Source organism: Larimichthys crocea, chromosome XV, assembly GCF_000972845.2.
Source record: "Larimichthys crocea isolate SSNF chromosome XV, L_crocea_2.0, whole genome shotgun sequence".
NCBI lineage: Eukaryota > Metazoa > Chordata > Actinopteri > Sciaenidae > Larimichthys > Larimichthys crocea.
In genome coordinates this window covers 17,111,921-17,247,289 of record NC_040025.1, presented here as the reverse complement: position 1 = coordinate 17,247,289, position 135,369 = coordinate 17,111,921, and the positions used below count along the sequence as shown (strand labels likewise).

General features: G+C 40.6%; 15 protein-coding genes, 1 long non-coding RNA gene and 1 other non-coding gene across 31 annotated transcripts; 7 read left to right on the top strand and 10 right to left on the bottom strand.

Moving 5' to 3' along the window:
* Positions 1–8,173: 8,173 nt before the first annotated feature.
* On the bottom strand, positions 8,174–10,630 carry LOC109143106 (suppressor protein SRP40). Its single transcript, XM_027288316.1, has 2 exons — positions 10,407–10,630; positions 8,174–8,924 (listed from the first exon to the last, which is right to left on the bottom strand). Exons 1-2 carry the CDS (start codon positions 10,501–10,503, stop codon positions 8,269–8,271), a joined length of 753 nt encoding a protein of 250 aa, XP_027144117.1. The 5' UTR covers positions 10,504–10,630; the 3' UTR covers positions 8,174–8,268.
* A 2,700-nt stretch (positions 10,631–13,330) lies between these two features.
* elapor1 (endosome-lysosome associated apoptosis and autophagy regulator 1) lies at positions 13,331–23,885 on the bottom strand. The gene is made up of 22 exons (XM_010748517.3): positions 23,740–23,885; positions 22,234–22,354; positions 21,881–22,061; positions 21,643–21,790; positions 21,466–21,546; positions 21,271–21,376; positions 21,007–21,156; positions 20,679–20,767; positions 20,308–20,485; positions 19,687–19,815; positions 19,406–19,496; positions 19,207–19,312; positions 18,956–19,093; positions 18,145–18,405; positions 17,078–17,254; positions 16,836–16,986; positions 15,845–15,938; positions 15,546–15,647; positions 15,240–15,366; positions 14,404–14,582; positions 14,112–14,277; positions 13,331–14,022 (listed from the first exon to the last, which is right to left on the bottom strand). The coding sequence occupies exons 1-22, from the start codon at positions 23,824–23,826 to the stop codon at positions 13,936–13,938; spliced, it is 2,949 nt and encodes a 982-aa protein (XP_010746819.3). The 5' UTR covers positions 23,827–23,885; the 3' UTR covers positions 13,331–13,935.
* A 648-nt stretch (positions 23,886–24,533) lies between these two features.
* On the top strand, positions 24,534–26,521 carry cfap276 (cilia and flagella associated protein 276). 2 transcript variants are annotated; one of them, XM_019259247.2, is made up of 5 exons: positions 24,534–24,719; positions 25,594–25,710; positions 25,806–25,921; positions 26,021–26,130; positions 26,343–26,521. In XM_019259247.2, the coding sequence occupies exons 1-4, from the start codon at positions 24,645–24,647 to the stop codon at positions 26,121–26,123; spliced, it is 411 nt and encodes a 136-aa protein (XP_019114792.1). In that variant the 5' UTR covers positions 24,534–24,644; the 3' UTR covers positions 26,124–26,130; positions 26,343–26,521. The 2 variants fall into 2 exon arrangements, with proteins under 2 accessions (XP_019114792.1, XP_027144609.1); XM_027288808.1 differs by lacking the exon at positions 26,343–26,521 and adding an exon at positions 26,229–26,324.
* Positions 26,522–26,903: 382 nt separating this feature from the next.
* On the bottom strand, positions 26,904–37,143 carry smc5 (structural maintenance of chromosomes 5). The gene is made up of 24 exons (XM_019259227.2): positions 36,888–37,143; positions 35,764–35,905; positions 35,408–35,460; positions 35,034–35,196; positions 34,631–34,765; positions 34,308–34,448; positions 34,040–34,201; positions 33,450–33,521; positions 32,244–32,499; positions 31,948–32,102; positions 31,563–31,676; positions 31,340–31,434; positions 31,038–31,170; positions 30,615–30,788; positions 30,295–30,464; positions 30,025–30,148; positions 29,616–29,738; positions 29,379–29,504; positions 29,148–29,243; positions 28,843–28,947; positions 28,631–28,750; positions 28,222–28,401; positions 28,020–28,115; positions 26,904–27,529 (listed from the first exon to the last, which is right to left on the bottom strand). Exons 1-24 carry the CDS (start codon positions 37,037–37,039, stop codon positions 27,395–27,397), a joined length of 3,222 nt encoding a protein of 1,073 aa, XP_019114772.2. The 5' UTR covers positions 37,040–37,143; the 3' UTR covers positions 26,904–27,394.
* A 1,903-nt stretch (positions 37,144–39,046) lies between these two features.
* LOC113747805 (small Cajal body-specific RNA 2) lies at positions 39,047–39,408 on the bottom strand. The gene has a single exon (XR_003463905.1).
* A 1,151-nt stretch (positions 39,409–40,559) lies between these two features.
* On the top strand, positions 40,560–43,877 carry zgc:195245 (protein FAM107B). 2 transcript variants are annotated; one of them, XM_019259244.2, is made up of 5 exons: positions 40,560–40,903; positions 42,207–42,228; positions 42,583–42,691; positions 42,808–42,952; positions 43,288–43,877. In XM_019259244.2, the coding sequence occupies exons 1-5, from the start codon at positions 40,880–40,882 to the stop codon at positions 43,384–43,386; spliced, it is 399 nt and encodes a 132-aa protein (XP_019114789.1). In that variant the 5' UTR covers positions 40,560–40,879; the 3' UTR covers positions 43,387–43,877. The 2 variants fall into 2 exon arrangements, with proteins under 2 accessions (XP_019114789.1, XP_027144537.1); XM_027288736.1 differs by lacking the exon at positions 40,560–40,903 and adding an exon at positions 41,029–41,597.
* A 1,989-nt stretch (positions 43,878–45,866) lies between these two features.
* Positions 45,867–54,381, top strand: inavaa (innate immunity activator a). 2 transcript variants are annotated; one of them, XM_010748875.3, is made up of 10 exons: positions 45,867–45,970; positions 49,796–49,892; positions 50,405–50,538; positions 50,666–50,788; positions 50,879–51,113; positions 51,219–51,272; positions 51,913–52,126; positions 52,365–52,514; positions 52,605–53,301; positions 53,672–54,381. In XM_010748875.3, exons 2-10 carry the CDS (start codon positions 49,829–49,831, stop codon positions 53,762–53,764), a joined length of 1,764 nt encoding a protein of 587 aa, XP_010747177.2. In that variant the 5' UTR covers positions 45,867–45,970; positions 49,796–49,828; the 3' UTR covers positions 53,765–54,381. The 2 variants fall into 2 exon arrangements, with proteins under 2 accessions (XP_010747177.2, XP_027144124.1); XM_027288323.1 differs by lacking the exon at positions 45,867–45,970 and adding an exon at positions 49,427–49,709.
* Positions 54,382–55,693: 1,312 nt separating this feature from the next.
* On the bottom strand, positions 55,694–57,537 carry LOC113747724 (lymphoid-restricted membrane protein). Its single transcript, XM_027288555.1, has 8 exons — positions 57,534–57,537; positions 57,405–57,432; positions 56,591–56,731; positions 56,371–56,502; positions 56,029–56,179; positions 55,905–55,945; positions 55,761–55,811; positions 55,694–55,705 (listed from the first exon to the last, which is right to left on the bottom strand). The coding sequence occupies exons 2-8, from the start codon at positions 57,423–57,425 to the stop codon at positions 55,694–55,696; spliced, it is 549 nt and encodes a 182-aa protein (XP_027144356.1). The 5' UTR covers positions 57,426–57,432; positions 57,534–57,537.
* Positions 57,538–57,545: 8 nt separating this feature from the next.
* On the bottom strand, positions 57,546–57,965 carry LOC113747761 (uncharacterized). Its single transcript, XR_003463872.1, has 3 exons — positions 57,848–57,965; positions 57,680–57,743; positions 57,546–57,606 (listed from the first exon to the last, which is right to left on the bottom strand). It is a non-coding gene; the product is annotated as an uncharacterized LOC113747761 (long non-coding RNA).
* Positions 57,966–59,169: 1,204 nt separating this feature from the next.
* rpl10a (ribosomal protein L10a) lies at positions 59,170–62,066 on the bottom strand. Its single transcript, XM_010748482.3, has 6 exons — positions 61,970–62,066; positions 60,752–60,823; positions 60,584–60,664; positions 59,786–59,934; positions 59,503–59,675; positions 59,170–59,382 (listed from the first exon to the last, which is right to left on the bottom strand). The coding sequence occupies exons 1-6, from the start codon at positions 61,972–61,974 to the stop codon at positions 59,212–59,214; spliced, it is 651 nt and encodes a 216-aa protein (XP_010746784.1). The 5' UTR covers positions 61,975–62,066; the 3' UTR covers positions 59,170–59,211.
* A 1,156-nt stretch (positions 62,067–63,222) lies between these two features.
* On the bottom strand, positions 63,223–66,600 carry fance (FA complementation group E). Its single transcript, XM_010748866.3, has 10 exons — positions 66,290–66,600; positions 65,406–65,985; positions 65,242–65,286; positions 64,869–64,925; positions 64,323–64,466; positions 64,123–64,246; positions 63,865–63,940; positions 63,689–63,755; positions 63,469–63,594; positions 63,223–63,381 (listed from the first exon to the last, which is right to left on the bottom strand). The coding sequence occupies exons 1-10, from the start codon at positions 66,571–66,573 to the stop codon at positions 63,277–63,279; spliced, it is 1,608 nt and encodes a 535-aa protein (XP_010747168.3). The 5' UTR covers positions 66,574–66,600; the 3' UTR covers positions 63,223–63,276.
* Positions 66,601–69,560: 2,960 nt separating this feature from the next.
* Positions 69,561–78,835, bottom strand: ppardb (peroxisome proliferator-activated receptor delta b). Of its 3 annotated transcripts, none has more exons than XM_010748458.3 (10): positions 78,279–78,835; positions 76,132–76,539; positions 75,886–76,037; positions 75,636–75,774; positions 75,090–75,292; positions 74,484–74,690; positions 74,140–74,383; positions 71,358–73,732; positions 69,768–69,890; positions 69,561–69,664 (listed from the first exon to the last, which is right to left on the bottom strand). In XM_010748458.3, the coding sequence occupies exons 2-8, from the start codon at positions 76,478–76,480 to the stop codon at positions 73,485–73,487; spliced, it is 1,542 nt and encodes a 513-aa protein (XP_010746760.3). In that variant the 5' UTR covers positions 76,481–76,539; positions 78,279–78,835; the 3' UTR covers positions 69,561–69,664; positions 69,768–69,890; positions 71,358–73,484.
* A 1,743-nt stretch (positions 78,836–80,578) lies between these two features.
* Positions 80,579–89,496, bottom strand: def6a (DEF6 guanine nucleotide exchange factor a). 2 transcript variants are annotated; one of them, XM_010748444.3, is made up of 12 exons: positions 89,209–89,496; positions 87,576–87,716; positions 87,283–87,468; positions 86,044–86,271; positions 85,807–85,953; positions 84,392–84,454; positions 84,146–84,254; positions 83,768–84,066; positions 83,509–83,675; positions 82,853–83,051; positions 82,149–82,239; positions 80,579–81,405 (listed from the first exon to the last, which is right to left on the bottom strand). In XM_010748444.3, exons 1-12 carry the CDS (start codon positions 89,302–89,304, stop codon positions 81,215–81,217), a joined length of 1,917 nt encoding a protein of 638 aa, XP_010746746.1. In that variant the 5' UTR covers positions 89,305–89,496; the 3' UTR covers positions 80,579–81,214. The 2 variants fall into 2 exon arrangements, with proteins under 2 accessions (XP_010746746.1, XP_010746747.1); XM_010748445.3 differs by lacking the exon at positions 84,392–84,454 and having other exon boundaries at positions 81,215–81,405; positions 89,209–89,475.
* A 1,790-nt stretch (positions 89,497–91,286) lies between these two features.
* troap (trophinin associated protein) lies at positions 91,287–100,256 on the top strand. Of its 5 annotated transcripts, none has more exons than XM_027288599.1 (16): positions 91,287–91,549; positions 91,943–92,031; positions 92,602–92,839; positions 92,926–93,433; positions 94,024–94,142; positions 94,464–94,515; positions 94,643–94,758; positions 94,868–94,922; positions 96,248–96,393; positions 96,522–96,540; positions 96,639–96,718; positions 96,808–96,894; positions 98,057–98,167; positions 98,274–98,568; positions 98,652–98,854; positions 99,648–100,256. In XM_027288599.1, the coding sequence occupies exons 2-16, from the start codon at positions 91,970–91,972 to the stop codon at positions 99,720–99,722; spliced, it is 2,166 nt and encodes a 721-aa protein (XP_027144400.1). In that variant the 5' UTR covers positions 91,287–91,549; positions 91,943–91,969; the 3' UTR covers positions 99,723–100,256. The 5 variants fall into 5 exon arrangements, with proteins under 5 accessions (XP_027144400.1, XP_027144399.1, XP_027144398.1 ...); XM_027288598.1 differs by having other exon boundaries at positions 91,288–91,549; positions 96,636–96,718; positions 98,060–98,167; XM_027288597.1 differs by having other exon boundaries at positions 91,288–91,549; positions 96,636–96,718.
* A 3,001-nt stretch (positions 100,257–103,257) lies between these two features.
* Positions 103,258–111,747, top strand: pfkma (phosphofructokinase, muscle a). Its single transcript, XM_010748415.3, has 22 exons — positions 103,258–103,474; positions 104,401–104,474; positions 104,589–104,666; positions 105,550–105,739; positions 106,154–106,319; positions 106,423–106,467; positions 107,069–107,177; positions 107,281–107,376; positions 107,471–107,563; positions 107,673–107,798; positions 107,914–107,978; positions 108,887–108,950; positions 109,067–109,213; positions 109,552–109,622; positions 109,715–109,802; positions 109,911–110,063; positions 110,140–110,304; positions 110,391–110,452; positions 110,585–110,696; positions 110,798–110,897; positions 111,166–111,271; positions 111,379–111,747. The coding sequence occupies exons 1-22, from the start codon at positions 103,366–103,368 to the stop codon at positions 111,518–111,520; spliced, it is 2,361 nt and encodes a 786-aa protein (XP_010746717.3). The 5' UTR covers positions 103,258–103,365; the 3' UTR covers positions 111,521–111,747.
* Positions 111,748–113,522: 1,775 nt separating this feature from the next.
* larp4aa (La ribonucleoprotein 4Aa) lies at positions 113,523–126,101 on the top strand. Of its 5 annotated transcripts, none has more exons than XM_027288428.1 (17): positions 113,523–114,135; positions 116,514–116,631; positions 116,895–117,053; positions 117,516–117,600; positions 117,709–117,845; positions 117,928–118,031; positions 118,135–118,245; positions 118,343–118,396; positions 118,503–118,712; positions 120,028–120,131; positions 120,323–120,364; positions 121,910–122,140; positions 122,228–122,282; positions 122,394–122,552; positions 122,651–122,790; positions 122,888–123,098; positions 123,415–126,101. In XM_027288428.1, the coding sequence occupies exons 1-17, from the start codon at positions 114,019–114,021 to the stop codon at positions 123,805–123,807; spliced, it is 2,430 nt and encodes an 809-aa protein (XP_027144229.1). In that variant the 5' UTR covers positions 113,523–114,018; the 3' UTR covers positions 123,808–126,101. The 5 variants fall into 5 exon arrangements, with proteins under 5 accessions (XP_027144229.1, XP_010746706.2, XP_027144231.1 ...); XM_027288430.1 differs by lacking the exon at positions 113,523–114,135 and adding an exon at positions 114,504–114,522; XM_027288431.1 differs by lacking the exon at positions 113,523–114,135 and adding an exon at positions 114,548–115,531.
* Positions 126,102–128,243: 2,142 nt separating this feature from the next.
* asb8 (ankyrin repeat and SOCS box containing 8) lies at positions 128,244–133,826 on the top strand. Its single transcript, XM_010748384.3, has 4 exons — positions 128,244–128,523; positions 130,104–130,280; positions 130,374–130,478; positions 131,976–133,826. The coding sequence occupies exons 2-4, from the start codon at positions 130,152–130,154 to the stop codon at positions 132,609–132,611; spliced, it is 870 nt and encodes a 289-aa protein (XP_010746686.1). The 5' UTR covers positions 128,244–128,523; positions 130,104–130,151; the 3' UTR covers positions 132,612–133,826.
* The last annotated feature ends 1,543 nt before the right edge of the window (positions 133,827–135,369 follow it).

The window sequence follows — 135,369 nt, the reverse complement described above, 5'->3', positions numbered from 1 at the left end:
ATGTGATACACATTTTTACAACAATTTTTGCCAAGTCCTGGTTTGTGTGTATGTTAGTAGTAGTATTATGTCAGTATCACCCTCATGAAAACTGCAGGCTGGTGCTTCACACAGTGTTGAAACTGTGCATAGCCAGGTCCCTCAGCGGGCGCAAGAGCCACTGTGGACAGAGCGACTCAGTTTCTGTGCAGCCAGGACACCTTCATCTTCTGTGATTGAAATCCACATGCTTGTCCGTTACTCGCTGTTGCAGCGTGCAATCTATCTTTTTTTTGGACATCATTCAGATGAAGGATGTATTTCCCCAGTTGATCTGGCCACTGGTGCTGGTTAATGGACTGTAAGCCTGCCAGCATATTCCGTGCCACTTCAACACTGTGGCAAGCATCATCATCACAAAACTTCTACCAGTCAGTGGATGTGGAAAGAATGTTTTTTAAGGGCTCAACCGGGTTTCCCTTTAAGCTTGGCACCCAGTAAGGTTGCAACTGCGGACAATTGGGGGCATGCCATCCATTGGTGACACATACCACTCTTAAGGCCGCACTAGGCAGTTTTCCTCCTCCACGCATGAAAAGCAGAACCGCCTGAGTCGCGGTGACAGGCAACTTGGGGTCAATAGTAGGCATTGGGGGCTCAGTGCCTTGAAGCCTACCACCATAAAAACAAGAAGAGGCCCTCAAGTGGCAACATCTGTCTCATTCAAACCATCCCCCTATCCACAAATCCAGACATTGTCTGGGTATGTGGGTGTACTGACATGTTTCTAATGGCCATGGCAATCCAACATGAGACACAACACAACCATATTTAGCGTGGGTCTTTCCTCTTGTCTTCCTCGTCAACATGTCCAGCATCATCATGTTAGGCCAGGCTTGCATCCACAGAGCTCATAACCTTGGAAAAGCAGTCATTTAATATGGGTGGCCCCTTGATCAGGAATGTTTTTTTTTTTTTTTTTTTTGGCTGATCAATAATCACTGGAAGCAGTATGGGCGATGTTAATAATGCCATGTGTAGTTGGTCCCCCTTTCAATCTGTCGATCATAACAGGATGAAATAATGTGCACAGTGAACGGAATGTATGGAAAAAAGGTTTCAGAATAATATGAACAAATACATTTGGCAATGTAGGTGGATGTGGGAGGTTGATATTAAGAGTCTCCCTCAATAGCTGTAGCCTTTGGGCCATGTAGTGGAGAGTGATGGCAACTCCTCTGGCTGTGGTGTACTCGTGGCTCCTGTTTTGACAGGAGGTGGAATTGAAGATCGTGAAATTCAATAGCACAGGCCAAATTAAGTAATACCATTGAAATCACTAGGAAGTCGAAAAAAAAATCAAATCTGATTATTATTATGATTAAGTACCTGAGGATATAGCGAGCTGCTCTTTCAACGCTTCATTTTTAGTTTCCTTCAACCTGAGATCTGCCGAAGACCACTCACAGTGTTCTTTGCCCTCCTCTCGCTGTCCTGGCGCGTTCTCCTCTCTCTTTTCAGATCTCCACCCTCCACCTCTCCACCTTCCCTGAGCTGCCCTCATCATCATGTGATGAAGGCAGAGCATAGAGTGGTTCTAGTACAAACAAGGATGAAAATATATTATAAATCCTGTTTATATATATACAGTAATATATATATAGATTATATATAGTATATAATGCATGGGGGTTGGGGGTTACAAAGGTTTAATAATAATCATCATATCATCATAATGCTCACAGCTGTTTGAGGCAATAGCGCAGCTCTTATTACTCAACATCATTGGGCAGGTGCTTGGACCTCTTGGACAAGCTCGGAACATTCCAGTACAGGGTGCTCCTGTGCTGCTGTGAGGTCTGAGACGAGTCCTGGTACCACAGGGCTAAAGCGAAGGAATAACATATAGAAAATGATCTCACAGTGTAGTAACAAACATCACTGAATCTTCCCATGCAGAAAAAGGAAAAACATCTCTGTACAGTGTATATTGGAATTGTGGTATCTTACAAGCATAGTGATCACCTACCCTGTGGAGAGGAGCCTGGGGAACGAAAGACTGAAGGACAGCGTCCAGCGCTGATCCTGACTGTCTGACCTTCCTGTCAAAATCTCCGGCTGAAATGCGCACTGCAGAGCACGGATGATGGACGAGCAGAAAAGCTTCCTTCTGAAGCTGTTTCCCATTTTCTTTTTTCAGCTCCTTTATCGTTGGGAAAACCTACATAGAAATCAGATCAATCATCAGAGAAGTTACTTCGGGCCAATTAGTTAAATAGGAAAGAGTTTCTTGGTTGTTTGGTTTCAACCCGCGGGCCAATTCACAGTATATGCGCGGACTCATAGTAATTAGAACACAAAGTCAGCAAATTCTGTTCGTAAAATACGTTATAATAAATGGCCAAATACAATCAAAAGTAAGCTTTCATTCTTACCTGTGAAAGGTAATACCATGACCATCTGTTTTGTACGTAGAACCGCTTGGTAAACAATTCCACGCAAGCACATGAAGTAGGCATCTTCTCCGTTCGCTCCCTATTCTCCGACCGCTCGACTTTGCCCGAACCAATATGGCGGCTCCGTTTACGTACGATTCAGCGCTCAATGCGGCGTCTATGTATATATGTCTATGTTTATAACCATAGCATTAAACATAGACATATATACAGAGACGCCGCATTGAGCGCTGAATCGTACGTCGACGTGCCGCCATATTGGATAGGCAGAGCTGCCCGTAAACTAATACAAGGAAATGGACCTGAACTTCATAAAGCGCCTTTCTACAAAGTTCTTCAAGTTAATGTCTCTTATACACCCATCACACACATACTAATATATCTGGGAACAACAGGCACCAAAAACAACGTATGTAACTTTAAAGTGATGATTATAAAGTTTTACTCCTATGTAAGCACCAACCCAACGTAGTGTTTTTGTGTTTACAGCCACTAATGTGTGTAACCTATAACGTGATGTAATTTGAAATATTTATATTTCTTTATATGTGTCTTAAGGATCCTGAATGTAGATGGGCTGAGGGTTCTGATAAGAGCACTAGGGGTACATTACACATGAACATATTACATACATATAGTAACACACACACACCACACACACACACACACACACATAATATATATATATAATATGTGTGTGTGTGTGTGTGTGTTGTTGTTAGTGTGTGTTACTAATATTATATGTATTTATATAGATATAGAATGTGTACTATATGTATGTACATATGTTCACGTGTAATGTACACGTTAGTGCTCTTTATTCAAAAAACCCTGATGTGCTAGCAAATAACATTAGCATGTTTACCATTATCAGTTAGCGGTGACACGATAGCAATTATCATTAGCCTGTTAATATTAGCATGTTACCATTAATATGTTAACTTTGATGCGCTATAGCATTAACATTAAGCATGTTAGCATTAGCATGTTACCATTAACATGTTAGCGCTGATGCGGTGACGCGCTAGCAATTAGCATGTTAACATTAGCATGTATTTCATTCTTAATGGCTAATGCTAATTAGCATTAGCATGTTAGCATTAGCATGTTAACATTAGCATGTATTTATTCTTAGTGGTTAATGCTAATTAACATTAGCATGTTAGCATTAGCCTTTTGCAATTACAATGTATTTAATTCCTAGTGGTTAATGTTAATGCACAAATTTTAGTTAGCCCGCTAGCTGCTCGCTACTCTGTGTGTCATTTTAGACAGATAAGTTCCAATTAAGTGCCAAAACTGCTAAGATGGCCGCCGCTCGGCTTCTCCCCCCTCTCCTCCTTCAGGCAGGCTTGAGGTTGCCAAGCAACCAGGACCTAATCAGCTCTTTCAGGCACACTTAATAATAAAATTGTAAACAATGGCTGTGATATGTCTCCTTTCATTTTGTGTGATTTTTTTTTTTAAAGGTGTGCTTCCGATGTTCTCGCAAACTCCTGAAACAAGTTGAGTCACCTGAAACAGGTTAGTGTCTCACCCTGCAGCACGCCCCAAGTACAGTTGTGTTCATTAATAAATTATCAGCTATAGTTCATGCAGCATTTTAATTTAACGCATAGACCAATTGACTCTGTAAAATGATAGGTAGTGAAAGTTCATGTTATGTCTAATGTATTCAGTGCTGATCTCGGAATAGTGGCCAGTGCTGTGTGATCGTATGGGGTGGAGGAGAAGCTCGGGGTCACTGAAGATGATGTTTGATAACAGAGAGAGGCAGCTGAACACTTGTAAGTAAAAGCTGTGGCAAAGTCTAGCAGATTCTATCATATGGCAGCAAAGCTTCTTAGCCTACATATATTGACTAATTCACTGGTAAAAAAATTGAACATTGCGTTGGAAAGTCGGTCCAGGCTGAATGCTAAATAAAAATAAAAATAAAAAGGATCCGAGCTGAAAGAAGAAATGGATTAATAGGAAGGAGTTTTAAAGGTCATGACAACATGAAAAAAGCGTGAAATGTTAATAAATACTGAAATATTCCCCTGTAGCCAATTCAAATGGATACCTTTCAAATATATATATATATATATATATATATATATATATATATATATATATATATATATATATATATATATATAATTTATTCAAATATTTTAAGATTTCCTACGTTCCTTGAGGTTGCATTAAAAAAAGTATTTCACAGGTTCATTCTGATATTTTAGTTTTTGTCACCGACTTTTACAAACCTGCTCTGAGATCTGTTCCTGTGTTGATCTGGCTGTTAGAGACACAGTCCACTGCTTTCATTCAGCTGTCTCCATAACTCCATAATCTGTGTCGAACCTCCAAAACTTAGGCTTCATTGCCCCCAGACCATCCTAATACTTCAGAGGGTGTAGTGATTTGTGACGATGGTTTCTTTCCAGTTTTTGTTCAATTTAAAGTGAGGGGAATATGATTTTGTGGATGTTTCAAGTCTAATTTTAAAAAAAATCGGATGCCATTCTTTCATCATGTCACCTCTAGTCAAATGGACGCAAGGTGCAAACTGAGCTGCATGATGAACTGAAACTTTAAAGGTGATAGATCGGCCACATGCTATACTGCTAATCTTAAGTAGTCCAACGTCAGTGATTCATAGCCAAGATGAGTTTTTCCTATTTTAGCAACAACTTTATTACTGCGGGTCGAGCTGTCAACTCAGTCGAAGGTGAATCGACACTCCTTACTTCGAGTGTTAAGCTGTTGTTTCAAAGAAACTGTCTTCTGCTTCGTAGTGGTTTTCAGCCTGCAGACATCTTCCTGTCAGTTTCTTCCACTGCCTGTCTTTTTGATGGGTAAGAGACGAGGGCTTGAGACTCTGGACCTCACTTCAGACAAAGTTGGGAAAAAGGCGCCCCTCCACTCTGACTTAGTTGACTTGCTTAGTTTTGCTAAATTTCTAGATGTCATGGTGATGCTATTTGATCCCATATCGACACTCCTAAGATGTTCATTTAGTTGCTGACTTGGGAAAAACGGTAAGATTTCCCCAAAACTACAGTATCTCTGAACTCTATTTTATGTCTCTGTGATCCCTTTTGACAACTAACGTCATATGTTTTTGCTTCCATTCACGGAGACTTCCCCTTAAACAGTTCCGTTAGCCCCCCCTGGGAGGTCCGCTAAATACAGACATACATTTATGGGTCTGTCTGGCTTCCTTTGTTTAACAGCCTTTTCTTGCTGTTAGTATAGCACTATATTGGTTTTTCGTGGCAGGTGGATATTGTCCAAATACTGCGTCCAGAACTGTTGTTACAACACTGCTTTTTATAAGACGGGTTTTGTCAGTACTCAAACTTGTTTAGGAAAGTTTGGCAACACATTTTAAGGTTAATTTACTTCCACTGTTTGCAGAACTAAGTTTTGTTAACCCATTAATTTGTTCCTTTATTACTAATTTGTTACCTTATTTGACCTCATTCAGTTCAAGTTTGGTCAACTTCAACAGCTGTCTGTTTACCATGTTACAATCAAGGTTGTGAAAACTGTGTAGGTGAGTTGTGTACATGTATATTCGATTTCTCCAAACTACAACTCTGGATATGACGCTGATGTCATAAAATTGTTCAGGGTTTTTACAAGTTTCCATATAATTTTTGAGCTCTTTAGTGGAGAATCCGTTTGGGAGGCCATTTTATCCAAAACAATTATTGTGACCACATCCAGTGGATTTAGTATTTAGAACGTGTGTTAACCAACTCACGAGGGTAAGTATCTCATGAACAGTGGACATGTTACACAAATAAAATGTTCATTTAGTTGATTTACCTCCAAACCTATTGGTAAAACAAGAACAATACTGCCAGTGGTAGGGACAGTGTGTAGGATTTAGAGGCAAACTGTAAATAGAGTCCCTCAGTGTCACACACTGAAGTGTCATGTGTGTCTTTTCTTGAGCGTCTATGAGTTTCTGAGAAGCCTTTCACAACATGGCTGGCACAAGGAAGAACGTAGTGACGCTTCATCTGCACAAGCCGAGTTTCCTCTGGACTGTCACTTCTTCTGGTTGGTGATGCCTGTTTTGTTCCTGTATCTGAATAGAGCAAAAATCCTAAATTTTTGTGTGATCGCTCTTATCCTGGTCCCCTCCGAGACGCATTTGCCTTGGGACACCCCGACCACGGATGACTCAACAAAACACGGTCCCGGGTCACAGGAACGCGCAAACCTCGCCACCACGATAAGGTAGCGATTCGTGGAGAGGAAAGTTAATTGTTTTCAATGTTACATGACATTACATTACATTACATTTTACTACATTACACTACATTACATTTTACTACATTATATTACATTACATTTTACTACATTACATTACATTTTACTACATTTTATTACATTACATTACATTACATTTTACTACATTACATTACATTTTACTACATTACATTACATTACATTACATTTTACTACATTACATTACATTTTACTACATTATATTACATTACATTACATTACATTTTACTACAATACATTACATTTTACTACATTACATTACATTACATTACATTTTACTGCATTACATTACATTATATTACATTTTATTACATTATATTACATTACATTATATTACATTTTACTACATTACAATGCATTACATTTTACAACATAACATTACATTAATCAACTACATCTTTATCTTGTTCTCCATCTTCTCGATGTCAGAGGAGGGGGAGGAATGTCGGCACCTTCGTTATCACTGAGGACATCCTATTCGTTAGGTTCGTCATGTTCGTCCTCAGTGATAACAGTGATGTCTTCTTCATTGACAGGATGGTCTACATCGGCCTCAAAACAATCCATGATGATGAGGTTGTTGCCATCTTAAACTTCTTCCTCAGGTGACGTGCAGTCACAAGAAGCAGAAGTTTCATCTGACGACTCCTCATCATCATGATTGTCATCGGTCTCGTAGCCATCCATGTCGACTGAGCTGTCCTCCTCTGTTCAGGACTCTTCTTCAGAAGACTCCTCATCATCTGACTGGATGTCTTCCACCATCCAGTCAGACGAAAAGAGTATCCTTCCAGCGTTCCCTGGCCTGGACTGGATTAATTACATTACAATTAGATTATATTTTTACTAACATCACAAGTACATACAGATACATTATTTATACAATACATTTTACTACATTACATTACATTATATTTTACTACATTACATTTTACTGCATTACATTACATTACATTACATTACATTACATTTTACTACATTACATTTTACTGCATTACATTACATTACATTTTACTACATTACTTTATATTACATTTTACTACATTACATTACATTATATTACATTACATTTTACTACTACATTACATATTACATTTTCCTACATTACATAATATTACATTACTTTACATTTTGCTACATAACATTACATTAATCAACTACATCTTTATCTTGTTCTCCATCTTCTCGATGTCAGAGGAGGGGGAGGAATGTCGGCACCTTCGTTATCGCTGAGGACATCCTATTCGTTAGGTTCGTCACGTTCGTCCTCAGTGATAACAGTGATGTCTTCTTCATCGACAGGATGGTCTACATCGGCCTCAAATCAATCCATGATGATGAGGTTGTTGCCATCTTAAACTTCTTCCTCAGGTGACGTGCAGTCACAAGAAGCAGAAGTTTCGTCTGACGACTCCTCATCATCATGATTGTCATCGGTCTCGTAGCCATCCATGTCGACTGAGCTGTCCTCCTCTGTTCAGGACTCTTCTTCAGAAGACTCCTCATCATCTGACTGGATGTCTTCCACCATCCAGTCAGACGAAGAAGATTACTCCTTCCAGCGTTTCCCTGGCCTTGGACTCGGGGTCCAGTCCTCATCACTGTCCTCCCTGCTCCTCTTACTGGAAACGCTAGTACCAGAAGAGGAGGAGGTGGGATCCTCGATGCTGCTTGAGGACTCAGGTGATGATTTCCCAACATCATCGCCTTCATCGACCTCATCAGCACCCAGAGAGACAGTGATGTGGCCATCGTCTTCATCTGAGGAACTGATGCCAAAAAAGGCTCTGTCATCATCTGAAGAGCTGAAGGCCGGGGAGCCTTCGCCTTCAGATGAAGAACAAAACACTGAGAAGGCATCGTCCTCATCTGAAGAACTGGAGAGGGAGTCTTCGCCTTCGTCTGAAGAGCCTGAAACAGGGACGTCTTCGTCTTCGTCAGAAGAGGTGGATCCCTCGTCTTCATCCGAAGGGATGAAGTCGGGGTCACCATCCTCTCCGTCAGAAGAGGCAGAGCTCTCATCTTCATCCGAAGAGAAGATGTCGGGGTCACCACCCTCTCTGTCAGAAGAGATGGAGCCCTCGCCATCATCTGAATAGATGATGTCGGGGTCACCATCCTCTCCGTCAGAAGGAATGGAGCCCTCGTCATCAACCAATCGAATGAGCATAAGAACAAGTACCTCTTGCACGAAGGCGAGGACATCTGCAGGAAAATATTAAAAGAAAAGTTGAGTTATAGAGTTCAGTTATAAAGTTGTGAATAGTTAAAAATAGTAATCCACCCAAATAACACTTAACAACTTAAATTGCATTCTGTCATAACGTTGTGTGTGAGAAATGAGGACATGACAAAACACACATGCAAATATCTCTCATGAGTAATACATGTTCACAGGTCACAGCGTCCATGCAAGACCACATCACTTATTTACGAAGGTGATGATGAAAACACATCAAACGGCTCACACACACACACACACACACACACACACACACACACACACACACACCACCACAGTGGTACCAAACATGGACCGTGCACCATCAACATGCAATAACCTTATTACAAAAATATCAATTTGGTTCAACGGCAACAAGTTGTCTTGCCCAGTCTTCCTACAAGCACAAACATGATGACTGAATCGCAAACAAGACGAAGCAGAGACAAACCAGACGACATCACACGCCTACTGAACAAGACGTGACCGAACAGAGGCATTGCAGAAGAAATTTTAAAACCGTATGACAAAGATAAAAGGTTTACACAAAAATCTAGGCCAACCTCTGACACATGATGTAAAAAAACAGGATTTGCACTTAATGAAAAAGTGAAAAACCGCACATACTGGTTACTCCTCAAGTTAACAATAAACTTTTACTAAGTTAAATTAGTTTCAGGCTGTGGGCCAAGCAAACACACAGGGACATTTTCTTTAACACAGACCAACCATGTAATACATCATTCACTCCATATCACACCACCATTGTTAACAATCACTCATATTACAGTTGTACTATAAAATATAGTTCCTCTTTTAACATAAACATGTTAAAAATGACTATTTGAGGTATTTGAGGAGCAGTGTCAGTAATTATGTATGGGGGCGACGGGGCCAGAGTCAGGCACACTCAAAATTTCTTTAGAAATTTTTCTAGTTAATTAAATCAATCATCTAATCTCACAAATAAATCTCATTTCACACTATTGTTTACAGTATATTTTAGTTTTGTCCCTAAAAATGATTCATTACGTGAGGAACTTTAAACGACAACAGCTCTGTGTACGTTTAAACCAGGTGAGCTCTGATTACGCATGCGCGTTCAGGCGTTACCTGCTAAAAGTTCAATCGTCTCCATGGTGATAAAAATGTACATTCGATGCGTTTTATGAAAAACGGCCCAGTCGCCATCTTGACTTTAAAAATATTTGTTTTCACTCAAAATCGACAAAATTAATACAAATACAAACATATATATATCAAAATAAAAACGTCAGTACATCGCTGCACTATTGTTAAGATGTTTCCTGAAGTTTTAAAGCGCTAAAACCAACTAACAACACGTTTACACCGAGTATGACCCAAACTGTATCTCAAACATTTTCCAACTCGTCCACTTTTAAATTACACAGGTTATGCTCACATATTAGAATAAGAATAAGAATACATTGATTTAAGTGTCTTACCCGGAGGCAGGTCCAGCTCAGGCAGGTCCGGCACAGGCAGGTCCAGCGCAGGCAGGTCTCCAAGGGAGGGAGGGGCGGGCGGTCCGGAAGGAGGCATCTTTCCCGCAGGTGTTTTCTCTTCCTTCGGCCTTTTTCTCCTTCTCCTCCTCCTTTTTCTTCTGCTCCTTCTGGTGCTTCTCCTTCTTCTTTCCTCCTTCTTTTCTTCTCCTCCTTCTCCTTCTTCTACTGCCAACTGTAAATAAAGCTGAAAATAAAATCCTTCTCCTCCTTCTCCTTTTTCTCCTCCTTCTTCTCTTCTCCTTCTCCTCCTTCTTCTTCTCTTCTCCTTCTCCTCCTTCTTCTCCTCTCGGTTGTCCGGTACAGGTTTTCCAAGCGGTCAGTTTTTGCAGCAGGTCGACTCCGGGTCAAGTTCACGTGCAAAGTGAGAACTTGCGAAAGGTCAGCAGGCCTTATATATGACCTCGTCTGCGCGTCACCGTTCTATTTCCATGGCTACTACTAACGCACGCGCATATACGTGTGCGTGTGTGCGTTAAAGATGCGCTAAATGATGACTTTTCTGATTTTTATTGTTTCCACAACTTCCACTATATGTTTCTATCACTGAATAATAAGATCATAGCCAAGGCAATAACTTCAGCACATACATATCTTGAAAATTAAACATGTACAGTCAGTAAATCTTATTCTATTGATGTTTGTGCAGGCAGCTATTTTTCTGTTTTCTGATGTTTTTGTTTGGCCTCATCATCTCTTTTATGGTGTTAATTTTTAAGATGTAAGTGTGAAGAGTGACTTCTGATTTTACCCTCAGTTATTAATATTTTTAAAATAAATATCTCACCACCTCATTTTACTTTTTTACTTCTTTTTTTGTTACATTTTTTAATTAATTCAATAATGGCTTTAGATGAGTTTGAACACATCGGCACAGGTTCGTGTATTATTGTAATGTATTATTATGTTTGTGTATTATTATTATTGTCATCTTGTATTATTATTCACGTATGAGAGGAATGCAGCATTGCTTGAGGTAATTGTTAATAATAACCATCCCAGGATAGCACCATACTGTTCTTATCTTCTCTGGTACATATTTGTCCCAGACAGTCTTCTCAGTAACTCTGAACGATGCAGAGAAAGATTAGTAGGCATCCCTCCACAGTCCTGCCCTGCTGTATGCAATTGATTTATCTATTCTTGTATTGCTTTAAGTATAGCGTGCAGTCTGGGCACTCACAGTAATAAGACCACACAGACCCTCAGACAACACTCACCAGCAATGCCCCCCGGATTATGCAATTCTACTGTAGTGCGGATCCTTATGAGCTAGTTTAGACCCAAGGACAATACAGTAGAGGTGAAGATGATGTGTCTGTGTGTGTGTGAGAGAGATGCAGTGGACAGGATAGGGCAACTCAGAGGGTGAGGGAGAGAGAGGGCTGGATGAAATTGAGAGGAGAAAAGAAACGGTCGCTCTGATCTTTACCTAGATATATAAATTTCAGTTTTCAAGGGATGAAAACATGTGTTCATGTGTGTGTGTGTGTGTGTGTGTGTGTGTGTGTGTTTGTGTGTGTGTACTATATGTATGTATATATGTTCACGTGTAATGTACACGTTAGTGCTCTTTATTCAGAAACCCTCATGTCACATCTACATTTCAGGATCTGGTTATTATAGACACAGATTAAATGTTAAATATAAATATTTCAATATTTATCATCACAGTAACAGTGTTACACACATTAGTAGCTGTAAACACAAAAATACATACGTTGGTTTGGTGCTTACGTAAGGAGTAAACATTTATCACTTTAAAAGTTACATACGTTGTTTTTGGTGCCTGTTTGTTTCCCAGATATATTAGTGTGTGTGTGTGTGTGTGTGTGTGTGTGTGTGTGTGTGTGTGTGTGTGTGTGTGTGAATGGGTGTATAAGAGACATTAACTTAAAGCACTTTGTAGAAAGGTGCTTTATGAAGTTCAGTCCATTTCCTTGTATTAGTTTACGGGCAGATCTGCCTTATCCAATATGGCGGACACGTTGACGTATCGCGACCAACGACCAACCCGCTCAATGCGGCGTCTATGCATATATGTCTATGTTTTATAACACATATATAATATATATATATATATATAAATATATCTATATATATATATCATATATATTTATATTAATAATTTTTTTTTAAATTAGATATATATATAATTATAATTATATTATTTATTATTATTATTATTATTATTATTGAAAATAAGTTATAACTCATTGTACAATTCACCGCGATGCTAAAAAAATCACCGGGACAAATCAAAAATAAATAAATAAAAAAGAAAAGAAAACCCGTGCTGCTTTCAGGTGCTACGTGGAAAAATAAGAAATTGCAAAACTGCTTAACACAATAGTTAAAATCATGGAGTTATAAAACGACACTTAGTGCAGGAGTGATTCGTTTTACTTAAGGAAAGGTAGCAGGAAAATTAATGTAAAACACAACATTAAAATTAAAAGTTGTTACTCTAAAATTCACCTGTGTATTAGTGAAAAGCTGATATCAAAATGTCCTTAAAGCAGAGTGACCCCTGTCATTGATACTTCCTATGTATATTATTTGATGATTGTTACTAATGTTTTAGGTGTAAACAGTGTTAGTGTTGATGGTTAAGGTGGAGTCTGTTTGTTGAGACTCAATAAAACACCGCGTCATATTTTGATGTGGTGTTATTCTGTAAAACATGGGCATGTTTTGTCTGGTAAACCCAAGTAATTAGCATCTTTAGCTGTCAGATTAATGTAAAAGGAGTAGGTATCATGGCCTGTATACTCTGTAATCTTCGTGTGTATATTCTTGTTTTTGAGATTGGAGTTAAAATTCACTGACTCATTAAATTAATTATTTTTATTAAATAAACAACCACAAAAACATATTTGACATAGAGCTATTTTTAAGTAAAAACACATACAAAGTTATAAAGAAGTAACACGAGTGTCATGTGAAGTGATATAGTTATTTTCATGCTCTGCAAAGGCAGCATTAAAGCCTTCTTAAATTATTTTTATTGTAGAAAATGTTTAAAAGCTGTGGCAAATACATAAATCACATAAAGCCAAAAAACAAACTAAATTGAATAACCGGTATAATAAAATGGTTATTCTAATAAAAAAGAAAAAAACTAATACAAACACAAAAAAATGAAATAGACACTCACAGTTATGTGGAATTCACAAAGTCTCACACATCTTTAACATTATCCTCAGTTCTTGTATAATTTTAAAATACACCATCGGGCTTTGAAAATCCCCAATATGGAGACTCTGTATTTCAATATTAGGTTTGGTAACCTAATACATGAAAAATATTTCCTCATGAAGTTTTTTATCTTTTGCAATAAATAAAATTAATTCAACATCCCCCCTCTGTTTCTTTTGACTCCGTCTGTTGGCGCTACATTGATGTCAAACCATATATCTCAAATTCAACATTTCCTCTGAACGTTGGTAGAAGCATCTGTTAATCCTCTGAATTAAGCATCATCAGAGTCTTCCTCCTCTTGTTGCTGGTGTGAAGATGATGACTTAAGTGGGACTGAATCAAATCCATCTGATGTCCTCTGAAAACACATTGGGAATAACACAAACTTGAACATTTGCTTTATACAGTACGTATCTCAATATGTGTGTGAATAGAAGCGTTACTGACCTCTCGTGGGAAGGACTTCATTTTGCTGAAGAAGGATTTCTTGGTGAGGAACATGACATCGTCTTCTGCGTCCTCTCCCTCCATAATTGCACAGCTGTCTGCAGTGGGCAGCTCACACTCTTTACCACCAGAGTTCATCATCAGCTTGGAGTACTTATACTCTAACCTGCAGACCAAATGACAGGATTAACATCTTATACTGTGTACTATTAGTTTTATCTTTTATCTCATGTACTAGTATGACATGTTAGTGCTTCAACAAATACCAAATACTAAAGCTCAGTAGTCTTACTTGCGCGTCTTCTTCCAGAAATAGCAGATGAGACTGATGAGCAGCACAGCAGCAATCGTTCCCGTGGAAACACCGAGCTTGAGCCAGAAATCCAGAGTCACACAAGCATTGACTTTTTGAGCTGGTAGTGACTCTCCCCCGTAACACTGCAACGGCTGCTGCCACACATATGTGGTTCTCTGAAACACAACACACACAGATTAGATTAGTCTCGGTCACATATCAGGTAACTTCTTGAATCCTAATGTTTTCAATATTCTCCTAACAGGAAAAGATGTTCAGTAGTTCAGCCAGCAGCCGGTTAGCTCAGTTTAATACAGTTAAATAAGACTAGAAACAGATAGCTTTGCTCTTTTTGTATAGATTAAACAAAGAAGATGTAAGTTGTTATGTAATTAATGAGCTTTAGAGGTGTTGGTGGGTTGATTTTTGTTACCATTAAAAGAGACAGGCTCGCTGTTTCTCCCCATTTCCAGCCCTTATTGTGAGCTAAGCTAACCAGCTCCTAGATCTAGGCTTATATCCAACAGATATCAATCAGTGTAACTCTTTGCCAGAGAGCCAGAGAACTGAAAATGTCAAACTATTCCTTTAAATGTCCCCATAAAAGTGATATAAAACATTTGTGCTTTACTGTATCTGTATTACCCTTACACATGCAAGACACCTGCTCTGAGGGTTTATTATCATTTCTAATTACATCGTTTTATACCCCCAGTCTGAGAATTATAAAATCTTTAAGTATTTCTCGCCACACAACAACAGTTTGTGATAGACCTTTTGATGGATTTGTAGTGCTGAGGAAGTGCAATTATTATTGTCAATACATCCACTACCTGTATTCCCTGGATGCAAGCGCTGACAATCTCTCTGTAGTGGTTCTTAGTGCAGAGTGGACAGGCATGCTGACTCTCCCACAGAAAGTGGAAAGTACAACCATCACACGTCCCCTCTGAACAGTTACTGTGGAGGAAAACAAGGTTAAGGGAGATTATTACAAGCTTCACCTGGTGAAAATGATCTTCAAATAGACATTTTGTCCACAGTTCAAACTCACAGAGCTCAGTTAGTGCTGTTGTATTACAGTGTGTGTGTCAAATCAAAGGTCAAAAGTTGAACTCGGTCACAATAAAAAAAGATACCTTGGCAGTGTGATGAGGTCTTTAGCTGTCACTGTGGGATTGCATCTCAGCCTGATGGTGGCTGACCTGCCTTGTTTACAAGCCTGAGTCGTCTCACTGGACCTGGAAACAGCATAAACATGATGAACATGAAGATATTTCATGTTGTGATACACTGGATTCAAAGACTATCTTTGATTCCCAAATATATTTTTTAAATAAAACAAATAACCAGACTTTTAGCATCAAATATTTACTATTAAAAGCATGGAACTGAAAGACCCACAATGGATGAATGAATCAAAAAAACTCATATTTACTTGTAATAGAATATGACATCTGGCAGGCCGGACCCAGAGGGAAACAGCTGGTTTGGAGAAGAGATGCCACTCAGGGTTGTGTCAGTCGTCACACCTTCAGAATAGGAAAACATACTTGTCTGATATATGTCATGCACACAATGTTAACCAGTGATTTCAGTCTTTTTTACTGGCAACCCATTTTCGACCCTCGTCAGAGGCTGCATATGTCTCTGAGATGGTCTGTTTATTAAAGATGTATTAGGCTTTTTTAGACTTTCGTTTGAGTCGTTTTTAGAAGCCTGAGGACATAAAGTCACACTATAAAGTCTGAAACTATACAGTGATGAGACCAAGAGTCAGCAGCCTGCTAGCAGCTCTAACGTTTGTAACAACTTAGTTTAATAGTGTTAATATTTGCTCACTAGCCAGTCACAGATGTCAACTTTCATGGTAATCCATCTAGTAGCTTGCCATGAGAAGTCCCCAGAATGCTTTAAAGAGGAATTATTAGAGAAATATAAAAAATTTAACATAAACTAGCAGATTTTTGTCTTAATTTGTAACCTGATAATAATCAAACAATGCCTAGGATCCAGCTTGGGATTACTTTGGGGGTTCCCAAAGCCTAGGCTGGGAACCACTCAAAAACTTAACAGAAATAGTTTGAAGTGTATAAGTAAACTAAATTTAGTCACAATTTAGATCCTGTAACCCAGCAGACTATACAATATATACCATAAAATAGTCACTAATGGTCATTGATGGCCATGGGGCCATAAGTATTTCCCTTTTTACAGTAGTGACACAAGTTGACTCTGAGAAAAATGCCAGTGCCACACAGCATCAGTGTGTGTGGGCTTACATAAAAAACAGGAGGACGAAGTGTGTCATACACCGCCACCGTGTTGCCCTTAATTCATGTCAAGCCATGTTTTAATGCAAATGCAAAATCGTATAAATCATATCCCCTCATTTACAGCCATAGGTGGCTGCAGCATTCAGTCCGTACCAATGAGTGAGTCACCAATAATGAAAGGCTGGGAGGACACCATAGTCTGACTCCTGATGTCAGAGGGAACCACAGTGGACTGACAGATGTAACCTTTGACCTCTTTGCCGCTCTCTGTTACATTGTCCACACAGGTAGCCAGTACTCTGCCCTGTAAGAGAGACACAGCAGGTTAAAATGAAATTTTAAACAGATTTTTTTTTTTTTTTTCAAGAGATGTCATCAGGATCATGGTGTCTCACCTCCTTTCCACACAGACCAAAATTAAAGCGTTGGAAATATTTCAAGCCTCTGCCAGTGAAGCGTGGGCTGCCGTGGAAGCCGGTCATGTTGGCCAGAGGAGTGAAGTCGTAGTGCAGCAGCACTCCTCCTCTCGTCTGCACATCCAACGTACAGTCACTAAGACAGGCTGTGTAGGCCTAGAGGATGGAGATGTAGCTACATTTAGATAAATATCTATAATCTCATGTATCAGCTGTGGGAATTAAGACAACCTGTAAATGTAAAAGTATAAGTTGCAATATAGAGGAAAGAAAACCTGATTCTGTCTGCTGTTCCAGTGGAGGATGTCTTATCAGTAAATATTCACACCCAGCTGTTTATTCTGTATGCATTGTCGACCAGTCTAATATTTTTTACACAGGCACTACACAATCACTGTTAACACTGTTCATACTGTACGTAGCTTAATTAATATGCACTATATATTTTTACATACCTGTAATTACATTTCTTTAACTGCAAACGATGCTGCTGCCAAGATGTATATAAGTTAGTATATATTTCACTCTGTCCATACTGTTTATATTGTATATATCTTATAACATATTCATATTTATATCTACACTGTTATTTATATATCCCTGTTCATATGTACATTACTTGAACTTAGTGCTTTGCACTTCCGGTTAGATGCTAAACTGCATTTCGTTGTCTCAGTACTACTCAAATTTAATGTAATCTAATCTAAAAGTTGATTGATTATATTAAATAAGAAGGAGTCAGTTTTATCTACCATATTTACTATATTTGATGAGCCACATATTTTTGCATTTTCTTTATTTTTTAATGATAATTTAATTATATTATCTGAATGAGTGTGATGGGTTTTATAACACTTTGCAGATTACCTGACATATTCAAATGTATTATTTGTTGTTGTTTGTAAAACTGAAGCAGTTAGTAAAATCAGCCTTAAAAACTCACCACAGTGTTTACTCAATATTTGTGGAAGTAAAGTCCTCAGCAGCCCTTCATACATTTATGCACTGATATACTTAGTCAGGCTTTTGGATTTTGTTCCCATTACCTTGTTTCCCTGTGTGTTTGGTCCACACTGAACACAAGCGTCCTCTTCGACAGGCTGATAGGGCCTGATGATAGTGTTTGGTGGGCAGCTCTTACACACTCCTGTCAAACTGATGTAGTGTCCTGCTGGGCAGGGAACACAGGCAGAGCCGGCCTTAGCAGAGCTCAGGGCACAGCGGCGACAGTGTGAGGCCACTCCTCCGATCACATTGGTAATGTGGATGGAGTAGATTTTTGCAACATCAGCACTGTATTTCCTCTCCTGGGGGGAAGAGAAACACAAGGTTTCATTTACCAGCTGAGTCTCTCTACAACAGTCACTCTTTTTTTCAAAGCCAGACTGCCCTCTAGAGTTCAGCGTGATAACTGAGGGATAACTCACTGTTTATATCAACTAAAAGCAATAGCAAACCTGATGTCATAACAGACTAGTGACAATCAAAACATTTACTGTCATTATATATGAATAAGAATACACTATTTGTCACTAAATTTAGTGCTTCATCTTCTTGATCTCTTCCAAAACCATCATATAAAACGTCCTGAAGACCTTTAAAGTGACTAATGTTTTAGTCTTGCTCTTTAAAATGTCTGAAGTAAACTTTAAAAACAAAACAAAAGTTTAAAAAAGAGAAAAGAAAAAGAAGAAACATGTATAAAATATACATACTGTATATGAACAAGGACACAAAGTGCACATAAAACACTATAAGATACCATTTCTTTAAAGTGATTTTAGGGCTGAGAGAGTGAAGTGCAGTTATAAAGTGAGAAGTCAAGAGTGACATTCAGGATGTGTGTGTATGTCTCACCACACTAAACTCCTCTGTTCGTTGAAACGTCCATGTAAAGCTCGTGGTGCTGTTGCTCTGGATCAGGTAAGAGTACGACTGTTTGCTGGTACTGCCCGTCCAGTGCTCCACCACATCATTATTCCACTGATTATAACCCTGCAGAGACATACACTCCTCTCATATATATTCATACCGACGTCAAGCCTTACTTCTTTACCTGTGTACATCCAGAAGTGTGTATTTGTGAATAAATATAATTTTCTCCTTACTGCCAGGAAGTAAAATTTGCAGTTGGCTGTACATCTGGTCTCAAAGACGAAGGTGATCCGAGACATTTCAGTTGTCTGACTGTCTCTGACCATGGACTGAGGCAGCCTGTGGAAACAAGTGATATGTGTTTATTCAGCTTTTCCAACTGTGATATTGTGTATACATAAAGTAAACAGGCTTTTTTAGTGTTGACTTCACCTGTATCCAGGAACACTGAGTGTGAGCATCATGTAGTCTGTGTCCCGATCTCCGGAGATGGTGTAGACATACTCTCCAGCCACCTCCCATGCTGTCATTACAAACAAAAACAAAACAGTAACACACTTCTACGCAATCCTACCAGTGCAGACAATAATTACTCATTTGTTTTACATAGATCCTGTATTTTTTCCCTTTGTCCTCATCTTACACTTTCTTCTTCTGGATAATTACTGTTCTGTGTTATTCGTGCTCTCCTCCAACCTCTGTCTCAGTCTCACCCGTGCTATGTTCAGAGTTGCCGAACTCTCGACGGAAGATGGTGCTCTGCATGTTCTTCGGCATCGTGTTCCACCATTTGTACTCGAAACCCACCACTGGCTCCGTGCCAGCAGGGCACTTTGTACAGGCTGTGGGTGAATAATGTGTTATTAGGTCAGGGTAAAAACACACATTTGGGGTTTATATTATAGGGGGAAAGGACTAGGGCACACTGACTAAAAACTGCAAATTGATCAGTGTGCTCAAGTCCTTTTTTTCCTTTAAGTTTGTTGTCCTTGTTCTGAGAAACACCTGATTCAGGTTCACATCTAGCAGGGTTTACATTAAGTTTGAATATTACAATCTTAGATATATATTTATATATTGCACATTTAGATATTCTGCATGGTGAATACTTCCTGCACAAATATAATATAATATCTTCCAGTGCTGGATTTATTTACTTGGCAATAAACCTGATTCTAACGCTGATTCAAAGATCCAGCACAGATTAAATGTCATTACAGCGTTTATGGACAGGTGCAAACTCTGTCCATTTAAAATCAGTTATTTCTTCATACTTACTCCATCTGTCTTGTATGTCATGTATGTAACACAGTGTATAAGGAGTGACTGTGCACCTGCTCCAGTTGAGTAGAAACCTTTGTCGCAGGGTTCACAGGAGGAAGAGTTGGTGACAAAGAAACCCGGATTACATGGTGGACAGGTTTGCTTATTCCCTGACGCAGGCAGCTTCACAGCTCCCGTCACAGTCTCATTGCAGATTTTAGGCTCGTTCCACTTGTACATGAGCTGAGTCTGAGACACACACAGCAAGCCACACATGAATACATGAAAGAAGCCACCAGAGGCTGTGCGGCACACACAATCAGCGCAATTTATATTTAAAGAAACCTAATAGTTACACCAGATGGTTGCTAACAAGTGAAATCTCCTAACCCTGTGTCAAGTTATACTGAACCTGCTGCCTGCATACATGTCAAGTCATTACCTTTCCCTTAGAGTCACAGGGAGTGTGGGTGTAGAAGTAGTCACTGTTTGTACATGGAGGTCTCGGTTTGCAGCTCCCTGAACCAGCCTCTGGAAAAATAGAAACCAAGTAAAGTGAAACATTGGGCAGGGACAAGAAAAACACACAGCTCACATTAAGATCCAGCGATAAGACAAACTTCACACACTCTGTAACCACTCAAGCAGTAAATGCAGTATTTGCATGCAGATCGCTTTTGCGTGTGTGGAAACATGCAAATACTAAATGGTTGTAAGTTTAGACATGAAGCAAAACTTATGTCAAGTTAAAGAGACTTAGACATGCATACCTGCATATTTGCCGCTTTCACACTCGTGGCAAACAGTGGCACCCTTGTTGGAGTAGGTTCCTGCAGGGCATGGGATACAGTGGGCAGATCCGGTTTTTGCACTGTGGGTGCCGGGTTTACAATGGAAACACTCTGATGTGTAGGACACCCCTGAAAGAATCCAGTCAGTTAACTTAACGTAATCATTAACAGGAAAAAAGGAGTTGAAGAGTGAACAAATATTTAAAACTGCTGCACACTACACTCTATAATCAGATAATCTACCTGAGATGCCAATGTTTCTTAACATAACAGGTTTGACAGCACTGCCCTGCACAGTGTACGTAGTGGTTCTCCAATACAACACGTTGTTGCCAGTGCTCAGCTCGACCTGAAAGGAAGAAAATAGAGCATTGAGAACTCTTCCAATAACAACTAGATGCCAGCAGGTGTGCTTATAAAATCTATACTCAGACACACCTCGTATTTGCTCCACTTGCTCTCAGAAATCTTCATCCACCGGTTTGCAGACTCTGTAGACTGACACTGATCATTCTGGACCTACAGGAAGGAGAGAAACAAACCAGAAGTGACCAAATATCCCCCCTGAAAAAAGCCACCTTCGTCAATATCAACAGTCATTTTTAAATCACTTACAAAAAACTCAAAGTAAATGCTGTTCTCTGGGTAGAAATATTCAAAGGACACAACACCAGGTTTCTTCAGGCTCACAGCATAGGACAGCGTTGAAGTGCACTCATTTGTGTTTGAGGCTATGTGATCACCCTTTGGTGTCCAGGTTGAGCTGGAGAAACATCAGCAGAAACAGTCTGATGAGACTTTGATTGATCACAAAGCATGAAATTTCAAAATAAAAAATGAGTCATGTACGAACTTGGAACAGTCTGCGTGGAGAGCCCTGCTATTTGTGTTCACCCCATGGGTGACAAAACCAGATGGCAGGCTGTCCCACTCCTCAAAGGCCACGCCGGTGCCCAGAGAGTAGGTGCCTGCAGCACACTTCTGGCACTGCTGCTTCTGCATGTCAAGGAACTCCCCCTCACTACAGGAAAAGGCTACGAGAGGAAAAGAAAGAGTGAAAAGAGAAATGTAAAGCAACATAGCAAGAAAAAAATCTTAAAATAAGATGAAAAAAACGTGCAAAACAATGTATTATTCACACATTAATGCTGTGATACAGACTGACGGTGTGCATGTATAAAATGAGATGAATAGTCAGACACTCACTGCACTGAGTGCCTTTGACTGGATCTGGGAGGCCTGTGCATGTGTCGGCTTTGTTGGGAATTGCAACTCTCCATCGTGAGCCAAGTACGTCACACTCTGTGTACTCAAAGTGATAATCTGACTGTAGGGACAAAACACAGGTGTGGGTTTCACACAGCAAGATAAAAACACACTATATGCATCAAATAGAAGACATTTTACTGAAATATAAATGCAATATCAGCATGCAGGTGAAAAGCCAATGGAGCTGTTAAACTAAAAAGAGGTCACAAGGTTTTTTCTATTCCTCTGGAATTTCTTTCCAAAACGAGGCACGCCTCTTTTCCAAATAAAACTTGTGGCTAATATTTGCCCAGGAAGCCTTCTCAAATGTTGTTTTATTCTCACTCATCAAGGATGTGCTGCAGGGTTTATTTACTTTGCCAAGGGGGAGAAAAGCTGATTCATCCAATCCTTTTGTAAACATGTAATTTCAGTGTTGTCGCATGACTTTGGAGACAGCAGGAGCTCAGGTGCACGGCTTTTCTTGTCTGTCATGCATTTACACCTTTCAGAAAGGGTTACAGTAGGAGGTTGACAAACACCGTCCCACCCTTAATGATGTGACATAACGTTAAAGGTTATCTTGTTGATCTGATACCATCTGAAACGAGTCATGAATACTGACGGGTCGCACAGAATAATCCTGATCATCGGCAGGCTGTAGCCTTTCAAGGAAAGTCACTCAGGAGACTAATCCAAGCCCACACACGACCTTGTGTGATTAATAGTTAACAGAAGACACAGCAGCAGCCCTCCTCTGGGTCTGTGTTTTCGATTAGAGCTGCTACATTAGCTGTGGTCGGGGTATCAGATGAACACGGGTCTGGTTGGGAGGATCTGATGTAAAAATGCATCATTCGCCTAATCGCCTTCTTTAAACAAACAAGAGGAAACCTAGGCAACCAGACATGATGATCCCTGTGCTTCATGGTCAGTGGACTGGCATGGAAACAAACTCACCTGATGAAAGTAGCTGCTACCAGAGCTTCTCCACAAAAAGCATCATCTATTAGCCTAACAGACTCAAAATAAAGGAGCTACAGGTCTCTGTTTTAATTCTGCTCACTCTGGTAATGTTCATGGTACATTCAAAGAAATGGTTTGGGTATCATCAAACTGTAAGGTTGTTATGCAAATTGAGAACAGACATAGAAAGGCGAGGAGGGCACAGCAGAGCAGTGTAACATATGGAGGTTCAGGTAAAATAAGTGTGTGATAACAACACACGAAGCAAGCAGGAATGTAAACACAGCACTTGAACAGGTTTCCCTGCAGTATCAGGACATATGTGTAACTAACTGAAACTGTTTAAGAGGCTAGCAGAAAGCTGGATTTTATTAAATTGCCATCTCCTGATCATCCACAAACAACGTACCTGATCAAAACCTAAATATGCAGATTAAAACTGACATAATATAAATAACATAGAAGAGGCTATCAATAAAATAGCATGAATCCTCTCACCTCTTTGCACATGGGCAATTCCGCAGAGGATTGTCCAATAAGCAGCCACAGAAAAAGGTGGCTCAGGTGTATCAGGCCTCGCTGCATCTTCGCCTCCTGTCAGTGTTGAAGTGATGGAGCCAGGGGAGGTGAGGACTGACCTGTGCCCTCAGGTGCTGCCAGTCGGGCGGAGGGAGGCGTGGCTTCACGCCCAAAGGTGAACAAATACTGGGAGGTGATTGGCTGCGGTGCTGCGTCTACAGTGAATCATCTTTTAACGCACGCCTGTTCAAACACCATAGATTATGCTGACGGGTGTTTTGCCGGCCTTCTGCTGGTATTATGTGTACACCTAGTGTAGAATTGAGTTATCAGTATTATTAAACTTCAAGAAAATAATGATACTTGAGTGAGTAGATAAACTTTATGATTTATATAAAGCGTCCCATATCAGAGTTACAAGGTGCTTTATGGTGCAGGTGGGTTTGTGTTACTGTGTGTGTGTGCGTGTGTGTGTGTGTGTGTGTGTGTGTGTGTGGAGAGAGAGATTTATTTCAAAATACAATGCAATTTGACGAAGTTATTTAGATTCTTGACATTTTCCTAAAATAACCTCTATTATTTTGAATGATCATCATCCTATTATTCCTGCTAAGATAGACATTGATCATGCCCTGAATTCATTGATCTCACACAGGGGGAAATTCACCTGTCGCAGCGGCTTACAATACACAAGTTGGATAAGAAAAACACATTCAGTTAACAGTCAACAGTAGTTTTATTTTGAAAGTAGTTTTAACCGGAAGTTAGCGGTTGCTTGGAAACCAGATTTTAAACATTCCACAGTGTTCAGCAGCTACAACAACAACAACATAAACAACAAATATCTGGACATATTATTGTAAGTTTTCCGTCTGTCATTAAACATGTCCAGCCGGGATCCTTTCCCCTCCCCAAAGCTTGAAAACGGCTTCACTCTGAGCGGCTTCAGACCGCAACAGGTGGGTTTGTTTTGCTGTGTGTGTGGAGATTTATTTCAAAATACTACACAATTTTATACAGACAATATTTTTGATACTTGATATAAAGCACATTTTCCTATTCAAACAAGCTCTGTTATTTTGAATGATCATCCTTTATTATATTCTGTGTTTTTTAATGTCAGATTAATACTACAGATCATTCATACATGGGGCAAACATTAGCTGATGGGCCCCTAGAAGGTGTGACCTTAAAGTCTTTGTTCTGTTCTTTAGTTGTGTGTACATTGTGTGTACATATCCACAAACACAGTAACAATTAAAAAAACTTAAAACCAATTGCTGCTCAGTGAACCTGGGGCTTTTGGAGGCCCATGGTGGGACCTTGCAGAGTTGACAATAAAGCCTTTGGAAATTAAATGATGACATTCAAACAGCCTGTGAAGAAATTAAACACATCAGAATACTTCAAATAACAAATGATAATACTTTGTTTTATCTAGATTTAAATATATAGAGTATGTAAGTATACTGCAATACCCCAGATACCTATGGAAAAACATTTTTGCTTCCACGTTAAATTTTAAACTAAACAAAATTCTCTTTCATTTTTGTGAAAAACATTTACATTTTGAAGTGTATTTGTTCACTATAGACAAACTGTGTGTCATTGTTGGCTCATTGTGTGTTGTGATTACAGCAAAATGAATGAATCTATGGTGAATCAAATAAGTTATTAATGGGCACTATTGCGCTGCTACATTTGTAGGATTTCATTGTAAACATAGCAATAACAGTTACCCATTGTGTGATTTACATGTGTGCCAGCATGCTGTGCTTTTCATCCAACTGATATAATTTCTTTATAATTTGAAACTCCTTTCTCATTGTGCAGAGAAAAACATTTAATACACCAACTCACCTCGCTCAAACAGAAGAACCCTGGAGTCGCCTCCATGATAGAGCCACTTTGGCGAGCGCTAGACGGAGTGTTATGCATGATCAGCATCAGGTAACCTCCAGGGAGCATTTTGACCTTCACTTATAAAACCAGAGAAATATTTCAAGGCAAACTTATCCTCAGTCCTGCTCTTTTCTCAATTTTAGGCTCCAAACGACAGCCTTGACTTCCAACTAAAGTCTGTCTATGATCACCACAAGGACTTCTTCTGGAGGAAGAACCAGATTTTATACCAGAAGGAGACAGTCTCGGAGGACCATAGGTGAATGTTTATGTTGATATAACGTCACTGTGTTGTCAGTGGCATTTCAGGAGTCTAATTAAACTGTGTTAATTTATCATTTGTCATGTTAATTTACAGCAAACAGGAAAACTCAAATCAGGACATGTTGGACAAAGAACAAGAGAAAGAAATCAGAGTGTGGGTCGATCCACAGAAGCGCTCCATTTACAGCATTAAATAAAGCACAGGTACAGTACAGTAATATTATGATCTCCAATTATTGCAGCAAATGTCTGTGTAGAGAAACTGACATTAACAAACATAAAATTTCTGATTTTAATCTCAGATTGGTGGAATCTGACTCCATCTTAATCCTGTTGAGTCTGTGAAGAATGTGGCTTTGTCTGGAGCAAGGTGTGTCCCAAATATCAATACAGTGCCCTCTTTCTGTCCTCCACAGAGGTCTTCAAACAAGGACTACACCAGGATGAATCATGTCAACTTCTAACATTAAGCTTCCAGTACTACGATCATGGTGGCAGCAGGTTGAGCAGAGCACTCCAGACGTCGTTCTCCCCAGAAACATTTCAGCTCCTACTGCTATCTATACTACAAATAGCTCTACAAATAAAACAGTACTTTCAGTGCTCTTTTGTACTGCTTGTCCTTTTTCAAATGCTGTATATTAAAAACTGAATATTGAAAGGTGATTTATTGAGGGCAAATACTGTGAAAAGGGATGTCTAGTAAGCCTGATTTCACAAAAGTAAAAATGACAGTATGTTACTACATAATTTGGCTTTTAATGCACAATAGTGCTGATGTTTGTACATTTCATTTATGTTAATTAAATTAGATATGACTAACTTAATTATATTTCATTACAAATACTGTTCATATGTATTTTCTTGAAAATACACACTTCATACTGGACTGCATACTGAAGTAGTATTCAAACAAAGCATACCAGGTGTCTGACTAAATAAATGTAAAATGCCAATTTAGAACAAAAACTGAATATTTTATTCAAACATATAAAAACATCATCACAGCTTGGCTCTGTGGCCATGACAAAAACAGTTTAACAAAAATAATTTATTCACCGAAGAAAATGAACCAATCAGCATCGTGCCCAACAATAAGAGGTAATGCACAGACACAACATGTGCATGTGAATTGTTAAAGAGACGAAACAGTTGCACACAGAGTTAACAGGTTGTTGCACAAATAGAGAAATGTACAAATGAGCAAACAAGAAATGCACTCGATGCATATTTTCATTTTATATAAACATGTTTTATAAATGTCCTGGGCTTCGCTTCACAACCCTTCCACAGAGCGAAATTAATTATTAATTACAAAATCTTCTCTTTCCAAGGTTCATATGGCATATTTTATCTTCAAACATTTAAGACAGGATGTCTAATATTTTATATTAGATATTCGTACATTCTGAACTCCCGGAACTGGAAATTTAAATAAATCCAGACAGTACGTGCTGCCGTGGTCAATTCATGCCCTGGCTTTTCTTTGCAGACACCGTCTGACGAACACCTTCTCGTCCCATTGGTTGGGGGGAAGCATTTGGGCGCCGTTATGGACACAAAGCACGGTCATTTCCTCAGCATACTGAAGATTCTGCAGCAGCTGAAGACAAATATTGGTGGAGCGAAAGTTCAGTAAAATTGCACATATTTGTGTCTTAACTTTTAATATCTAGCTCTTTAGCTGTTAAATGTGTCACTATGTTCACGAGCTAGTTGCTTGGTGCTGAGACGTGATGGTACAGTGGGTTTTTAGAACCTTTCCACCGAAAACCACAGCGATGAGAGCAGTGAACTGAAACAGCAGACTTGTAGCATGAAACCAAAACAATGACCTGAAAGATGAGAGGTCTCATATTGTAGAAAGTGAGATTTCCTCAGTTCCAGATGCTAAATAAATACTATGAAAGTATCAATGCGCTCAATCCATGGAGAAATGCACAGACTGTATTCAGAAACTGTGACTTTTAATGAGCTGACACCTTTCACGTACAAATAGTTACGTGATCCATTGTAATGATAGAAATAGATGTACACACACTTAATGAGACAAATCTCTTGTTAATCCCTCACTGAAGGGTACAAAAACTTACTTTGGGTGTTATGAAGAAGTACTGGGATGTTGTCTCTTTGCAGGCCGTGCGGACCACAATGTCAAAGACTCTCCTCTCATTTACTGGATCCATTCCCTACATGAAAGAGAGAAACAGTCTCAGTCACACCCACACATGGAAGCAGGTGACGACTAACAGCATTCGGTGCATTAAATGTTTGCGAATGAGAGGAAAGTACTACCTGGTTGATCTCGTCCACCACTCTGAAGGGGCAGCGGTTGAGCTCCTGCAGGGCCATGAGGTAGAGCATTGTGGAGACGCTGCGCTCTCCTCCGCTCTGATGGTGGGCCGTCAGCTCGTGGAGCTGAGTGCTGCTGTGAAACTTCACCCGAATTCGAATCCCATACTTGTCATACTCCTCCTGCAATGACAGACAGCAGTCATTTAATGTGGGTGATCATTTCTTCTACAAGATCTATTAGAGCGTGACAGGACTATATAAACTTCTGCGTGATTAAAGTTGGTTTACTGTGAAACACCAGTTACAAATACCAACATCTTAGGTGAAAAATGTATTATGAGCAGTCCTCATAAGCATATATCAATTAAAGATAACCCTAACTACTGAAATGTTTCCTGTGTGCATTTACCTCATTCTCTGAGTGCAGATCAACCTCGCCTGCACACTGCATGGAGCGGAAGAAATCGCTGAACTTGCCATTAATCTGTTCCACCAGCTGCTTCAGTGGGTTCAGCCAGCGCTCCTTAGCCTGTGAGACACACAAACACAGAAATCATAGACTGAACCACGCTTCTTTACAAAACAACACCGGAGGAGTCACTACAGCGACAGATCATGTACCTCTGATATGTTCTGTCGATATGCATTCAGGGCATTGCTCTTATCTTCCAGCTCTTTCTCCAGATGTTTGATCTCCTGCTCTCTCCTGTTGTACTCATCAACAACCTAGAAGCAGAGAGAATTAACGTGACGAAGGGTACACAAAACAGTGTATAAATGTAAAAATATTAAGAAAGGTTCTGTGTTATGTTTTCAGGCCAAACGAAATGATTATGAGCAGAGAAGGTAGGCTCAAAATGTATCTGATTCCTGAGGATATTTTGCTTTCTGAAAATAAAATTCAGCTGATTCTCATGTGCTCTTACACTTTCACTGAGGCCTGTGAAGCACTCAGCTCTGGACCGCTCCTCATTCAGCATGGCATCGATCTCGTCCAGAGTGTCAGGCAGCTTACTGAAAGCCTGCGTTAAGAAAAAAACAAGAACTGGTCTTATTTCATAAACTAACATAAATAACAGCAGCTACTGGACCATGTGACATGGATAACATTCCATAGAAGGTGATAGAAGGAGAGGCTTGTTTTATTCAATACTGACATTACGCAGGTCTTCAGGTAATGACTCATCATGTTGCATCCTGCAGATCGTCTTTGCTCTCTTCAACATGCCTTTGCATAGTTCTGTCAGCTGGACCTTCCTCTGTTCCAGACGGGCGCATATTTGCTGCAAGAACACCAACACAGTTCGCATGCATCAGTGATACAGAACGAGGAGAGTTAAAATGAAGGACGCACCAGCAAGGCTAATATATAGAAACGTGTGTGAAGCACTTACATCAGTGGTCTTGAGTTCAGAGGCGCCTTCTCTACAATCGTTCTCCAGTTTGGTCTTCTCAGCTGTCAGCCCCACCGTTTCCAAAGCCAGGTACACCTTCTCCATAGTCAGCTTGGCTCTCAGCTTCAGATGAGGGAGAGGCAAAGAAAAGAGAGAGACAGAACATAGACAGAGACGTTATATCCATACAAAATATATTATCATAATGTAACAAATGATTTTCTCACTGTTTAATTCATGAAACAATATAAGTTGGACATAATGGTTAATACAAGGAAGAGCTCAGGGGCAAAAAAAATGTCCCAATGATCAAGTGCAGTAATTTAAGAGAAAAAAAATCTTCCTGGCACAGCTATCAAATGCAAAGCAGTCATATACAGGTCTTTAGTTCAAAGTAATTTATCCGTACCTTCATTTGGGCCATGAACGCTGTGACTATAGTCACTTTCTGGTAATTGACAGCTGCGATTTTCTCTTTAGTCTCCTCTTCAATCTTCTTCAGGTCAATAACACTCTGCTCCATCTGCCTCAGACTGAGCACATGGAGAGATGAGTTAGACTACTTGGAATATATCTGTATGAACCAAACTAACCCATTCATACAGGGACAATTAATTTAATAATCAACTCATGTATCTCATCCTATAACAAGAAAGGGAGGAATATGTTACAGACTTACCTGTCCTGTTTGGTGCTGATTTTCTGCTCCAGTTGTCTCTTTTTGCCCTTTAGTTCAGAAAGCTGCTTCTTTTCTGCCAACAGTTCATTATCACGTCGATCTAATGCGGTGAATTCTTTCTGCAGGGCCTTCATCCGCTCATCAATGTCCCGTAACTTTGACTCACAGGCCTGGTCACAGTTAGGGTTAAGAGTTAAACTCTTACAATCAAACAATTAAGCTTGAAAAAAATTTAGCCTTCTTAAGAAACTGAATATTTAAAGTAGTGCTAGATTCTAGATTTTCAATCTGCTTTCATGTTACCCATGTCTCTCCCTGACCTTCATCTGCTGCTCCAGCTGTCGTTTCTCTTCAGCGTCCACAGTGATGGTGAGGTACTGGGAAGGGTGCACTGCAGAGTTACTGGTGCTAATCTTGTTGGAGTAAAAAGACCTCTTCAATGTGTACCTCTCCTCTGTTGTGTATAACACCTTGAGGTAGGGCTCCTCTATCACCTGTGAGTGAAAAAGGTCAGCGCAGACACCTTTAAGTTACACAATTTAAGTTCAGCTGGTAAATATCAGAAGCAGAATGTACATTTTTATATGTCATTATATGTTTTATGACATTTTTTATCTATTTACAGACTTCACAACATACACAATTTCTCTTGATATGGATAAAGAAGCTTAATTTTAAATGGCATTCACTTCCGTGATTCTCTGGTTGCAGAGGACTTGAATTATGTGGGAAGAGGAACATACCGTTCTAATCATGGATTTAGTTTGCTCGTTGCCCACAGGGACGTCGTGCACCCTGTATTGATGACAGAGGTAACTCATCACCTCATCAGGGGCATCAAACATCTCACGTAGGTAAGTGAAGAACCCGAAACGCCTAGAGATAATAAGAAAGTATGTATAAACACAAACAAACAAACAATGGTCACAGACACAATTACAGAACTGAATAGATTCATAAACAATATATACAATATGTATAATACTGTTTATGTTTATTTCATAGATTCACTGATTCACTTCAAGCAAAATGAATTTTCTCTTACCTTAGAGACTCAATATTTCTTGATGGCGACCGTTTCGAACACGACTCCTCCGGGGCAGAAATGGAGTTCACCTTTAAGTTCATCTTGTCACGGACCTGAGGGTCAGGATTATATTTGACAGACAGGTAAAAACCTGATGTTAGGACTTGTCTATCATTAAGGTTAACTACAATTTTCATCCCTCACCCAGACAGCATGACAATCATACTGTGCAGCCCCTGACCTCAGTCATGAACTTCTCCATGTCGTCCTTCCTCTGGAAAACAAACGCCCGCAGGTCATGGAATGAGATGTGGTTCTCCACGTACTTAGCATAGCGATGATCTTTCACACTGATCTGAGGAATGAGGAAAGATTTAGTGATAAATCTTTGCTTACAAAGGAACACTACCCAAAAGAATAAAGTCAACAATAGTTAGCATTGAACACACTTCATCCTGCTATGTAAATATGTAGCCACTGTGGCTGCATATATCAACTTACGTCTACATAGCAGTGTCTTAATAGTGCCATTAGTTATATGTTTATACTCCTCATTAATAACTCCTCATCAGCTGAACTGTGTGGGGTTTACTTAAGTTTTGCCTACATGGCTCACTGGTACTCACCACTAGCATCATGGGCTCATGGACGTTTCCAACAAAGAGTTCTTTGTTCTGTCTGAGCCACTGGAGGGCAGTGTGTGTGTCCCTGTGGCGTCCTCGCAGCTTCTCCTCTTTGGCATTCATCATGTTGTTCATGTCATTGAGCTTTTTCTCCAACACTGACGATTAAAATACATAAACCACACATCAACCACATTCTGTGTTTTCAGACTTTGACTCTGACACACTAGCAGCAGAGTTAAACTCCATGTGAGCTGCATCATAATTACATCTTTGTTTATGTAAACTGGGAAACTCACTTTTAGACTCTGCAAGGATGTTGTCCTTCTCCCTGCGTAGGTCGGACTTCTCTCCTTCAATCTTGGCTCTGTCTACCTGGATGCGTCTCAGCTCGACATTGACAGCATTGATCCGCGGTGACACATCTGGTTGGTCGCCAACTTTGGCGAGTTCTGCCTTCAAGTCCTCGATGGTCCGTCTGGTGTTGCTTATTCGCTTTTGTTGATCTTCCTCTTCCATCTGCTTAAGTCTCTGTGTCTGTTTAATGTCTTCAATCTGTAGAGCAGTGCAGGAGGAGTTATCATTCATTACCAAACACACAGAACAGGAAAGGCAGCATCAACTATATGCAGTAGGACTGTATCATAAATATATAAAATACATATTATATAATTAAAATGACAATTCAATCAAAAAGTGATGGCACTTGGCCCTAATGAGATTTCAATATTTAGATGAATTGTTCAGCCAGAGGATTTATTCTTATATTATTATTATTATTATTATTATTATTATTATTATTATTATGACTCAAATCATTTACAACTTGAAAAACAGAAACAAATATGAAGTGAAAAATTAACCATGAAAAATACAAAGGATGGACACTGTTGGGGGCCAGATCGCAGACATTTACATTATTTCCTTTACTATGAGTAAGGGTACTTTTATTTTGAAGTCTCAGCAGGTCTTGTTGGGCTGCTCTCGCGTGGGTGTGACTCACGACATTGCTCCAGCACTTAAGCCCCAATCATGGACATTTGTGCTCCAGTGAAAGTTTTATGCTTGTCAATCAGAAAGTAGTTTTTAACGCCAACAGTTATGAGGAAATCTCAGAAGACCTGAAGACTATTCCCTACTCTTACAGTTTATACATTATTTGTCAGCACTGTTTTGTTTTCATGGTGCATCTGTAGAGAGAGAAGCCTTCAAATAAACTAGTAACAAGAAAGCCACTTGTGTCTGTCTATGCTCCAAGGGAATTACAGGCATGTTTAATTGTAAGCTTCACATTGGTAGAAAATGGCTTGGATTTAATGTTTTAATGCTCTGTTCTAAAACTCTGAAAGAAATCAACATTTTCTGCATGATTAATTCTCAAAGTCTAACAGGGGAGATGTTATATAGATATAGATATACATAACACAACACAGATTACATATTATCAGCTTTGAGGGCCACGGTTGTCTTCCTCTTCCTGAGTAAAAAGCAAAGTGCAGTCTAACCTCTTTGTGTTTTCGATCCAACTGATCTTGTTTCTGTTTGCACTTCAGAGAGGCTTCTTTGATGGCGACAGTCTGGAAAAACAACCAACTCATAGTTATCATATTGACAGTATTACAAACATTACAGTATTCATTATACTTGCATTGTAATTTTAATTACTCCTGCTTCACATTCTGGAAAGATGTCTTTAAGAAATAAACCCACACTACAATGACTAGAATGTGAATTACTGGAAGGATTCTCAAGTGTGTCACTCAAAATGCCTTAAGCAAGTGTCTTAGTATTTTCTGGGGACAGCATAATGCCCCGATTCATTCATAATTCATGTGAAATCTACATAGATGCCCAGAAAGGCTTTCTATAAACCCACTTAAGTGCACCTATTGATTAGAGCCATCAGTGAGAGCTAATGGCTAGACCTCGAGTGCATAAATTCACACCAATCATCAAGTATTAAACATGCTGAAAGTAAAATTTAATAATTTAATTGTTTTCTAAACATCACTAATCACTGCTCTTATTTCTTCTTTTAGACAATCTATCACACTGTAAACTTATCAGGGAATAATAATAACATTCACTCTTTCACCTTTGCTTTTATTTGTGCCTCAGTGGGCTTCAGCTGGTTGTCAATCAGCTGGATCTTCTTCAGCATGGGCGCCTGGGCCTGCTTCAGGGCAGAGAGCTGCTTTTTAGCCTCGTCTCTCTCCTTCTTCACGCCCTCAAGCTCCTTCCGCGTGGTCTCATACTCCTAATACCAGAGAAAAAAGTCAGAGCTAACAAGGCCAAAGGTTTTACTCTGACTGCGAGTTTATTTGCCTCTCCCTCTTGTGCAATGTTTCTTTTCAGTCACTCACCACCCATGGTTTCTTCTTCTCAAGCAACTCAATCACGTCCAGATGCCTCTTCTTTTCATAGTAACGGTTCACGTCATGCTTGTTCCTCTCATTCCTCTGCTTGGCCTTCTCCAGGAAGCTGGCCTTCTCCTTCACAACGTTCTAAAGAGAAACAAACCATCGACAACAGGCTGAAGTCTACACTGCTGCCTTAATAATCTTTAAATATGATAAATCTATGGCGCAACAGAGATTTTGCTACTCAAATTTTCAGTCTAACTGAAGCGCTCATGCTAAACAAACTGGCACACGCTGTACACTGTCCATCAAAGCTTTATGTTTACCTCCAGTTCTCGTTCTCTGTTGCGGAAGTTTTTGAGCTCACAGTGGTACTCGTACATCTCTGGTGGTCCCACTGACTTCTCAGTTGCCTCCAGCAACTCAATCTTAGACATCTTAGCAAACTCTCCTACTTTTTCCTGTACCGACCAGATCAACGGAGAAGAGGAAATCAGTGTTATTACATTTAAGACACATTGGAATTACACCTCCCAAGTTTTAAGTGACGATTTGCATGAATCAAATACAAAAATAAAAATAAAAACATGATTGCTGTGTCTGCACTGTGCAAATATTCTAAAATGTGACAGCTGTAATTACACAGTCTGACCTCAATAGCATATTTTAGCAGCTATTGCCCAATTCACTGCGTCTGTGCAGCCTCATATTCCAGTGACACAAACATACCTGAGGTAGAAACTGGCAGAGGTTGCTGACTTGGATACGCAGAGCCTTGACCTCCTCCTCCACTGTTTTCTGGTTGCAGTGTCTTCCATTTAGCATCCACAGCGACTGATTGTTCTCCACATGGATCTCTCTGTTAATCACTAAATTACCACCACTTTTGTACCTAGAATTACAACAAAGAGTTTAACTCTAAAATTGACTGAAATGGTTAATGTAACACAAAACAGTCGTATCGTTTTAAGGTTGAATTTAACTGTCTGTATTTTTAATATAATAATATTTATGATGATTCAGCACAGATATATTTCACCCATGTAGCTTGCAATTAGCAATGTGAGAATGTGTGTGTCTGCAAACTCTTTCACATGACTTACAGTTCAATCTCAATAAATCCTTTATGGCATCCACGTTTGACATAAAGCCCAACCTACAGAAAAAAAACATAACCTTTTTATAATCATCATCAGAATTGTAATTAAGTCATTTGTCAGCTATATATTAAATTTGACTGGCTAAAACTCTCAGGTGGCATCTGAGACAAACCATCACATGCAGAGCCAGAAGTCAAGTACCAGTATGCAGATCATCAACTTCATGCTGTTACTATCAGCTGAAAACGTATCTGTTAAGTCTATTAAAATCATATCATGAATTTAGTCTTTGGAACGAAACCAAAGTCTAAATAAGTTTAGAGTACATCTACCAGTGATTGTGTTACTGTGTCGTTTACCTTGTCGCCTCTGCCGAGGATGGCAGTCTTGCCGGCCAGACCCAGGCAGATGGCACACACGATGCTGGACTTGCCGGTCCCATTGGCTCCAACAATCATGTTCAGATTAGGTCCAGGATACACCACGGAGTAGTCATAGGTCCTGTCAGAGTACAAGAGATAGATAAGTAAAAATGTTTTAGCAGAGTTCGGTCACATTGCTTGAATTAAATGCCAACCTCTACTAACATCATGAGAAATGTATATCATTTATGAATGAAATCAACCGCAGTGTCATTTCACAGAGACAAGAGACAGTGAGATCTTGACGACTTACCACCTCAGCTTAACAACAAAGCACATGCTTTCTGTGTGTTAACAACAGATGCATTAATTAATCCACAAAGCTTATTAAGACCATGTAACAAAGACATGACAAGGGCCTATTTAGGCCTGGAGACTAAGCACTACAACACAGACATTCCTTCAAACTTTAGGACTGCATTCATCTGTAATTAAAGTGTTTTGACAGCCAGCATGCTGAAGACTCCATGAGTCTGTTTGTAGCCGATCCTAACCCACCAACTTTATGGTCATTCTGGAGGTTGTAGTTTGTGGTGTGTGGTTTTCTCTTTAGTTAAGTCTACCTATTTGTACATTATTTTTAAAGGATAACCCCCTGAGATGTACCATTTCATTTTCGAGGGGGTTATTAGTACCTACAGCCTCCAAAACAAAGTGATGCTGAAACATCTGTCTGAAACAATCTCAACAAAAGCTGAACATTGTAAAATTCCCCGGCTACTTTATCAAACTGCAGTATAGTTACTTTAACTAAATGTACCTGACAAACTGAAAAAGTGTAACAGCTATTATGGATACTTGACTTAGACTCTTCCCTCGACATCTTGACAGGAACTGCAAATCTCTCAATTTGACATTGTTTCACAGGTTCACATGACACCTCTTTGTGTTGTTGGTCAGGTTTATAGTCCTCATGCACGCCAGGTACCGTTCATAAGTTCGGATGTGTGCCAGCTTATCAGTCTAGCTATAACCAGGCTCTATCACACTTTTGTGGCGGTCAGGTTTCGGTTTGTAGTCGCTGTTGAGTGTTGCTGACAGTTGAGGAGCAGTTCACTTACAGGAAGTTTTTCATGGTCAGGCGAAGTATGGAGCCCTCCACATACCGACTCTCTCCTCCACTTCCATCGAGCTGACCGGACGATAAGCTGCTTCTAGACGTCTGTGAGCTACTTGACTGAGTGGTTCGCCGTTTTTTGCTCTGCTCGGCCATGGTGGCTAAAAACAGCAGCCAGCTAAAGGAAACTACAACATCAGTCGCAGGTATATTTAGTTCGCACTCGCGGGCTTCGCCGAGTCGATGCTGAAAGCTGATTGGACAAAAGCAGTCACGTGTATACACAAAGACTGACGACATCGTTGAAGCTAACGTTTATTATCGCGAGATTTTGTGTATAGGCTGATAAATAAAACATATATTTTTTTTGATCTATCTATCTATCTATCTATCTATCTATCTATCTATCTATCAATTTGCCATCTGTTCTTTCGGGAAAAATATTCTGGCCTAAAGAACTTTAGGAGAAGAAAGACTAAGTGAATGATTCAGTCACAGTATAAAGACAGATTTTATTTTTATTGTACCTTTTTTTAACAGGGAAATTCCACAATAGAAAGAAACGGATTTACTCCAATAACTTTGGACAACTGTGCCAAAGAACTATTTGAATGAAGCAATACAGTGTAATTTTATAAACAATATGGTAAAAAAATTCATTGCTATTTTTATTGTATTCATTTATTTCTTGTTATGCTCTCTGGTTATATTACAAGGCCTGGTGTTATAGGTTGTATGTACGAAGTCCTTCTTCTGAAGATGTGAGACATAAATGTAGGCTACAGTATTTGTTCTGTGCATAAATACACTGTAAAAAGGTTCAGCTGATGATCAAATCAACTAAGGATCTCCCAGAGGTGTGTTTGCTTGCTGGGCTGCAATGAAAGAATTGCAAACAAAGGAAGAAAAAAAAAAAATCTATCTTCACAGCTAAGACAGAAGGAACAATTACACCAACAAGTAATACTTTAAATATGCATATGGCATGTGAGTAATGTTTTAGGACAGACTTAAGCCGATCCTTAAACCCAGGAGCACAGACATAGTATAAAAAAAACAGACATATCAGTGGTGTTGCCTCTGGTCATTGCCATTTTTGGCAGTCCTGCCTCTGCCTCCTGACTAATCCAAAAACAGGCAAAAACTTGGATCATGTGGAGTTAGGGTGGACTGACTGAAGCATAGGTGCTCAATGATCAAAGAGGACACACTCTTAATTACACAAAACTTTGCGTCTGAAAAATATTTGAACAGGTTGTTACATGAAAATTCATTCTCAGTAGAGTTGTCATGAATAGTGAAATTAGAAACTGGAAATGCAGCATTTCTCACTTCCATGTTGGCTTCATTTCACAACCACCGGGGTCGCTTCCATGTTTAATGAACTGTACTGAAGCTGAAATTCTGTGCAACTCAGCAAACTTTGTTTCACAAACAAAGGAAGCATAGAAAACATTAGAAAAACATTTCACATGTATAATCTACGCCAGGGGGAGAAAGAGTTTACACTAGTGTATTTAAATGTTCAAATATTAACAGTTTTAATCGCTTTTGTGTTAGAAAATTTAATGGAAACAATGTACTGCCTGAGCTCACTGTGAAAGGCAACAAAAGATGGTTTCCTTCGAGTAAATTTACGGATATGAAATTTTAACATCAGAATGATGAATATTTCGTTAAATTTTTCCTCTATTTTTGTTAAAGTCAAAGACCCCAAATAGTACATCCCTCCGAAACAACTTAAAATCATTGATAATTTTTCCTGAGCTTGCTGCTGTTGCTAGGCGGCCTGCGGGTGACGTCACGGATACGACGTCCATGTTTTACTGCATAGGTAGGATAGTGGAGTTACCATGGCGACGCCAACTTTAAAAACAATGTTTTTGCTTAATTAAAGCACTCGTTTCAGGACGGGTAGTTTTAGTTGGCAGTACCTTGGTAAATGCAGCTCTTGAAGTGCTACATAGACTACATGTACGGTTAACAGTGCCCGTTTAAACCGTTTTAACAAAAGCGAAGAACAAAGGACGCTCACGTTAGGACGACATCTTGTTTTAAAAACAAAATGTGTCTCGTGAGCAGAACACACGCGTTAATAAACTGCCGCACACCATAAAAGGAGCGTACATCCGTCCAGGGCTCCTGACTGCCTCTCAGCTGTGGTTAGATCAGAATCGCCTCTATACTCATCGTCCACTGTGAAGTTTGAGATGAACCCAAACTCACCCAGAACTAGTATATCTGATCAATTCATCACCTCTGACCACAGCATGAAGCGTGGAGGCCCTGGAGTTAAACTCGTGCCTGCTGATCATCGCCACGAAGGCTCGCGAGCGGCTTTCCTATCATCTCCGGTCAGAGCAGAGCCAAACTCAGACCAGATCAAATAAGATCACTGTGTAGGTTTTTTTTTAAAGGAAATACACACTCTCTCACACAAACACAACAACACTTTCACTCACTCAAGCAGTCGCCAAACACTCCCACACTCATCCCGCATACAAGCCATTCAAACTCTGAAGAGGAGGGAACATCCGGATCCGGTTTTAAGCGAAAAGCCGCACGGACTCATGGGACACTAAAAGTAAGAAGTCGATATTTCTGCAGCGACCTCACGTGGTCATTACCGGAAAATACCTCAACTTCTTTACTTTTCATGTTACCAATGATCATGATAGATCAGTGTTTCTCAGTCCTGGTCCTGGGGGAACACTGCCCTGCATGTTTTAGATGTTTCCTCCTCTAACACACCTGATTCAAATGATCAGCCCGTCATCAAGCTCTGCAGTGGCCTGATAATAAGCCACTCATTTGAATCAGGTGTGTTGGAGCAGGAAACATCTAAAACATGCAGGGCAGGGGTCCCAGAGGACCAGGGTTGAGAAACACTGTGATAGATGATGACGGTTCTGTTCCATTTATTGCAGTAAAGCTTTCCCAGTGAGCCAACATGCACCACAGCAGCACCCTGATTCGTTGGACCTGAATGGAACTGAACCTTAATTAGTATCACTGGTAACGCCGGCTGTGCAACCCATAAAAAACATTACGTATGCCACAAGTGCAAACACTTCCATACTCATACATACATTCACCTGCTCATAGATAATAGTAACAGTGCAACACCCAGCATCATAGGCTTCAGACTCAGGAAAAATACAACATCCTAGTAGTAAATATACACACAAACAAACAAACAAACAAATACAGTCTTTAAGTAAAAGGCTCAAAGTTCTGAACACACAATTAAGAGCAGTAAGTTAAACAACAACCAAGATATAAACACTGTCTGTATAAAACAGTCTGTTTTGTCTGTTCTGTTGTTTTTGTCCAGAATCTGTTTCATCCATTTGCTGTTTGGAGCTGGCATTTGTTGTTTTGACCCTTAAAGGCCAAACCAGTGAAAGGGACTGCAAATTAACTTTAGCTGGACACCCTGTGTACATCACATCTGCTGCATTTATTATTTTTTTATGTAAAGAATTACTACACAAGTTTAACTATAGAGAAACACAGTACCATATACGTTAACTAATACTTGTACTGCATGTCTACAGGCAATAAGAACCAATGGAAAGTGTGCTTCACACTAAACACAGTATATTGGTTTGCCTTAAAGCGTTTGTTGTTCCTTTCAGTATTAATGGGCTCTGTGTAGAGGTGCTGACTGATACTAGTGCTATGTCGTGTTAGATTGGGTTTAAGCTGTATTTGTGTCAGCAGTAATTAACTAATCTAGCAGCCTGTGCGCTGTGGGGGTTGTGATGTAATCTTGAATGGCGTAACAAGATTTCAGTGCCTACTACCACTGTTGACAACTGTGTGCTAGGTAGTATATAGAGACTGAGGATCCTTCATCAACAGCAATATATTGGACTTGGATGCAGCAAAGAAGCGAACAGACAGACTATGTGAGCAGGTGTGATTCTCTTCAGCAATGGACTGAAACCAGAACACTGTTACTGGATAGAAAGAGTGGACCTTCACCATTCTGCCATGGAGGGGTCAACTGGAAGAAAAGTGAGTTGTTTTCTTAAACCTTTACGCTTGTCTGGTGAGAGGTCAAGCTGTGGTCTGGTGGCCATCTGTTAGAGGTGTTAAAGGGTATATATGAATATTTTAAGATATAGCATGGGTAAGTAACATCAGTTGCAGTACATAAATATATATAGAACAGGTATAAACATGTGATTTATTACCATTGTCATTTGAAAAACAAATATTCATTCCAGTTTTAGTGATGCTCATGTTACAGTGCATGAAAAAAACATATGCTGATCTTGCTTAAGGTGAAACTAAAGTCATCAACAAGTCATAATACAAGAGCAGAGTCTGTTCTCAAGACGTTGAGCGATCAAGAGGAGTGACTTTACTGGAGTCCATCCAGACTGGAACAATGACTTCCATTAGGTCAATCAGCAGTCAGGTTATCTTCCAGCTCAACCTCTCTGCAGGAGCCTGGGGAGGGACAGGATTTGGAGGCTTACCGTCGTGACAGGAACAGTAAAAGGCACAATCCTGAGCTCTCCTCCTGAGATGCTCGGAGCTCAGATCTTATGGTCAGCTGTAGCACGGAAATATGCTGCTATCAGCTGGTTTGACTCAGACCAAGTTACAGCAGCGTTTATCATCTGTTGTTGCTCAACATGACCCTTCCCTCATGGTGATCTGGTTACAGAGGGTGTGGCAGAAGTATCTGAATTGTTGTGTTACGGTAAGATGCCAGGTTTTCCCATCCCATATTGTCATGTCATGATTGTAATGGATCCAGATATTTATATTATTTTAGAATAAGAGAACTCTGGTCATGTTTCATCCAAGTCATTCACCATCAGGACAAACCTACATTATTGTTAGGTTACCTTTGTGCTCCAAGTAAATAAAAGCAGAACAGAGGGCATTGTCCCCTCCAGCTATTACAGTATCTAATTATCCACGTAGTCCAATCAGGTGAAGATCAAATGAATAAAGACAAACCAGCTGTTGTTTTATTCTGGCAACCACAGCTGCCAGTTTTGCACCATAATAAATATAGTATTACGTTGATATCACGTATAGGTCAACATTTCATTACATATTTTACTGTATAAATACACATTTTGTCATATAATTGACATGAAGATACCACATGCTATGAATGCTATATAAAATAAAGGTTTTACCATTAAATGTGATGCTGTTTTACTGTAAATATTACTCTTCTCTGTATAAATAAAGGTTTTCCCACTGTTCCACTGTTTTATTCATCAGTGTTTACACGTTTGTCTTTACCACTAACAGGGTGTCTCTTCTTTTTTCTTCTCTCACACATTTCAACCGACAGAAAACAGGATATCACAAAAAAGGTAACACAGGTCTAAACACACAAATAATGATCAAAAAGGGAAATATAATCTAAATATATGTATTCTGGATTAGAATATTTGATTGAAAGAATCACTCAGATGTTACCAATCAAATATTTGATATAATATATTTGGTCAATCAATCTATTGAATGGATATGATATGTATATTTGATTGGTAGATTAGAATTAGGATTTATTACCTGTACTACCTGACATAATGTAAACACAACTGGCTCCATGACGTTTTAGTAATGCTGAATCACACCCAACATTATGTAGATTGTTTTTAATATATTTTCTCCCCATTAAATTAATGTATCTCATTACTTTGTGACTGATTTTTTTTCCACAGTAGACTACAGTAGTGAAGAGAGTGTTTATCCCAGGAGGCTCAATGGTTCCTCCACTGAGGTACCCACCTACCAGAACCTGCACCGGGAGCTGCTGCTCAGCCATAAACGGTAAACCACCACAAACTCTGAAAACAACTCGAATCTCTGATCTTAATGTGATCAACATTTGAGTGAGAGGAGGGCAGGGTGGACCATTGTGAGTATGACTCTGACTGATCATACAGGGGCTTGCTGCCGGAGGAGAAACCGGAGCTGAAGCGAGTGTTGGAGCAGCGCAGACTGGAGCAGCACAAAGAGGAGGAGCTGGCACGACGGCGGCCCTCAGATCTGGAGATGGAGCTCCGCAAGAGGCAGCAGAAGCTGGAAGAGGTCAGAGACACAAACCCTTTATGACCCGTCATAAAAAGTCAGTATTTAATTTGGCCTTTGTCACGTTTCAGATGTCTGTTTGTAGTTCAATCAAAGCGACATCTCGCCTTTAAACATTTCAGATGAGGCCAAAAGAGGTAAAATGTTCAAATATTTAATGATTTAATCATCTCACAACCCTTCAGATTTATCTTTAGGCGAGGTCACAAATGACCAACAACTATAAACCATATATAAAAAAACTACAACTTCAGTAAAATGCTGCTTATGCATTGATACATTAGTGTAATAATATAGTATTATATCATATCAGTATGTGTCCTTTCTTTTTTCAGTATGAACAGGAGGAGATCAGGCAGCGGGAGAATCAGGAGAAGATCCCAGAGTTTGTCCGTGTGAAGGACAACCTGAGGCGAACACAGTCTGAGCAGTGAAGCCCCAAGGCTCCCATCAGCCCCTGCAGCATCTCACCATAGTGGCCCTATATCTTCATGTTCACTGTCTGCTGAGTTACATATAATAAAATATCACTGTACCAGAATAAAACACATAATCCACGTTTAGAAATGTTCTGTTTCTGAAGAGGAGTGGAAGTCCTTATTTTGTATTCAGAATTATGTGGGTCAATATTTCTTAAAGGAAGAAAGGACTTCTGTTGAATATTTTTTATGTTTTTTATGCTCACTATTCATTTTATTTTTTCAAACCATCTTCTCACGCTTCTCTCTGGCTTAAAGGAAAGTGTATTATTGTTTGTTTCATCGAAGGTCCACACTTCAATTCTTCTCTAAGATTATTAAACTCGATAACAAACAGAGATATTTCTCAACAGAGCTATAACAGAAATCCCATAGTATTACAGATTTGTATGTTTGTTTATCTGTTTCTGTCAAGACCTCTGATTTTTAGTGTGTCAGTGTGCTGTGGAAATAAAGGCTTTATGGTTTGCAGCGATGCGTTGTTTTGTTGGACACTATTCAAAGCACTGGGAATTGATTTGCATGCAGCTCTTCTCCCTCAGGACTCTCGTGCTTTTTCACATGGATATAGGGACTTTGTTTAATTAGCTGATCTTTTCATTCCATCACGGGACGAGAGGAGAAAGCACAGGCCATCTGGAGGAGGCTTTTCAGGATATATAGGCTAGGAATACCCAAGGGCCTGGTTAAAGCACTGGAGACATTTGGGAGAGTCGGGGGAAGCAGACTAAAGTACCCTGTTCCAGAATTATATTTAGATTCACACATGTAACCCAAAATGCTACACATACTCAGTGACAGAAGTATTCCTGAATCAACATTGTTATATTATTATAATGCATCATTATGTTGTTGGATTACTGATACGGATACATTAACATATAAGCCAAGGTGGAGCTAATCCTAACTTCATATACTGTTGGTTAGATGGTGCTCAAAATAGATCTTTTAAATCTTAATCTCCAATTAATTCTTCACAAATGGCTGTCAAATTAATGTAGTGGAGTAAAAACTACATTTTCATCTGAAATGAAGTGCAGTTGGTGAGGTGAAAAGGTACTAAGTACTCACTCAAGTATTGTAGCCTACTTAAGTACAATAGGTTTTTGGTGCTTTACTTGACTGTTTTTCTACAACTTTATACTTCAGTTCTTAGAGGCTACCCTGCTACAATTATTTGGTAACCTAAGTAACTACTAGTTACTTTTCAGCTACAGATTACATAACATAAAGAACAAATAAATAACGATATTATGACCTCAATTCCTCAAGTAATGAACACATTAATACATTAATAATCATAATACAACCATATGATTTTGAACTGCTCGCAACTTACTTACCAGTTTACTTTAAAGGTCCAGTGTAGAATTTAGTGGTGTCTAATAGTGAAGTTGCAGATTGCAATCAACTGTACTGTACAAACATGGTGATTCAACATGCCAGACTCCATTAAAGAGGACCAGCTCCCTCTGTAGATATAAAATGCTTGTTCTGAGATAACAAACATAATCAATTCTTATTTTAAAGTGATTATAACTAACAAAAACATAGATATGCTTTTTTGTTTCCATTTCTGTCAATAGATCTCCTTAAATGTTACATACTGGACCATTAACTACATGTTGATATTAACATTTTTGTAATTTTACTTGTAACAGAGTATTTCTGCACTGTGGTATTGTTACCTTTACTTAATCTGAGTACTTCTTCCAGCACTAATGGAGCATAAAATGTACTCATTCATTAATAAATGTACTCATTCATTTTCACCAGTATACTAAGCTAAAATAGGATATAAACTAAATAACAAAAATAACAAAGTCAGCAAAATAATACATTTTCAAAATAAAATACAGCAGAACATGCTATAATAGTATATAAAATAGTAGGCCAAATATAGTTCTTCTTCCTGTGTTCTCTACACAGGAACATCTCTACATTGTATCTCTACAATATATAATTAATGTGCCGTGTTAATGCTTTAATGTATTCTTGGGCAATCATCATGGCGGAAGGAAGAGGTGAGTGTGGTCTTCTTCTTCTTCTCCTCCACCTCTACTTACTTACCAGCTGTCCTGGATTTAACTAAAACTTGTCTGTCCCCCTCCCCACTCTTCTTCTTTTGTGCCTCTTTTCAAATTAAAAGCCCCTCAGTGAGTCGCGTGCTGTGTCAATATGCAGAGCGTGTCTGGAAAGTCAGCAGCGTCAGAACAAACCATTCGAAACGAGTCCGGGGGGGATTACCGCCACCAGAAATATTAGATGTCCCAATAAAAGCTTACTTTGATAGAAACCTATACATTTCCACACTCTGTAATGTATATAATGATATTTGGAACTGAAATAAGGAGAAATTAGTTCACAAATAAATACTTTATCCAAAGAGCAATTAAGCTCTCCCCCCTTCTTCTCTAAATTGGAGTTGACTGAAGCAGATGTCCCAAGCTTTACTCTCACATCTGACCAGAGAAAGTCTGAACAACTCCGGCCGCCCACAAAGAAAGATGCTGTAGAGGAGCAAATTTCACACTACAAGGTAAGCGCACACGATTTTCTGTATGTAAACAACCTGATGTAAAGGAAAAACACTGGACAGAAAACATGAATACAACCAGTATTACGCTAGAATGAAGTGTGAGAGGGATGCTGTTATAACTTTAAAGAGCCACTACAGAGATGATAGTTTAAATGAATGCTGGATTTAGGCTGCATGTAACCTTTAAACATACAAAGTACCCGTCTTTTTAGGGAGTATAAATAACCAAGTAAGCAAGTATGTAAAATAACTGAAGTATATTTACTCACTCCTTGTATTTCATTGATTTAATATAGTAATTTGTAATATTTATGCTTCTTTTTCAACCTGTACACCTCTTCAATTCAGTGGAAATATTTCACTGTTTACTTTATTACATATATTTGACAACTAGTTATTTAGCATATTAAAACTTTAGAAAGAAAATATGATATTTAAGGTACATTTTGTTGATAATACTTGTGTACTTTTACTTAAAGTACTCTAAGGATCTGAGTACTTCTTCCACCATTCATCCCTTTGTTAATATGTAAAATAATCTTAGACAAAATAATCTTAAGCATATAAAAAGAGTACTGCAACAACTGAGACTAAGCAATTATGATTAAAGCAATACAAAACAGCTGTGTTGAGTCTGTGCAGTTTACTCACTTGCCCTGTATTGTACTATGGTTATGAACAGGATGCTTTCGCAGATAAACAACACTTTATGTGGGGCAGCATGCTGGTTTGGTGGCAGTTGTTTGGGCCCGCGGCAGCAGAATACACACAATCTCCTACAGTCCACATGTTGACAGACATGCAGTCCTAGTATGGCGCTAAAGACAACACCTCAGTGTTGTTATACACTGGGGTTCCCCGGTTCTTTTGTCAATGGTGGGTACTCCTGGGTGAAAAGCTGTAACCACATCCTGGCCAGAGATGACCATCAGTGCTCATTCAGAGGCCACAGAAATGATGACTCAGAGGGACAAGGTGTCACGATCCCTGGCCAGCCCTTCAGCCCCTGGAGAACAATGGAGCATCTCTTCTTGCCCTCTGTATTTACCCTGTCGCTGGGCTGTGACAGGGCTGGTGTATGTCTGGCCAGCATATGGCCTCCAGTGACTGAGAGCAGGCCGATATGGTGCTTATTACCCCTGTATTGTCTCTGCTGGAAAACCAAGACCCCTGAACTGCTTCACAGTGTTGATCTGACAAAGGAAAGAGGCCGACAGTGTATGAGACTACTTTCTATGTTGTCACAGCCTCTTGTCCACGTTTTTCTGCAGTCTGTGGAGTTTCCACACTCAGCACTGCTACTTAAGACTAAAATCTGACTCCAGTGACGTGCTTTGTAATACAACACTTCATTTTTCCCCCCCTCCTGCCGCTCCCCCACATTGATGCACTTTTCTTCCAGCAGCCCATATTGTGTACAGAGTGGATCCATTTTGCTGAATGGATTTTGGCTTCTCATCAGACTCTGAAATAAGGCATGCTGTAAAGTCGTTTGGTTTCTTCCATAGTATCAGCATTCAGTGGAGAATCTTAATTACAGGGTTCAAACAGGCCTCGGTCTGGTTTCAGGCATCCCTCACTGTTTCCTCGGCGAGGCTGGTCCCCATTGGTAATTCCAGGGCCGACCACAGTGGTAATGAGCACGGCGGTGGTGGCAGCATTCCAGGAGATCGCAGCTCCAAAGGCTCATGGGAAAGGGTGGTGGGGGAAGTCTGGGAGACAGTGAATCCACATCGTGATCTCTTGCCATAAACACCCACTTCCGTGGATGTTACACCGACATGGTCTGGTGAACAGCGAAGATGGGTGGGATGATCAGCTCCCATCCTTGGCACGTTTCTAGATAGTTGTAATTAGCGGTGATCACACACACAACGCAATTAAGATGTTATGACTACATCAGTCAAGCTGGGTGGAGACTGTGCTATCAGCAGCCATGCCTTCAGGAAATGAACCGTTATTCCTGCTACACTCCATCAGGAAAAGTATTGTTTTCTGGCTCACCCTTACAGTATAATTTGAACACTCCCATGACTCCAGGTCTTGAAAGCTATGACAAATGGCATCAACGTCTTGGCAATAAGCTGCAACTTCTAGTGAGATTTGCTGTTTTACCCGAAACTCACCCACCCACCCACTTACTCAGCCGACCACAGACTCTTGTGAAAGTCTTCAGAGAGTTATGGGGTGTAAGTGGGTAAATCCCACATTACCCTGCCTGTCTCTGATTACTAGGCTGGATTCCTGTTGACGTCTTTAGTTTTAGATTGCTGCTGCTGCAGCAGCGTGGAGCCGTGTGTCTGAGAGCAAAGCAGGGCTCCGACCTTGCACAAGTAAAAAAACTCTCTGCACTGCTCCTTTCCCCACCTCTCACTGCAGCCTTGTCTCAATATTGGCCCCAACAAACTGCTGCTCAGGCCTGAAGCCGAGTTGTCAGCAGATATTGCGCCCACAGCAGATTATTGAGGCTGGTTGGTGGATACAGGGCCTTTGTTGCACTGTTGTTTTACTGACTCGAGCTGCTTGTGCCTCATTGTGCTACCGGCTGAACCGTAGCTGCGTCAGTTCACATGAGTTGATGTGGTGAATAGGTCAAGCCTATGGGATACACAATAATATCCTGTTAGAGGAGGTTTTTCATCCACATGGAATCTGTGTTTTCCCGGTTGCAGCAGGAAAAGGGGCCTGATACCAATCTCCAAACACAGATGAGGCAAGAGCTGAGGATTATTCAGAGCAGCCTTACAAACACAAGTCATTCATACAGTGTCTGTTTTCATGTCACCTTTATTCCTCATTAATAACATTTACTTGTCATATAAGCACACAGAAGGTGCAGGAGTCACTGAGGTTATGAACTCTGTTTTTATGAATGCGTGGTATTGAAGTCAGGCTGGCTAATAATATCCTTTGATTATGTTAGCACCCGTAACATTGTCTCTTATGATCTGCTGGCCTTTTTAAGAAGACTAGAGTAGTAGCAGACATGTGAGATCCAGAATAAATTCATTACATATGGAGAAAATACAAAAAAAACACCAAAACAGTCACACTCAGACCTCCTGGATGGGTTTTAAAAGCGTTGACTTGTTTCTAAATGTTATCGGCAATTTGTCGTTGTTAGTGTTTTTCCTCTTCTTGTTGTCGTTCCTCTTTGTTTTTGTTTGTTGTCGGCCAGACGTTCGGTGGAAAGCAACAATAGAACAGAGCGGGTCGTAAAACATGAGCTGTGCTCTCCTGTTTGTGAAAGTGTGTTAGTGAAACGGGCAGTGTTGCACAGGAGTCAGCAGGGACCTTGTGATCTGATGCCGCGTGGACAAGCCCAGCATTGAGACATTCTTCCACTTCAAAGCCCCCAGAGGGCTTTGTGGACACTGGTTGAATAGGAGCTGAGGGAGGGGTGCGTGGGGAGAACAGGTGCAGTCCATGAGTGGGGTAATTCCTGCTGCCATCTGCTTTCTTTTTCGGGGTCTGGGCTCTTTAAACGCCCTCTGACACGCCTCTTGGCGACACACTCCCTAGCCGGCCGCACCGTGCCCTGTCACCATGGCACCACGATTCGGATTAACCCCCGCACATGTGCCGAGTCAACTGTGGGGGTCTGCCTCTTTTGTGAGGCAGCATGGGAGGGAGGAAGAGGTGGAGGAGGAGGAGATGGAGAGCTGTGTGAAAGGACACTCGCCAGTCATTCACTTTTGTTAAGTAAAGCAGCAGGAGCGCGCATGAATGAAGCCATGTGGTAGGAAAACAACAGGAGACTCTCTATTCATATAAGTGCTAAATTGAATTTTCACTAATCTGAGCAATGTCTGCTTATTTCAACAGGTATTTCTAAAAACAGACGACAAGACAGTCAAGATGACGACCATCGAGAGTAAAGAGGAGATCAGTGACACTGACAGTGGGATTATTTTGCACTCTGGTAAGAAGATCATTACAAAATGCAAAAATACATCCACGTATAGCTTAAGGCTGCATAATTAACACAAAATACAATAATACTCCTGAAAACAACAAGCAAAAGAAAATGTTGTCTCACACTGACACTTTAACAATTATAACTATCCGGGAAACAAAATCTTGAACAAATAAATTGGTCACAAATTGCAATAAATTAGTTTGAAGACGCAAACGCAGATGTTCATTTTCATGAACTTTATTCTACTAAAAGGAATTAGATTGACTTTGTAGGCACAAAAAGGAACACATGATATTAAAATGAGACAAAGTCCAGACGTGACAGACACCCATTGTTGGTGACAGAAGAAACAGTGCCACAGCTTCAGTCCTAACAATGTTAGCAGAAGAAACGATACAGCAATCATCTATTAAAACAGTACATTTCATACAGTAGAAATAGTGGTGAGTATATTTATTTCTATGGCTGATCCTGATGAGGAAAACCTGAACTGATCTTCTCTGTATTCACTACAGGTCCGGACAGCCCCACCTCCCCAGTAAAGGACCTAACCACCCACACCAGAGCCCTGAAGTTGAAGCACCAGTCTCTGGAGGAGCGTCTGGAGCTCTGCCTGCTGGAGCTTCGAAAGCTCTGCATCAGGGAGGCAGTGAGTAATTCCTAAAGGATAACATATACTGTACACACTACCAAGATATTATTTTGTGCTTTGAAGACTCATTGTCAACTTTGTAACAGTCTCTGAGTGTTTTTTTTTTTTTTTTTGAAATTCACAGGAGCTGACTGGTAAACTGCCCTCAGACTATCCTCTGATGCCTGATGAGAAGCCACCACGGGTCAGAAGGAGGATTGGAGCTTGCTTCAAGCTGGACGAAGGTCTGATCCACCTGGATAAACAGGTACGAGTCACCAGAAAAGACACAGAGTAAGCAAAACAGGCGGTGATTCATCAGCTGTAAAGTAAATGCCAGAATTTGCATTTGTCGCAGGATTCAGAGTTGCAAGCGCTGGAAACTGACTTGGCTCTTCAGCGGCAGATTTACGAGGCAGCCCGCAAACTCTCCCTGGAGGGTCACCTAAGTAAACCACAGAAGAAGAGCCGGCTGCAGCAGTGCAAGAGGGAGGAGAAGAAAGTGAAGGATCTTCAGGAGGCCGTGTTCCAGCACAGGATCAAGAGCGAGTGCAACTCACCGTGCATCAACATGTCATCCAACCAAAGCAAAGGTGAGTGGCGCTGCACTGCCCTCTTCAGGCCAAAATGTGAACTGCAGTCATGAACACATGCAGTGGACCTGCTGGACACCTAAAATATTCCCTCTTTGTACACAGATCTAAACATGTCTGATGACAGCTCCCTGTCTGATGTGGTGGCCCTGGATGATGGTAAGTACAATACGCTTTGAAGATTGTCATTACTCTCAGCCATATAGTGAAAATTATTATTATATTATTATTAAAAGTATGTAATCAGTGGAAGAAGTACTCAGATCTTGTCCTGAAGCAAAAGTAGAAATAGCACAGTGTGGAAATATTACAAGTAAATACCATAAAAGTTTACTTAAGTAAAAGAACACAAGTATTCAGCATCATACTTAAAGTACTCAATATGCAGAATGATAACAAAGTTTTAATGCATCATATAATACCCAGTAATTTGTGTAGTTCCTTCCATAGATCAGCCAAACCTCTAATAAAATATCATCATTTATTTGTTGATCATATTTTGTATTATTAATCTGAACCTGCAAAGTAATTTAAATAAATAAGTAAGGTAAATACTTGCAGTACTGAGTTAAAGTGGAGTATAAAGTAGCAGAAAATGGAAATTCTCATGTAAAGTACAAGTACCTTAAACTTGTACTCTGTACCGTACTTTCCACCCCAGTATATAATAGATATTGGAGCAATGGCAACAGTGTGTGAGCACATTGTTTAATTATGAATCAGCATTTGGAAATCAACAGACATGAAAAGCAAAAGCAGACTCTGACAGTCCTGCCTCACACCAACTGCTTCTCCACAGATGTGGACTCTCCAAGCCCTCTCTCTCCTCCGGTGTTGGGCACCTCCTACTCAGACCCCCTCCAGCTGTCAGTCCAGACCCTGCAGTCATCAAGCCAGCTCAGCGTGGAATATGAGCGCTCTCCCATCCAGAACTCTCCATGGAAAGAGTCCAGTCTGGATCAGCCTTATCAGAAGCCCGCTAAACCTCAGTCTGCTTGCAGCAGCAGGTCCAGGTACGAGTCTTTAGTTCATGCACACCTGTACTGGGTGGAGTGAAACTTTGAGCATCAAAAGCGCCAAATTTATGTTGACTTGATGCAAACTTATGCTGCAGTCGAGCTGCTGGCTCACCTTCTATGAAGGTGCTTGCTCATGGTGGGAATTGTTGGGTCTCTGTAAATAATATTGTAAAGAGTAAAGTACGATGTATTGCATATCTCACATTATCCTTTCTGTTTTTGTCATGTGCAGTAGTCCAGCAGGAACCCAGGCGTCTGTGGAGAGCTGCAGGATTCCCCTCTCTCAGTTTATCAAGAACTCGGCTCTGCGTCACAACCACTCCACCAGCGCCCCCTCCACACCAGAGCTGCACATACGCCGACAGTACTCCCAGTCCTTCAGGTACACAGAGAAGTCAGCTACATTAGTACACTAATGCACAAAGAGCATAACAACATGTTTGCTATAACTTTACATGATATGTCTCCTCAGACTTCCCAAAAGTAAACCATCTGCTGACAAAGAGCGCCTGAGCTCAGAGAACAATCGAGGACGAGCCAGGCTGCCTCAGCGGCGCTGTGCAGCCGACTTCATGGTGCGTTCTCCAGAGTACTCTCCTCTGCGCCCTTACCAGTCCAGCTCTGAGGACAGCAGTTCAGAGCACTCTTCATCTTCCTATGTTAGCTCGCCTGGTAGGGACGTACCCACTGAGATCCCAAAGCTCTGCCCGCCTCCTTACGGATTCCACTTTAGCGCACAAAAGAAAGGGCTCTCCAGCGTCTCCAACTCGCACAAGAACAACAACCAGTCTCAGTCTAGCCTCAGCTACGTCAGGGCCATAGCAGAAGATGGCCCCCTCTCGCCTCAAGACCCAGACATGGTTAAGTGCTTCGTGTCTTCCCCTCCTGTGGGATGCAGCCCTCAACAAAGACAGTGGCAGGAGGGAGCGTTGTCCCAGAGGAGAGTCCTGAAGCCCCCTCCGCCTTACACCAGGCTGGTTCGAACGCCCTCGCTGAAGGAGTACCCGAACCACGCCATCAGGCTGATGCCCAGGGAGATCGTCTCAGAGGAGTTGAAGTCCTGGCATCAGAGGAATCAGCTGCAGAAGTTACGGCCAAGTTGTGTGGATCAGCAGAGCGTGATGAGTGTCAAGAGTCCTACTTCACCGCATCTGCCTCCATTTAATCAGGTCAGTAGTGAAAATGATTCAATGGTTAAAAAAGAAAAAGACCACTAACACACTGTGAGGGGAGTAATTAAATCTCTCTTAATGTTTTAATATAAAACAGCTTTCATCATCCATCCATCACAATTTTCCAGTTGAAAGTGACACATTCATGACTTTTCTGTCCCAGAGATATTTAATTTACAGTTATGACAAATCTGAAATATGAAAAATCAGCAAATTCTCATATTTAAGAAGCAAAATTTTGCAATTTTTGCTTGAAAGATGAATGAATATGTAAAATAGTTGCTGATTTACTAATTGCCGCAGCTCTAATATGTATATAACTTAATGTATATAACTTATAACACTGGTGTCTTGACTGTTTCCACAGGGTTCGGGTAACGTTGTTCTCCAGAGAGCTGCAGATGGGACTCCAGTCCAGTGGTTCATTGCAGAGGACGCTGAAATCGTGAGCCAGGTGTAGCTGAGACCTCCACTGCTCTGCAGTGTGTTCAGTAGGAAGTGTGTTACTCCTTTCTATTTATCTTTGTATTTATTAAGGCTTTGGACTCTCTGTGAGATTGTATGTTGACAAGATGCAGAAAAAAACGTGGACCTATGGGTACCCCAATAAGCACATTTCTCTCTCTCTTTTCTTTTAATTTAAAACTTAACGTAAGGTGTTACGCCAGTTTTATTTATTTTAAATTCTTTTCTAATAGATGTTTCTGAGGTAGGTTAAGCTTCATAAAATTCCATAAATGAGTCACATGGATCATAAAATTTAAAACAAACTTGCTGTGGTTTCAAGAATGTCTTTGTGGCTGGCACACATTTTGCACATAAAATTCACCTACAGTAGTTTTCAAATAAGTTTACCCATTCCTAATATAAGTTTTAATATTATACTATATTTATCTGTTATTGAAGGTTTCCCCCTTTATTACAAAAAAAATTGATACACCTTTGAAAATGCATTTCTCTTTTAATATATATAGTTAAAATTTAACATCTGTCTGTGAAGTAAGCTGAATCTTAATATTTGCTATTAACTTTTAATAATTAATCACTGATGCCCTTGATGGTGGTTTAATGAATGTTTTCACTGCAGTAATGTGCTTTGTTACTAACCAAGTGATTGTATCAGTTTTGATATTTTCTTTTGTATATTTATAATAAACAACTGAAAGTTACGTTTGCGTGGTCGTTATTTAGAATGACAAAAGAACACAAACAAAAGCGTTACACCAAAATGTTTTGTATTCAAATACAAAGAGCTTTCCAGACTGACGCAGGTATTTCAGCTGATCCACACACTTGATGTTTACGGTACAGTCGCAGCATCCTGATAATTGTATAGATGCTCCATCATGATGTTTCCAACAAGAAGTAAGTCAGTGTTATGATACAGAAAAGCACAGACAGGTAGATGAGCACCCAGCGACAGCGATGCAACCAGTGAGCCAGAGGACGCTGTCTCCACAAAGATCCACATCTGAGGAGAGCAGACAGTCGGTGTTTATGCAGAGGAAAAATCATGAAAAAGGTTTTCAAAACACATGTTAACTTACGTGCCCGCAGAAACCCGTCGGAAAATATTAGCACTCTTTTTATCCTTATCTGCTTTTTTCTTCGATGATGCAGATTTGCCCTTGTGTCTCTGTCGCAAAGTATCCAAAGGGGAGCTGAAAGAAAGACATGTTTTATAGATGTGCTTACAGTTTTTCCAATACAGTATCAATGTTACAAAGGCTGGACTCCACTGATGGCGTTTTCTGAGGATGTTGTTTGCAGTGGTATTAAGCAAATATCCTACTGTGTGTCTTTCAGTGACAGTTCACTTTATTTGCACACCCTCAAGACAGAAGATAGAAAATAAAACAGATAGTCATCCTCACATTCTGACATCAAATTGTTACCCCCATTCTATGAACTCCGAGTCAATTAACACACTTAGAAACTCACAGAAACTAACCATTATAAAACTGACACACTGATTAAACACAGGCTATTGATTCAGCTTTTTTATCCATGAACAGCGATTCCAAGCTGTACCTTTTGCTTTGTATCTTTCTGGTGGCCTGTTGTTCTGCTGGGAGGCGCTCTGGGTTGGGGATGGGATGAACCTGAGCAGCTGAAGCTTCTGATGGAGTTTCATCTGGATCCAGAGGCCTAAAAAGAGCAGAGAGAGAGAGAGAGGAGGAAATTATGTACTCATCCTATGGACCAGATACAAAGCACAAACTTTGGGTCTCTAGTGGACCTGTCATCCACGGAGTAATTATCTTCTTTGGTCATGACAGAGCAGCTGGACTCAGAGCTCTGAGAGGGAGATGGGCAGGTGCGGGTGGACTTCTTGTTGGAGGATCCTCCGTGAGCGGCTCGCTTCTTCTACAGACAAAGAAGACAAAGCTCATTTAAGTTTCTGGATGATAACACTTACAAAGAAAGTGAGAGTTCACTGAAAGAAACCTCCTGACCTGGCTTCTGCCTGAAATTATTGATGCACTGATTCTTCGACGGCCTCCAGTCTAATGGAGAAAAGTTAGAAAAACACAAATAAAATGCAGATTGAAGTGATGAAAAGGTAGTTAGATGGTAAAATAAGCCAAGTATCTGTATACCTGCTGAACGTATATCTTTTTGTTGTCACTGTCGTCTGGATCTACAACAAGAAAACCCATTGGTCAGTCAAATATGGGACATGGCAGCAGAAGAAGACACCACGAGACAGACGGTATCAGAGACCTGGAGATGCTCTGGGTTCGATAATGCAGTAGGTCGGCTGCTGGACAGTCCTCTTGGCCTCCTCCAGCTCTGCAGCGTTTCTGTCATATCGACTCCTTAGATTCTCCACATGAGCCACCATGAGCTCGACTGCCCGACTCACTCGAGCCTCCTACCAAAGACATAAAGAGGAAAACATCATGCAGAAGCACACTGAGTGTACGTCATAAACAAGACCAGAGCAACGATTTCATTCATATCTTCAATGTACATGGCTACAGATCAATATTAAGAAACTGTAATGCATAAATATAAAGACAGTGTGTGTAGAAGAAGGTTGAAGAGAGAGGTGTGTCGGTGTACCTGGTGCACAGCACCGAGCACTTCAGCTGTGTTAGAGATTCGATCCACTGTCCCACCGAGGATGTCCAGAGACAGCTCCAGTTTCTGCAGGATCTTACTGCGCTTGCTGTCCAGACACAGGCCCTTCAGTGTCTGAAAACACACACACACACACACTCATGTACTTTTTCCCTGGTGGTGTTATTAAGACTCATTTCAGATCTTCTGTGCTGTACTGCACCTCCAAAGTCTCCTTCCCTCTGCTCAGCTCCAGCTGGACGTTCTCCTCAGCCAGGTTTCGGGCATGCTCCTCCGCCTGCAGCCTCTGCTTCAGGGTGTACTGATCACAGCTGAAGGCCAGGGTGATCTGAGAGAAGGCGGTCTGCGAGCAACAAAGTGTCACTTTATTTCACCCAGATTTTAAATACACCACTTACATTTCAGAGGTTTTGATTCCCGGTGCTGAAGAGAAACTATATTTCATTCAGCTGTGTTTTTTATGAATGATGAAGGGTAATTAACAAACCTTTTCTGTGATTTAATAATAAATGAATAAATTAACTGCTTCCCAGATATTTAGATACGCAGAAAAATCAAAACCTAAACACAGACAAAAAGTTAGAATTAAAACATTAAAGGGGATGTTTACAATTTCTTCAAATCTGTCTTCATATAACGGTCAGGCGCACATATGAACATGGTAACAACAGGCCTATAGCTGATAAAAGGCCTTTGTCTGGATTGACAGTACAAATTAGTCAAATTCATTTTGTATTTTCCAGATATTTTCAGTATAAAGTCCAGGGAATCTCTTCATGTTTCCCTGGACAGTTCTTTGTTGTGGATTAACTGAAGGATAGTAACAAAACAGTGATATTTTGTTAGCTTGAAATAGTTTTGGCATCTAACCAGGGCTGTTGATTTTGCCCGTTGTCACATAAAACAATGAAAGCACTTCAGGAAAAAAAGATTATAACAAGCGAAACCTGTTTCACTTTATAAAAAAACGTATAATCTGTGGTATATCATGGTGAATGAGAAGTGGGTGACCCTACCTCTAAATCTTTCTCTGACATCTCCACACTGTCAGAAAACAAGACAATCAAAAGTTTAATAAAAAGTCAGATTAAATCACGTTATTAGGATATCCCATGATAGCCTGTATGGCAGATTATTATTGTCACCTGTTGAGGCCCACACGCTCTATGATGGACAGCTCGTTCCAGTTTGTGACTGGCGGCTCCTCTTGGCTGGTTTCTGTTGTAAAGATTCAGTTTAAATTCATTGACATGATAGATGTTTTTATGAACGTTGAATATATATCTCTTACCTTCTTCACTGTCCTCACTGCCAAGCATGGTGGCAGGACAGTAGCTGTTTGTCTCTGAATCGAGCTGTTTAGAAACATAACATCTGTGACTGAGTCACTGAAACATTGAATATATTTATCAGTATTCACAGGAACAGGAAAGGACAGCTGGTAGATTATTTGACTCACCTGAGCGCTCATCATGTTCTCACAAGAATAATCCAAGTGCCTAACTCAGGTAAAAACCAGATTAAATTATTCAGATTCTCTTGACAGTCAACGCTTTCAGTGCTGCTGAAAACACAAACATATTCTCAGAAGTTCCTGTCGGTGTTTCTCCCTCGGCCTTTCTCCTGCACTGAGAATAGATAATCCTATTAAGAGATCCACAGTCACACCAGAGCAGGACGACTGCCACAAGAGACTCATGGGTAGTGATGACAACACTGAACACTTAAGATTCGGCTACCCTGAGTTGATTGATATTGTCAAAAAACCCTGATACAATTCTCACTACTTTATTCTTTAATCCATAAACACATATATATAAAATTAATATCATATATACTTCTCTGTCTACCTGTTAATGCAGTGCTGGATGCAACCTTTGTCAGGCTTTATCGCTTTGGTGGACAGATATTTCAGTCCTTTGAATTAATATTTTTTTAAAAACAGTGAAATTTTAGGATTACTTAGTGAGTTATATAAAAAGCAGGCCATATATATTTGTCTTTGCCAGATAGTAAGAGAAAATGTTTAATTTGGTGAATGTCTTACTACAGGTTTCAGTGAGGATATTTTGTGTTGCCTGTTTAAAGACTAAAAACTTGTTCGATAAATTTAGACTTGTGATGGTGATCTTAAGTAATCTTAATGTAGACACACTACCATGTCACACTTGTACATATTTCATTTTCTATTTTTATTTTATAGTTTGTTTTTTTTATCGTTTGTTTCTTTAGCTTATTATTTATTATGTGTAGTGCTATTACACAACTAGTGCTTTTAAAGCTGAGTTCAGCACAAGTTTGATTCCTTTCACACCCATATCCAGTCCAATTCTGTATGAAGAGTGACATTTATATAAACATTTAAGACCTTCAGATGGAAAAAGCTTCTGAACTAGAGAAGGGATGATGGATTCCCAAAGTATTTCTTGATTCGGGTTTTGTTGTTATTCAGTGCCATTAAATTTAAGTATTTGGACCTCGTACACCTTGGTATTCATGTTGTCATTGTGCGTGAGCAGGGTGGGGATATCACCAGCCTTATTCAGCCCAGGACCCAGGACCCAACAGAGCTCCCCATTTTTACAAGTTAAATATTACTATAGAAAAGTATCATGCAAGGTTAACAGTATGTGTGAGTATTTTATTACTGATACAACTAAATTATGAACCAAAATAATTTAAATAACCAAGTACACGTTGATGTTGCAGTTAAATATTGAAATGTCCATGAACAATAAAGTTTCAATCTGCCCAAGAAGAAAAACACGTGAGACAATCAGCGTTGGATCATCTCCACTGTTTTATTAATAGAAAAGCTGTCATTTAGTAGAGGCGTTGGGGTTTGCCCATAGTGCTCTTAACGTAGAGAGCACGCACGTTCTGCCAGTTCTTCTTCAGCAGAGACACCAGGAAGTTGACGGCCAGGTGGATGTTGTACACAAGCTCATCCTCCGTCATCTTCACGTGTCCTACAGCGACAGCCAGACAGAGCACCTACAGAGAAAAAAGACAAGTATATTGTTGAGCAACCACAATTTATTCAACAGGTCCTCAGCTTTTACAACAGATAAGGAAAAGGAATATAAAACAGTTTTAAGCAGTTGCTCATCTTACCTTCTTCATCTGGAACTTGATGGTGGATTTGACCTCGTCCACCTTGGTATTCATGTTCTCGTTGTGGGTGAGCAGGGAGGGGAATTTGCCAGCCTTGTTCAAACCAGGACCCAGGATACGAGGGATCTGCTTGATCAGAGACTCTGAGGCCAGGAAGGCGTCGTACTTCTTGGCTAGAATGGAGTAGAGGGAAAAAAGAGCAGTGTTTAAAATAAAATAAATCGTGTCAAGCTCAAACATCAAAAGCCAGGCACTTAGTGACGTCATGACGGCGACTTCATACCGAGCTTCTTGACCAGCTTCTTGTTCTTGTTGAGCTTCTTGAGAGCCTCGATGTCCATGTGTGGCAGTTCAGCGGCTTTGGCCTCGTCACAATGCTGCTGGTCTCCCAGGACGCAGACGGAGAACTTTGGCCTGGGGAGAGTCTTCAGCCTGCGTATTAACAAAACCGTTATAGACAGAGCTCACAACGCCACAGCAAACCCAGGAACCTTCAGTTGGAAGTGAGGCAGGGTATGGTTGTACACCTAGTCTGATAATCTGCATCAGGGCGGCTGAAATAACAGCTGCAATGTCAACTTTGTATCATCATTCCTCCCTAAAAACTCTGTAGACCAAATAGAAATAATAAAACTACAGTTTAGTGATGAACTCTAGACGCCGTATCTAAAATACAAATACTCTGCCATCCCCAAGTGACACCTTCCTGATTTATCTGTGTAATAGAAGAAGTCTTACCCATACCACCACCGTGGCCGGTGTCCAGCTGACCCTCTTTGTGGTCAGGTAATGCAAATTGGTCGGCATGAGGACCTGAACTTATCAGCTCAGCCACTCAAAGCCTTCCCTCATGTTTTAAGACCCAGGGTAGGGGTCCGTCTGCTTCACCTCCACCAGCCGAGGCTGGGTCGGCTCAGTCAGACTACCCAAAGTACTTCTCCATGTCTGCCCCTGGCCTGTCTGTTTTATTCTTTATCTAAATATTTCAGCATCTACTTGCCATGTAACAGGCTGTTTGAACACTCAGACAGGGCTGGTAGCACACAGGGAAAAGGCTGGGTGAAACAGTAAAAGGTCGAACCTGACAGTGCCGGAGAAACGCTTGTCCTTCTGGGGATCATAGTTTTTCAAGCTGATCTGCAGCTCCACCGTCTCCACAAACCTACAAACACAGACAGAGTTACATTAACACGTCTCATCCCTGCGTTTTATTCACAGGCTTTGAATACTTTCACTCGTACAAACTTACTTCCTTGGCTTGCCCAGAGAGCCCTGCAGGACCTCCTTCACGGCTTCGTACAACGTATCCCTGGAGACCTTACTGTAACATGAAATAATCACAATGTTAAATGTGTCAAACTCAAGGCCTGCGGTATATCACACGCATCAGCATAATACTACAAATCCTACAATGCACTGCCTGTGCGTCCATCACGGGCCCATGAACGAGCGCCTCATTCGTTCATCAGCAGTCTTACGGTATTACCCACCACTTGTGTCAACTCTTAACTATCCCTCAACTAAACAAAAGGTGGACTTTGAAAACAGGTTTTCAAGACAGGTGGGAGGCAGCGTATATGTTCGCGGATGTAAAGGGCAAAGTCGTGTGTCTTATGTGCGGAGACAGTGGCTTTAATGAAAGAATACAACCTAAGAAGACACTATGAAACGAAGCACCACGACAGATACAAGCATCTGGACACGGCAAAAGGCTACAGAAGAGTAAAAAAAAAAAAGTCTGGTGTCACAGCAGATAGCAGGACAGTTTTTATTGTGGCAGCAGAGGTTGCAAAATCAGCCCGTCCCTTTACCGAGGCAGAATTTGTCCATTTCTTGCTACTACAGGACATTTGATTTTTCTTTTAAGTAAATTACTTTTGGCTCTTTGTCTGTAGAAAATGTTTTCACTTGAAATTACTCATGAAAAAACTGCAGATAGAGACATAAGAAATTAATGAAACTGATTTTATTTCATAATTACTGGTGTTTCATTGGCAATAATCTATAGGCATGGTTAGTTCCGGCCCTTGACTTGTAGCATTTTTAATTTCGGCCCACTGTGTATTTGAGTTTGACACCCCTGGACTAGTGGAAACACCTCTACTGACCTCTACTGTTGGTCTCTGACAGCATCTATCAATCCATTAAAAAGCACAAAGTTCATAAAGGTTGACTTAAATGTTATCTAGTATAGTTACTGAATACACCCGATGTTAGATTAGTTTATAAAACGTGTGTTAAACGGGCGGATGATGATGGATTACATCTCAAACTTAACGTGGCTGCACCGGCAGATCAGCCGGTCCCGACGTCATGCTCAAACTTCACGTAATTCTGATAAAAAACTAATAAATGGCACAACTGCCGCACGGTATAATCAAACTACATGCTTAAACGACTGACACGGTTCAGTGTAAACGTGGATTGAATGTTTATTTCTGGACATTTATTCGTTAAAGCGGCTGACCTCATTTTAGCGGCGCGTCCTTCTCCTCTCGCTACGCTGAAAAAGGAAGTACGGCAGGAAGTGACGCAAGATAAAGGCTGCCGAGCGGCGACGTCATCAAGAGTTTGTAGTTAGGTTAATAAATTATTACTGTTATAAAACATCTTTGGTACTTTAGGACACATATAAATATTTTAAATCTTACAGATTTAAAAATATAAATTTATTTAATATATTCACACCACAGAAGAGAAATACTACGGAAGCCCCGAGCGCTCATGCGCTGAAGCGTTTTATTTTCTCATGATAAAAAGTTCATTTCATTTAATTTGATTCTCGAGATCTGGAGTTATTTATGTCATTATCTCAAAAATAACTAATTGTTATCCGGAGATAATTTTCTCGAGATCTCGTTATAAATCTGGAGATATTTGTTATACAGAGGCCTTATCGAGCTCACTGTTTATAGTGCTGAATCTTTCTATTTATACTGTTAATATGTTTTAGATTTGCCATATTTTTCTTATCCGTATATATTTTTTATATTTCATGTATATTGCTGTTATACCGGGGATATGAGGGAAACACCGTTTCACTTCTCTGTATGTCCTGTACATATGGCAGCATCGACAATAAAGCTGACGTGACTTGACTTAACATACAAACAGCATTTGAAGATGCAGCAAGCTTTTCTGTATGAAAAATCTGAATCTGTAATCACTGTAGAAAAACTAATTTCCCTCTGAGGTCAGGTGACGTAGAAGTTTATAACACTAAAATTAAAATATTCAGGTGACATCCTCAATAACCCTGGTATTGTTATTGCCATTATATTTGTTGATGTTTTATATACTGTACATAAGTTTTTTTCTATTACAAGTTTGTCATTATTTTATGTAGTTATTTTGTGTTTTTTTATAACTCTCCCTCTCCCTGCACTTTACATTATTTCTTATCTTTGTCATTTCTATGTATTTTTAACTGGGTGAAATACACACAGTACTTAAATATATTAAGTATATGCGTCAATGCATGTTTTTAAATATTGTATCCATTATGAAATCATTATACAATGAAGTTGGCAGTGCTATGCACATATATGTGATGAATATGACAACAGAATCAGCGTGAACTGCTTCTAAGATTTCAAGTAAATAAAAGTCAGTTATGCTGAAGTCTGCATTATGAAAACTTTCCTGTAAGACCTGAGTCAGGAGGAAATTGTGACATTTTTCTACATCAAACAGGTGGAATGAGATGAGTCAGTTTCAAGAAGTCAAGAACTTATTTAAACATGTTTATTAAGGCGCATTTGTTTAAATGAAACATCACGAGTGTGTGATTCTTTTCAAAGCAGCTTGCAGAGACTTTTTCAGGAACGTCTCATTTAACATCAGGCAACTGTTCAGGGAGTGTTTGTGTGCAGCAGTCACCTGGAAAAACACATTAATAGATACAGATTACAAATATTATTTCACCCACTGTTCAGAAATAGGCATAATAAAAAATGAGAAACTTACATAAGTGCTATATTTGGTGAGGACTGTTAGCAACATTTTTGCAAACTTGACAGACTTTGTGAACTGAGGACTTTGGCTGACGAGCTGTTCGGTGAACTGTGTGAACTGTTCTTCACTCAAGTCAGGCTGAAAAACAAAAAAGACAGGCAGTTCAATAACAATGAATATTATGACTATGTAGTCTTGCAGCTACTTTTCCCAGGGATAAACATTTGCATACCTTGGAGTCTAGCAAGCTGTGGATCATTGAGAGCAGCGCCTCACTCCACGCTATTTTGAATGTCATTCTGGAGGAAAAAGGTAAATGACAACTAAAAAAACAACTAATAACCATATGAGTTCATTATAATTATTTTGTGCTTCTTTGAGTCACATTATGATTTTAAATGATCTTACTGAAGCACCAGCAGTCTGTAATGGGAATCCAGGCAGCCTTCTATCAGTCTGTTCAGCAGCTCAGCCTGTGGATTCCCTAAAAACAAAACAAAGTCCAAAATTCAGATGAGAGGTGAGGAACAAGGTCATGGCTCAGCTCTTTATAACATCAAAGCATTGGTCTTGTTTACGTGTACTTGAACTAGGACACTGAATCCGTGTCAGCTCCGGGGCTGCTGCTCTACTACAGTGTTTAATAAATGATAACTTATTCCTCACCGATGTTCTTTCCCTCTATAACTGGTCCGATTAGAGCATCGCACATTGGTCTGGGAAAGCTGCTACACAGTGAAGTCACTGCAGTGACTAGACATCGAGAGGCCGGTTCTGACAGAGACAGGACCTGCAGATATAGTGAAACGATATCCTGTCAGTATCAAGAGACACATGTAGCATCCTTTTCATGGTCTGTGATGTACCTTCTCCAGCAAGAGGCTCTTGATGAGTGTTGCTGCTGTGCTGTAGCTGAGGTCAAGAGAGGGAGCCAAAATACTGCCGCACAGTTTAGGCAGAGTCTGCTCTGGTAAGTCAGGTAAACTCAGCATGCTACATAACACCTCCACCTGAACAGGAGAGGTAGAGATGTGGGATTAGTCCTTTTACAGAAAGCGGATATAACATGAGTGGTTTAGTGAAGCTTCCTGATTGGTCAAAAGGGTGTTTGTCCTGTGTCAAACTAACCAGTGCTTAGTACAGCAGTAGTTAATAATCTGTCTGTTTCTCCATTATATTTCCTTTGTGAAACTTATATTAATGTTTGTTGAGATGTTGACTCAACTCTTCAATTATAATTTCTCAGCATGTACATTAAAACACACTGAAAGATGTATCTAATATTTTGTTTTCCCATATACATAACAGTGGGTTGGATACAATATAATGCCAACACCTTGAAATAAAATACAGTTCACAATAAACACTTAATGCAGAGGTAAAGGGTCAGCTATTAAATTTTGAGGACATACTTGGCTGAGGTCACACTCATTCAGCACTTTGAACACATCCATGGCACTCTGATCCCACTGCAAACACACAATAATAATTATAATAATAAATAAAGTGAATTTGAATAGCACCTTTTAAAACACAGTTACAAAGTGCTTTACAGTAAAGCAGGATACAACAAAACAAACCACAATAACATTAATAAAAGGGAAATAGTATAAAAGTGTGTTTTCAAAAAGATATTTAAAGGCCCAGTGTGTAAAATTTTACATCATTAAATTCTACACACTACACCTTTAAAACTTGACACAGTTTGCAGGCAGGTCATTACTAGGTTATAGTAATATTAAATGTCACTCTCAGTTGGTGCTAGGAGAAAATGTTTCTTCTCACCTCGGTGTGACTTTCCAGCAATTCCTTCATTTGAAAAACAGCGACCTAAATCAACACAGAAAGATATTTCAAGTAATGCTTAGTACACAAAATTGTTAATTAATCATCATCTGAAAAGTCTGCCTGAAATTGTGAAAATGAATGATAAATGACAAAGTCTCTACCTTTATGTGTTCAGGCAGGGCATCACTCAGACTGCCTGGTGCTGTTTCTTTAGCACGAGTCTCTCCTGGAGCATCAACTTCTAATCTTTCTGTTATTTCTTCTTTTGCACTCTGCTCTTCAGCATTGAGACCCTCACTACCACCGACATCCATCTTTATCCGTTTACTCTGCTGTCCTGTTTCCTCACCATCTGAGTTCGGACTGACAAAGCTGCTCTTTCTTTTTCTTTGTGTCCCCAGCTCTGATAAACCAGATGCACTCTGAGATCCAGATTCTACATGCTGACCGCTGAAGCACTCGGCCCATCCTCCAGTCTCACCAAGACCAACCAAACGCTGTGACAGCTCCTTGAGTCTCTGGCTGCACAGTGGAGTACACAGAGGCTCCTCTCTGTGGCCCCTCAGGTTTCTTTCCAGCTGTCTAACCAGAGTGCTGACCCAGGGGGTCGGATGAGGGTCCTGGCTGAGGCATTTGAGCAGGTGGATGATAGTAGTGCGAGGAAGAACTGGGTAGACCAGATACACGAAGGACAGCAGGTTCTGTTTGAATAATGCTGGAAACAGGCACACCAGGGGTTTACTAGAACAGATGAGGGAAAAGCTGGATGTGAGGCACAGGCACAGGTTTGTGACAGATGCATAGCTAAAAATTATAATTTTATGGTATGGAGCACTGGTTTAATCTTTAACAATGCACTATTATTTTATAAGCTTAAACGTTTCCGTGCAATTTAATGTTAAGAATAAGTAGTAACTATTCCTGTAGAAGAGTGTATACTGAAGTAAAAATACCCCAAAGCTGTACTGAGGTAGGGTAAACTCTAACCGCTGAAGTTAACATTATTGATAGCTGACGTGTATTTTGCGGTGTACTTTAAACTCACACCGTCAGTGGCTGGGCTTCAGTGTCCGGACACGTTATTTCGTCTTGGCAGAGTGTTTCAATGAAGTTACACAGCGACGTTTCGGGGTTGGCCCGCTGCTGTTTGCGAAAGACGCTCAGAGCTCGGTGAGCACCGGAGGCTCCGGACAGAAGCGACCGGACCAGCAGCTTCGAGCGCCCGTCAAACCGACACAGAGACCTGCGAGCGTCCATACTGCAAGGTGAGGTTTCACACAACACAACACCTGCTGCTGCTGCTGCTGCTGCCCCGCCAGTTTTGTTCATGTTGACGTTTCTTCTTCGTGAGTTTAACTTGAACATGTGCTCCATGCCTCCACCCAGTGGTTCAAGCCAAAAAACAAACTCCAGCCCCTATTTTACCCATTTAAACTGTAAATGGGTCAATCAAAAGCACGACACACCTTTTCAGTGAGACAAAGTGTGAAGCAATGTTTTATTTTCTGTGTACAAGTACAACTTGTTTAAAAGAAATAAAATCTTAACATGTTTTTGCATCCAAAACTAGGAAAAGGCTTTTCACGGCTATCGCTTCAGGCATGTATTATCAGAAATGGGAAATTTCATAAATTGGACATTTGCAATAAAGGGGAAGGGGTACAGTATCTTTTTAACTATAGACAATTAAAACTACCATCCACACAACACTTTAAAAATATATTGAAATGGTGCAAATTGCTAGGACAGAAGTCAGAATTGAGGGAAAATTAATCTGCTACATGTTTGAATTACAATGGCCACACTACAGTGACATAAATTCAAACTAAAGGCCACAGATAACCACAAAATCATTAGATTTAGATTTGTCCTATACTGGGATGCTTACATCAATAGCAGGGGCAACAAACCATGTGCCATGGAGAGCCAATTGTGCATATTTCCAAACAGACTGTAGCAGATGATTTCACAGGTTAGTTCCTCTCTGGTGGAAGGAGTGGTGGTCAGTAAAATGACCTGCTGTAGTCTTATTAAAAAAACACACTGGGCAATCCATGGCGCACAGTTGATATCCCCGATCTTGAGCACGGCAACTCAAGATGGTGTTTCGAAACTGATCCAATGAAGACAGAAGGGACAAAAATGCAGCCATGTGTTCTTCTGGGGCCAATTTTTCTAAGCAAGACCCCGTTCAGTGGTTCCAGGCACTGACAAAGAACAAAAAGGCTCAGAAACCATACGCCTCAGACAGGTAAAAAGGAAAGTCCAAGTCATAGTCATCGTCGTCGTCATCGTCACCGCCGAGAAGGGTCATGGCTATGAAAAGATTAAGCAGATCTACACCATCGTATTCGTCTTCATCGTACTGTGGAGGGAGAAACAAAGTGTAAGGGAAGAACACAACACACACACAATTATAGAGAACATTATATTTACCGGAAATGACCCGCGACGTGCATGTTTGTCATGCCGATAAAGGCACTCCGTTTTGAAGGGGCAGCGTCTGTATCGTGTATAATAACTGCATCTTTTCTTACTGTAGAGAAACAGGAGGAGGGGGTCAGCGGCACAAGTTCTCAAACAAATTACAAGAATTCAGCATCAGCTGTTAAGCTATTTTTTAATTTTCACCAACCTGAACTTTGATCCTTTTAGTTCTGGAAACTGAATATTATTTTGGTAGCAATATGATACATATTGCCAGATGCGTTTCACAGAAACTCTGAATATCACAACACTGACTCATTTTCCCCCCCCCTTTCAGTCCAATTTAACAGTTTTTATCCATTTGTTATTTTTAAATATTTCTATTTTACTTGATGCATTTAATTGGTATCTTTGCACAGGTTTAATTTAAAATTCAAGTTTCTTTCTAGGTCTAATGCATGTTTACTGTGTCTTATGCTTTCTCTCAGGATCAATTAAGTTTCTATCAATCTATGTTTTGTTTCATGTAGCACCTCGGTCCTTGGTGAAACATTGTCGTTTCACTGTGCACGGTTTATATGGCTGAAATGACAATAGGACCCACCTGACTTGACAAAGGACGGTTGAAAAACTATGTACAGGACTATTTACCCAACAAATGCAAAATAGGGGTAGACTTCCATCTCCAGGCAGTTTTAAAAAAATTGCCTGGAGAAGCCAAGTCCATAGGGACTTGCTGAGGTGGCCTTGAGCAAGGCACTGGTCAACTGCTCTCCACATTTCCATGTCTATGCCCTTGTACTGCATGTGTGTGTGTCTCCGGGTTAAAATGCATGTAAAAAATAAAATAGAGTGAAAAGAATTTCCCCATCGAGGGATTAATAAAGTATATCTTCTTGAAGTACAAAGATTATTTTAAACTGCATTGATGGGGACATTTAATAGTTTCAGAAAAGCTCATCACCAGACCTCTATCACTAGACCTCCAGCAGGGAGCCCCATACCTGAATTTCTCCTTGAAGGCAGCAATTAAGCTTTCCTTTGCCGGTCCTTCAACCCAGTATTTGTAAGGCACGTAGAAGGCAGACCTCACTCTGCACTGTGGGCAGCTCCTGAGTAATAATCATTGGACAGTGACGTCAAGTCAAACCTGTAATGGCACTCCGTCAGATGGAGTTAAATATTCAAATATTGCTGCAACCTACTTTACCACCTCCGGCCCGAGGTCTTTTGTTTTCCTCCAGGTCATGATGCATTGTAAACAGAAGGGGTGATTACAGTTTGGCAAGATTCCAAAAAGTTGGTTTCGTGGGTCCGGCTTTTCATACACCTTGTCCATGCAGATCCCACAGGTCACATCTTTACTCTGAAGGAAGGACTCCATTTCCTCTGCTTTCCCCTGAATACCAGAGGCCGCCACTGCACCAGCAGTAGCACCGTCCTCTATTGTCTCATTGGAAGAAGTCTCCTGGACATAAACTTTGCAATCAGTATAAACCTCCTGAGTTCTACTTTGCTTGAGGCAATAAAATGTCGTCTGGAAGGGTCACACTTAAAATTAAGCAAACCTGCTCATTTCTTCCATCACATGCATACGCTTGAGCAACTTCTGAGCTCTGTGACGATTCCCAAGAAGCAGTGAGATCAGCGTCGGTGTCTGCAAAAGAAAAAAAAAAAAAGTAATAAAATAAAGCATGGAGAAATGCAGACCACAACAGTTTCACCCATGAAAAAAAATCCAATACCTTGTGATTGTTCCTCAGCAATATCTGCTGCCAGGCGCCCTGTGTTGTGTTGAGGATTCGAGACATTAACCACAAACTGTGATCTGCTGCATTCACGCCTGGACATCGCCTCAGCCTGCAGAAGAGCAGGCTCTGACCCTCTTCTGTCGGGTGGAGCGTAAGCCACACTGGAGGATGAGACTGTTGGTACTGAACTTCTTCTACCTGCAACAGCTGCGTCAGCTTCAGGTTGAAGGACATGGAGATATCTAGTGGTGGAAAGCATACAGTGAGCTGTGGAAATGTGTTTGCAGGTCATCCTCTCTTTCATGCATTCACATACAACTTTTGTGGGGGAATAAAAACACTTACCTGCAGCGTTCACCATACCAGCATCCACCTTTCTGAAAGTACCTACATATCTGGGATGTACCTGGCCATTCATGTCGATAGTTACACCTTGGACCAAATCTGCAAGAGCCATTTATGAAACACCTGTAACGAAAAGAGAATAATTCACCATGTGGCATTATAACCAGAGCTGTTTCAGGTTTGTGGACAACTCTGCGTCGAGTGACAGGCCTTGATAAGCAATGTCTTTCAGGTATCTGTATGGTAACTAACTTTTAGAAATTACACATTTTGACCAGAGCTGTGTTACATTGCTATGGCCAGGTCCAGTCAATACATTAGACATAACCAATGCCAGTATGAAGAATGGACAGCATGTGTGTGACGTCACCTATGTCATGAACGGTGAAATTAGTTAGAGACCAAAAAAAGATTTTTGAACCAGGTTGTAAACATGTTTATTTCTGCTGTGTGCTGTATTCAAAGTGTGAGACAAGACAAAAGCTGCCTGCCTTATGCATCAGTATTTTATTTTTAAATTGTTTTTTTTTTTTTTTTTAAACCAGGAAGATAACCAAACCAAAACTTCTGCTTCAAGGTCCCAGGTGACATAGGAATGAGAGTCAAGGCACAAGTCTTAATTTTATGTCTAGATAGGCAATTAGGTCCAAGACAGGATCAAGGTGTGTGTTATTTAAACACATGCGTAAACAAAGCACAGAACTGGTAACAAAAAACAAAAAGAGACACCGTGCTTTACTTTTAAATGCCACTGAACACCTGGCAGAAATATCTAATGAAACTTGTAGCTACTTTTCCCACATACACGAAGGTCCATCAACTGCTCAACTGTTGCGTTTACGTGTTGTCGGAAAACGAGGCTTCCAGCTGCTGCCAACTGAAGCTAGCTAGTTAGCCACGTCCAGATTAGTTTAAGTTACAGCGGAGTTTCCTTATTGAACGTGATACTATTTAAAACAAAACAAAAACAGGGTGACTGATTTAACGCTAAACAACAGAGTGTTTCAAGCAGGACAGTGGCAAAGGTATTAAACTTTGACGTAGGGTGCTGCTCAAATATTGTGTTTACATGCCGTCGGAAAGCCGAGACTCAAAGCTGCTGTGTGAAAGTTACCAACTTCAGCTAACCGGAGCTAGCTCGTTAGCCAGACCCGTTGAGTTTCACACTGAGCGTTACTAAGATACACAGAGAGTTACCGTTACAAATAACTGACCTAACAACAGCGTTTCAACGTTAACGTTAGTCTTCACACATATCCAACTACTTATTCACACAGCTTCACAGTATACCACCCTTCTCATAAAAGTCAACCACCCGTTAAAAAATAAAATAAAATAAAATAAAAAAAACAAAGAAAGCAACGTTGTGTGCTTTTATTTAAAATAATGACATTCTTAAAAAAAAAAGATGCCAAAATTGCACTTTCTCGGCTTAACGTCCGCAAAGGAACGCAGCTCAGCATTTGAAAGTTAACACCAACTCTCGGTGTCACTAACTCTGTAACGTTTTTCTCGGTATTACACCAACTACTTCCCTACAACGTGTCCAGTTATTCAGGCTTCGTATACAACCTACAGGCAGCCTCTTACCTACAGATACTTCCACTACGGGCCGAGTCCATCCTCCGTGTGTTTTGAGCTTGCCGCCAAGCACCCTCCATCTCACTATCTAAATAGTTGACAGCCGGTTCCTTTTACTAATTAACCTAGCAACCAACCAATAGAAACGTGACGTTTCACGTTTGTTACGTTACGTACTCTGATTTCTCATTTATCCATTAATTTGTCCAAAGTTTAATTGTTTATGTTAATAAACTGCAGGCATGTGTATGAGCCTCATAATAATAATAATAAATGGAGAAAAATCATTTAATATTTCTAATAAATTTTTATAAGTGAGATGTATCTAAACTAGATCTGCAGATAGGTTACATGGGACTATAAGGACAAAATTAATTCAAGTCAATCCATCACTTACACAGGCATAGAGGTAGCTTACATCAACTTTTTTTTTGGTGTACTTTCTTGTTTTATCCATCCACACACACCCTCTTTTGCTATCTTGGCACACTGCACATCAGCCTCAGCCTCTAATAATAATAACACATTTTTGCTATGTGTACCAATAGCAGAAAATTAAGGCAAAAACAATTTTTAAAAAAAGGAAAAAAAAGTCAGAGATTAGATGAGACAGTGGAATAATGTCACAGATCATACATTAGAGGTAGATAGGGATCAAGACAGAGTAAGAGCACAAGAGGAGACTTCTGAACGTGGACTGTGTGCACCAGTGCTGACAAACTGAAGTCCATTCAGAAGAACAGTGAAAACAAAAGAGGTCCTACAGAGTACGGAGGGGGAAACAGTTGGAAATGTGTGAATCCTGGCTAAAAAAACAAACAAAAGACAAATCAGATCGTACACAAAAAGGATAGTAATCTAGGACTGTGGTTATACCTCGGGTGAACACAGAAACGACCCATGATACCAGATGATGGATGTTAATTTCTAATCCCAATGATGACATCATGATACAGTATGCTGGTTTTTAGGTAAATCCTGCTAAGGCGTTTGAAATCCAAATTCCTCATCAAGGAAAAGTTTGTTGTTGGTATGCTCGATGATATATTTGGTACAACCTCGACTAAAATAGGCAGGAGAGAAAAAAAATGAAATACGAAAGACAACACATACTTGATACATACAACGAGATGATAATTCATGTTTTGCCCTTACAAATATGATCAAAAATTACAAATAATTAGTAACATAATTACAAAGAATAAACTAAGAAACCCTTAAAATGGCAAGTTCATGATCATTTTGCATGTCAAACTAAAGAAAAACAATAAAAACATGCGGTCCCTTGTACTTCAATGGGTCATGTGTTTATAGTGTCAGCTTCAGAAACAAATCTGTGCAGCATAGTCCATTAGTTACCACTTAGGTAGATGGCTTTAAGACAAAATCTATATATCTTGGATGTCCACGTTTATTGACAAATGGAAATGGTATTGCACAGACAGCTGCTTTTGAGAGAGCTCTACACTGCTGGAGCCAGCCCAGTTTGTGTGCTATAAACCAAATGGCAAAGTAGCAGTCACTGATGATGACGATGGTGATGATGACGATGACAATGAAGATTTAAACAAAACAAAAAACAATTTGTGCATCTTCAGCTTTACCAAAAGTCTGTGAACAAGTCACTCGACCAAAGACATTGGCTTTATAAGAAACTCTTGCACAGTGCAAACTTTACGGCTCTTTTCGACTTCAACTATGCCATCGGTGTAAGAACATGAAATACTTTTCCTTCACACGTGAGGAGAAGCTCTCTCTCTAGACGCTGCTCTGGGGTCAGTTTTGCTATTCGAATGTAATCGGAGCAGCCTCGGTTAGAAAACATATCATTCTCTCTCTGTCAGGTGACCGCTGTGGGAAACTAGGACTTGCAGCAAATGATTCCAGATGCTCATCTCTCACACACACATGCACACACACATGTACACACACACTCACACCACTGTGCTGAGGGTAATGCTGACATTGAGAAGACTTTACTGATTGTGTTAGCCCTACCACGTTGACCTTGCCTCATCTGCATGTTAAAATCCATGCCTGTACGTGGAACAGTGCTTGTACTGTATGCAGTGTATCATTATAAATGTAAATTTCAGTCTGTAACAGTATTGCTAAAACAGTCTGTGCTGGAGAATACTAATACATGTCTTTGTAGATCTCCTGTAGTAGAGGGTGGAGCGAGGTCTCCGACTCAGTCTTTTTGATCTTTTGGACAAGGTGAACGTTCTCGGTAACCAACTGACGGAGGTCGGCCATCTTCTGCAGCAGTTTGGGGAAGAGGTAGACTGAGTCAGAGTGGTTTGCTTGAAGATGGAGGTCCAGAGCTTGAAGGATGCTGTCCTGACTCTGCTCCACCTGCTTCACGTTCATTAGCCCAGGACGATCTGGGAAAAGAAGAAGGAGGCAGAGTTTGAGCAAACAAGCAGAGTTTCTGAGTAAAGTTTACGTTTTTTTTTTAGGATGTTTCAATAGTACACAATCTAATACCATCATACATACCAGAGTATGAAAATTTAGTTTCACTAGTTGTAAAAATTACATGTTTAGCATGTTTCACAAAGGTTTAATTTTAATTCAGATTTATATTATAGGTTCATTTAAATAGATTAACCAATTAAAAGATGATTATTAATGTCTTTGACATTTACAGTTTCCCTGTAAAAACTTCTTAGTGGTACAAATAGCAGTGACAGTGTCTGCTACAAGTCAGACACACAAATACAGATAAAAACAACGACAACAAGCAAATCGGACATTCTTGACAATTCACTAATAAACCCTTCAGTCTCACCTCCACAGAGAATAATGGCAGCAACAAACAAGGCCAGGTCACTGTCGTCGAGCTCCAGAGCGTTAAACTTGACAGCAAACTCAAACTTGGGCTCCATGATCTCACTGAAGGGTTTTCTTAAGCTGCGCAGGAACTCCCTGGTCACAAAGCCTTTACCATTGGCGACCAACAGCCCGTCTTTGTTCATGAGAGAGGGCAACATGGCAAATATAGCCTCATGCACGCCATACTTCAGCAAAGTCACCTGCAGAAAGTACACAAACAAGTGTCTATTAGTGCCTGAACTAAGCCGGCCATGTACAAATCATCTTGCTGTACGACACACTGAGTAGACAGTGACTCACCTGGTCATTAAGGAAGAGGTCCACAAACCCTGGAATGCACTTGGCAAACTCTGTGAGCTCTCGCACAGTCTCCACCGTGGTGCATTGGCAGCGGTAGAAAACATGGACCCCAATCTCCTTGGTCAGGGGTGCACCTGGAACTAACTGGCTCCATACCAAACCACTTTCTGCCTTCCAGAGTGTGTCCACGTCATAGATCACAAACGGCTAAGAGGAGGACAAAAAACAAATTCTTATGAATTCCAAAGACTTGAAAAGAACTTCCCGGTATTAGATTTGTGAAGTGCAAGATATTGAGAATTAGCATAAAACACAAGATTGGATTATATATAAACAGTTTGTGGTCTCTTATATATTTTTAAGATGAGACTCTAAACCAGAATAAGTTAGACTAACAATAATTCACGATCTACAGTATAACAATATTATTGTTAATTATTAAATTTCAAAATTAGATAGCATTTCAAGCAACAAGCAGTTACAGGTCTGAGTCAGATTTCCCTGACAACATTATATTGATCACGGATACCCTTTAGTTTCAAAACAAACTGAGGTGTAAAACCACGTCGACCAGGTCAGATGACGTGCCCTAAAACTGTAACATACCGATGTGCTGCTGGTTTTGCCTGTCAGGATGCTGCGGGCCCTCTTCTTGGTCATACTGAGATTCTTCAGGTAGGCTGTGTTGACTTGTTTGGCCAAGGTCTTCAGGTCTGAGCCCCCCGGCTTGCCATGGTTCAGTTCCTCTGCAAGCAGACCCGCCACCAGCTTCTTCCTCTCCGCCTCAGGCATACGTCCGTATCGGATCGCTGAGCAAACACACACAAACACACACTTGCTGTGTCTTAAAATTTCAGGGGGAAATCACTTTGTCAAGACTTTGCCATCATCGCAATGATACTGGAGAAACTGTGTGTTTCAAAATGACATGAGACTACAGAAAAATGTAATCTTGTCAATAAACAGTGTGCACAAACATATTTATTTACCAATTAGTTACAAATCTGAGCTGGAAAATCAATTCCTCTGCCTCCAAAACAAACAGGTAATCACAATAAAAAAAGTTTCATTTCAATTCAAATTTAGATTTGTAAGAAGACAACATGGCCTTGATTTATGGAGTTAATTTGCAAAAATATGTTCCTCTCTCACCGTCGTGGGACATTCCCAAAGACAGGCACTTCTGGAAGCGACAATATTGGCACTTGTTGCGATTCTTCTTCTGAATCTTGCAGGAACGCTCACAGCGATCATATTCCAGTTTCATCCGCACGGTTCGCCGGAAAAAACCCTGAGTGAGCAACAACGCAACAGGTTCAGTAACTCATGTGAGACAGCACAAAATGATGGTGACTGAACTTTGTAATTTTATTTTGCTATACTGCTGTGACACATGTATTACCTTACAGCCCTCACAGGCATGCACGCCATAGTGGAATCCAGAGGCCTTGTCCCCGCAGACCTTACACTCCACGCTGATCCCAGCTCCTGTGCTGTCCTCTCGGCCCAGACGCAGCTGTTCTGACAGCGACGGCGACGAGGTTTGTGACAGGTCTGCATAAAAGAAAAACGCATGGATATTAAAGCTCAACAATTACCTGTCATCTAAATATGTCACGCTTCAAGGATTTTGAATTAAAAGTGTTACCCGTGTAGCTGGATGCTGCACTGCTGTTCTGTTTGCTGTTCTCCTGATCCAAACTCTCTTTCTCTTTTTTCTTATGGTCCCCTCTCAAGCCTTTAGAGGCAGTAACCACCTCCTTCTCCTCCTTCTCCTCCTTCTCCTCCTTCTCCTCCTCGTCCTCACTTTCCCTTGCCTTCAACTCCTGCAGGTCCGTCAGCTCCGACACGCTTGTCCCCCCGCAGCTGTCTGAACCTCCGGACTCTCCCTCCAGTGCCGTCCACCTGACATCGGCCGTGTCCTGGGGGGATTTGGGCTCGCAGTAGCCGTTCACCCTGTCGTGCTGCTCTGTAGCAGTTTGTTGAAACCGTTCCATGGTTCCTGTTGAAGCTGACTCAGCGGCTCCCCTCCTGTCACGTTGCCATCATAGCCCCACTATGGAAGAATATAAGCATTTAAAATACAGAGCAAGAATGACCACCAGATCATTATCAAGAGGCCTCAAATGTCCACAAATCATCTACATTGCTACTAGATCCAGCATATGCGTGGTTAACAATCCCATAACTCCAGTGACCACTAGCCAAATTGAGTGTAAAGCTTGTCATGACACGTCACTGAAAATGTCGGTTTTCATGTAAGCACGCATATGTAGCTTTACGTCTTAGTATAGTCGTGAGCGCATGAACTAATCTTTGACAGCGTGTTTACTTAGGTGTCTGAGTCAGTCCACTACTAGTTGTTGTTGTGTTTAAGCAGCCAGGGAATGTCCTTGATAGTAATAGGCTTATGACATGATATACACACACTGTGTAGACATGCCTGGATTACCCCTCTAGGCAAGCGGAACAGACAAGCAGGGGCCCCAGACCATTAAGAAACACCGAACGCCCCAGTTTTGACTGAAGACGGACTCGCAACAACTTATTAAAAGAGATGCATAAAATCTGTTATTGCATGTTATTTTATATCCTGATATTAATACGTATATAATCATGGAGAAACCTACATGGATTAAAGCAAAAAAACAAACTTTTTTTTAAAACTTTGTTTTACTGCTGCAACATGCGGCCAAGTTCAAACAGATCCAAACACCGCAGCCGGATGTCACGCTGCGGCAGCCGGTGATGTGATCAGACCAGTCGAACGTCCGATTTATGGGAATCTGTCATAGTGACAGAGGAACTTTAATCAATGAAACCATTATAAGAAGCAGTTGGGTTAGTGCTCATTTATGGCTGATGTAACAAGCTCATTGATTAGGAACATGACCACAATGGTCTGACAGACACACACACAGATGTTTATATGACAGCTACCAAAGTGTAACCATCTCATTGTGGCAAATATCTGACTGTAGACATGTTTACATCGCTCACTACTACTTACCAATTTCCTGTCAAAGTATCTGTCTGTAAGGCTAAAATTACTACAAGTTTCCTAAGCCATTCACAGTTTCTTTATAGTGTCCTAAACATCTCACTGTGTCCTCCACTATCTTTAAAAAGTAAACTTATCTCTCCTGGAGCTGGGAGACATCTGTATTATTGTTTGCCTCGTCCCATGGTAGGGTGCACAGTGTACTTGGTGACTGCTTTAAGGGGACAGGGTGCATGCACTATCAACATTGAGCAGTGTTGATCGCTGGTTGGAGGCGGTAGGGGAGAGGGCTTTGGGGGTGGGTGGGTGAGTGAGTTGGAGTGGGGGGGGGTTACATATTTGCCCCGCGGCCCCCTAGTGGATTAATCCGCCCATGTATGCAGCTAACAGCGCTCTGACAAACATCCCCAGCTTAATAGCGATGTTTTCACAGTGATTTCTGCTATAAGGAGATAGCCAAAAAGTGGGATTAAGTGTAAACTTAGGTTTTCATAAGGTTTCGGAGTGAAATAAATCAGAAAAGACTCGACATTAAGCAGGACTGTTAGGACTTGTCGACCAGCGGCCAACCTGTCACACTGGTTCTCGGAAATAACCGCTAACATTGACTGTGAATTAAAACAGTCACTGACAGCACCGTTCCTGGATATAAACATTTAACACACAACAGGACAGCCAACTTAAAGACACTTGAACCTTCTGTACTTGAAACGACACATGTATGAGACGTCTGAGTTGGCTTTAACCAGCCGGTAAGCCGTCGAGGAGTGTCGGCTAACTAGTTAGCTACTAACCTTGAGTGTTGACTAGCCGTTAGCGCGGCTGACCCACATTCCCGTGAGTGCCTTTAAATAACGTCAGCCCGTCGTGCCTTTTGGTAGCTTACCTCTCCCAAATAGTGCCGCTTGGTTGATGTTTACGCTTGTGAGAAGCGTGCCAACAGGCTCAAAATGACACAAGTGGCAGAAACCCCTTCAAAAATCCCCCGGTCCAGGATCGATCGGCTGTTGACAAGTTGTCTGAAGTCAGCAGCAGCAGCAGCTAGCAGCGGGAGCTAACGTCAGACCGCTAACATAAACTTAAAGATTAAGGCTCAGGCCTTCATGTGAGCGAGCGAGCTGACAAAACGCCGCCGAGAAAACAAAAAAAAAAGGAAAAAGCAAGTTGGGACACTTTTTTGTTCGTCACCATATCACATGGAGATAAGCACAGTTAACTGATAATCCCTCCCCGACTCTCCTTGTTGCTCCTAGCTTTGCTTTGCTTTGCTTTGCTTTGCCTCACTCACTCACTCACTCACTCCCCACATCTCCTCCTCCATCGTCACATGCCAGGACATAGCACCCCCCACACCACACACACACACACACACACACACACACACACACACACACCAGGCCTACAAACAGCTTTCAGTGGAGTCAAGGTCTCCTTTAACCCTAATGTGCACTGCTGTTTCTGGTAATCTGCAACATGGACATGGATTTATTCTGCATTTGACAACAACAACAAGATTTATGTGGCTTTGATCCCATCTGCATAAATGAATAAATACATTGATACATGCAGTTTGATTTGAATAAAATGATTAAAGTAAGACACTTCTCTGAGGCCCCTAAAAGGCTCACTGGTCACTGTGCAGCATAATAATATGTTTGGCAGCACCAATGTTCACAATAAGGCCTTAAAGGTTCAGTGTGTAAGATTTAGGGCTGTATTTACTATTCACTTATTATGGCAGACTTTATGTTGACTTTAAAATATGTTTTTATTAGTGCATAAGTGGAAAGAAATAAGACCTTTTATCTATCTACAGATGCTGCGGGTCTTCTTCCATGGACTCCACCATGTTGATCCACTCTCTTTCTACAGTAGCCCAGAACAGACAAACGAAACACTGGCTCTAAAACAGGGCCTCTAATGTTTGTTTGTTTTGTTTTCATCATAATTCATGTTGCAAGGAAAGGGTGAGGTGACTGCACTGGTGCACTGACACTAAATGCTACACATCCTCTTTATTTGTTATTGTAACATTGTACTAAACCAGTCATTGCTGAGTCTATAAAAACAGGTACAACAGGGCAATAAGTAAATGTTATTTCCAAATATGTAGGTAGGCTATTTTTGACTTTTCATGATTAATCTAGCCATGGTGTATACATTTAAACTGCAATAAACTCAGTGTTTCAGTTTTATTCTCAGTTTTTTCTACTACTTGCAGCATTTAGTTGAGTTAAGGTTGTGAAACAGTTGTTATGTGATGTAATTCTCTCACCATTATGTAGACCAAATATAAAAAAATAAAAACATATCTGTCGTAGATGGGAAAGAGACCTGGACAACAAATACATCATCTGATCTACATCTACATGTAACAGGCAGAGGGGATACCCAGTATAACATGCTTCACATTTCACAGGTTACATGTGTACCTTAAACAAATGTAACCATTCCCTTTCCCTTGTGCAATTTAGATAGGGGTTTCAGAGGTGGTCAGCTGGATATTTAAGATAAAAATTAAGAAAGACTCTGATGTTTTCCTCTAAATAAGCAGAACTGTTTCTATAAATGAGTATAAAAATTAGTATTTTAATACTATATATTTTGATGTATTTTTATTTATTTTGTGGTTTGGATTGTACATATGGCATATGAATAACTAAGCAGAGTGAAAAATAGACAAAAAAATGACAATTAGACTTTAAAGAAGAAGTTATGGATTATCATGAGTCCAGCCGACGTGCAGTATGTGCCGTTTGTCAGCGGATGTCTCTGTTCACTCAAATGAGCCGAGTGTTTCATCAGTAAGTGCTGCCAAATTAGTCAGTGATGACACATCCTGATGACAACGAACAAATTACGTAGACTCAAAATTTAAACCAAAGCGGACATGCAGTTTGCAAACTACAACTTCTTTCATTATGTGGTCTTTGTTATTAAAATGTTATTTATTTATATTTTTAACTTCTATACAAATACTTAAGTATTTATTTCAGCTGTTCACTGGGTAAAGTATCAGTTCAGACTTATATGGAAGTGAAGATCAAAGTTTGTTTAAAATGCGTGCTGCACACAGTAAAGATACAGGCAGTGATCAGGGTAAGGCATCAACTCACACTTTTATTTACAATTATGTTAACTGACAGTAGAAACAGGAAGTTAAACGAGAGTTTCTCTCCCTCTCTCAATATGTTTCCTGTTCATCAGAAGTGATACGCTTAGACTGAAATAACGCTAAACTCTAATACTGAACTTTTTACATCAGAAAGTCGAGCCACCCTCCTCCCTATCCTCCCCACCCAAAAATACATATACAAAAATGTTATGTGTCTATATTACAGAGCTAAACAAACAAGCTTCTTGTATTGGATGTAAGTATTAGCTTTTAAACATCACAACTCACTGTGTACTTTCAGGATCTTGCTTACAGCTCATTTTCCGTTGCACTGAGGTATCGTTTATGTCCAGAACAGGCCTCACACAGGATGCAGTCAAAGCATTAGTTGAGCAGTGAATTCTTTCAAATGCAACTTCTCATAAATGTTTTGCTGCCGTCTGTGAAGTGAGGTCAGTAAATTCAACATTTATTAGAAGTGCTAGTACTGTAAATTCAGTTTAACATGTAGATGTTTCACTGTTTTCATGCTGTTCACACATTTAGACAGGGAGAGACCATCAGAAAACCTCAGAGTGACAGAGGTGATCTATGCAGCCTTTCTGATTCATGTTTTTAGGGGATGTCCATGTCTCCATTAGAGGCATGGGAGTGACGTTTCTCATTCCCGGCTCGGTTCTCAACATTTTCTTTGCTCTCCTCGTCCTGATCCTCTGATCCTGATCTCCTCCTGAGACGCAGCCCTGGATCTCTCTGTGTTGGGACCTGGAAGCTTGAGAAAGAGCTTCCCAACGACGGTCGCTTCTCTGAAAACAACACAAAAAAAACCTTCAGAAAACGTGGCGAAGCTAAGTCCGATTAGTGCCTGTAACACGTGTAACACGTGAGGTTTGTAGACGAAGATGCAGAAATAGACGGTTAAAAAAATAATTTGAATTTCAGGAAGTATATGAACAGATAAATGTGTGAGAAATAACTACCATTATTTATTCACAAACAAGCTCATCTAAGAAAAGTGAGTCACACTACTTGAAGCTATTTAAATATCAACCCAACAACCTACACCCAAACCTACAGCTCATTCTGGAGATACAATTCAAATGTTGAACTTTACACGTTGTTTCCCACTGTTTCAAGTTTGACTTGCAGCCTTTTATTGCTTATGTCAGCTTATTCTGCACTGGTTTAATGGTTTAGCTTTATCAGCTGTTTTCGTTTATGTTGATGCTTCTAATATTCGATGGTAGTGGATGGAAAAATGCAGAAATCTGCATTTGCTTTTGCTGATTTTCTAGAAATATGGTCAAAGTTGTGCTATTTCTACATCAAAACCTGGCAACAGTAGGAAACTGTTGTGTCCCAATAAGTCAAGTCATAACATTGAGTGCAACAGTGATCCAGCATGTACAACACCAGGTCCCTGAAATTAAAACAGCTAAAAGGAGCTAAGCCATCTTTTTTTTTATTTATTTAAAGGCTGTGACAAGTCAAAATATCTTCTATGAAAAATTGTTGGTCGTGTCACACAGTGTGCAGGCGGGACACATACCTCCTGGTCCGATCGGTCGCATCAGCCTGTTCATCTGGACGTTCCAGTGTTTGACGTTGGTGCTCGCCTGGCGAAGTTTCCTCTGGGCCGCCTGTCAGAAAGAAAAAGAGCAACTTATGTCAGCGTTAATACCAACTATAACTAATAATCAACATCAGTAATACGAATCCTTTCACATCAAACTCATAACAGTCTGCCGTATCAAAGAAAAAACATATTTACAGTTTTGGCAGATTTAAACTCCCACTTACAAATGATCGCCCATCATCAAATTATAAAGATTTATTACAAATCTGAAGTCTTCAAAGGACAGACAGAAAACCGCTCAGTGTGTTGTTTGAAACTTCCGGTTGGACTTTGAAATTACTGAATTGTTTTGAAGGATAGACCATAATAGATGTCTATTTTGTCTCATTAATGTGCTGTACTGCATATTGTATCATACAACTACATGATTTTGCTGTCTTCTTGGCTCTGTCATTATTGTGAATGAGATTTTAAATGTCAACGGGCTCTTAAATGGTTAAATGAAGGTTAACAAAAATGAATCAATAACAAGTATTATTTAATTTAAAACTTAAAATTCATCTAAACAGGTGCACAACATCAAATGTTGGCATTCAGGTGCCAACATTTCCTTCCTAGTCTGGATGATAATTGTTATTATTTAACTGTGAATTCAGTGAGAATGTTTTGGTTCTTACCACTACATCCTGGTCAACCCGGTGCCGGTTGGCGCGGACCTCCTCCAGCTGCCTCTGCGCCTCGTCCAGGGCCCGGGACTTGGCCTCCATTTCCTGTTTCAGCTCCTGCTTCTCCCGCTGTGTTTTCAGGATGTACTCTTCTTGTTCCTCTTGCAGGGACATCAGGGCCTTCATTTTCTCCTCCTCCTCGGCCAGTAACCTGCACACAACAGAGAAAAAACAACAAACTGACTCCTCGCGGTTTAAGAGAATCTGATATTTCTAAGTCTATGTTTTGGACACAACAGTGAGCAAACATGCACGGCCTGAAATCTGTTTGCAGATTTATATAATCAATTCCTCAGAAATGTTTTGTTTGAAAAGGCTGAAAGACCACAGACACAGCGACACAACATATCTGACTTATGGCAATATTTAACAACTTCCTCTGTTGGCAGCTTAACTTCCTCAGGAACATAATGCAACATGAACTCCTTTCAACAGTGAAGCTTAATGTCTGCTGTCTGCACACAAAGGCACCTCCCCACTTACAGCTCACAGATTAATGTTCACAGGCTCTTAACCCAAACAAATGACTTCTTATCGCGCTGTGAAAGTGTATACAAATCTCTAATCGTGTGTTTGTGGAGACGGGTGGAAACATATAACACTCTTACCCCGTTTGAGCCAAACGGAAGGCCTCCTCATCCAGCCTGGCTTTGATCTCCTGCTGCAGCGCCTCCTCCAAACGCTTCTGCATCTCCTCCAGCTCCTGGATCCTCTTCCTCTGCTTCTCTGCTTCCTCCTCTTTCAGAGCCATCTCTGCCTGCATACTGACCCGGGCCTTGAGATGTACCACAAATAGCAAAGAAATTAACACTCTCACATTTCTGCTTCTGAATTTGAACTCTTTTTTTGGGGGGCCTGAACACTCACCTCCTCAGCCTCTCGCAGCTGGACCTCCAGGGCCCGCTGGAGCTGTTCGTGCTGCTGACGCCTCCTCTGCTCGTCCTGTTCCAGGAGAGCCTGAGCCTGTTTTTGCGCCTCCTTCAGGAGGTCCAGCTCCGCCAGCTTGCGCTCCCGCTCCTCCTGCAGGGCCCGCAGCCTCTGCAGCTCCTCCTCCTTGGCTTGTCGTCTCTTCTCCCGCTGCTCACGTTGTTCGCGGCGCTTCAGTTTCAGATCTTTGTGGAGGGAGTTTTTCCCCTCCACGTGCAGCCTGATGGCTGTTTGAATGGCTGTGAAGAAGATTATGTTTAATGTCTTCATACGAAGATCAAACTCTATCAGTGATCAGTGAAGTGAGTCTCCTCTGACCTGTAGTCCACTCCTGTCTCTGTTTGGTGTCTGAGGCGCTCATCTCATACGTCTTGGAGAGGGTTTTCAGACAAAACATGCACCTCTTCCCATCCCGGTCTGGCAGCACCTGTTCATCAAGCAAAACAGTCATTTTTATGAATAAAGATCCCTTCATCATGCATTGTCTTGTCTCTTTTTACATGTGTTGTGACCATGTCGTAAATATACAGTAGAGAGGAGGAGAAAAAAAAAAGGTGAACTCACTGGGTAAAGGATGTTTTTGATCCATTTTGTACGACCGAACAATATTTGATCATCGTCTACTTCCTATAATAAAGCATGATTTTAGAATGATTGCTTGTTTTCCTTTATCACATGGTGCAGCGTGTAGTGAGTTTAGTAGAAAGAAATAACAGAACCTGTCCAGATTTTTGTTTGTCATCACTCGTGTGGCATTGATGAGTTAATAATTAACCCGGTGTTCAAGTCGAAAGCCAGCAAAAACAGCTTGGGGTAACAATCGCTCGACTCCAGCTCTACTACTGTAGGCTCCATGTTTGGAGTGATTCATTCATGAGAGACTAATATTGAGTTCAGTCCACTTGAGCTATGTGAGATTTATGAGGAAATCCTAAATCTGACTGTGAAACAAGGCGACATTCACTATGTACCTTTTTTTATAAACATGATGGTTCCCAACCTTCTCGGATTATGACACCTAAATATGAAGCTATGTGTATTTGGGGACTGTTTGAAACTTAATGGGGGTGGGGTGGTTCAGAAAAGGGGGGATGGTTATGTATGTTTTCTCCTTTGCAGAAGGGTGGGTAGTCTAAATTCTTCAGAAGAGAGGGGGAGGATCTTTAGTGATTAGTGCCACGTCATTTGTCACTATTTTACAGCAGCTTCCACCTTCACTTCATTGTGTATCTGAACAGAAAGCAGAACAACAGTATTAAATGTAAAAATGTAAATCGAGTCTAATATTCCAGCCAGCTATCGAGTCTGTAATGTTTTGCACTTGCTAATTCTGCTTTTATTGCACTGAGGATACATAAGTGTGAGGTTTTGACATATAAGAGGAGTGTATAGAATGAAAACGATGATATCACTGGCTCTGCTGCGTTGATTTTAATCACTTGTAGCAAGTGTCAATTGATAATCTGACAATGTTAAATCAGTGGAAGCACATTTTAATGTTAAAATTGGAGTACATAATCTTATTAGATGTGCACTTTTAGATATTAATGCCAAAACTGTACCAATTCCATGGTGTTAAGATTATAAAAAAATGTATAAGCACACTTGGAGGGACAGACATAATGTTCTGTCCTTCTCCTCACCCCAACAATTTTCATACAGTCCCTAGTAACTGGTTGAACATATCTGAGCAATTCAGCTAGAACCTGACTTTTACGTGGATTATATTTGGAGGTACCATTTTCCTGTAAGTCACAAGAAAACCCAAAGACGAGTGAAGTCATGAAAAAATACACCTTTGAGATTCATCTTGAGACACCTTGGGGAAGTCCCCACCCCCAGGTTGGGAACCGCTGGCATAAAGAATGACTCATACGTACACAAGAAAACAAATGAGCAATGTATTTCATTTCTAGGCAAAGTGACAAGGAATACATTGTTATAAAAAGCCACAGTTCTCTCCAGTGTTAACTGCTTACCTCCACACAGCAGTTCCCATCCAGAGCTATGTTGCCCTGGCACTCCTTGCGGTCCTCCCCGGTGTAGTAGGACAAGTTGCTTGGCCTTAAGGTGAACCAGCGTTCCTTCCAGTTCCTCCTCAGCTGGCCTTTCTTCCACAGATAACCCTACATGCACACCAACACATATACAATCACGGACACAATGCAGAGCAGGAACCAAAACACCGACCTCGGCTGGCATGATGGGTCTCCTACCTCCTTGAGGACATCACCAACTATCTCCCTGTAAACTTCCTCTATAGCCATGGTGGTTATGCTCTTATCTATTCCTCTGGTTATCTTTCCCGAGTTCATCATCCCCAGAAAAATCCAGACAGTAATGCCGCTCTGCTGCACCGAGTCTTGGGAGAAGAAGTCTTCTAATTCAACGCAGTTGAACTCAATACTCATAGCCATGCATATCTTCTTGAGGAGGTACTCCACCTAAATAGATAAAAAAGAAACAAAGGTCTTGAGGGTGAGATTGTTCATCTTTACTGCATTATACGCAGGGCAGGAAGTAACTAACTAACTTCTTTTACTCTAATTAAGTACTTTTTTTACTGTTTTGTACTAAATTACTAAATGTACCCAATTTTAGTTAATTTCATTTACTTTCTTTTTAACTTCACTCCAGTTAGGTAATGGTTTACAATAAATTGCTAGTTGTCAGAAAAGATGAGAGCAGTCTGGTGTTACGTAATTTATCCACTTTATTTTGTGGTTTCCAGTTTTCCAGAAAAACACTATTGTAACGATCACACCTCAATAAAACCACATCAGTCTGGCTGTCTCTCTTTTTTTTCATGTTGTTTCATAATTAAAGTGACGTTAGTAACAGTATTTACGACCCTGTAGTACTCATTATACCACAAATCTTTTTACAGTGGTCGGTGTATGAAGCATGTACCAAAATAAAACTGGACAGCGTTTTCTTAAATTCAGCATGATAGAAACTACTCTGCCCTTGAAATGTAGGTCTTTTTTTCTTGGCAGCAGCTGTGAAAAACACACGACAGGAAACCAAAACGAGGGTTTGCAAGTGAGAAACAAGCCCACACTGCTGCATGAAAAGAGCACCGTGTTCCATGATGGCAAGAAATGAGGCTTCAGCCTGTATTTAGTGGTTGTCAAAGATCCAGCACCATTTTTAGGTCACAGATTACTGACTACAGTCTCAGAATTATACTCAACAACAACAGCACGATCACTTGAAATATCCACGTGGCTAAATTTAGAAGCATCTGTTACTATCATCATACGCAACGATGATCAAGACATGTACATTTATTTGCTTGTATAATCTTCCTCTAAAAAATGTTTGTTTGTTTTTTTCAGTCCAGTTGTGCTTTGACTGAAGAGGAGGTGAACAAGAAAAACTTCACCTTCAGAGTAAAAGCATATAAAGACATAAAGGATCTTTCTCCTAGAAATTCATATTCCAGTTGAACGTACCTCATCAGGGACCATAACCAAAGGGTACTTGTCTTCAGATAGAAAATTAAAAAGGCACCAAAGTCGAAAAGCATCTTTCTCTGGCAGAACAGTGCTGCTGGTTTTGTCTGTCTGGTAGTTTTTCTTTGCCGTAAGAGTCCAACAGAGCTCATCTACGTTTTCCTTAATAAAAGAGCCTTCAACAACCTACAACAACAAAATGCAGAGATTAAAAAATACTGGCAGCATCCGTCATTACACCACATTACAATATTAACAAAGAAAAAAGAGGATATAGTTGCTGTTTTTATCACCTTATCCAAGATGTATTTGTTGAGGTAAGGCATATAACCCTGACTGGAAACTGGACCGTCATCATCGTCCCTGAAGTGCTCCTCCAAAGCTACTGGATCATGTGGGATACACAAGACTGTGCACAGGTTGTGAGACAGCACCTGAAAAAGCAAAAAGAACAGGACATAAATAATAAAAAGGACAGCACAGAGGTGCAGAATTAAATCAGAAAAATCAAAGGTTTTACAGGCGTGAATGCAAAACTACGTACTGAAACTGAAACATTTAATTCCTGTTGCCAAAAATAATTATGTTCCAAAAAATAATTGTGTTATTTATAAGTGTAACAAAATATAGAGAAACAATCATAATACATGTGTGGCACAAGCTCATAGTGCTTTACAGGTGTCATAACATTGAAAAATATGAATAGAAATTTGAAAAGTGAAACAATATTAATAAAATAAAATAAAATAGATAAAAGGCAATAAAACAAAGACACAAGACATGTAACAAAATGTTACTTTTTAAGCTATAAATAACAAAGAAAATATATGTAAACAGTGTATTACTCTCATTAATATAATCACTTTTATACTACATGAATTACTACATGTGTCAAAGTGGATTTTACTCCATAAAACCAGGCTTTTACATTCACTGCTCTAATTTTCTTCAACTGACGCAAAGTGCGCACCGTCTTGAGATTTCTTGATGCTTTTTTATCAGACAACCAGTCTCCGAGTGTTGAGCCATAACCACATCCTGTCTCTAGGCTCCAGTGCACTACAACATCTGTCGTTTCAGAGGCATGCAAACTGCTGAGCGCGTCTTAAAAAACATGGTGCCTGTACACTGGCTTGCTTGCGTGAGGGGGATAAGCCTAGTCATGAGGCTGATTTCGCTGCGAGCCAGGCAGCACATCGCAGCAGAAACAAACGTGGAGGTGGCTGGAAATCCACACCAAGACCAAGTGACATAACGATGAGATCAACAAACATACACTGGCTTCATTGATGCACTGTGACAAGAGACAACAATCACCAATATGTTTCCACTTTGTCCTCGCTCCAACTGTAACAATGTTCTTTGTACATACATGGGCTCATGGCGTGAAGATACTCTATTCAACAGGCTGTTCTGTGGTCAGGTCCAGTGCCACAGGATCCTTTGCACTACAAGCTGGTACATGGAGGCCTAGTTGCAAGCACAGCTTGGAGATGAGGGCTCCCATTCATATACAGACTGAGAACAAACTGTTACTCTCGTGCTCTCGCCAGACAGAGGTGCATATTGTGCCCTCTTTTTAAGCAGCGAAAGCATTTTACTCGAAATATAGGGAACAAATTTGTTCCTTGTTGGCCAGCGTGCCATTCAAAAAAAAGAGTTTCACACAGGAAACATTGGTGATGATGATGATAAGTAATGAGATTGCATACACCCTCATTTCCTGGAGCTCAAACTCTTCAAATATGACAGATACAGTTGCAGTTATGACCTTTAGTTTGCCCGAGCACTTCAAATATTTTCACCTCATCTTCCTCAGAGCGAGCCCACGTGATGGATTATGAAATGAGGAGACAAAGTTTCAAACAAAAACTTAAATTTTTAAACTACAAAAAGAGTTTCCTATAGTCCAGGTAGTCCACTCACCTTCAGCTGAGACTTGGACACCTTACCGCTCTTCTCCAAGTCCAGGGCTGTGAAGCCGTACCAGATGGACTTGAGCAGCTCAGACCGCAGGTCCATGTCTACAGCAGGGTTACTTTCTGGTTTCCTCCTCTGTGTCTCTTCTTCTTCTTGTTCTTGTTCTTCTTCCCTCTGCTGTTGACACAGGGGCCCTGGCTGACAGCAGGCTGACACCCACGTTGTGTTGCTGCTGTCAGCCAGGCATGGGGCTTTAGCAGTCCGCTGACAGCGACACCTGCAGGACGTCCACAGCCACTTGACAGAGAGGGAGGGTCTGATTGTTTACTACATGTCCCCATCCTGCCTTCCAGTGGTGAAAAGAGTACTCAGAAATACAGCATATAAAATACTCTATTAAGAGTAAAAGTATACTTAAGTACTGAGAATGTCCCTTTGAAAGTGTTATATAATCATTGTGGTTTCATGATATTATATTATGTTCTATTTTTTATACAATAGTATAAGAATAAAGTAGCATAACATGTAACTTACTCAAGTGAATGCACCACTGCTGCCTTCAAGGACCGGTGACAGTGTAGAAATTCCAAGTACTACACATGAATAAACGTGAAAATCATTTATTTTATTTTTTTTCATTAAGATGTGGCGTTTACGTGTCTTATAAACATCGTCTATTGTGTATATTTATTTTATTGCTACGTTATTAGCACCGTTGCTAGTTTTCTCTCTTAGGTCTAACGTTATTTTTATGCCTAACGGTAGCTAACGGTCGAGCTCGGTAACGGTTAAACGGTTAAGTTAGCTTTAGCTCGGTTTATAGCTTACTTCACACATAACCGCCACTAACTTAGCTAACTGTTTATTTTACTTTATTATATTATAACTACTTTTATATAAACACACCTGCTGTGTTGACAGCCACATATCACATGTTGTCCTGAGTAATTCAAGTAAATTATCTTAATTAGCGTTAATTAACAGGCTACTTCTGTTAGCCCCACAGGTGTCAGACAACGGCCAGTGGAGGCCATTTTGGGGACACGTAGCTCCAGCATGTCCGTCTTCTCGTCTGTTCACACTGTGTGACGAGAAATACAAGAAATATTTACTGTGTCTAATAGCTGAATAATTATTTAATGCTTTCTCGTGAAAAAAATCTATGAAATATTGAAATGTGTGTGTCACTAAAGCACAAAATAATCTCAACTGAAGGTGGTCTCAACAGGTTTTTCCCAGAGCTGCAGGGAGGGACACATTCATTTTCCATAACTGTTTATCTTCATCATGGTGCTGCAGGCAATCTCAGATGACATTGGCGAGAGTTGGGGTCACTAGTTCACTAGATCACAGGACTCAAACACAGAGACAAAAACACCCACTTTCCCTCCGGTTCACACCTGTATGGGTGTGATTTCGAGTCACCAGTTAACCCATTGACCTGCAGACTTTAAACCAGACCCTCCTGCTGTGAGGCGACTATGTTAATCACTGCCACCTGGAAGTCAAACACCTAAAGGAAAATGTCTGTTTAACAGCAACGCCAAATCCATCCTCATGTCTGGTTCTGGTGGAAAACTAAAGCTGATATAAATAAATTGCAGCTTTTCAGAGTCAACAAGTAAAAACAGTTTACAAATTACTTTTTAATCTGAGCTGCTAGTATTTTGCACACAGTACACGTGTTAAAACGACAGAGACTGGAGGGTGTTAAACAGCTAGTGCCTTGTAGATTGCTGTGTAAACAGGATCCGCACACACTACATGCTGCACTGAACAAACAGAAGAACTTAATGTCTTTATTTATTTTATTTATTTTGTCAGTTACCAGCATAAATGTTTGACATTAAAGTGGGTGGTATCAGACTATAAGTCTCTATTATGCTTATTTGTATATTTTTCATTAAAAAAAGGTGTCTAAGTGAACTGGAAATCGATATGACAGTTTCAAGTGTTTTATTTATATATATTTTTACTTACGTCCATTCACAGATATGGAAGAGGCCGCGGCAAAAAGCTGTCACGTGATAAAACAAGTTTCGCGTCGTTGCCATGGAGCTGTTTATGAAAGTCCGTTTGCCGTTGGTCAACCATGTTGCCCTGAGCAAAGCGCGCACAGTCATTGGTTGGTAGGGCTTCCTGCTGCGACCAATGGCGAAGCGCGCTTTTTACAAACTGCTGCGACTCCAGGAAGTTGACAGCCCACAGTGGTGTGAAAGGACAAAACAAGGGAGCTTTAAATCAGGACGAAACGGCGTTAAAATCAAAACATTCAGGATTCATTATAGCAGAAATACTCGAGCGGACGCACAGGAGGAAAGAACAGAGGCTCTGCTGAATTTTAAAAGTATGTAACGTGTGTAATTAAACGGCTCTGTGTGTGAATGCAGCATGTGCTATTCAGCCCTGTGCTCAAAGCTAATCTAATGTTACTTATCTTTGATAATATTGGCTAAGCAACACGTCGGGTTGTTCTCTGTGCATCCTTAACTACTATCAAGTGTGTCTTCATTTATAAATGTTACCTTTAATGTATAAATGTTGTGTTTACTCTTCCTTTGATGCTTCTTGTTGTTGTTTCCCATCTTTGGTCCGTCAGTGATAAACTGTTTAAGAGTCTGATGTTTTTGTTATACCTGTCTCATGATTTGTGTCTGTCTTTACACACAGTTTGCTATCAGCCTCTACACTGTTTAGTGCTGGTTGCTCAAACTTGATTTGCCATTTGTTGCTCCTCTAGTTTTTCTTCACACCTCGCACCGTCGTTATGGACTCCTCTCCAGTCCTTCGTCAGCAGAGTCAGAACAAAATCCGCAGTGACTTTATGAGGTAAGATGGATTATGAAGCACAAGACAACATTTTTCACTTCTCACATTCTTAATTATGTACTATAATTTATATATACTCCAGTTACTCCTGCCTTTAGAGCTGCATATTGAACCTCATTGCTTTATTTTGTTACTGCATCTGTAGCATCATGTACCAAAAGCTTGTTTATTCATTGTTTGATGAGATACTTGGCTATGGACCAGGTCATCCACTAATCAGATGATCAGCGATGTGTGAATGTGTATGAATGGTTAGCCTTGCATGGCATCACTGTATGAATGTGTGTGAATGGGTGAATGAGATATGTAGTGTAAAAGCACTTTGAGTGGTCAGAAGACTAGAAAGGTGCTGTGTAAGTACAGTCCATTTACCAAATCCAAATTCGTGCCTGTTTTTGTACAACTGCTTTAGCATTGGTCTATTTTACTACAAAAAAACAAAGTAAAGCTGCAAACATTTGTTTTGGTATTGATACCAAAAACTCAAGTATTGGCAACAGTATAAAAACATTCTAACCAATGCTAAACTCAAGTTGCATTTATTTCTTTGCACTGCTTTCCTCCACACAGAATGAAAAATGAACATAACAAAATGCCAGTGCACCCAAAGCCTTCCAAACTCCTGTCTGCACCTCATCTATCCAACCAGGATATTGAGAACAAGGATCCAGGAAACACAGAAATGGGTAGGAAGGCACCTGTGCGGACAGGAGTAAGTCGGCTTCCGGTGCTCGCAAAGTCCCTCTGTCTTCAGACTCCCTCCGCCTTCAGTCAGTCCCACTATAGGTGGGAGGAGAAACCTCTGGCTGTAAGTGCCCCCTTCATTCCCTATTTTTTTTTTTTTATCTAATCAGATGATTTATATTACATTAATACTTTGTGATTTTCCTACAGGGGAAAGCTAAGAAGAAAAAGCCATGCACCAGGCCTTTACCTTTCAACCTGTCGCAGCCCAAGAGCTCAAGAATGGCCACTGAAAATCAACAGCCCCTAACTGTTTCACAGTCAAAGACTGGAAATCACATTGATAACAGTGTATGCAACACTCGTCTAAAACCCCAAAACATTAATGCACCTACTCAACATCCTGCTACATTAAAAAGCATTGTGGACCCGAGCAAAGGCGCTGCAAAGTCTAATGGAAAGGCTACAGGAAATACTTTGCCTTCCAGCACACCGAAGACTTCAGCCACTTTGTCCCATCCTCTTTCATCCATTCCTAATGATACTATGCATCAGAACAACTCTACTTCTTCTGCACAGCCTGCTTTGAATGCAGACGCCTGTTTGGATCACATGAACCTGCTCAGTCTCAAAGATCCAATCAAGACATCCCATGCTAGCCAAAACATACAGCTGACTGCGCAGGGCAATTTTTCCAAAAGTTCAGCTGGTGAGTTAAGTGCGTTGTTGCTTTGTCGAACACATTTGTATGGTGCACATGTTTGCATCAATGTAGATACATTCACATATATCCTTGAATTCGACCTTTATGACGATCAAAATGTTCAGTTTTTCCTAAAACTGTTACAGAGGTGCTGATTCAATGGTCACTTTGAAGGAAGGAATATACTGTATCATGCAATACACTTAACTACTACTACATCATTAAGATGAATCAACACCTTGAACAGTTTCAACAAAAACTGAACATTTTAACCTTCAGGCTGGTTTTATTGCAAGACTCTCTTATTAAACTAATTAGGCTTTAGTGTAGTTTTTAGAGTGTTCGTGGTGCTTAATTGAGCTCAGAAGTTTGATTTGATTTATTTGTTTAGTTCAGCTTAGTTTTTGTCTGCACTAATTGTAATTTATCCATTTTAATACTCATGGAGATGAATGTATTTCATCTGTACAACAGCAGTATATTAATAGCTAGAATCATTTGGATTCATTCATGATTGCCTGCTGTCCTTATTTTTTTTGTTGTGACTTTGTTAAGTCTTCTGCGTGAATAGGAATTGAGTCCGCAGTGTTTCTCATGTATTTCAGACAAAGGAGAGAACTTTCAGTCCGATCACGCAGCTTTGCTCAGTATCCTCCGGAATGAGGGAGTAAGTGCCACAGGTCTGGGCTCTGCAACTCCACACTCCAAACCCTATAACTATCTGGTGAGCTGGTTTTATAATTGTTGTTTACTGCTGTTGTTTACAATGTCTCTACACTTTACTGATGGGTTTGGATGTTTATTTTAGTCTGAACAGTGATTTCAGTGTTTTAACCATCCTATAAATCTTTAGAATCAAGGCACCCTGGACAATGTACAAAGGCCTAGGCCGTGCTGCTGTTGCCCAGGGTTTCATTCTGCATGTCATGCCCTCTCTCTCTCCTTACCTTCTTGTCACTCTCCAGCTGTCACTATCGAATAAATCCATCTTTAGACTGTGTTCAATAATCATCTGTGTATTTGCTGGTGATTCTCTTGTTTGCAGCCCCAGCGAGTATCTGTCATGAATAGTCGACAAACAACTGGACCCACTACAGGTAAGCACAAGACTGGAAACATAATTTGAACCTGAATATACACATATACATGTGATCACAGTATAAAGATTGTTGTTCACAACGGCTGGGTGATGTCTGTTTAATTTGTTCTCTTTGCGTTCGTCAGACTCCGCTGCACTGCAAAGCATCCTGCAGAACGAAGGAGTGAAGGTTGGAGGCCCTGTGGGTGCCACACCCCGAAACCCTGTCCGTCCATTAGGCAGAGGAACTTCTATCTACTCAGTATGTATACATTCAATTAAAATAAAGTTTATTTAGCTTCTTACTACATTTTCCTTGTTTGTTACTTTTGAAAAACAAGTTTAATTTATCGTGTAACGTCCTTTTTCAGGCTCAGAGAGTGCCGGTTCGAAAGGATAATTCAGAGGCAATTCGAGGAGCAGCAGGTAAGATGCAGGGGGATGACATGCAGCAAAGGGCCACAGGTTGGAATCAAACCTGGGCCGCTGCAGTAAGGAGGCACCCAATAACTACTGAAGTTTTGAACACAATGTTCTTTCCCACGCTTGCTTGATATATGACTTCACTTGCTCAACTGCCTGGTGTCTATGTTGTTGTATTTTGTGCTTCATAATGCAGCACAGTCTACACGTAGTGCACACACTGTTTTACTACGAAGCGACGCTGTTGTAACACGTACAGAATGAGTCTTGGGATTGTCTCTCTGAAATAAGCAGGGACTTATTGTCTGGATGGCAGCATGTGTTGTTTTAAAACCTGAACCTGCATGTGCCTTCACAGAGGTTCAAGTCACCCATCATGCCATGGGCAATAACAACACTCCCACATCATCACAGATGTTGGTCCTTTCCATCTGTAGCCCAGAGAAATGACTATCATGTCCAAAAATAATTTGAAATGCCACCGAACCACAGCACATTTTTTCACTTTCCATCAGTCCATCTTAGATGAGCTCAGGCCCAGAGAGGTCAGCAGCTTTTCTGGATGTTATTGATATCTGGCTTTCACTTTGCATGGGGAGTCTTAACTTGCACTTGTAGATACAGTGTCAAACTGTGTTTACTAAGAAGCGTTCCTGAGCCAATGTAGTGATATCCTTTATACAATCATGTTGTTGTTTTTTAAAGCAGTGCTGCCTGAAGGGTTGAAGGTAATAGCATTTCTGCAGATTCTCTGAAATTTGGTATTATGGATTGTAGATGGCTAAATCTATACTGTAAATTAATTGCAATTGTGAATTTTAAAACGTTTACTCTTTGCCCACGCAGCTTTGTGGTGAACCTCACCCCATCCTTGCTTGGCTGAGCATTTTGAGGTTGCCCCCTTTTTAATATGATACTGTCACCTGTTTCCGGTGAACCTGCTTACTCGTTGAATGTTCAAAAGTTGTTGTTTTGTTTTTGTTTTTTTGAGTCTTTTGTTGCAGCCGTCTCACCTTTGGATCATTTTGCAGGCATCAAACTCAGAAGAGTATAAAAAACAATTAAGCTTATCAGTTTGAACATTAAATACCATCTTGAATTAATTGAATATAGGTCGGGTAGGAGTTGCAAAATCATCGCATTCTGGTTTTATTTACACATCCCAACTTTTTTTTTTTTAAATCTTTGTTGTACTTCAGTACTAAAATAATATTATAAAACTGAACAATATTGAGTATTACTTTTTCATATATAAAATTAGATAAGAAACAATGCAATGTAAATTAGTTTGCCTTTGCATGTTTAATCTGTTTGTGTTTGTCTTACAGGATCAATGAAGTCGGTGCAGTTCTCTCCGGACTCGGCTGCACTGCAAAGTATCCTGCAGAACGAGGGAGTGAAGGCTGGAGGCCCTGTGGGTGCCACACCCCGAAACCCTGTCCGTCCATCAGGCAGAGGAACTTCAATCTACACAGTATGGAAACATAACATTTGTAATAACATAACATTCCCTCCTTTTACTTCTTACTACCTTTTTTTTAGTTTGTTAAGTTGCTTTTGAAACACAAACAGTTTAATTTATTATGTTACTTCCTTTCTCAGGCTCAGAGAGTGCCAGTAGGTAAGATGCAGAATCGTTGTTATCTTATGAAACCTAATGCATCCTTATCTCTTTGTCCTTTTACCCTGATGTGACGTGACTGTTTTTATCCTCAGCAGTAGCACTCAAAGATACTCCGCTGAAGAAATGGACTCTACAGAGAGTTCGTGACACGAGGCATCAGCCCATGTCTGCTATGGTCAGTATACATGTATTATATGTTCACACTCGCTGTCTGTTTGGTGCATGATGTTTCTCACAGTCATCTCACGATGCTGCTGTTTCCAGAAATGGCATCTGTCGACACAACAGTCACCGTACGTCGGCAGCCCCGCGCTGCGAAGCTGCAAGACCAACCTTCAGCCGCGCCAGGAGGTGAGAGTGGGAAATCATGTCAGTTTTATATTGTGTTTTAAAGAGCGTTGACACAAAATCTGTTTTAAAGTGCTTCACATAAACAGTCAAATGATCTGTATGTACAGAAGAATTCAGGCACATCACAGCCAGAGTAAAACATTGTTCTTGGATTCAAGGCAGCTACAACAAAGGCTTGATCACTTTTGATTATTTATACTTAATGGATGCAACATTTCAATGTAGACAAAAAGCAGCATATGTTTTTCAGATTAAATCCTGACTGTACCAGCTGTTGTTTGGACAGAAATGTTTGTGTAATTAATGGAAGTTAAAGGATTTATTTTTCTCTCTGTAGGTCTGAAAATACTTAAATAAGGTGGTACCTTTTTTTTAGTAATGTCATTCTTAGTTGGTAAAATTTGGATTTCACAACTGATAATAGAGATAATCTGTCTTCTTAAAAACTTCCAAATATTTCTGATGTGGGTTTTGACATTGGAGGATGGATGACTAAAATACTGGATAATGCCTTTAGTGCAAATAACATTTTGACATTGAAGGTCCAGTGTGTCATATTTAGCAGCTTTATTTACAGAATATGAATATAATATGTATATGTTTTCTTCAGTGTATAATCACCTAAAAGAGTAAGAGAGTAAGAGTTGTTATGTTTTTGTTACCTTAGAATGAGCTACAGACGCTTCCTCTCCCACACAGTTCGCCATGTTTTTACAGTAGCCCAGAACAGACAAACTAAACTCTGACTCTGTAGAGGACCTTTCACGTTGTTTGAGCATTTTGCAGTCACTGTAGTCTCTCCTACGTGCTAGGAAAGGAGAGAATGAGGCGACAGGGTTGCAATCGGCAACCGCTGGAGCCCCTTGAAAACGTTATGCGTTAAACGTAAACATTAAAATGTTATTTTGGAGATCCACAAGATTTTTAAAGCTAAAAGTGTGAAGAAATGAATTTCTTATCAGAGTGAGCATCTCTCTTGTAAATTTAAAAAGTTGGTGGTGATGATGCTACACCTCAGTTGCATTAAAGGAGACCTCTTGAAATGGAGTGACTTCAATAAAATGCACTCCAGGACAAAGAGCATGTTGGGATCTATATTTCTAACTAAAAATAAAAATACCATGCTCTTGATCACAGTTGATATGGCTTTCTGATTTGTTAGCAGGAAGTTGTTCAGAGATTATTTGACGACCAAGAGGACGAGCAGAGCACGAATGTGACAGACAAAGATCCTGAGACAAAAGCAGAGAAGCTCCCAGATCAAGCCACAACTGTAAGAAGTGACGTGCAGCCATACAGAGATCCATATTCAGTTCATTTATTTCTTTTAAGCATATTATAAATTGTATGATGTTTGGTGTCCTCCCTTACTCCTCTAGACTAAATCCCACTGTGAAGATAAGGTAGAGACGAGCAGCGACGAGAATGAGGATGAGGAGCAGAGTGTTCTGCGAGGACAGCCGTTCATTCAGGCACCTCAAAGAGAGTCTGTCATTTTTTTCTCAACGGGCAAAAAGCTGTTGAGAGCTCCACGTTTTGAGCAGCAGGAGAGCTCAGCCCAACACCAGCAGCATGGATCAGAACAGAGAAAGGTGCCGCCAGTCCATGAAGAGACGTCATCTGTGTCAGAACCAGCCTGTCAGATTAACCCTTCTGTTCAGAGTCTGCACAGAGGTAACGCTAACATCTCACACTCACCATAATAATTAACATTTTAGTGTTGCACACACACTGAACTGTAAGTATTTCTATTACAGGCCTCATTGTTCAGAAGACTTGTACTCTGAGTCCTGCAGTGGCGATGCTGCGTAAGCGTCTTCCTCCTCTGGAGGAGCTGCGTATGGACGAGGAGGTGGCCACCTACACCTCTGTGTCTGTCCAGGCTGCTCCTGGGTTTCTTTCCCCTCGTCCTCGCTGTGGAAACCCACTGGCCTCCATCCTGCACTTTGAAGAGTCCTCAGTGAGTATGGACACCGCATGAACAGAAACATGAAAGTATTAACAGTGCCATGTGTCACATTTTTACATTAAATCACTGCCATGATAGTTTTATAATAGTATTATAATATTTTATTTATTATTAGTAAATTAAATCAATAATTAGTCTGGTTCTTTAATAGTTAATGAAGTGGATGAAAGGAGAAATGAAATGATTTGATTACCAATATTGTCTGATTGGTGGCTGCAGCGTGACGCTGGGCTGCGTTTTTCTGAAAGATGGATTCGGCTCAGCGTCTCCGCCGCAGGTCGCTGCATTTGCTGCAGCCAGAACGCACTACCCCCGCTCAAATGAATAGAAAAACTTGCATTTTTCACTGCAGGCAACCTCACAAATGTTAAAATCTAACTGACATTTCTATCCTGTCAGGTACTGAGGGGGGAAAACAAACAGACAAAAGTGTTGACAGTAATGCAGTATAGTATTATCTTAGCACTGCAGGTTTTCACCAAAAATCACGATAAATAGTTTAAAGCAATAGTTTGACATCTTGGCAACAGACATATGTCCAACTAATATAGTATGTCCTGCACACAATCCTCCTGCAAAAACACAAATGGTTACTTTTTTAGTGTAAATCACACTAAATGTAACTTGTTTGTGAGCTTGTGAGGTCCTGATATTAGATAGCAGATAAGCTGACAAGCACAGCCTGACAAGTTCTCACAAACATCACAACGTGTACGTACATATTTTCTGCATATACACATATACAAAAGTTAATATAAATCTTTATGTTTGTTTTGTTTTGCAGAGATTTGTTCCGATTGACTGCGACCTCTCGTCTGGCCCTTCTTCTCCACAGAGCTCTCCGCTGCAGGAGAGATGATTTGCACTACTACAGTATTTGTTACTGTCAATATCCAGAGTGGATAAGCTTACTCTGGTGTACTGATGAGACTTTTTTTAATGGACCTGAAATTTGTCTAACACTGATGTCACCAAAGTCCAAAGAACGCTCGTAGTGTTGTTTTTTTGTTTTTTCATTTAGAAACGCACCAACCATTTTTGTCTTATAAATGTTTAGTAGATGCTTTATATGAAAAAAATGAAATGAAAATAAAGGTTATTTCTGTTAAAAATGCATCTTTTACACTGCAGGCACTCAATAATGTAGATGTGCACCTATTAGAAACAATGTTTATGAGATGAATCAAGAACTAAATGTAAAAAATAAAAATGTTTTAAAAGGTCAATGAAGATTTGTGAATGGACCCTATGTTCAGTGTTATAGCTACAGTACACAAACAGAGTAGGATGGCTCAGAGTATTGTTATTTTCAATTTTTTAACACTTGTGTAGATTGTTAGTGATCTTGATGTACAGTGTTTATAATAAATTTCTATATGTTAGTGTCTGTGAATGTGGGATTTTCATTTCTGCTTCTGAAATTAAGGGCTAACTCACACAACAGCCTGTGAAAACATTATATGATGTCTGTCTGTCTAAAGTCTGAGCAAATTTCAACAAAATTATACCAATGATCAGAAAGAAGTTTGCATGGAGGAGAAAGATGTGGTTGTATAATGGGAATCATAGGATTCATTGTTTTTGTTTTTACACAATTTCCCTACAGTGATTAATAAAGTATTTCTGATTCTGATTTTGGAGCTACACCTGTACTAATGTCTAACAGTCAAGTTTAGTGCTGAAACAATTAATTGATTAAGAAAATTTTATGTTTAAACTTTTGATAGTTAAATAATCATAGAACTACTTTAAGGAAGGACATTTTTATGAGGAAATATCATCTTCGCTATTTACACAAGTACTTGGTAAATCGGCCGTGTTTATATAGCACCTTTCTAGTCTTCCAATCTCTCAAGACATTTTTACACTACTCAGACACATTCACACACCGATGGCAAAGCTTTTGGGAGTCATTTGTGATTCAGTATGTTGCCCAATGATACTTCAACATGCAGACTGGAGGAGCAGGGGTTCAAACCACTGATCTTCTGATTAGTGGACAACTTGTGCTACCTCCACAGCCACATTTTAAAAGAGTAGATGCTAACAATCCCATTTTGTAGCCGATGAGATCATTTTCTTCACTGAATGAACAGATATGATTATGTTAACTAAGGAGGGCAGCATCTTGTAATTGTCTTTTTACTTGCATCCGAGATATGTGTTCTTTTTACTGAGACCTTTAGTAATATTTCCAAGTGTGAGGGACCGAGTCAGCTGGCAATGAAAACCACAGGTAGTATTTTCAAAAAAGGGTTTTTTATTTACCCAAAGTATGACAAAACAAAATTTCCAAACAAAAGCAATAAAGAACTGGGCCCATAAAAGAGGTCAAATTAACAAAACTGTATAAACGCCAACTGAACAAACTAACAGAAGACAAAACAAACAGACCTGATAACTAAACACAAGAGGGAAACTTATATACTGGGTGATCAGCCCGTACCAACACAAGAGGGGTAAACAAACACAAAAGACAACAGCTAATTTACCAAAGCAAATCAGGAAAATTAACTCCTTGAACATGAAGATGATGTGCCGCCCAATCAGCATCCTCTGCTACAAAATGGCTGAGCTTGTGGGGTGGATCCTTTTGCCTGGCATTCCCAGCTCCCAGCAGCAGCAGCACCGGTAAATAAAAAAAAACAGATTAGAAACTGTATTAAATGAAGACTGTACAAAAGCTAACTAAATGTGTGCGCTTCAAATAGAAAACCAATGTACTGTCATTTAATAAAGTGTGTTATCTGAAACAGAAAGTGTGATTTATTACAACTAAATGTTAAAACCAATTTAGACTAATAACTTAATTAAATGTATAACCAAAATGTAACTATAGAAACAAGTATGTGAGTGCAGAAGGTTACCAACATTTTTATGGCTGTGTGGCCACAGCTGTGGCCATCACACCAAGGTACAAAAAGGTAAAAGAGAAATCAGATCTCAGGTCCAGAATCTCTGAGATTAATGGCCCACTTCTTTCTGGAAAGGCTTAACATATGGACCAAAGATATGTGCACAGTCCACTAAACACCAACAAGAGTGATGAGACCCACTTAATTTGGATTTCTGATTGGGTGTTATAAAGATTTTTTCCAGCAAGAATCTCCAAAACAATGAGTTGACTTAGCTTCCCATACTTGAATACACATTTGCTTTGATATTACTATGTCAGCTTCATCTTCCCAGTGCTGCTTATGTAATGGGATTTATTGAAGTGAAGGCCTTGTATGGTTTGCCTATAATTCCTTTAGTGTATTTTAAATTAGTAGCATAAATTATGTATCTGAGTTATTCTTGGGGGCTCAACAGTGATCCTCCCTGAATCTCTGGATTAAATAATTCGTCCCTACAATCCTGTTTTTAATCTCTTATTTGAACTTCAGGCAGTCATTTCTACTTAAGTCTTATGTAAAGTTGTTAAAGCTGTCACTCTAAGACGTGGAAAAGGTCGTCTTTAGTGTATGAAAATAGAGACACCATACTGTCTTGCATTCCCCAGATTTCCTAGAGGCCAGATGTAGAGTTCAAGACCTTTTCTGCAAACATGTAACAAGGTGCACATATTAACGTCATGTTAAATCATTCGACACAGGGGGTGGTCGGTAGCGTAGTGGCCGCCGTTAAGCCGCCGCCCCGTGTGTAGAGGCTACAGTCTTCGCTGCAGCTGGCCCCGGTCCAAATCCCGCATCGGACGGCCCTTTACTGCGTGTCATTCCCCCTCTCTCTGCTTCCTGTCTATCTTCAGCTGTCCTATCATTTAAGGCATAAAAGGCCAAAAAAATAAATAAAAATCTTTAAATCATTCAACACAGTATGCTGCTTGGAGAGAAGGCAGAGAAGCGATACTATATACCGTACAGTGTATGTGAAATACACCCTGCTGCTGAGTCAGTTTTCATTGGGGCTAATGTCAAATGTCAAACATAATGACCCCTAAAAGTCCCCAGATTAAAAGAGATTAATTAAAATGTGCTGTGCGATAAAAATGTAACTATTCACTTTACAGTGACATAGAAGGAAGAAAAACCTCCAAATCGAGCCGAGACACGCAAAGGTTACTTTTCTTTGTATCGACTAATCTTTGTACTGACACATCGTCCTTTATTTTTCTCTTGAGTTGCAGCTGTTTTTCTTAGAGCTCATTCCATGTGTAGAGATGACCAAATAAACCAAACAGTGATACATTTTCTTTCAAATTCTTCTCATTATTTTGTTGGTTTGAATGAAGTAACTGGAAATCTAAACTGTTTCCTGTCACATGAGTGTCCAATGTGTTTCCCAGTCTCTAACTGTCCACTGCAGGTGGTAAACTGGCCCCGATGTATATTTAGTAGAGTCGTGTGAGTGAGGGAGTGGTGGAGGGTGTCAGTGGGAGGGGGCAGGATTAGGAACAGTAGTCTATAAAGCCTGTGCCTCCACTTGTGCCTCTCCTGAGAAACAGAGTGAAGGAAGAGCAGCTGTGCTTTGTTCTTTCTCCTTTTCCCCTCGTTGGACCCACCATGAGTTCCTCTGGAAACATGTCCAAGAGTCTCCACCCAACCACGGACCCCACAAAGATGGGGATTGGACGTTCCATCGCTGTGCTGACGTCAGGAGGAGACGCCCAAGGTAAGCAGAGGATGATGCTCCAATATTTTATGACAGCTTTCCTTTTTTGAATGAGTCAGTGGAGGTAAAAGCTGTCGGACAGCATCTTCCCTGATGCATCAGAACACTGAATCCCAAGCAGCTGTAGAAGCCCTGGCCTCCATCTTACAGGGGCCAATAAAGTATCATGTTAATGCTCTGACTGTGTGACATCCAGGAGCCAAAGAACAGAAAGGGCAAGGAGCATTATTTCAAGACGTCAGAGAGGTACAATCAAAGGGCAGCGGTTGATGCAAATCCTATTTGAAGTCAAGATGAGATTATGTCACCACCGGTGTTTGATTCAAATGTCTTTACAAATTACAGACAAAGCCCATAACCTCTAACAAATTATTATTTTAAACTTTAAAAATTTAGTTCGACCTGAGATTGTTTTCTTATAAATACAAAAATAAGCCTCTGCAGACGATTTTTTAAATCAACACTTTAAGATCAGCTGGATGTCTTATACTGATGTTCTATCCCTGTATAATCTTCTTCTTCAAACCTGACTCTAACCCTTTGTGTAGAGGCTTTATCTACATGCTTGGTTATTTTACATCTTTGGGGCTAATTTTAGTGCAGGTGACCTTTTTCTGGTATGGAGGAGAAAAACGCCCCCCATCCACAGCTGCTGTCTGGTGAAACAAGAGCTGCAGCATGCCTGCCTGCCACAACACAGGCTCACACCGTGGCCTTTAGTGTATCAGACATCCAGTGGTTAGATAGTACACGCACAAGACATACAGTCCCATAAACTCCTGTCCTTCCCCGTGGTTATTTTTGTCTCAGCTGTTGCCAATGTGTCATTTAAAGGTTAAGGTGGGTTTCTGAGTCTCCGACTGATGCCTGACCAGATTAATGTGAGAAAATCCAGCATCACATATCATGTCATTTGTGTGTCTCAGGTATGAACGCTGCTGTGAGAGCCACAGTCAGAGTTGGCCTCTACACTGGCGCTAAAGTCTACTTTGTTCATGAGGTACAGGCTGCACACAGGCTGCAGTTCACTGACATGTCATGATATTGTAAATAAACACATAGGGACTCTAATAAGAGATTTGTATATCATGAAAGAGTGTGTTTGCACATTCAGGGCTACCAGGGTCTGGTGGATGGAGGAGATCACATTCAACCCGCCACATGGGAAAGTGTGTCCATGATGCTTCAGCTGGTGAGTGACGTACACGCGATACAAGAGCCCAGAAGAGCCACATATTGTCTCTGTAGTAGCAACTAAAATATACTCAACTGGTCTAATGTTTTGTGGTGTTTAATTATGTTATTAAAGGGTCAATTCACCCAAAATACATTACTTTTTAATTGTTTTAATTGAGAAATAAAGGTTTTACAGACATGACTGAGATCCAACCACAGTCCTTGACAGACTTTAACAGTCTGAAGGGTTACAAAGGAAAAGTAGGAACATGATCCTGATACTTACTGTGTTTTTATTATGTATATTTTAACATCCTCCATCCTCTTTATCAGCTGATCTTGATATGACAAGACATTTTGTTGCTTAACTTTTGAAGCATGATTTTTAATGCTGTGATCACCACATGTACCTAAAAATTTAGATTAACACCTTTAACACTCCTTCTCCATTTGGAGTCAAGGCCTTCCTCTGGCCTCTTCCTTTAACGAGTGCTGATAATCATAAGAAACTAATTTTTGAGCCTTGTGACTGAAGGATAAAGGAGATGCAGTAATAGTCTCTGGGAAGCTCGTGATTCAAATGTCTATCATCTGTGTTGTCTAAATAAAGAGGCCTGGCAGAGGAGATTAATGAAGTGTGTAAAAGTGAGTAATGGAGTGGGAACAGGCCACGGCAAGTTTCTAGGATATCATTTCTAAAGTGCCGACCTTATTTTCCTAAAGTGTGACGCAACCTCACTTCATGTGACCTCAAGGCATCTTAATGAGTCTACAGTGTTATATAGCACATCACATATAAATGAATATTTAAGGACTGTGGGGTTAAATGTCAGAAATCAGTCATCAACCAGATCATCATTACAACCAGAACATGTTTGTGCTTTCATATTAAATGTTAGGGAGGTACAGTCATCGGTAGTGCCCGCTGTAAGGACTTCCGCTCCAGAGAAGGTCGTATGAAGGCAGCTCGTAACCTGGTGAAGCTGGGCATCACCAACCTGTGTGTGATCGGAGGTGACGGAAGTCTGACTGGAGCCAACGAGTTCAGGACTGAGTGGAGTGGCCTGCTGGGAGACCTTGTCCGAGCTGGTAAAGAGACAAATGTGGTGGATGTCCAGCCTCATCCCATCAGCTGTGTCTGTCAAAACCTTAGTCTGTTGGCCTGTCTACCACTTTGGTCCAGACTCAAATATCTCAGCAATTATTGTATGCATTAGGACATTTTATACCAACCTTTCATGATCCCCAGAGGATGAATCCAAATGACTTTGATTTCTGAATTCACCATGAATTTGACGTTTTTAGCAGCTATTGGATGGACTGCCATGACATTTTGTACACATTACACTCAGGAAATGTACAAAATTTGCAGACTTTTCATGTAGCGGCATCACCAGATAAAATTTTGGATGTAGTTTCTTGGAAGGAATTTAAAATCAATCAAGTAATGCACACATATATACCATTGTTTTCATGTTACTATCTCTTTTTTTTTCCCCACAGGTAAGATTACAGAAGACGAAGCCAAGAAATCTTCCCACCTGAACATCGTAGGCATGGTGGGCTCCATCGACAACGACTTCTGTGGCACTGACATGACCATTGGCACCGACTCCGCCCTGCACCGCATCATAGAGGTGGTGGATGCCATCACCACAACCGCACAGAGGTCAGAAGGATGAAATTAGATAACAGCAGCATTAAAGAACAGCAGGCATGAAGTGATTGTGTGTTGTTTGACTGATGGTTTGATGCTTCTTGTTCATCCACAGCCACCAGAGGACATTTATCCTGGAAGTCATGGGCAGACACTGTGGGTAAGTACCTTGTGTATTTGGTTGATTTGTGTGTGTGTGTGTTGGTCATCAATGATTTAAAATAAAATATATTTACATCTATTTAAATATATTTTTGGTTTTAATTAATTTATTTATGTTCACCTACTGTTCCTGTACAGTAAAATCTTCACACAGTTGCTTCTTCAAGGCAACCTCGTGGTGAAATGGTTTAAGATGCTGACATTGTGTTGGCATTGTGTGACTCAAACTGGGGATCTTTGTTGAACACCTCCTCTGTCTTACCTCCTCTCTTTCCCATAAAGTTGTGTTACATCTCTACTGTCAACTATCACATTAAAGGCAGAACAGACTGAGAAAATAAATAACAATCACTCCAAGTACCCTTTTTCTCAATGATATCTTACTTTTCCATAAACACAATGCCTCCATTCTGTTCATTATCAACTTAAGCATGCAAGATGCTCTCAAAATACCTTGATTGTTTTACTTTTTGTAAGTCACTTTGAATAAAGGTTTCAGCCAAATGACTAAATGTAAATGTAAATTGCTGTTTCATTGTCTATTTAAGCCTGTAATGTGTATGCACGCTGATAAATGGCTTTATCTTGTCCGGCTGCAGGTACCTGGCCCTGGTGACAGCTCTGTCCTGTGGTGCAGACTGGGTGTTCATTCCAGAGATGCCCCCAGATGAAGGCTGGGAGGACCACTTGTGCAGGAGGCTGGCAGACGTATGTGTGTCTTTATTTGTCCACCAACCTGCTCTAAACACAACAACACGTGTAACTTTCAGGAAGCACAAATGTGTTTTTATTTTCTCATTGTTTACTTTAGCAAAGGGCCAGAGGGTCTCGTCTGAATGTGATCATTGTAGCCGAGGGTGCAATTGCCAGAAATGGCAAACCGATTACGTCTGACCAGATCAAAAAGGTAAGCCTTTCTTTCTCATGTCAGTGTGGTTACATATTACTATAAGTTGATCAGACTAAATGGCATAGTAACAGGTGGATGTATTTGTCTCCAGCTGGTGACTGACAGACTCGGCTTTGATACTCGCACCACTGTGCTTGGGCATGTACAGAGAGGAGGAACACCCTCCGCCTTCGACAGAATCCTGGTAAATACCTTAATAAAACACCAAATATAAAGGACAGTGTGCAGCTCAATCACTGCCTCTCCAGTCCTAACACACGTGTGGTGATTGTGACTGTATATGTGTCGTCCAGGGCAGCAGGATGGGTGTGGAGGCAGTGATGGCGCTGTTGGAGGCCACTCCAGACACTCCTGCATGTGTGGTCAGCCTATCTGGGAACCAGGCAGTCAGACTGCCGCTCATGGAGTGTGTGCAAGTGGTACGTCACAATATTTTCCACCAGGTTTACTATATTTTCTCAGTGCGTCTCTCTAATTGTTGTGAATTGTGAATTCTTCACCTTTATCTCTCACACTCTGTCTTCTTTGTTGTAGACTAAAGATGTGACCGCTGCCATGGCTGAGGGCAGATTTGAGGATGCCATTAAGCTCAGGGGAAAGTAAGTATTATCCTCTTAAGTGTAGAAGAGTGTAATTGTAATTAATCAATTGCAGTGTGCCACCTAAAGATTACAGGAAATCAAACCCACAGAGCAATAACTGTGGCAAATCCATCCATCCATTTTCTGTAACCACTTATCCTCCTTTGGGTCACAGGCTGAGCCTGTCTTAGCTGACTTTGGGTAAGAGGCGGTGTACACCCTGGAGAAGTTGCCAGTTAATCACAGGGCACACAGAGACAAACAACAATTAACACTCACATCTACAGGCAATTTAGAGTCACCAATTAACCATATCATGTCTTTGGACTGTGGGAGGAAGCCGAAGTACCCAGTGAGAACCCACACAGACAGAGGGAGAACATGCAAACTCCACACAGAAAGGCCCCAGCCGAGGTTTGAACCATATCATTTTAATTCATTCATTTCTCAATGCACAGAACAAAGAAAATATATAGAATAAAGTAAAACCATAGAACAAAGTACATTAAACACAGCAAAAAAATGAAGAGGGTTTCTGATTAAAACCCTTAGTTGTGTTTTTATATAGTTTGCATGTTCTCCCCATATCTGCGTAGGTTCTCTGCCGGTACTCTGACATCCTCCCACAGTCCAAAGACATGCACTTAATATGTTAATTTGTGACTCTAAACTGCCAGTAGTTGTGAATGTGAGTGTGAATGTTTGTTTGTCTCTACATGCCCTGTGATGACCTGGTGATGTGTTCAGAATGTACCCTGCATCTCGCCCAAAGTCAGATGGAATAGGCACCAACCCCCCATGACCCTGATGAGGATGAGCAGCTACAGAAAATGGATGGATATCACGGATAGGGATTAATACCACCAATAAAATATTCAAAAGATAAAGGGTGTGGCTCTGAACTCAACTTTGTTTATGATGTGCAGGAGCTTTGAGAACAACTGGAACACATACAAGCTGCTGGCTCACATTAACCCTCCTGATGTTAAGGTAAGGACCGTTATCTGTTTTATAAGACAAACTGAATTCATGATTTTACACTTTTTTTTCCCATTGTCTAACCCTTTAGTCATCTCCTTTTTCTCCGTCTTTATCTGACTGATTAGAGCAACATCAATGTGGCCATCATGAACATCGGTGCTCCCTGTGCTGGTATGAACGCCGCCGTCCGTGCAGCAGTCAGGATGGGCATCATCCAGGGTCACACCATGCTCGCTGTCCATGACGGCTTTGATGGTCTGGCTCAAGGACAGGTACGAGTACATTTCCCTCTGGCAAACTAGACAGACAAATAAGACCAATAACATAACTTATGTTAGCAGCAGCAGTTTGAGTTATATTATCTGCATTAAAAGTGTTTGCATTTATGAATAAAGTGTCAAACACGTGACCCTGGTCAATACTAGAAAAACAAATGATATCATATCCACAGTGTCAAAACATACAGACCTTATTTTTCTTCTATTTATTTAATAAACTTGAATAATAAAGTCTAAATAACATGACAATATATACTCTACCCTTCTGTGTATATACTGTAAGCCAACTTTGTGTTATTTGTTGTTTACATTGCAGTTTTTTCTGGCTGCAGGTTGAGCCTATCAACTGGACTTCAGTGAGTGGCTGGACTGGAAAAGGAGGCTCGATGTTGGGCACCAAGAGGTAAAACATTAGTTGTTCATTTTTTTTTCCAGCAGTACAGCTTTTGTCATAACACTACAAAACCTTTCCCTGTGTAATTTGTCTCTGTAAAGAACTCTGCCAAGTAAAAAAATGGAGGAAATCAGCCAGAACATTGCCAAGTTCAACATCCACTCTTTGGTGATCATTGGTGGATTTGAGGTAAAGCATGACAGCCGTTCTTCTCCTTTAAAACCAGAAGTCATGTCAATATCAGATGATCTTTCCCACACCAAACAAGTGCTGAAACCTTCTCCCCTTGGGTTGCAGGCTTATGTTGGAGGCCTGGAGTTGGTTCAGGCCAGAGAGAAATATGAGGAGATGTGCATTCCCATAGTGGTTATCCCGGCCACCGTCTCTAACAACGTCCCCGGTTCTGATTTCAGCATCGGCGCTGACACTGCCCTCAACACCATCACCTCTGTAAGTGCCTCAACAGCAGATATACACACACACATGTAAATCAGGCTGAATGCATTTATTCTTCTTCTTTCTGCAGACCTGCGACAGAATCAAACAGTCTGCAGCAGGGACCAAGCGTCGCGTGTTCCTAGTCGAAACTATGGGTGGATATTGCGGCTACTTGGCCACCATGGCCGGTCTGGCTGCTGGAGCTGATGCCGCTTACATTTTTGAGGAAAAATTCAACATTAAAGACCTGGAGGTGAGATGATGACACAACCTGTTAATCCAGTGTGTCTGCTCCTCAAACACTGTGATGTGCTATGATTGTGATATATGCACCTGTAGGTGAACGTAGAGCATCTTGTGGAGAAGATGAAGACAACAGTGAAGAGAGGGTTGATTCTCAGGTAGGTTTTGATCAGGTACGCCAGTAGCTTGGGTGACAAAGGGCTGTGAAAAGGGTCATCTCGACACATATAAATCAGCCTTATCTTTTCAGAGTGTAGTACAATAATCCGTCAATATTCGTCCTAAAATAGGAATGAGAACTCCAATGCCAACTACACCACCGACTTCATCTTCAACCTGTACTCAGAGGAGGGCAAAGGCATCTTCGACTGCCGTAAGAATGTTCTCGGACACATGCAGCAGGTCTGTTCATGCTGTGTCGCATCCGATCCAGTCCAAGGAAACCAGATCTAGAGCTACAGCATATAATTATGTAATAAATGTCTGTGCTTTATTGAATACAGGGCGGCACTCCAACCCCCTTTGACAGAAACTTTGGCACAAAGATGGGTGCCAAGTCTGTCCTGTGGCTGACTGAGAAACTCAAGGAGTGCTATAGACATGGTACGTGTTACAATATACAGTATAATACCAACAGGCAGTTGATATACATCAGAATATAAAAATATAATGCAAAATAGAACCATTAATACTTTTTGTACTTTGAATGGAGGACTTGTGTTGGAGTTTTTACAATGTGGTACTTAAGTAAAAGATTTGAATACTTCATCCACCTCTGCCAACAGGACTTGATAATAATGTTTCTTGTCGGTTGATAATAATGAGCATTTCATGGCGTGTTAACTGAACTTTCACTTCCTGTGTCCTTTAGGTCGTATCTTCGCCAACACACCAGACTCTGCCTGTGTGCTGGGCATGAGGAAAAGGGCACTCACCTTCCAGCCTCTTGCTGACCTGAAGGCAGACACAGATTTTGAGTAAGATACTTATTTTTTACGACTTAGTGTACCACACGTAACGATGCCATTGTTTAATATTGGTGAATAGATTGGTGAAATGATCCCTCCTCCTCTGTCTGCTACAGGCATCGCATCCCCAGGACTCAGTGGTGGCTGAAGATCAGGCCCATCATGAAGATCCTGGCCAAGTACAACATCAAACTGGACACATCCGAACACGCCGACATGGAGCATGTGATCAAGAAGAGGAGTCCTCTCGGGAAATAGGCCGCCAAGGAGCACCTGGACAGAGTGGGGGCAATTTTTATGTTCCAGTACAAAGTGTTTTTCTTGCCCAGCTACCGTCCAAAAAAGCTGCTGCCTTAGCCTTTCTGAACCTGAATGTGATTTTTCTTGTTGAATTCAGTTTTCTGTAGCTCTCACAACTCTTACAAATTTCAGTTCATTAATTTTGATGCCAGATATCAAGACACAGATTAAAGATATATTTAAAAAATATAATAAATGTTGTTTCTTTATGTTAAATACACCATTAGAAATAAAGGTTCAAGTTAGAACCTGAAGTGGTTCTTCATAGTGATGTCATCTGGGAACTATTTGTCATCAAGTTCCCCTCAGACGTTGGTGTAAATAGTATTTGTCCCTGAGTTCATTCAAGGTTTAAGTTAAAATATTTAATTTTAGATGCAGTGTTGGATAAATTACAAAGTAATTCAGTAAAGTTAGTCAATAGGTTAGGTCACTGGTCTGGTACTCAAACTGTGGTAAATGTACTACTGGTGGTTTTACTGTACTACTGGTAAGATTTTAAGAGATTAAGAGACTCTCAGTAAGAATATCTGGAAGTGTTAAGTTAAACTAACTTTTACACCTTTTACAAACATGCTGTCTTTATGTTGAAACAGTGGAGCCATGTTTATCTATCACTAAGATATAGCTATTTATCAGTGTAATACTGTGTGACCTGTTTTTGAGCAACCTTTTTGGGTTAATCCAAGTGTTTTCAGTGGTTTTATCACATGTTACTGATTACATCTCAATCAATTGAACAACTCAATCAAAAAAGTGATCACATCAGAGCTCTCCTTTTTCTTTTAATGCCACACATGACACAGGTCTTTGATCATTCATTAAACTGGTTGGTTTTCAGTGAACATAAACGTCACTCAAACTCAAGATACCCATGTCACAAACTTTGTTTTACTGGTACTACAGGGCACTCAAAAAAACACATGTAGGAATACGTCAAATGTCCAGTGTGTAACATTTAAGGGAATCTATGAGCACAAATGTGATATAATAAGCATGTTTTTATTACCACTGAATGAACCTTTTATATCTACAGAGGGTCCTCTTCCACAGTCCGCCACTTTGAACCATCCTGTTTCTACAAACAAGTCAAACACTCACTCCAGATAGGACATTTTGTGTTTCTTTAGCGTTTTTTTTTTTTACTGTAGTTTCTCCTTCATGTTTGATCCAGGAGGGTGAGGTGAGTGGTCCTCAGTTGTTTGCAATCTGGCACTTCACCAGTAGATGCCACAAAATCCTGCACACTGCACCTTTAGCGTAAAGGTCCAGAGTGTCATAACTATGTTTTCCTGAGTATAAAATCACCTGAAAATAAGAATTGTTATGGTTTTGTTACTTTATATCTACAGAGGGAGCAGGTCCTCCTTCATGCAGGCTGCCATTTTGAACCACTTTGTTTCTACAGCAGCCCAGAAGGGACAAACTGGCTGGCTTGGACATTTTCACAACCACTTTAGTTTCTCCTTCATGTTTCAACCAAAAGAGGTAGAGGTGACAGTCTTCAGTTCGTTACACCACTAAATCCTCCACACTGCACCTTTAACTTAAACACAAACTAACAAAGAACATGATTTTAAGGGGATTTCTTGTCCATGTTTGGAGTTGTATATATATATAGTTTGGAAGCAGGAAATTAAACAAAGCTTTCCTTTTTTGCTCTTTCCAATAAATCCTGAAATTAGCCTTTTATCATCGATAAAACAGTCTGTATATAATAAATCTTATAGATAATCAGAATTAATTTTTTGTTACAAACCCCAGTTTATACAAACAAACAAAAACAACATATGTAAACAAGTAACCATTTATTAAGAACAACATATAAATATATCTATATATATAAACTACAAGAAGAGAGATGCATATTATAACATCGATATATATGCATGCCTGTTGCCGACGTCGTTGCATCACAAACACTGCATAAAACTACAGTGTGGATCCGGAAAAGGAAAAGGAAACGGTTTGTGCAGAGGTCACCGAGAACTCGCGGTGGCAGCCGGGACGTCGGCGGACTGTGTGCCTGCGCTGAGGAAGGGTGCGTGTCCCCAGTGTCCGCTCCGGTCGCCCGGTTAGGAATGCGCCTCACGAACCCGGTGTGCTGTGTAATATTTGCTGAAACGCCAGCGGGGACTGTGGTGTGAGAAGAGTCATGGTTTGGCATCGCTCGTGCCATTAGAAACCTCGGCGTGCAAGTTTGATTCATTGAGCTAGCTGGCGTTAGCACGCTAGGTCGTTAGCCTCGATCTATAGCACACCCGGCTAGCTAGCTAGCTCGTAAGCTAGTTTCAGTGCCGCTGCTGATCCAGACCGACAGGAGAGACCGACCGACCGCTGCTCAACACAGCCGCTATTTCGGATAAGAGGTGGTGGTGGCTGTGGTGGTGGTGGTGGTGGTGGCAGGCGGGGGGCCGGGAGAACGCGACGGGGTGGAAGTGAGTCAGGAGCGGCTGATGAGTTCAGACCAGAGCGGAGAGCCGCCGCTGCTGCAGGAGGAGGCTGATCCCGGACCGAAGACCGGTGGGAAGGACGAGGCTCTGCTGGGGAGCGAGGGAGGGTCAGGCGGCATGGTGAGTGAGGCCTTCTCCACGGAGCTAACACGCTAGCTGCTGCTCACTGGAGACCTGTTAGCACAGTACGCCCCCCCACTCCCCCTCCTCCTCTTATATTCATTAACAGCTCAAATCAACCCAAACAAAACATTTTTAATAAGATACTTATTCAGGTTTAGGACTATTTGCCTAATCACTGCCCCGATGGTGTTTTATTTGCAAGGTGATATAATTTAACAAAGCGGTGTCAGACGCTGCACATATGGCACCGTTTGCACACGGACTGTTATAACTTATAACCGGCTCCGGCTGCGTAATTTACGCATTTATTTACGCATTTATTTACGCATATTTATCTCCGCTGCAGCTTCACGGAGCTAGCTCGCAGGCTAGCTGCCTGGCGCGGTAACGAGCTCATTAAGTAGTTTGCTGAGTAATCATTAGCCCTTTAACACAAGTTATGATACAGCTGCAGTGTGAGCGTGGTGTTATTTGGACCGGAGATGTACTGATTGAGTTGTTGTTGGGTTTTTTTTAAAACGATCGATGCTTTTAATCGGACGATGGATGATTGTTGAGTAACGTTATCTGTTAGCTAATCGCGCTAGTGCTAGCCAGGCGAGCTAAGGGAGCTAGCAGCGGTGACATGCGTTGCAAATACCTGGCCTGTGCTGCGCAGTCAGCTGACATAACTTGGCTCGCTACGGCCTGTAACACAGAAAGCATGCATTGTAACCATGTGTCAGGTTTGCACCGTGCGTAAATGTTCGTTTTTAAATGACGCCGAGATCTTTTTTTTTTCTTTCTTTTTTTAAAACCACCGTGTGGCACATCCAGGCATGTCTGGAGTCATATTGTGACTGGCAGCTGTACTTGTCAGGCCGAGTGCTTTTGTAAGAAGAAGAGAGGTGGATATTAGCCAGGTGACAATGTCAGAAGAAGCAGCTGTCAAAGTTGGTGTACAAGTGTCCTCTGTGATTTTAAAAAGTACAATCCACGCTTGGTTCCGTTGGTCACATCAGTGTCTGTATGCCTTAATATGTACAGTATGTGATCTATTCTTGGCCCACGGATATTCGCAGGGTCAGGAGCTCTCCTGCCAGTCCACAGCCCCTTTTTGATACGCACAGTCGGATCAAATCCTCGATTAACGTGCGACAAACATCTAAATATGTTGGTGGGAGTCACACAAAGTGCTTAGTTTGTTGTTCTCTCAGACTTTGTGGTTACACAGGGCTTTTTTAATCATTCTCCTCCTCGGTGGGGGGGATAATGGTTTCTTTTGTGGACAGGAGGAGGATCATGAGGCCCCGTGTGGCACATTTCATTGTACGTCTCTGGTTTCCAATTTGATGCCATGGAGGCCCGATGGTATGCAGGTGTTCCTGCCTAAGCTTGCACCAGGTGATTTCAGGTAGTGCTCGTCTCCAATTTGAGGTTGAAGTAATTAGTGAAATCAGCAGGTGTAGCGATGCTTGGCTCGTAACCTGCATGCTCTCTGTCCTCCACGGGACATTGTTTGAGACCACAGTTGAATTCCTTGTTTTTTAAATTTGTGCGGTTTGTGGTCGCTGCCTGGTTTTTGCACGCAGGTTGACACCGTCACACACAAAGTATAGATGTAATCTTTACTCAAACAACACAAGGTACAGTTTTAAACTCAGTATTTGTGTGTCAGCTTACGTCATCGTTAGTCAAAATTGTTGAAATTATGTGAATGTGTCTGGAGCGTTCTGTTTGCCTGTTAGACTCTAGTGTTTTATAGTTTATGTTGGTCCATTGTGGTAATTACATTAAGTTATCATGTTCCCTTTAAGATTTCCAATTTGATTGTCGTAGATTTCATCAGGATATTGGATCTTATATTAAACAGCTATTAGGTTTAATTAATGCATTAAAGACGCGTGATGCTCAGTATTGGATATAAGAAGCAACTCACTGTGTTGTCGTTAAATTAATGAGCATTGGTGGTTCGGCTGCACGGTCATAAAACATACAGTTTACTGCAGGATGTTTTAAATCTCTTCAGATTAGTTTGACCGGCTCAGATTTTGACAATAGTCTGGGAATGAGTGTAATGCCAAGCAGATATGAGATGGCAAGTCTAAGGTGAATCAGCGAGAATATTAAATACATGATACTCAGCACCGTGTGCATCTCAATTGCAGATGGAAACCCATCAGTCACATTCAAATCTGTCTGTCTATAAATAAACCGTTTAACTGCAGCGGTCTGATTTGGATAATTGACGGCTTTTACATGCAAACTGTTGTCTGTCTTTGAATATGTGTTTTAAAAATGTTTGACTTGGCTAAAATTCAAAAATGTCATTAATCTTTTTTTTTTAATGTTGCACTGTGATGAACTCGTCTCATGGTGCTGTTTCTGCTTTGAAGGTCACCTCTAAGGGCGCCGGTTTGAACCCAAATGCCAAGGTGTGGCAGGAGATGCCTGTGGCCTCCAGCGAGGCTGTTCCCAACAGCCCTCATTGGCCCCCCTCAGACATCAGCGAGGGTGAGACACACTCACATCAGCCCAATTAAATATCCCTCAAATTACTCATTTACAGAAACCTGTCATTGAATTCCATGTCTGATATAAATTATGATTTAAAACGCATAACTTAGCTTGTTTTTAACCCTTTCTTTGACGTCAGTGTACATCTAAACTTTATTAATTTACAAACTCTGGGGCACACATGGACTTTCAGAGGTAGACGGGGCGACGCAGCCCTTTCTGCTGTCGATTCTGACCGAAACTCTTCACCTTGTCCGCAGGTTATTCTGAGCCTTCATCTGCTGGGTGCAAGCAGTACACTGTGGGATTCACGGCCCTGGATGACAGCAGCTCCACAGCAACAGCTGAGATAGCAGTAAATGGAATGGACCCTCCAGAGTTGGGATTTTCCCCCGCTGAGTCCACCACAGGGACCTCAGGTCAGTCGCGTCACATCACATGCACAGTCGTCTCCACCGAACTACAGATTATTCTCTTTTATTACTTAAATGATAAAGTTTGGACATGAATAGTCATTAGTCATAGTTATTTTCAGTTTACTCACAAAACATATAAAAAATAAGCGACTATTTATTCACTTGTTACACTGGCTCATAATCTACATAGTGGATGAGAAAAATATTCATAAATGGGGTCGGTCGGTCCTTCCTGCAGTGACCTCGGTTCGGACTCCGGTCTGTGGTCCTTTTCTGTGACGCCCCCAGAATACGCTGATGTTTTTTAAAATATTTTTGATGGCCGCTGCGAGCATCCTGTGTCAATCTGCACAGAGCAGCTCGAGCTGGCCGGAAATCATACACATAAACAAAATTAAATTATGTTGTCACCTTTCATAGCGCTGACATTTTGGTTTTGTTTTTTTGTTTTTTTTTTATTCTCAGTGGACTCCAAAACTGACGAACAGCCGATCTCCTCTGAGAATCTACGAGAGTCTCTGAAGAAAGAGCTGGAGTTTTATTTCTCCAGGTAAGAGAGAGACACTCTACGCACCTCGCTACACTGTAGAGTCTGGACTTGTTTCCAAGTCAAGAGAATCTAATCTACGTGGATTTTTTTTCTTCTTCTGTGATTCAGAGAAAACCTCTCGAAGGATTTATACCTGATGTCGCAGATGGACAGCGACCAGTTTGTCCCTATTTGGACTATAGCCAGCATGGAGGGCATCAAAGTCCTCACCACTGACATGGAGCTCATCCTGGACGTGTTGAGATGTAAGTGGAAAGTTTTGAGAAGTAAAATCTTATGTGTGCATAATCTTATGTCTACATTTTAAACACCCTAAATCTCCCTCAGCCTCCCCGATGGTACAAGTGGATGAGAAAGGGGAGAAGGTGCGTCCAAATCACAAGCGGTGCATTATCATCCTGAGGGAGGTCCCTGAAACCACACCTGTTGAGGTAAAGCCCACTTCTGCGTAGACTTGTCAGTATATGCTACAAGTCTTTGGATTGTATTTGATGTTTATCTGAAGTGAGACAATCCTTTCAATGTCATTTACAGGAAGTTGAGTCACTGTTCAAAAACGACAACTGTCCAAAGGTGATAAGTGTTGAGTTTGCACACAACAACAACTGGTACATCACATTCCAATCGGACACGGACGCTCAGCAGGTAACAACAACAAGTCGAACTGCACTTTTCTTGATATTCAGCTTGAAATGCTGAATCATGAACTGACTTATTGATCCTCGTTTCTGTTTCCCCACAGGCATACAAGTACTTGAGAGAGGAAGTAAAAACATTTCAGGGAAAACCCATCATGGTGAGTTCATTTAAAACTCGTCACTTTGGAAAAGCCGTTTTGCCTGTGAAGTTGTTTTTGTAGTCGTTTCACTCTTTGCCCTTTTTCTGCTTTTTCACGCGGACAGGCCAGAATAAAGGCCATCAACACATTCTTTGCAAAGAATGGCTACCGTAGCATGGACAGCAGCCTGTACGCTCAGCAGTCCCAGAGCCAGTCCCAGTACAGCTCTCCACTCTACATGCAGCATGTCTACCCGCAGCAGCAGTACCCAGTCTACGGCATCGTACCCCCAACCTGGACGCCTTCGCCAACACCATATTTTGAAACTCCTCTGGTGAGACACACACTGCACTTTTTGCTGCTATGAGACAAGTCACACTAACTGCTCTGAAATTCATCCTCCATGTACAGTTGTGGGGGATTTTGTTTGCCATGTGTCGTCAGAATTAACTGCATCAAATGTGACGCAAATGATTAAAACTGAAATCTACAAGTTGTGCACCGGCTGTAGGTGTTGTCCCCTATCGTGTAAGGGGGGGAAAAAAAATCTGCACGATTACTCAGGGTACATTCAGAAAGGATCCGGTGCTGCCGCCGTCAGACACTCAGATCAGACTCCTCTACAGTCAGCCTGAAATGTCACAGAAACTGAGACTATCCAGGTGGATTCATGGACTAAACTATGATGCTCTACCTGTTGTGTTATGGCTTTATTTCTTTCATGAACCCAGCTTCTAAATCTGTGTCTGGCTCACAGTTTATGCTTCAGGATAGAGACACAAAGATGTTTAATTTGGTTTATGTTCGAGGTAGAGAGTGAGCTTTGGTCTCCTGTCTGTCTTCTTTCATTCTCATAGACAGTTAAGCCAGTTAATCAGCGAAATAAGATTATTTCCCAATAACCCTGCAGGGATTCGCCCTAAAAAAGCAGCATGGACTATTCCGAAGTCGGACCCAGTGATGAGATCAAGATGCGCATAGAGGGAAACAGAGAGTGGAGTAACTGGCTTTGGTTCTCTCTTTCTCCTCTTCATCTTCATCTCTTCTTTCCTCTCCTCTCTCTGTCCTCCCCTTTCAAAGTCAAGTGCTTCCCTCTCATCCCGATGAGCGTTCAGATTATGAGATCTGAGGGTCAAAGACCTACAAGAAGATCGGTCCGTGTGAATCACACTGCCAGACAAATAATACACGTCTCACAGCTTCATTTGTGGTGGAGAGTGAGTGATACAGCCGGTTAATCAGTAACATAAAAAGATGATTCCTGATTGTTTGTTTGACGACGGTTAAGTTCGGCACAGATGGACACCGCTCTAGCAGCCACCCCTGACCTCCACACACCTCCGGATAACCCTGCAGTGATTCACCACAGCGTCTGAATGTGGCCTTAGTCATTCGTCATTGCCGCCTTGTTTCTGACGTCTAAAGAGAAATGCATCAAGGGAATTCAAATGAGTCTCTCCCTCCTCCCGTCTTGTAATTTGAATTGTCAGTGCAGACAAATCCACAGTGATTTGCATAATGAGTTAGTCAAAATATTCATTTTTTTTCTAAACAGTTGGATCAAACGCACACAGGTTTATGTTCAGGTCACAGCTGCGACATAAATAACTTCACAAATTGTTGTTAATTATTTGTTTTTCTTTGTTCAGGCACCGTTTCCCAACAGTAGCTTTGTGAATGGATTTGGCTCTGCTGGACACTACAAAACTGCTTCCAACTCTCTTAACATCACTCGCCCGTTCAACAGAAACCGGTAAGGACTGTGTTACGTTTTTTTCCTTCTTTGTGGTACCTCAATCTGGTATTTGCATAAACATATTCTACTTGTAATGTTTAAGCACGTGGTGAATATCAGGATCATCTGCTGCAAAATTCTGTCTAAACATTATGTAACCTCAACGGGGAATATGTTCTTCACTCCCTGTCTTCTTACTGTCCCCACAGTGTCCCCCTCTATTCAAGAAAGAATGTAATAAATGCCTTCAGGTACCTATTATACTGTACAATAAGCTTCATCGCTACCCTCATCACTTACCATACTGCCGCAGCCAAATGACTAAGTCCATAACGGCGGCCCTCGCCTCCTTCTGCAAGTCAGATTTGTATAGTCACAGTCATCAGTGTGATGAATGTGCGATGCCAGGTAACGGACATCATGGATTTGTCATGTCATTTGATAAATGTCGGCTACATGGCGGCGGCAGCAGCTGCTATCTGATTCTGAACGACTGGCTTTTTCCAGTTACGGTCACCTTGGCTCCAAAACATCCTCTTTGCTTTGACATTATTACATGTAACAGTTTCTCCCAATCACGACTAACAATCCATGTTATTTGCCCATCATTTTCGTTCTTTGTTTTACTGCTGCTTTCTTCGTCAATGGTCGTATTACCATATTATACGCTTTAACAAAGAGATGCTGACACTTAAGATTTGAGCTAGGTCAGCCAGCTGTCAAGTTTTTATCTGTACGTGTTAAATCTGTCGCAAAGAGATGACAACTTTGCAAGTTTGTTACACTATTTAAACCCTTTAAAAGAAAAAGCAGCTTTAGAAGTATCTTACTGTACTCTTAAGTCGGACCCAGTGATGAGATCAAGATGCGCATAGAGGGAAACAGAGAGAGGAGTAACTGGCTTTGGTTCTCTCTTTCTCCTCTTCATCTTCATCTCTTCTTTCCTCTCCTCTCTCTTTCCTCCCCTTCCAAAGTCAAGTGCTTCGCTCTCATCCCGATGAGCGTTCAGATTATGAGATCTGAGGGTCAAAGCAGTCCGTGTGAATCACACCGCCAAACAAACGATACACGTCTCACAGCTTTATTTGTGGTGCATTCACACATTAGTAGCCCACGTCTTGGTCTTTTCATGGGCGTTGTCGGCTCTTCTCAATGAGTTTATGGTTGGTTGCAGATTGCCAAACATGCAGTATGTTGACAAGTGTCAAATGCTTCAACCAATCATGAGCGCAAATGTAGTCCTGCATGTGTGTACACGTTTATCCCAAAGACACCGCACGCTGTCTTTATTCCTCCAGCAAACTGGTGCCACCAGTGTTTCCTTTGAAATCGTTGAGATTATCTGAAGATTGAGGATTAACAAATGTTTATTAATACAGGCTTATTCCTGACTGTAACACTATAACCACTGCGATTACTGTGCAGTTTTCTGTATGTTATAGCATTTAAATCCACACACAAGCTCCACTTGGAGGACCATACTGTGGTTTAACACATTAAATTGATTTGTGTAACTGTAGCAACTCTTGACAAAGATGCCTGTTCACAGAGATGATTTTCATTATATAAAGTGTGTTTCTGGTCTATACAGCCTTTCCTATAGTAATAACAGCTGCCTTTCAAAGCAGGAAATCGGTATGAAATGGTGAAAAATCACCAGTATGGTCAGTTTTAACATCAACCTCAAAGCCTAAAATTACCCCCACAAGCAAAAAGCTCTACAGGAAGCACTGGTTACCAGTATGTTTTACAAGTGTACAACTTGCTCATCTTCGCCTTTTACCCCTGTGCGACAGAAATCACGTGAAGCCCCAGGTGAGGACAAGCGAGGTGACCACGGCATCTATAACTCCTGTCCCCTTGGAGAGTCTGACTGCACTGCGCAGCCCGCAGCCGCCCACTCCTGCCGCTGCCACCACTAACCCAGTCCAGACAACCTCCGACCTGAGCTCAACGTTCTCACATCTCTCCTCCTCTTCCTCGTCTTTGGACCCCAGTGATGACAGCAGTGTGGCCGGACGTGGAAGGTAAACCTCTTAATGTCTGATTTTGTAACTCACAGGCTGTCGTCTTGATCAGTGACTCACCTGAGCGATTGCTGATTTGCATTTCAGGCGGAGCACAACCTACAGAGGAACACGGAGGAGGCGAGAAGACGACCGGATCGCGGTAAATAAAAGCGGCGTTCGTGTTGTCTTTAAGCTTTTAGTGCGATATTTAAAACAGGAAACGTCTTGTGATCTTTCTGTTAATCGGCTCCATTTCAATTTCCTTTCTCAGAGGCCAGTGCCGCTAGCAGAGGTCAAGGTTTCGCCACCCAAGTTTGATTTGGCTGCTACAAATTTCCCACCTCTTCCTGGCTGCGTGGTCAGCACACAGGGAGAGCCAGTGCTAGAAAACCGAATGTCAGATGTTGTACGTGGCTTGTACAGGGATAAGGTACAGAAGAAATTCAGACTATAACAGTTTGGTAAACTCTTGAATAAAACTGTGAGGTGTAATGTGCATGCTTAATTTTTCATCCTTGATTTTTATAGACTGAACAAGCCAATAAAGAAGCCACTGTGAGTCCAGGTTCAGGGCAAGCCCCAGTCGCAGAGGAGGCTGTGGTTGTCTCAAGTCCTGCCCTGGCAGCAGCGAAATCTGCTACACAACCACTTGGGCCCTCAGCTCCTGGGTATGAATCCAAGTACCAAATACTTTGAATTAAAATGTCATTTGACACCCATATTAATCTTGAAGGTCCTAACTTGAACGTGTTCTTGTTCTGACAGTATCACTCGTCAGGAGAAGAGGGTTGAACGGGCAGAGCCGCCCGCTCCGACTCCAAAAGTGACTCCACGCGCACCTGTTCAAACTACCGTGAACCCACCCTCCTCCACACAGCCTGTGCCTAGCTCCAGGCCTCAACCCTCTGCTGCCTCCACGCCAGCGACACCCAGCACGCCGGCCCCATCTACAGCCACTAATCCCACCCATGCACAGGTGAGAATCTGGTTCTTTGTAACGATAGGCTACACCCGATGATGAGATCTTTTGCGCATAGAGGGAAGTGAGGTAGTGGACTGACTGGCTTTGGATGTCTCCCTCTTCCTCTACCCATCTCTCTCTCTCCTTGAGTGTTTCTGTCTTTCTCTCTCTGCCCTTTCCCACCAAATGTCCAGAACGTTCACTACTACCCCGATGAGCGTTCAGATTATGAGATCTGAGGGTTTGACAAAAGGAATCATGACAATGAATGCGTAAATGATCTGTTGCATGTTTTAAAACTGCTTTTTTTTCCTCCCCCGCCTCGATTTAGGAGCCACGTAAGCTCAGCTACGCCGAGGTGTGCCAACGGCCACCCAAGGACCCTCCCCCTGCGGCCCCTGCTCCAGCTTCCACGGGCACCGCGTCAGGCCAGCCGCTACGCGAGTTGCGCGTGAACAAGGCTGAGGAGTCGGGCTCTAGCAGCGGTCCTGGAGACAAGCAGGAGAAAAGCCACGACCGGGAGGGGGGATGGGAATGCAAGGAGAGCCGGCCACCGCGTGAACGTGACTCTCAAGGCTACTATCGCAGCAATGGCCCCAGAGGCTCAGGGGGCCTCAAGTTTCGGGAGCAGAGGCGCCCTCCTCCAGCTCGACGCAGCTCCCCCCAGGGAGGCTACAGGCACACTGGCAAAGAGCAGAATATCCCACCAGTATCGCCAAAGTAAAAACTTTGATTTGAATAGAAAAAAGATGTATGAATATATACATGGATATATATAATTATATAAAAATAACATAAAAGCAACAACATTATGGTAGCCACCTCCCCCACCCTGGAACTTGTCCAAAGAAAAGCTTTTAAAATGACATTAAGACGGGGACATCCAGGACTAATGGGCAAAATGACACCTGAAGAACTTTTGAGTGATTTGAAAAGGAAACAAATCTTGTTTTGTTTGGGCTCCAGCATATTATGCTTAAAAATAATTTTAAGTGCGATTTATCTGGACGACGCCTCATTTATGCTCTGCTCGGGAGAGGTGGGATTCTGGGCCACGTAAATGGCCCTCTACCTTTTTTATTTTTTTTTTTTTTTTTTTTTTTTTTTTTTTTTTTTAATTTTTATTTTAACAAATAGATGTCTGCAAGAACAATATGCACTAAGAAGAAAAGAACATGCATATATGTCATGTACATATACAAAGATATCACTAACACGCAATGAGACATCAGTTTTTTTTCTTCGTTTTTTTTTTCTTGTGTGCTTAGATTTGCAAAGTATGACTGAAGGGTTGACTGAAGTCTGTGTATGCATTGATTGTTAAGCAAAATGATTGAAGTGCTACAGTGTGCTGTTGCACTAATGTTATGAAATGGATGATTTTTGATTTTTACATCAGAGATTTGGAAATCATTGTCCTGAAACTGGACGGTGTGGTCTTCTAATGTATATTAATGAAATATGTTCTATGGTGGTATTTTTTTTTTTTTCCTCTTTTCTTTTTATTGATCCTGGTTCATTCAATTGGCTTATAAAATCGTATCAGTCGGATATCAGAAACCGTTGACGTACGCCGCAGTCAGATGTGTGGTTTTGTTTGACGCCGAAAATCCACTTTGGGGGGTGCTCACCGGCCAAGGTGAGCCTGCTAGCCTGGTCCAAAGTTTTTCATGTTAAGTTTGATCTCTATCTATCTGAACCGTTTTTGGGGGTCTCCACCCTCTGATGGATTCACAACATTTTTGTCATGTTGATAATCAGTCAGGTTCTCTGTTTACATGTTTGTTTGGGTGTAGCAGGTTGATGTTTTTTCCGAGAGAGAGAAAATAGGATAATGGTAAGATCTGACTGTTCAGCGCGCCTGATGGTTTTAGGTGAAGTTTGGCTTTTCTACATCATCGCAGGATATCCAGGTTAAGCTTATATATCTGTGAATTGTTCTGAACTATGGCATAGTGTCAAAAAATAGACTGAGGAGTGCTGTTAGCTAAGGATGATAGCTACATTAAATATTTGGCAGCCAAGTCGTGGGTATAAAGGAAGAATTTGAACATTTTCACGTGCTATGTGCCAGCTGCCTACGATAGTGTGCTACGGTAAAAAGGTTTTGATTTTTATTGACGAGGTCTGCTAAATAATGTAGTGTTGGGGGAAACTTTTGGCCCAGTGAAACTGGATTTTTGAAGAAGCTGTAGAGGTGTTAGTTGCCTATGCTATATTGTAATAACCCTTCACTAGAAATGTGTGTGGGAGAATGTAATTGTTCTAGTACTGAATTTACAGAGGGAGTTTTTTTTTTTTTTTTTTTCTTTTTTTGGACAGCAGGTATCCACCAGCTTGTTTTGTGCTTTTTAGGGTGAGTTTGCTGGTTTGTTTTTATTTCTTTGTTTTTTGTTTTTTAATTTTTGGAAGAAAAAAAAAACAAACAGGTTGACTTAGAATTTGAAGTTTGACTCACTGTATGTATTTTGCTTTTTAAAAAGTTTATTTATTTTAATTCTGATGCACAACGCTTTTCTCCCAATCTTGGTAGGCTGGTTTCCCCAAAGTTGTGTGAAATCGCATTGGCAAAATAAAATCACGCATATGACATTTATATACTGTTCGGAGATGTCAGCTGAGCGGAGGAAAAAAAACAAAAAAAAAACTTGATGCATTGACTTTGGGTTTAGTAATGCAGTAAACGAGTAACCAATCACTGGGCCTGTTATTTCTTTATCATTAATGAGTATGAGCAGCTAGTGGTTTAGTATAATTAAATAAATGCACTAACTTGTTTTTAAAAAGAATCTTACTCATGAGTAATGTGAAATCATTTTAGAAGCATATGGTTGATGTTGACAGGCTTGCAAATCCCTACAGGAACCCCCCCCCCCCTCTTCCATATGTTTGGGTTATTTTCTGTTAATTTGGGTTGGGGTGGCAAAAAGGAAATATAGTAATGGATAAAGCAAGTGTTTGAGACACAATCCTAGAACTGTATGAAATGTCACCAAAAATAAATTATTTTGATTTGGCTTTCTAGTGTCACATTTCTTTCTGCCATCTTGTGTTTTGCGCACATGTCAACAGATGACTGGGTTGCAGCATTTTTATACAGTTTCATTTTTGTTTTAGTATTGAGGCATTAAGAGAAACTGATCCAGGCTTTTCAAATTCAAAGCTCTTTTTAGCTCACGCAACCCCCCCCAAACACCCGACAGGTCCGGTGTAATATCAGGTTTCGGGTGGGGTTTCTGTTAAGTAACGCTTCGAGCTAGGGAGGACTCCTAATGGTCCCCTTTTCAAATGTAACTGGAGAGATTTCTCTGAGAGCTACAGTCTGGGGGTCATTATGACTGTAAAGGATAAAATGAAGCAGGAATTTAGTTTTTTTTGTCGACTAGTTGGGTTCAGTCAGACAAACAAAATGGATTTAGTTATTTGGTTTTAGGTCTGTGCAGACACCTTTATGTACTGGGGGGACCATAAAATCAAAGACATAGACTGTGTAAACTGTATAATGTCAGAAAATTGTAATTTAAAAAAAAAAAAAATCTATAGTATCCCATCACCAAAGATCGTGATATCAGACCAACGTTCCCAAACCACATGACGTTTGATTTATAATCAGATGAAACAAAGGAACGTAGCAAAACCTGACAACGCAGAGGCTGTAGGTAGAAAATGTTTGGTTAAAACTTTTTTGTTTGAAAACTTTCTAGTCTAACATCTACTTTGTTTGTTTTCTGGATAAAATGATCCTGCAGGATCCACAGCCAAATTTTAAGCCTTAATGTAATTTGAATGGGTGAGTTAAAAAAATAAACAAATCAGACTCCGTACAGTTATCATTAACAGGGAACTAAGTTATAGAGACCGAAACTGTTTGTTTGTGTGAAGTTGGATATTTTTACATAGGGGCTTATGGAGATTGACATGTTCTGTAACCAGCCTCAAGTGGCTCTTTGAGGAACTGCAGTTATTGGCACTTCTGCATTGGCTTCACTTCACAGCCACAGAGGCTGCCGCTTTGTAGCTACTCGCCAACCCTAAAATAAAACAAGTGATTTGATGTTTCCCCATCTCTATTGTGTCTTTGTGTGTTTATTGCAGTACTATAGTCAAGACCATCTAAACCAAGACCAAGACCAGACGGTATACAGCTAATATCCACGAAAACTCTTTGGGTGAAGGTTGCTGTATTGAGTATTTACAAACTGCTGTGTTTTCTCTTTCTGATGCTGTTTTACAGATAACCTCTTATTGATTTAGGAAAACAAATTTTATTCCAGAAGATTTGGCTGAAGTCTCCTCCCAGACAGTTTACAAATAAATCAGACAATGCACAGGCAATTGAAAAAGTAACATCCTGAAGTTGTGGTCTTAACTGGACTTGACCTAAAATCCAGAGACTGAAACAAGACAAAGATCAAGTCATGTGTATGCTAACACAGGGTCAACAATACAACGACATTTGCCACAATACTATAAAGTTTTAGATAGAAAATAACATTATAGAAATACAAATTAAGGATAGAAAATATATAAAAATATACAAAAATAGAATATAAGAGATACTAAAATTAGATATGGAAAAATATGAAAATGTGCAAATGTTCTAATATACAGGTGTGCATATATACATATATGCACAGATATTGAATATTGCACAGTGTAGATTTAAACAGAGTAAAGTGACTGGTGTTTAATAAAAGTATTGCACAAATAATGTCCTAGCCTGGTTGTAGCAGTGGTCATATATTGCAGATAGTCCTGTTAGATTATGAGTCTGATGGTAAGAACTGGTGAAAATGGTCTTGTGCCGACTTCAAAACTGATCTTGAGCACCACCACACTGATTTATTCTGTGATTAGCAGTGTGTGTGTGTGTGTGTGTTATTTGTTGACTGGGAGTGTTTTGGGCCTCCAAACTAAATCTTGTTCAGGGCCACAAAAAGTCTAGGGCCGGCCCTGCTTCAATGTAACCTCTTTTCCGTGTTGTCATAACTATAACTTAATAAAAAGTAAATTAACATTAATATTCATGATGTGATTGTGGCTTGGCTGTCCACCAGAGGCTGCCTGAGCTGTCAGGGCTTGTTCAGCCTCTTACCTTAACATGGTCATGAGCTGAAGGCATCCATGGCATGTCGGTGGACGCCTGTGGAGCTGCTGCCGTTAAATATCTATATTGGGAACGTAAGAGCACTTGGCAAAGACGGTGTCATCCCTGTCGGACACCGTAAAAAAACCGACCAGGACACCGGCAATTAACGCAAACATCGAGTAATCTGATGTAACGCGGACTGACCCGGCTCGGTCACGTTTAAATACCGGGATCAGGGGCTCGAGGCGGAGGGCGTGGCCGTGAGCGGTGACGCGCAGTGTTTATGTGAAGCCGAGCAGCGAGCACTGAAGACGGTCACCTGTCAGACCTTCACACCGTGGACCACAAACGGTACGTTTTCTCGTCAGGACCTCCAATTCATCGATGTTTGACGTAACCAGCGTCTGAGCCTGTGTTTTAGATAAATGTCATTAGATTTTTTCACGAGTGTCGAGTCTTCCTCCTATCCCGACGCTAGCGCTAGCATGCTAGCTAGCTCATGCTAACCAGCAGCCGGTGAAGATCTAGCTCAAGATCTGATTTTATTTTTTTCCCCAACTAAAACAGCCTGTCAGCGTCTGCCTGCTACCAAAGCAGCTCTCGTGTTTGCATTAATCTGTTATTTTTTGAAGTTGTCACTCGACGTGGGGGCGTTGATCGCTGTTACAGACGGTCTTTCTTTTGTTATGTGAGCTGACGTTGCTGTCATTTGTTTACGTTTGGTTAGCATGAAAGACACTGACAGACAACTCTCTGTGACTGTCATTGAGCAGAACAACAAGCACACACTGCATGTATGTCTGTAACGCTAAAATTGCTTCAGATTACTGTGTTAAATGTTTGTTTATTTGGTGCTAAAAGCAGTTATTATTTTTTTTTTTTACATCTTTGTGTGAGTGTACAATAACTATCACCAGTAAGTAGACATGACAATACACTTTGCATCCTCATGTCTTCCCTCCACCCCCCAAAATAAGTCAAATCAATCAAAATAAGCCAAACAAATGAAAAGACAATGTACTCTCAGTGTATGGCAACAAACTAAAACATGCAAGGACATACAACATGCGTACTCTTGTGCCTTGCACCTGTACATATATAAATGTGTGAGTGGTACAGGAAAGAAACTGAACAATCAAATCTATATAAAACTGAAGAAAAAAAGTAGCAGTAACTGTACTTGTATCTATTAAAAACTCGTGGCCAAGACATATCAAGACATTTTTATAGACTTGTCATGTCGTCTTTTTAAATAAAATAAAAAACGTTGTGTCTGAATGTGTATGGGATGTATGTAGATGTCTGTGTGTATTTTCTAATTTCTATTATTTTATTTCTGTCTTATTTGTTTTATCTTTTTATTATTTTGATGTATTATTTTTTTAATGGCTATATATTGTTTCATCTTTTAAATGGCTATTACCATTACAATGTTCCTTCTTCAGTTTTACATCTAAAACAGTTACTAACTAATCATAGTTATCGTATGATTGTTTGAAATTTAAATCTATAAGGTCGATAAGCAAGTTATTTTTTTAAAATCACGATTCATTTCAATTTTACATTCTATGTATTTAATAACAAACTACCAAATCAAAAGGGATATCCACAATATTAAGTCTAACTTGTCTTGTGTACAGTCATCAAACAAACTTCTCCAGATGTCTCCATGGGGAAAATCAGTAACTTTGCAGCATTTGGTGGTAAAATGATGGTGGAATGAGATTTCTATGTTCAAAGTTACAGACAAAATGTAATAATTAAGTAATCATAACAGCATTAAAAAATATAATCACCCAAAACAGCTAAAAACACCTGAGGGACTGTCTAGATTTGTAATTTATCTTATTCTGGTTCGTTTCTTCAAGTCTCATCTCTGTCATTGTGTCTTACAGCTTTTAACTCCTGACTTCTTGAAAACTGTGTTTCAGTGTGCTGTTGTGTCACCCTTGCCCGGGTGCCATGGTCGTCAGTTACACATGAGCTCTACTATGTGGTACATCATGCAAAGCATTCAAAGTAAATACTCCTTGTCTGAGCGGCTCATCCGCACCATCGCAGCCATCCGCTCATTCCCACACGACAATGTGGAGGATCTCATTCGTAAGGTAGGACGGCTCATCTTCCTGTCCAACCTTAAAGAAATACAGTTTCTTAGTGTCATCTGTCATATTGACATCGTTGTCTCCTTTATGCCTCAGGGAGCTGATGTGAACCGGATGCATGGCACACTTAAGCCCCTGCACTGTGCCTGTATGGTGGCTGATGCTGACTGTGTGGAGCTGCTGTTGGAGAAGGGGGCAGAGGTACGTCATAGATGACTTCTACACACTGAACCATTTCCCATAGCATACTTACAAGATTTAATTACCTTGCACTGTATAATATGAGCCTGCAGAGAGTTGAAACTAATGCAATCCATCACGTAATAAAAATTGAATAGTTGGCTGCCAAAAAGCAATTTCTGCACTAATCAAACTAGGGTTGTCCAAAGTAAAATACTTTTTTAATACCACGTGTTTAAAACTTAAATTAAATTCAATCTCAAGTACCATTTATTTTTAAAAAAAAGAGGCATCATCCACGATTGACTTACCGGTGGACAGTCTCCATCAACAACTCAACTCACTCTATAGGTGAGCAGATTAAAGTAGTTTCAGTAAACACTAAAATAAGGTAGAGAATTACAATGGCGACATAAGAAACAACCTACTAGAAACAGTGTCATGTATTTAAATAAAATATAATGCTCACCCCAGTTACATTATCAATCTGTGGGAATCTCTGCAACCGGTCGTCAAGATGTGTTCAGTGACTTTTTCTGTATCGGCATTGTGTGCAGAAAAAAAAAAGAGAAAACATTATTTTTGTGTCCAGGATTTTCTTTCTTTGTGCCATAGTATTAAAAGAGGTATTGTTTTTTTAATGCTAGTATTGTATTGAAGTTACAACCTTAAATCACACATGGAAGACATATGGTAAACAAACAAAACAGAAATTATAAGATGATGACAATTTGACTTTTAGTAGAAGGTTGTCATTTGACACTCTCTCCAATGTCTGTGTTGGTATTTAAACACACAAACAAATATGTGTTTTAAATTTCATGCTGAGCTGGCAAGAATTGAAACCAAAGGTTGGTCTTATAAATGAATCCTAATAATACTAATTGTATTTGATAGTCTTGTCATTTACCTCAAGCGATATCTAGCCTTACAGATTTGGTTAAAGTTGTCCAGATATAAAAAATGACTATCTTTTGAGTTGAGTTTGTGGTAATCATTGCATCGAGAAATTCCTAAAAAAAATTTAACGGGATAGTGTTCTGGTATGAGTTAAAGTGTATGCTACATAACCACAAATCTCTGGTTTGATTCAGGCCGGGGACATTTGTGGCATGTTGTACCTTTTCTCTCTTTCCTCTTTTTCTGTCTATGTCTTAACTAGTGACTATCCACTGAGGGCCAAAATACAAAATAAATAAAAAATGTCTTTTGTAATTTCGGTGAACCAAGCCTATAAATGTAGTGCTCTGTTTTCAAGCTGGTTTCGTAGTTTCCTGACCTTGAAATTTGTGGTATTTTGGTACCTAATTACGACACCCTCTGATCTATATTCCACCTCCCAGCCCTTTGCACTTTGTGCTACTGTACATACTTGAACTAAAACAGCAGGTGCAGAGTTGTAATGCCCAAGACCGATTATTTCGTGCTGGTCGTTGTGCTTGCATGATTAAAATATGGCCCAAGTGTTGTTAAGTTTGTAGCATACTATTGACTGATGGCATTATATTTTCTCATTAGGTGAATGCTTTGGATGGATATAACCGCACAGCACTGCACTATGCAGCAGAGAAGGATGAGAGCTGTGTGGAGCTGTTGCTGGAGTATGGGGCCCAGCCAAATGCCCTGGACGGCAACAAGGACACCCCGCTTCACTGGGCCGCCTTCAAAGATAACCCAGAGTGTGTGAGGGCTCTGCTGGAGAGCGGGGCCTGTCCAAATGCCCGGGACTACAACAATGACACGCCTTTGAGTTGGGCAGCAATGAAGGGCAACCTGGAGAGTGTCAAAGTGCTATTAGACTACGGAGCCCAGGTCCATGTGACCAACCTAAAGGGCCAGACCCCTATATCCCGACTGGTGGCCCTGTTGGCCCGGGGCCTGGGCACTGAACAGGAGGAGGAGTGCCTAGAGCTGCTGTGCCGGGCAGCAGGGCGGTTTGAGATACGACGGGCTGACGGCACCCTTCCCAGGGAGCTGAGTAAGGATCCCCAGCTGCTGGCGAGGCTGACCAACATGGTGGCTCAGGCTCCCACACTTCGCTGTTTGGCACGCTGCGCTGTCCGGCAGAGTCTCGGAGTCCAGTTCCTGCCCACTGCTGTAAAAGAGCTTCCTTTACCAGAGACTATCAAAGACTATTTACTGCTTAGAGACTGAGGCGATAAAACCACTTGGGGGCTCTCAGACCTCACTGTCTGATTATTAGACAGCTCATCACACATACATGCATTTATTGGCAGGAAAGTGTCTCCGTTGAGTTATAGGATATTGTCTGACAGTGGCCCCCATTAATCAAACCTTCTAGCAAACTAATACAGATTTGAGCACCGAGAGAGAAATGTGCAAACCTCTCCAAGTCTTTTTCTTTTTTTATAATCTAGTGGCTGCACATCTAAATGAGCAGATGAGTTGCACCAGTCCATGTTAACACTGATTCACCTAAAAGAAATATGCACTTTTTGGTAACTCAGATCTGACATGTTGAAAAGAACTCTTGGGTGCAATAAATGTGTCTCAGCCCTCCTGCATGCAGCACAGAATGAAACTATAACATCAGGGTTGTTGGGCTTCATTTTTTTTAATTGAGTTCAGTGGTAAAATGATCAAATGCTCAATACTAAAATTTAAGAAAGTTTATGAATGAGGGCTAATGTCTAGTCTAGTCTAGTCTCAATATAATGTAGTTAGTATGATAATTGGTGTGGCTATCTCTCTCTCAATGACGTCCCAGTGAACTCACAATGCGAACTATTACCAATAAAAACAAACAAAAAATAAATAAATAAAATAAAGGGAACAGTTTGACTTGCTGTGTAGAAGCAGCAGAGGTTGCACGATATTATCACTGGTTTGACAGATTGGTTCACAAAATTTGGCCTCCATCTCGTCAAAATTTTTAAAAAATCAACACTGATAAAAGTGATAGCTGTCACTATTTATTTGGACTTTATTGTATCGAAGGGTGCAGTTGCCAAGGGGGAATAAAATGTTTTCGTTTTTTTAATTAATAATTAATGTTTTCAGTCTTAACTTGAAAACGTTGAAGTTTTCAAATGTTCTCCCTCATCTGAAATTTTGCAATGTGTTTAAAAAAAACAAAAAAAAACTTTTATTTTAAATTAAATGTTAAAAAAAAAAAAAAAAGTGTTACAACCATGAAATGGCATGATTACTAAGTTGAAAGAGTCACTAAATAAGCTCGCAAAATGTATTTACGTTTGTTATGGCATCTGTCTAAAATCTGTGCTTGATTTTGTTTTACTTGTTCTGTATAAAACAACTTAACCCCTTAGATAATGTCTTGTGTACACCTGGAAAAAGTGCATTTTTTTTCTTTGTCAACGTAATGAAAGTAAATGCCTTTATATTCCATTCATGTTTTTCTCTCTCTATTGGTCATTAAGTTTAAACAGATCTCTAATACATTAAACAGTTTGAGCACTGTTACTTAAAAAGCTCCAATTTAGTAGAGTGTGAAAAAACCTGGCTGTGTCACATTCAAATTATTGGCCCGATTCAGATTGTGGTTTTATTTGCATAGACGTCTTTCACAGCAGACATTTTATTTGTCACAGTAGGAAAAGCACAGGTGTTACTAATAACATTAAAGACTGTTTAAAGGCAATTCTGAGATTTCTTTCAAAATACATTAAATATGTTGGAAAATAGTTGCTGAACGACACATTACTGAAATGTGGAGTTAGAGGTTAAAACAGATCACCAATTTTCAGTCCAGGATTTTTTATGGGCGGTCCTAAAGGGTGGCTTGATGATACACTGAGGCAGAGATAGAGATTGATTCATCTCACTCAGTGTTTCAAAGTTAGTCATGTCATTTTATGAACTCCTCTGAGACATAGGTTCTGTTCCATTTAGTACAGCAGAGCCTTTCCAGTGAGCCAACATGCACCACAGCCGCACCCTAACTCTGTTTGACCATTAGTATCATTGGTAAGACCTGTGTTGACCCAACTATTCCATGTCAAAAAGGCTGTTGTGAAGACCAGTACCCTGAAATCAAAGCAGCCAAATGGAATTCAGCTCTCACCTGTGCTAGTCCAGCACCTTTTAAATACGCTGTGTGTCATTTGATTACCAAACTAGTTATCAAGCCTCAATGCTTTTGACGTTAAAACTTTACATACCTGTAAGGAGGATTAAGGAGCGACACGATCGCAGTAGTTGTAGTAGTTGGCAGTGGTTGGCACTGTCACCTTACAGCAAGAAGGTTCCTTAGTTAGGGTCTTGCATGTTCTTCTCATGACTGTGTGGGTTCTCACCAGGTACACAGTCACAGTGCAAAGATATGCACTTTGATAGGTTAACTGCTGTTTGTCTCTAAGTACCTTGTGATGAACTGGTGACTGACGATCCCACCTCTTGCCCTCACCTGGGATAAGCTCCAGCGACTTTGATTAGGATAAGCGGCTACAGATAATGGATGGATGGATGGATGTGAGGAACACCATAATGTTAATTATTTTCTCAAACTCAGTTGTTGCTGTTGACAGGACACATGCTGCGTGGTCACTGAAAACATGTCCAAATTTCTCTTATTAACTTAACTCTTATTAATGTCTTATGGAATATGAAACATATTCTGATTGATCAAAAATAAACGCAACAACATTAACATTACTTTTAGAAAAGAAAAGGTTGGATTTAGTCTCTTCGTTAGGGATTAAGATTGAACGCAGCTGTGATCACTTAGTGCCTGTATAATTACTGTTTGACTGCACTCGTTAGACTGAATCACAGTCATTACAATGAGAGGGCCGGAGGAGTTCAAATGTGAGAAACCACATCATAAATTTACAGTCAGGACTGTTACTCGAAGCTGTTTCTAACTAATTTAAAATACTTGAAAAATGATAAAAGACGAGACAATAAATCACAGCTTCACAGGAATTTTAGA

Bases quoted from the DNA above. Each gene is read 5' to 3' on its own strand.
- smc5 (XM_019259227.2), bottom strand. From the start codon at position 37,039: ATGGCCGAGCAGAGCAAAAAACGGCGAACCACTCAGTCAAGTAGCTCA. The intron at 35,197-35,407 runs GTAAGTCATGTG...TTGTAATTCTAG, and splicing joins GGATTTATTGAGATTGAACT to GTACAAAAGTGGTGGTAATT. The intron at 29,505-29,615 runs GTAAGTGCTTCA...GTGTTCTTGCAG, and splicing joins CTGAACTCAAGACCACTGAT to CAAATATGCGCCCGTCTGGA.
- inavaa (XM_010748875.3), top strand. From the start codon at position 49,829: ATGACGACCATCGAGAGTAAAGAGGAGATCAGTGACACTGACAGTGGG. The intron at 50,789-50,878 runs GTACGAGTCACC...CATTTGTCGCAG, and splicing joins TGATCCACCTGGATAAACAG to GATTCAGAGTTGCAAGCGCT. The intron at 51,273-51,912 runs GTAAGTACAATA...GCTTCTCCACAG, and splicing joins TGTGGTGGCCCTGGATGATG to ATGTGGACTCTCCAAGCCCT.
- troap (XM_027288597.1), top strand. From the start codon at position 91,970: ATGGACTCCTCTCCAGTCCTTCGTCAGCAGAGTCAGAACAAAATCCGC. The intron at 93,434-94,023 runs GTGCGTTGTTGC...CATGTATTTCAG, and splicing joins AAGTTCAGCTGGTGAGTTAA to ACAAAGGAGAGAACTTTCAG. The intron at 96,895-98,056 runs GTGAGAGTGGGA...CTGATTTGTTAG, and splicing joins ACCTTCAGCCGCGCCAGGAG to CAGGAAGTTGTTCAGAGATT.
- fance (XM_010748866.3), bottom strand. From the start codon at position 66,573: ATGAACAAAACTGGCGGGGCAGCAGCAGCAGCAGCAGCAGGTGTTGTG. The intron at 65,986-66,289 runs GTGAGTTTAAAG...CATCTGTTCTAG, and splicing joins GAAGCCCAGCCACTGACGGT to TAAACCCCTGGTGTGCCTGT. The intron at 63,595-63,688 runs GTATGCAAATGT...TTTGTTTTTCAG, and splicing joins ACAGCTTGCTAGACTCCAAG to CCTGACTTGAGTGAAGAACA.
- pfkma (XM_010748415.3), top strand. From the start codon at position 103,366: ATGAGTTCCTCTGGAAACATGTCCAAGAGTCTCCACCCAACCACGGAC. The intron at 106,468-107,068 runs GTAAGTACCTTG...GTCCGGCTGCAG, and splicing joins GTCATGGGCAGACACTGTGG to GTACCTGGCCCTGGTGACAG. The intron at 107,178-107,280 runs GTATGTGTGTCT...TGTTTACTTTAG, and splicing joins TGTGCAGGAGGCTGGCAGAC to CAAAGGGCCAGAGGGTCTCG.
- cfap276 (XM_019259247.2), top strand. From the start codon at position 24,645: ATGTCCAGCCGGGATCCTTTCCCCTCCCCAAAGCTTGAAAACGGCTTC. The intron at 24,720-25,593 runs GTGGGTTTGTTT...CTCATTGTGCAG, and splicing joins GCGGCTTCAGACCGCAACAG to AGAAAAACATTTAATACACC. The intron at 25,922-26,020 runs GTGAATGTTTAT...GTTAATTTACAG, and splicing joins ACAGTCTCGGAGGACCATAG to CAAACAGGAAAACTCAAATC.
- larp4aa (XM_027288428.1), top strand. From the start codon at position 114,019: ATGAGTTCAGACCAGAGCGGAGAGCCGCCGCTGCTGCAGGAGGAGGCT. The intron at 118,397-118,502 runs GTGAGTTCATTT...TCACGCGGACAG, and splicing joins TTCAGGGAAAACCCATCATG to GCCAGAATAAAGGCCATCAA. The intron at 123,099-123,414 runs GTGAGAATCTGG...GCCTCGATTTAG, and splicing joins CTAATCCCACCCATGCACAG to GAGCCACGTAAGCTCAGCTA.
- def6a (XM_010748444.3), bottom strand. From the start codon at position 89,304: ATGGACCTGCGGTCTGAGCTGCTCAAGTCCATCTGGTACGGCTTCACA. The intron at 87,717-89,208 runs GTGAGTGGACTA...TTGCTTTTTCAG, and splicing joins TGTCCAAGTCTCAGCTGAAG to GTGCTGTCTCACAACCTGTG. The intron at 83,052-83,508 runs GTAAGAGTGTTA...TGTTGTGTGCAG, and splicing joins TTCCGTTTGGCTCAAACGGG to GTTACTGGCCGAGGAGGAGG.
- ppardb (XM_010748458.3), bottom strand. From the start codon at position 76,480: ATGGAACGGTTTCAACAAACTGCTACAGAGCAGCACGACAGGGTGAAC. The intron at 75,775-75,885 runs GTAATACATGTG...TTGCTCACTCAG, and splicing joins ATGCCTGTGAGGGCTGTAAG to GGTTTTTTCCGGCGAACCGT. The intron at 74,691-75,089 runs GTATGTTACAGT...TCCTCCTCTTAG, and splicing joins GCAAAACCAGCAGCACATCG to CCGTTTGTGATCTATGACGT.
- zgc:195245 (XM_027288736.1), top strand. From the start codon at position 41,463: ATGCTGCTATCAGCTGGTTTGACTCAGACCAAGTTACAGCAGCGTTTA. The intron at 41,598-42,206 runs GTAAGATGCCAG...TTCAACCGACAG, and splicing joins ATCTGAATTGTTGTGTTACG to AAAACAGGATATCACAAAAA. The intron at 42,953-43,287 runs GTCAGAGACACA...TTCTTTTTTCAG, and splicing joins GGCAGCAGAAGCTGGAAGAG to TATGAACAGGAGGAGATCAG.
- LOC113747724 (XM_027288555.1), bottom strand. From the start codon at position 57,425: ATGTCAGAGAAAGATTTAGAG. The intron at 55,946-56,028 runs GTCTCTGATACC...TTCTTGTTGTAG, and splicing joins CGAACCCAGAGCATCTCCAG to ATCCAGACGACAGTGACAAC. The intron at 55,812-55,904 runs GTATACAGATAC...TTTCTCCATTAG, and splicing joins AAAAGATATACGTTCAGCAG to ACTGGAGGCCGTCGAAGAAT.
- asb8 (XM_010748384.3), top strand. From the start codon at position 130,152: ATGAGCTCTACTATGTGGTACATCATGCAAAGCATTCAAAGTAAATAC. The intron at 130,281-130,373 runs GTAGGACGGCTC...TTTATGCCTCAG, and splicing joins TGGAGGATCTCATTCGTAAG to GGAGCTGATGTGAACCGGAT. The intron at 130,479-131,975 runs GTACGTCATAGA...TTTTCTCATTAG, and splicing joins TGTTGGAGAAGGGGGCAGAG to GTGAATGCTTTGGATGGATA.
- rpl10a (XM_010748482.3), bottom strand. The intron at 59,935-60,583 runs GTTCGACCTTTT...GTTAATACGCAG, and splicing joins CGTTTCTCCGGCACTGTCAG to GCTGAAGACTCTCCCCAGGC. The intron at 59,383-59,502 runs GTAAGATGAGCA...TTTTCTCTGTAG, and splicing joins TCAAGTTCCAGATGAAGAAG to GTGCTCTGTCTGGCTGTCGC.
- LOC109143106 (XM_027288316.1), bottom strand. From the start codon at position 10,503: ATGCCTCCTTCCGGACCGCCCGCCCCTCCCTCCCTTGGAGACCTGCCT. The intron at 8,925-10,406 runs GTAAGACACTTA...ATTTTCCTGCAG, and splicing joins TGAGCTGGACCTGCCTCCGG to ATGTCCTCGCCTTCGTGCAA.
- elapor1 (XM_010748517.3), bottom strand. From the start codon at position 23,826: ATGCAGCGAGGCCTGATACACCTGAGCCACCTTTTTCTGTGGCTGCTT. The intron at 21,791-21,880 runs GTTCGTACATGA...ATGTTTCTCCAG, and splicing joins CTCCACGCAGACTGTTCCAA to CTCAACCTGGACACCAAAGG. The intron at 19,816-20,307 runs GTGCACAGTCAC...ATTCACCCACAG, and splicing joins TTTCTACTCAACTGGAGCAG to CCTGTACAAAGTGCCCTGCT.